The sequence below is a fragment of the Cupressus sempervirens genome, chromosome 11, assembly GCF_028749045.1.
Source record: "Cupressus sempervirens isolate cs-2001-9-10 chromosome 11, ASM2874904v1, whole genome shotgun sequence".
In the NCBI taxonomy this organism is placed as follows: Eukaryota; Viridiplantae; Streptophyta; class Pinopsida; order Cupressales; family Cupressaceae; genus Cupressus; species Cupressus sempervirens.
In genome coordinates, this window is record NC_143128.1 from 476493590 (window position 1) to 476637768 (window position 144179).

Here is a 144179-nt window from a genome sequence, read left to right on the forward strand (position 1 = left end):
GGTTAGAGGACTTTAGAATATTCACTTGGAATGCCACCCTATTAAAGGATTTACAAATGGTTTTTAAACCAACCTAAGTCCATAGGATTTTACCCTAACTGATACAATTGTTAGAGAGTAACAATAAGGCGTTTTGACCTAATTACAATTCACAACTTATCTTGTAGGTTTCATATCATAGTTCAGCTCGTAACATTGCCTGGCTTTCAGTCTTTGCAGTTTTAACAGCTTGTCCTCCTTTCAAGCTTAGTTTCCTTGTGTCTCCATGCTCGATATACCAGTGCAATCTTCTTTCTGACCACTTATCAAAGCAGAGTCTTTGTGCTCTATTCTTCCTTCTCCTAAATGCCTTCTCCTTGACACCTTTCAACCACTTCGCAATTTTGGCACCCCAACAACTCTTGCTTCTTGGCCCATGACTCCTTAAATAGAAATATGGAATTGCTTTTCTTGCTCGATTCTTCCCTCCTTTAATTTTAGTTTGAATGGATTAGGTAGAATTCATTGAATCTAACCCATATCTTGTCCCTTCTAGAAGCATCATGAAGAATCCTCTTGAATTCGCTCAAAAATGGTTTACATAAACTTCTGTGCCACCAACTCATCATCCTTATCCTTCATCTAGTCAACAAAATAAAGGTAACAAATTTGTCGACTTAGATTTGGTGAATCTTTGACTTTTCAAATAATGCAGCAGCTCGGCACTATTGAAATTTTGGTGCTTCGCACATACTGTGTTACTCGACATCAACTACTTTTTACTGATGCTCAACACCTATTGCGGATTCACTCAACATGCACTAAGTTTTTCTGATGCTCAACACCTAAACATGCTAGGCTCCTTCTATATCACTCAACACACATTAGATTTTTCTTTTGCTCAGCACTAATTGAAAATCTACTCGGCTTGAACTAGCTTGCTCGACACTCACTAATGAACTTAGTTAAACTTTGCAGTCAACCTTGTTGCAACTTATTCTTCTAGTGTTTCTAAGTGTGGCCAGCCTTTGTATCTTCAAATATATTATGAATACATCATTTTGTCATTGTCTTAACTGATCCTCTCACTTCATTACAAAACCATAACTCAACCTTTCCCTTAGGTGCTTTTGTTACATCTTGTTGATTAAATTGTCTTCATCAATCAACTAAGTAATAGTACTTGGATCTTATAAGCAATTGTCATTGCAGCAAATAGCAGGTTTGACATAAATGACAAAATAATGATTGAAAGCATTGTTTATCAACCATCTTCCTTCTTTGCAACAATCTCCCTCTTTGATAGTATTCATTTTCAACTAGATTTCCAACAATATGGGAGTTAGTTCCTAGACCAAAAGACAAGAATGTGATAGGAACAAAATGGGTTTTTAGGAATAATATGAATGAGCAAGGAGAAGTTGTGAGAAATAAGGCTAGACTTGTTTGCAAAGGTTATTCACAACAAGAAAGCATTGATTATGAAAAAACATATGCACCAACAGTACGAATGGGAGCAGTAATGATGTTCCTAGCTTATGGAGCAAACAAGAAATTCAAGGTTTATCAGATGGATGCCAAATATACCTTTTTGAATGGAAAGCTAGAAGAAGAAGTCTATATTGAGCATCCTGAAGGTTTTCCTTTATCAAAAGATAAAGACATGGTGTGCATATTGAAGAAAGCTCTTTATGGTCTTAAGCAAGCACTTAGAACCTGGTATGCAAGGTTGAGCAGTTACATGGCAAAGCTTGGATTTGATAAATGTACAACAAACAATAACTTATATCTAAAAGAAATTGAAGATGCATTGCTAATTATTGTAATATTTGTTGATAACATCATTTTTTGAGGTAATGATGAAGCTAGTGATAAATTTCTTGAGGAAATGAAAAATGAATTTGAAATGAGCATGATAGGAGAAATGAAGTTTTTCCTAGGTTTGTAGGTTGTGCAAAATAATGATGGTATATTTATTTCACAAGCTAAGTACCTAAAAGATTTGTTGAAAAGGTTTGGTTTGGAAAGTTGTAAACCTGTTGGCACACCTATGATAACTAGTCAAAAGTTATCCAGCAAAGATGAGACATCTATAGTGGAGTAGAAGAAGTATAGATCCATGATTGGAGGTTTGCAGTATCTAACTCACACCAGACCAAATATAGCAAAATGTAGTTGGGATTGTAGCTAGATTTCAAGTTGATCCTAAGGAATATCATTTTTTAGTAGTGAAAAGAATATTCAGATATCTAAAAGGGACACCTGATTATGGAATTTGGTATGACAGATCAAGTGATTTCACACTTTATGCATAGACTAATGCTAATTGGGTAGGTAATATGGACGACAGAAAGAGCACTAGTGGTGGAGCATTCTTTCTTGGAGGAAGATTGTTTTCTTGGTTAAGCAGGAAGCAAGATTGCATTTCATAGAGCATTATTGAGGAAGAGTATGTTGTAGTAGCAAACAACTATAATCAGGTTATGTGGATGAAGCAGATGTTGAATGATATCAAAATTGAGATTGAAGAACTTGTTATCATTTACTATGATAACACAAGTATAGTGAGTATGTCTAAGAATCTTGTATTGCATTCTAAGACAAAGCATATATCTATTAAGTATCATGTGTTAAGAGAGAAAGCAACATAAAAGGAGATTAGATTGGAGTATGTAAATACTAAGGATCATATTGTAGATATCTTTACGAAACCTCTGCCTAAAGATACTTTTGAGTACTTAAGAGGTATGCTTGGGTTTATACCCCTGCCTACTTCTAAGTAGATGATGCAAAGATTACATCAGTCCAGTGGTATAGAGCACTATTATTTGATTGGACTCAATGATGATGCTTCCTATATGGGGGAGTATCTGGTATGTATTGAGTCATTGATGACTCTTGGTATTTGGTATTGAACAATGTCTTTGGACACTTGAGCTAGTTGATGACTTGGAGCAGCTGATAAACAATTGGTATTTTCCAATTGGTACATTGAGTTTGAGGTCTTTGACATTGATGTCAATGGGGGAGAATATGCATGAAAAACATTTCCTAAAGAATGGGAGAAAGTATGCATGAGATGAGGACATAAGAAACAATAGAGTACTACTTGGTATTCATGGAGCTTGGATGTTTTTCATCTATATTGGCATCAATGCCAAAGGGGGAGATTGTTAGCATGAATGCTAATGATATTACTTTGGAGAGTATCCTAAGTATTGGAGAGTATTGCTATGTTGTATTCATGATTGTGTTTGTCATTGATGCCAACAAAGCATTGTTTCTATAAAGACAGGAAGAGTAATAGACATAGATCTTGATGGTATGGATAATGGTTTGATTTCTAGTCATGTACAGTTATGGACATGTATGACACAATGTCCTGATAATATGGTTAAGCACACAGAGTCTGAGTCGATGGTGTATGGAAGTTGTACCTAATTTATAGAGAGTAGTTCAAAGACAGTATTGGGAAAGTAGTTCCTAATGATTGTTGGTTGTCTTTCATTTGGAATGTAATGAAGAGATGTACAATTAGGCAGTGATAAAGGATAGTTGGATGATGATATTAGCAAGTGCGCAAGCCTTGGTATCACATGTGTGAAGTTTTTTATAGACTGTAAACCAATAGGTGCTATTGTAATTGTAATTAATTGATTATCTTATTTTAATTAACTGGGAAAGCGTCAAGGTTGACTCAAGAATTATTATGAAGATGTGGTATAAAGGAAAGATGTTTTCCTTGATTGTAAGTGTGTGATCAAGTGTATGATGTGTATTAAGATCGTTGTAGAAGTGTGAAGTGTGAAAAGGAGTAGAATGCTTACTGAATGTGTGCAAGTGATCCAAGGGATTATTGGATATGAGATTTGAGATTTGGTTACAAGATCTAAAGGAGCAGAAGTCTGGTTGACAGGACAGACAAAAAATAAGGTACATTTCAGTTCTATTATTCTATAAGGAATAATATATAGATCATTTGGACAGTGGGTTCATCAGTCTTGCCATTAAAGTTGTTTGGGTAGTGGGTCCAACTATCTTCCACAACTCTTAACAAGGTTGGCACAACTCCTAATGGGGTTGGAATCTACTAACATGGATTCAAAGTCTCCTAACAAGGACTTGTATATATTGAATGTTGTAAGAGACTCCTAATAGTGTCTATCCTCTAATAAGGAATATTTATATTATAACATCGTCTTGTGGGTACCATCCCCATTGGGGTTTTCCCTCTAATCAAAGGTTTCCCTAGTTAACATATCTGGTGTTATTGTGTATGAGTATCTTGTTGTGGTTTCAGTTTATATTACTCATATTGTTAAAATTGTTTAAGGTTGTTAATTGTAATATTAGTTGGATAATTGATTCACCCACACCTCCTCTCAGTTATATCAATGGATTATATATTCTAACTATATATATATATATATATATATATATAAACAAATCAAATCACTACTATTTATCTTTTACTCGTGTGCATGGTCAAACATCTACCGCCATACAACATGATCAAATGGATGAATAGATTTGGTTTTTTGGCTATGTTTTTTTTTGTTTGCCAGGTTTTCATCATCATACTTACCCAAGGCACCACAAAAAGTGGTTTTCATCGTAGGATGAACTTATTTCTCTTTACTTTTGCTACCACAGTGCTTGTTACCAGGTTTTCACCAAGACACATTTTCATTTTTTCATTTTTAAATTTTTTTAAAAGTTTTTTTTTTTTTTTTGAAGTAGGTTAAGCTTTTTCAATTTCGATAGTGCTCCTATTGGAAAGATAAGCCATGATAAGCCAAGACCATGGAGAGGTATGCTCAAAGATATTGATAGGGTGATGGAAAGGAGATGATAGAGATAATAAGGGTATATGGTGAGAGGATAGTAAGTGGACAGATAGTAAATAGGGTGTTGAAAGATTGTGCAAGGGTAGAAGAAAAAGTGGGCAAGATCAACATTGATGCACACCTTGAAAGGTGAGGGAATGATAGAGGAATCATGGATGAAATAACTTGAGGTTTAGATGTATGAGGTGGTCGAGTAATTTTGGAGGAAGATGAAGTTGAATACTTCAAAATCTATTGCAGAAGATGGAGTGGAAGCCTTTGGAAGCTTGAATGTCAACTTTGACTTATTTTCAATATTCAAGTCTTTCAAGAGGGACTTGGGAATCCATATAGATTTTGAGTTTTATTTTACTTTGAATGCTTTAGATTGAATTTATTCAACAATTGATTCAGGAACCCATATTTTCTTTGATTTTACTTTTTGAATAGTGGACCTTAGTGGTCTCTTGAATGTATTTTCTTTCTTTGCATTCACGTGTCAATCAAGGACATAGTAATATTCATTTGTAAATGGATTCTTGTGTTTATTGTTAAGTTGATTGTCCAAATTTCTTCCAAAAGAGTTGGGAATTGTGGATGAAGAAGGATGGTATGAGTGGTTTGGATGGTTGAGTGGATAAAGATTGGTCAAGGATGAGTGTCTTTGTTGATCTTGAGGTGCGATGGGAGAGCTAGGAGATGAGATAGGAGTGTACATAGGAGATGAAGGAACATAAGGTCCCAATAAGGAAGGAAGGTTTGAAGGATTTAAATTTGATGGATAAGGACCAAGGATAAACTTAGGAGATGTAAATAGATAGCAAGGATAGATATCAACATCTTTAGAGTGAGCAACATGACCAAGGCCATCAATAGAATCTTGAGTAGTTTTGATAGGAGAAATACCTTTGATAAGAGTGTTTGAAGCTTGAGCATAGTTTTGAAGTGAATATGGAGAAGTAGAACAAGAGGAAATACTTTGATCTTGACAAGTGTCTTTGGATAGTATATGTGTAGTAACTTTCTCATGATTTTTAATAAGCTCAATAGAGACAGTGGAAGTAGTATCTTACTCATACTTAGGAGGTGGATAAGACATAGGATAGGGATGGGTGAAATCTTGAAGGAGTTGAAAGGGCACTTGATCTTGATCTTCCTTGACATTTATAGCTTTAATTTTTTGGGAGTCCTCTTGACATGGAGCCACTTCTAAGGACAAGGGAGAACATGAGTTTTTTATGATAGGATCTTGAAGAGATAGCAAGGGACTACCTAAAGTGGGCATATTAAACATAGCATTGCATGAAATTTGAGGATCTTTAGGCGCAGTAACATGGAAAAGGTTTGCAACCAAGTGAATATTAGCTTGAGTTTCTTTTAGAGGTAGCCCTTGAGGGTATGCATATCTAGTGTGGAAGGTATTAGATGCTTCATTTAATGGAGGCATTGGAAAAATTTGAAGTTTGAGGAAGCTTGTATGTGCTAGAAGGAGTGGAGGTGTCAAGAAGAGCATCGCTAGACATAGGTTCATCAATATGATCTTGCTCAAGAGCAGTATCCTCATCACATGAGTCTATAGAGTTTTCAAGGCCAACTACCTTATCATCAATAAGATCTTGGATTTTATGTTTCAATTCCATGCACTATGAAGTACTATGGTTATTGCATCGATGGTAGGCACAATAGGGTTCAAAACACATCACTGCATATGAGAAAGATTTAGGCAATGTGTAGAAGGCATTAGGTTCTTTGTTTAATGGAAGCATGTTGGAAAGCTTTGAAGTTTGAGAAAGCTCATATGTGCTGGAAGGAGTGGAGGTATCAAGAAGACCATCACTAGACATAGGTTCATTAATACGATCTTGCTCAAGAGAAATATCCTCATCACATGAGTCTATAGAGTTTTCAAGGACAACTACCTTGTCACCAATAAGATCTTGGATCTTATGTTTCAATTCCACGCACTATGAAGTACTGTGGTTATTGCATCGATGGTAGGTGCAATAGGGTTCAAAACATGTCACTTCATGTGAGAAAGATTTAGGCAATGTGGTGAGCTTATTATCAAGTAGTGTTTCCAAAATGACATCATTGGAATCTTCCAAAGGAGTAAAAAATCTCTTAAAAGATTTGAGTTCCATAGTGGAAAATAGAGAGTCAAGCATGAAGGAGACTAGAAAAAACTAATAAGATGGCACAAGATAACTTTATGTCCAAGCTAGCGAGGTAGAGTGTTTACTTGCCAAAGAGAGGTAGCAATAAAAGAGTAACTTGTCATATCGAGGACAAGGCAAGTCATTTCACTATCTAAAAATTATGGACAATATTCTTTAATATTGTAAAAAGCATCGTTTCACTAAATTGAGATGAGATTAGAAAAATTTAATCTATCTTTATTAAAGTAAAGATTAAAAGTATCCAAGAAACTTATGACACCAATGACTCCAGTAAAGAGCTAGGCAAGAAGCCAAATATCCAAGTAGATAGAGCAAGTGAGATGACAAGTAAGAAACTTTCCCAAAAAAAGAGTGTAGTCAAGAGATCAAGGTAACCTTTTAGCAAAAGAGGGTCTTGGTATGCTGACATAGACCAAGAAGGTAGAAAAGACCAAGAGTTGTAAGACCAAAGAGTCATTTTAAGCAAGTTCAAGCACAAGCAACATAGCAAAGCAAAGCAAAATGATGAAACTCTCCCTTAGCAACCCACACAAGAATAATGTTTAGATTTTATATTTGGACTTGGTTGACGATAATTGATGATAGTTGATAGGATAGAAAGTTCAATGTTCAAAAGAAAGTTTTCAAGCAAGATAGTGACACATGGAACCTTGCACGATACAGGCATATGTGAGGTCTAAAAAGTAAAGACCTAGAACTATCGACATGTGTATGCTCAAATGATTCCCACGAGTCTAACACATCAAGCAAGATCTACCTAAGAGTCATGGTTCATTACTCAACAACTTGGGCCATGCTTGATGCCCACTTGTCTTACACAAAGTCATTACCCATGATAAATGTCGGCTTTGTCATGGAAGTGCTATTAACACAACCAAAGGGAAACAAATAGTAAGTGTAAAATCTTGGGGTAATCTGGCTAGTCCACTAGGATCAATCCTTGCACCAAGATGTTGAGCAGATAATAAAGGTAGCTTCTAAATCCTAAAGTGTTTAGAAAGGGCCTCGTTCACAACACCCCTCTTGCACTTGATAGTAGGACACCTTATCTTATAATAAGTAACAGACCTCATGGCCACAAGAGTACCTTAAGCATTCTCACCTAGTGATTCCTCATGGTCCTAATACCACAAGTACTCTCCCTAGGTGAAGAAAAGATTTATGACCCCAAAGGCCTTGGCCTTTGTCAAGGGGTTTATGATTATAGTGGGTCGGGTTAGCTAGGTTTTGCTCATTCCCACTTTAGGTCATTCCTATTGGTATATTTCCACCCATAGTAGACCCTCTAAAGTTAATATCTCACTAGGAGATTGAAACAAAATGGATTTGCACCAAAGAGGTCAAGATATATGATTCACCTTAGAAAGTGAAGAGCATGCTCTCCTATTCCTTAGTGCGTCCTCCAAACACACCAAGAAGATCAATTGAAACCACTAAAAAGGGGGGTATCCCATTCACTTTCAAAATCCAATGAAGGATCATGATTTTTGATTCACTTAGAAGGTGAAGAGCATACTCTCCTACGAACAATGAAACCTACTCGCAAGTTTTATGTGCTTAATAAAATAAAGCAACTAGTATCATGCCACACTTGAAAATAAAATCAAATACAAAAAATCTTGTTTGTTTTTTTTTTGCTCGAGAAGCCCTACAAACACATTAGTAGCCCTTTTGTCTTTGACATGCAATTTTTTTTGCTTTTTTGTTTTTAGTAAGCAAGCAATGAGCAATCCCTACAAAACAACCAAGTCAGGGCATAAAAAAGGTTAGCAAATATGAAATAAGGTTTGCAAGCCCATTGTTTAGACTGTTGAGAAACCATAAAACTTGAAAAAAGAAGCTTTGAAACTGGAAAATGTAAAATAGAACTCGAATTAGCTAACCAAGACTGTCTGGGTGATACTTCTGGCTGTAGAAGTATCGTACAACGCATCATTGTATAGCTAGGCGATACTTCCTGCCTGTGCGATACTATATGTTAATGCAAATGAAATAATGAAGAAGGATGTTTGATAGAATGTAGACAAGCATAAGATACTTTAACTAGTAAAGTATTGCACAACAACACCATAAAATATCATATGATACTGGAAAAGTATAGTGCAAAGATAGAAGAAACTATCATACAAGATTGGCAATGCATCACACGATATTCCTATTTGCAAAAATAGAAACCCAGAACAACCAAAAGAACAAGTAATACAAGGAAAAAAATGTAAGAAAGAAGGAAAAACAAGGCTCTTAACCTTGTGGTCGTGGGTTTGAGCCCTACGGTGGGCGCTAAAAATGTTGTAAAAAAAGTGTAACACTTATATAAACCATTATTCTTGAGAATACCCATGAAAGAGAGCATCTCAAGAGGTGACTTATAGCTCTTTATCTATGGCGTACAAAGGTGCAAGAAGTGAAATGGTGACTCTCAAATGAACCAAAGCTATGCAACCCTTGAAAGGTGCACCATAGAATGAGAGATTCAAAGAGTAGAGGTAATGGGTGCCAATATCCAAGAATTCTCAAACGGGTGTGCAATGCAAGATGAAAATTAAAATACATGAGATGCAAGATGCAAGCTAACAAGTATGAAATATTACAAAACCCTTATTTAGACTAGGTGAGCTATTCTAGAGCATAAATAAAATCTAAGCTAAAATGTCATAATGCAAGAATGAGAAAGCAAATATGAAATGCAAATGCAAGAGTGCTCCAAGTCCTTCAAAGCTCCAAAGTCACCAAGAAAACTTGCATCATAATGTTAGCATGAGAGTCTAAGATGAGAGAATGAGGAGAGAGCCCTCCTTTTAAAGATAAATGGATGGTAGGGATGAAGAGGCAAAAGAGGCATAATCAAGTGTGGATAATGTATCTCGAGTGATCCATGTGCACAAGCATCTCCACCAATCATAATCAACAATTGGTTTTTGAGAGGGAAATAAATGTGTAGAGGAGAATTAAAGTTTTTTTTAAAATAGTAGATTCCTCTCACATAGAAAGTTGTTCATTCATGTGTAGACAAAAATGCTCTTTCCTCTTATTTTTAAAATAAGAATAATGCTTTATGTGTGCACACTGAGGATAAGTGGGACTTGGGGATTTTTATTTAATTAGAAGGGAGCAAGTTCTTTTAATTAAATAAAAGACTTAGGATAAAGTGGTCAAACCATACATTATAATTGAATAAATAACAAAGTGATGATTTGATTAAGAATAAGCAATAGATAAATCATGCAAAATTGCTAGAATGGGGGCTTAAAGTCTAGATGGCCATTTTTGGGTGATTATAATGACCTTATGAGTTGTAGATTGAAAACCTCTCAATTTTCTTATATCAATATTCAATATTAAATATTTTATATAATTACACACACACACACACATAATTAATATATATACTTTATAAGTATATTACAATATTATATTGATAATACAATTATATAATTGATATATAAGTATAATTTGATTAAAATTATACACAAATATATGTTTTATAAATAAGAAAAATATCAAATTGTCAATTATATTTATCATATTCTTAATATTTAAAATAATTCTCACTAAAATTATTGAGTAAATAAATAAATAAATAAATAATATAATTATATAATTGATATATAAGTATAATTACATTAAAATTATACACAAATAATTTTTTTATAAATTAGAAAAAATTAAGTTGTCAATTGCATTTATCATATTCCTAATATTTAAAATAATTATTACTAAAACTATTGAGTAAATAAATAAATAAATAATTAGGGTTGTTACAAGTTGTTCTAGATGTGGGCGATTGGTGGATGTGCTTAGTTTTCCACCTTCTATGCATCCCTTTTTTCTATTGCATGCATTGAAGGATACAAGCTCTCATAGAGGTGAAGCAACACATACCGAGGGCTTCATTAAGGGCCGCGTGTAGGTTGGGAGGTGGCTCTAGCATTGGGGGCTTAAATGAGAAGATGAAGAAGCATAAATTGAAGTTCCAATGCATTGGTTATTGTAGGGGCAACTTCTAGGATGCATTGAGGAGAGGTCATGGTTCAAGATGACACTAGAGCTTTATGTCATAGAGGATATGCATGAGTGGTGCCCCTATTTTCCTTATTAGTATTTTGGTGATATTATATCGCCTACTTACTTTTTAGTATGACTTTTTAAATACACATCTTTGTGCCCACTAGTGTGTTTCTTTATTTGATAGTTGTGATGCAAACATTCATTTTGTAGGTTGATCTTTGGGTTTGTTTGCACAACTCATCGGTTAGGTTTTTTTGTTGTTATTGGACATGCTGAATCATTTTGACATTGTTTTGTGATAATTTTATGATATAATAATAAATGATTTTTTTACTGACAGTTTTTTTTTAAATATAATTTTTTTTTTATTGGTAATATTTGTTTGTATTGATAAAATAAAGAGAGTACATTGTGGCAATATGGCTTCAAGCCTTGCTTTTTAAGCTACCCTTGCCCTTACAAATACCATTAGATAAAAAAAAACAAAAAATAGAGTATTAGCACTCTGATAGTACTAATACCCACCCATATAGTAACTGATTTTAAAACAAAAAGAAGTGCCACCACCTCCGTTATCAACTACTCCTTGAACTAGTTTGTTGCTTCCTCATGTGTAAAGGTTGAAGTTGTGCGATCATCCTCCATTGACTTAATCCTTAACCCATCCTGCAACACTTTCCACTACCTTTTCCCTCCTCCAAAAGCAAAGAAGCATTGACCCACATTCCCTTTGTTGTGGACGCTCCCTCATTCAACTGATGTTTCTTCACAATATGATGGTGAAGTTGTTGTCCTGGGGCCAAAGTGCTCTTCCTCGGCGTGGCCTTCATAAACACTCTCCTCTCCTCCTTTTTCACCCAAATATTTTTAGCCAAGTATTCCACGATCATTTCCCATCCTTGTTCTACTTTGGGGATGTGAACACCCTACAGATTTGAAGACGACCACACCACCAAAGGTTGAATAAGGATTCTCCACCGCTAATGAGTCGTTAGGGTTTAGTACCCATTTCATTTCCCTCATCCAAAATCAATAATTTCATCCAGTCCCAGGAGCCATTGCTTGTCAATGCTTGCAACCACAACCCATCAAACCTCATCTTTCAATCCCCCCACCATCAAAGCAAGCACCACAAACAAATATGCCAAATCTAAATTTGACCTCCTCTTCCAAAAGTCGTCTAGATACTCTAGCCTGAATAACTGCTGGACTCCTTTCAAAAATCTCGGGTCATCTATAATGAAAATTTGTTTTAGGTGCTGCATAGATATCTGGCCTTTAGAGGTCTGCATTTGCGAATCCCAACCAAGAGCAAAATTCACCTCCATTTCTACCTCATAGAAAAATAATGACCTTTCCCTACCTTCCACTTGAATTTAACATCCTCAAAACTCTCTGGAACAAGGTACCAGAGCAAATCAAACACTCCTTTAACATGCACGAGGGATGTTTTGGTATCATGGAAATCTCTACTTACCCTGGGATGATTAATGTTCTTGTGAGTCGGAACCATAATTCCATTCCTTTTAGACTTCAAATTGAGGTACCATGAGTGGATTATTAAATCTAACGGCCATCAAATGTCCTCTCTTTATTTACTCTCCAAGGTGACAAAAGTCCTCAAAAATTTCATATTAAGGACCCAATGTTGAATTGGCACCTAAATTTGCTAACCGATTTGCCACTCTATTCGCTTCCCTGAAGCAGCGTGAAACTTTAAAATCCTCAAAGTCTAGGAGAAACTCATTGATTTGTTGTATACTTTGATCAAGATGCCATGCCTCCATCTTTCCTTTCTTAATGCCATTGATAATGATTTTCGAGTCTCCTTCTAGATGTATACATTGACATCCAATTTTTACTCTTAACCCCAAAGCTTCCTTGGCAGCGAAACATTCTACAATATTATTTGTAGCATCCGACAACCATTTGGCTGTAAACACAATTATGTTGCCTTTGTGATCTCTTGCCACACATCCACACCCTAATACACTTGGGTCACCCCTTACGCCCCATCAAAATTAATTTTGACCCATTCCTCCTCTGGAGGTATCCATAAGGCCTTCTCCTTTTTTGAGATTGGATTAACCTCACTACACCCATGAACGGGCAAATACAACTTTGTTTTTTAAATATGTAAATTTTTGAATTAAAAAAATATTATTTTAAATTCATTATTAAATTTTTAAATATTCATAAATCTGTCCTCCTTATCAATTGATGAGCTAGAGGGTCTCTATAGTGAATGGTTCATAAGACATACAACGTGCTGAAGGTTTTGCAAATGGGGTAGCAAGCTAAGTGGAACTACATGGTTAAGTTTGCTTGTGTTGGAGCAATACTAGGATGGGTGGTCTTAGAGGAAGGCTTAATGCTTCACCCCTTGTGAGCATCACCAAGATGCAATGAGTGCAAGAGTTCTATTTATTCTCATGAGAGATGGGTTCAAGTCAATGAGTTTAACTTAAAAACTACACATTTGAACCGTAATAGAAATACAACATTTCACCCAATGCAAAAAATCTCTCATGCTTATCGATTTATGTGGTAAAGGGGCTCTATAATGAATGCTTCATTAGGCACCAAATTTGCTAAAGATTTTGTAAACTGGGTAGCAAGGTAAGTAGGCTTGACGTTGGAGGGAACTCCATAGTTAATCACACTTGAGTTGAAGCAATATTTGGATGGGTGGCCTCACACGAAGGTTTGATGCTTCACACCTATGAACATCATCTAGTTGTAATGAGTACTAAGTGTACTACTTAGTCTAATGAAAAATGGGTTCTTGTGACTCATTCGTTATAAAACACGGACAATGAATTTGACTTGAAAACTACCCAATTAGATCTCGATAAGAGTATCAAGAATATCACTATTAATAAATTAATAACATAAAATTAATTTAAATATTAAATATATTAATTTTTAAATATTCTTAATTTAAAGCCTAAATTAAATACATTGAAGTATACTTTTTACGAAATCTGTGTAGACTATTTGCAGACGAGCAGAGTTATTAACCTCGTCTAGAGTTGGGCACTCAGTCTGTTCAAGCTGCCACGAGCGTTGGATTTTTTTGAAAACCCTCTCAAAAACCCTAAACTGAAAATATTTTCATAGTAAAAATCTGCCCTTTTTACTATAGGAATATAAATAAGAATTTCACGAGTTACTTAAAACGTTCGCGGAATCTCGAACCTCAAACTAGAAATTCGACGAACTACGCCTTTCAGTATTCACTCGATGCCACAATTGCAGTGGTTATTTTTCAAATCTCTTTACAAGTTTGAGTTTCATCTGATAACCTAAATTTGTTTTCTTTTTCTCTTGAAACATGATGGCGTTCTGTCCATGTTAACAGGGGTTTATAGAAGGTGTGAAAGATGAAGGTGAAGGTGATATCACGCTCAGTGGATGAATTTACTCGGGAACGGAGTCAGGACCTTCAGGTAGACAATTCCATTGATATGCTTCTTGAGCTAGCTTGCAGATGGTAGATGGTAACGATAAAAGCCGCCGTTTCAATAAATTCAAGTCTTCATATAGTTTTTTAAAGATTCAATTCTACCCATGACTTAAGCTAGTAGTTCTTTAGCATAGGCATACATAGGTCTTCAGCTGAAACTTTCCTAACTTTAATGTCGGGGAAGTGGATTATCAAGAGAAATATACCTTTTCCTACAGTTTTTAAACTTTTTATGCGAAAACTGCCTCTTTTTGAAACTGGAATGCGTAACAGGTTTTGTTTTGTTCCACAGTCTATGCAATCAGTGGATTTTCCCATGAACTTAATACCTTGACATGCTCGATTCTTATATCTTTGTACTCTTTGTTAACGTATCAACAGAGAGTTTTCAGAAATTATGATCCTGCTCTACATACTCAGGCAACGGCTCAAGAATATGTCAGGGCTCTCAATGCGACAAAATTGGATAAGGTAGAATTGTATTTTGCGTCTGGATTTTTAAAACTAAAAGCATCATAATCTCGTTGGATATTGCTTGTATAGAATCTATAGAGAAGGTTTAGATATTTTGTAGAGTAACAAGTTTACCAACTTTGGTTTATTTGGTGAGTCAGATATTTGCAAAACCATTCTTGGCAGCAATGAGTGGACACATTGATTCCATTTCCTCCATGGCAAAGGATCCACATCACTTGAAAAACATCTTTACAGGCTCTATGGATGGAGGTATTGATAGCCTTTTTTCCTTTCAGTTCTTCATGCCCTATATTTAAATTTCTGAGTGTGTAATTGAAGCTTCATTGCTGTTACCTGGATGTCCTTGCAATCGTGGCACATCTATCAATTTTCAGTAATAAACTTTAAATCATCTAAAAGCCCAAAAGTTTTCTAGACTCAATGTAATGAAATTACTTGCAAAAACGAAGAATATACTAGGAATAACATGCAAATTCTTGATAGCCCTTGATAAGAATAGGTCGCTTTGAGGGGGTGAACCTCCAAAACTCTTTGATGAAAACAGAGTTCATAATATGATGCTAGCAACTGCTCATTACCTTCTATTTATATTGGCATCAACAGATAATGATACCCTAATCCCAATGAGGCAGACTAGGCTAAATAATGTGGCCAAAGTAATTTTCACAATAAATTTCTCAAAATTATCAGAATAAATTGATTTTTTGTCAATTGTAACTTTGTTGAGATCTCACTATACCGAATTCAAGAACTTCGCTGCTACTGTGGAAGTGAATTTTGTGAAAACCATGATAACATAATAACTCCTCCAAAAATGTTATAAATGATCTAAATCTGGAACCTAGCTGCTTCAGTGTGCCCTGGATCAATCCTCAAAATATCAAAAATGAATTGCGCCTCTCTCACATGCATCCAATTTAATCTTATGTTGTACCTTTTTTGTGGGTCCTATTTTGTTACCAACACAAGGTTTATCTTTGGGCTCTCTTTTCTTATTTCTGTACCTCATATAGAATCTGTATGTCTGAGATTCACTGTATATTATATTATGTTATGTGCCTTGATTAGGTTGCCTATTCTCTTTTCATGTGTAGTAGATGTATATAGTTGGAAGGTATTCTTCTCATTGTGTCATTATCCATCCAAATTCATTTTATCATTTGTTTCTTCAAAATTTTTGGTTCTTATGGGCACCACCTAGTGCTTAAGATCATTTAGAGATTTTCTCTAGTATTTTAATACATACAAAACTTTCAGTATAAGGACATCACCTATATATTTGTATTCTTTATAATTTGGAGCATTTCATTTCCATAGTTTGTATTGAGGAACTTCACTTTGTTCCTAATAAATAAGGTCATCAAATTGTTCATATTTTACGGTAGATTTTGTGAGTCAAAATTATTGTCCAATCTAAAAAATTAAAAATAAACACAAGGAGTTGCACCCCTCCCAAAAACTCAAAGTATTCATCGTTGATGTTAGAATCTGATAAGATTAATAACCCAGAAAACTAGTGCAAAGAATAAATATCTAAACTATGAATGCAAATGATACAAAATCAAAATAGCATCATAGAGTTAGTCTCCAAGAGAGTAATGCAAATGCTAGAAGCAAAATAGCATTAAGAGGATGCAAAAACAAGAGATGCAAATACAAGCCAGGTAGCATGCTTATATAGGCTAGGAAGAGGGAGGAGGTGGCAACACCAACCAATGAGGAGCAACCATCTATCGGACTAAAGATAGCAAAGTATCTTCCCAAGATAGCTAATGGATGCTCACATGTAGGAAGGTGACACTTCACAATCATTCACCTAATAAGACATGCTTTATTAACCTAAGCGAGATTATTAAAAGTGTAGGAAAAACCTAGCAAAATAGGAAAAATAAAAACTACACTAACACCCCCCCATAAGCGAAGCTTAGGTGGATGTAGAAATGGGTCCTGGCAAGTCAAGCCTGATAAGGTACCCATGTACATAAGATTTCCCAAAAGAGAGAGAAAAGAGAGCCCCCCACAAAAAAAAATCAGGACTCTGAGTGAGAGGAAGAGGCCCCCCCAAAAGATGAAGCATCTCGCACCCCCAGCAAAGCTCGCAAATGAAGGAACTTGCTCTCAGTGAAGATATCAACAACTTGCTCGGAAGTCGAACAATAGCGAAGGTCAATGACATGACCATGGATGAGCTCCCGGATGTAGTGCATGTGGACCTCTATGTGTTTGGTCCGTTAGATGATGAACTGGATTTCGTGAGATTTGAATGGCACTCTGGTTGTCACAAAATATGACTGATGGCCGTCTGATTTGGATACCAAACTCAGTGAGAAGATGTTGAAGCCAAATGGCCTTAGTGGCGGCATTTACAGCCCCCCGATACTCAGCCTCAGTAGAAGACAGAGCAATAGCAGACTGCTTTTTGCTCGACCAACAAAAAGGACCTTACCCAAGTGAGAAGCTATACCTTGAAGTAGACTTGCGATCCTCAGAATCACCTGCCCAATCTGAATCTGTGTAGCCCACCAAATCAAGTTCAATACCTGCTGCGTAGTGAATCCCACAACTATGAGAACCCTGAATGTAGTGAAGGATCCGCTTGGCTGCTTTCCAGTGCAACTCATGGGGCTCCTGCATGAATCGAGAGACCATGCCTACAGCATAGGAGATGTCAGGTCTCGTATGAGTCAGATAAATGAGACTCCCAACAAGTTGGCGGTACAAAGTGCCATCAACAAGTGGAGAAGAACATTGAGCCTCAAGTTTGACTCCAGAAAGGAAGGGAGTTGGAGCAGGCTTACAGTCAGCCATATGAAACCTCGAGAGTAAATCTAGAGCATACTTGGATTGTGTGATGGTGATCCCAGAAGGAGACTGAAGGATCTCAATCCCAAGAAAGTAATGCAACAAGCCCAAGTCAGTCATCAAAAAACTGTCCTGAAGGGCCACTTTGACAGCCTTAATGGTGGGTGAAGAACTTCCTGTGATCAGCAAGTCATCAACATACAAAACCAAAAATAGAAGTGAATCACCCTGTTGCAAAATGTAGACATTAAGATCAGAATGGCACCGAGTGAACCCAACTGATAGAAGGAAGGAGTCCATCTTGGCATACCAGGCCCGAGGAGCCTGTTTGAGGCCATAGAGAGACTTCCGAAGACGACACACAAGTGAAGAATCTTGAAGGAAGCCCTGTGGCTGCTCTATGTAGATCTCCTCATGAAGGTCACCATGAAGAAAAGCACTCTTCACATCCATCTGATGTACTTCCCAACGATTAGCTGCAGCAATGGCAAGAACAATTCGAATGGAATTCATTCGGGCAACTGGCGCAAAAGTCTCAGAGTAGTCAATCCCAGGAACCTGGGAGAATCCTTTGGCGACCAAGCGAGCCTTGTGTTTGTCAACTGACCCATCTGCTGCAAATTTTGTCCGATAGATCCACTTACATCGAACAAGTTTTCTTCCTTTAGGAAGAGGGACAAGATCCCAAGTGTGGTTCCTCATCAAGGAACTATACTCTTCTTGCATAGCTGTATCCCACTTAGAAATACCAGAAGCCTCATGAAAGGACTGTGGATTTGAGGCAGTAGCAATGAAGACATGTGGAACATCCTGGAATTGTGAACGAGTTCGCTTGGTTTCTGATGGATCCCCAACCTAATCACCTGCAGACTGCAAGGTCTGTCTAGCCCAAAGTGGACAGGAAGATGGAGAATCTGGAGGGGAATCATTAACCTCTGAATGATGACTAGGAGAGGAAGGAGGTGAGTTCTCTGAATCACTTTCTGCATCAGAAGTAGAGGTAGAAGACTATTCAGGTGAATCTGACTCATCAGAAGATCTGTCATGTATTCCAAGTGACTCTAATGTCAAGGTAGAAGGAGTTGGGAAGTGATAGAAAGTGAGCTTGAAGATCCCTCCTCAAACTGAACACTCCTCTCAATGAATAACTCATGTGTAGTAGGGTGGAGCAACTGATAACCCTTCACACCATCAGGATAACCTACAAATATGCAAGGTCTGCTTTGCGGATCCAAGGCCTTACGTTTCTTTGTAGGAATGTGGACCCATGCAGGGGAGCCAAAAACTCGAAAGTGCTTAATTGATGGTTTTCGACCGCTCCAAGCTTCAAAAGGAGTAACTCCCTTCAAGGCTCGGTGAGGAACACGGTTCTGGATATAACAAGCATAGTTAATGGCTTCTGCCCAATACTGTGGTGCAAGAGATCTAGAGTGAATCATACAGTTTGCCATTTCCTTCGAGGATCTATTCTTCCGTTCTGCAACACCATTTTGCTGAGGATTGTATGGAACTGAATGCTGTAAATCAATCCCCTCTGAAGTGCAAAATCTTTCAAACCGATGGTTGACATACTCACCACCATTGTCTGTGCGCAAAACCTTGATGGCTTTCCCAGATTGCTTTTCTACAAAATTTTTGAAGTCTTGAAAATGATCAAATACCTCTGACTTCTATTTGAGAAAGTGCACCCATGTATATCGAGAAAGGTCATCAATGAATGTGAGGACATATCGGGCCCTGCTGAAAGAAGGATGTTGAAATGGACCAGCCGAATCGCTGTGAACTAACTCTAGTATCTGTGGAGCTCTCCATGCCTTACTTTTGTCAAACTTTTCCTTAGGATGCTTACCAAGAATGCAACCTTGGCAAACACCTCTTGAGAATTGAACCAAAGGCAACCCTATGACCATGCTCTGCTAGTTGAGCTGATGCAAATAGCGAAAGTTAAGATGGCCAAACCGCTCATGCCATAATTTACTCACATCATTAGAGTGAGTGAGCAAAACAGATGAAGGAGGATCAGGAACAAAGTGAGAAAACAGAGAGCCGTGACTGATGATTTGCTCTCCCAACTGCAACTACAGAATCACTATGCAACTCATGTATCTCCACTAAATCAGGAGTGAACTCAACCCGCTTGCCTAAACCTATGTGAGTGATTTGGTATATTGATAGGAGATTAGTTGATAATGAAGGTACACAAAGAACATCATGGAATGTGCCATCCCCTGCATCAACAGACCCTCTCCCACACATCTCAATAGGAGTGTCATCACCCATCAAAATAGAAGGCATAGTACATGGCTCCAAGGATGCAAGTTCTTCCTTAGATGAAGCCATGTGGTGCGAAGCACTTGAATCAAGAACCCAAGTGGATGGTGAGGAAGCAATGGCAACAAGAGCCTTGCCCTTTCCTTTCCCCTTGTTGTTTTCTTTTGCCTTGTTAGACTCTTCGTTAGAACTTTGTTTGATAGACTCAGGAACACTAATATTATTCTTCTCAAGAATGTATGTCAAGTGATCAATTTGTTTCTTTAAAACATTTATGTTCATCATGACCGGGTCTTTTACAATAGGCACGTTTAACCTTTTCTTTCTTAGGCTTATCGCCCTTAGAGGATGAGGTATCAATAGTTGCTTTTGAAGCAATTGGTATCTGATCCTTCTTTTCCTCACTATTATTTTGTTTCTCATCCTTACTATTGTTGTTACTACTTTGTCCTTTTTGTTCTTTTGTGCCTTGGTTGGTTGCTAAGGCATGTGACTTAGAGGACTTAAGAGTGCCCATCTGGATTAGCTTGTCCTGTTCTCGAGTGAGATTGACAGCAAAATCATCTAGAGATGGCATGGTGAATTGAGTACCAAATGCACCCTTAGTAGCATAGAAGGTAGAGACAAACACAGAATATTCTGAACTTAGCTTAGAAAGAATACTAAGAATCAGTTGTTCATCTTTCTTTTCAATTCCACATTGTTTTAACTGCAGCCTTAGTGATTTCAATTTGGTGAAGAAATCTTGGATTGTGTTGAAATTGCCTGGACTTAAACTAATTAATTCATTTTCCAACATATGACCCCTCATTGAATCTTGTGTGCCAAATAGTGTTTCTAGCTTTGTCCATACTTCATTTGGTGTATTCAAAGACTCAATGTGAAATAGCAAGTCGGGAGAAACAGACAAACACAATGTTCCATATGCCTCATCACATTTGTTAAACCACTTAGGCTTATCTTCATCTTTATCAGGTTCAGTTTCAAGTCCCATAGTTATCCTATTTAATCCTGCTTTCCTTAAGTGAATTATCATGCGTGATTTCCACTCAAAGTAATTGTATGGAGTTAGGATGGGCATATTTGTTTGATCCATGATGAAGAAATGCAGAGAAGAAATGCTAAAATAAGAGAACCCAGACACGACAATGCCCCCCCTTTTTACTCAATCAAAAAACCCCCCCCAAAAGAAATATGATTTGGCACTTTATTTTAGTGCGTTTACAACTACCACTAGAAAGAAATACTTAGTGGTCTTGATTTCAATGCATTACAAACCCTCATGAAGAGCATATGCTGAAAGTGAAACTTAGGCACAATAATCAAGAAAACAAATGGCACCACTGTGATCTACTCGAAAAATCATGCACTTTCAAAAAAAGAATCGCCTCGATACAAGGTCGTATGAGAAAGTTATGATCCTTTGAAGTTTTCAAAACGAGAATTGTGCACAGTTATGGCCAAGAATTTGCAATTTTTGAAAATTTTATGCATGAAAATCAAAAGTCAACTCCACTAGTGGATAGAGCACAAAAAAATAGCCAAGGTCATAACAAGAATCATCAAAATCGGAGTTCGTATTAGCAAGAACGAGACATTTGAAAACTGCGTTCAAATTTGCAATTGCCTAGAGGGGTACGGCTGTAGCTTTCCATGCTAGATCCTAAAAAATATATAGATTGTATGCAAAATCTAAAAGATACCTAGATGGTTTTTCGAGGTTACGAACAAAACCTAGAAAGCGTTTTTCTTGCTGATGTACAGAAGATGTTGCTGTAGTGTAAATCAGATGCCTTTAATAGTAAAAAATGTCCAAAAATCAAGAAATGACCCCAGCAACCAAAATATGACATGCAAATGCTGGATTAGCTTCTTAAGTCCATCAATGGCATGCTGGAACTTGCAATACTGATTGAAAACTCCAAATATGCAAGTTGGTTGTCAGATTTGAGATTGAAACCCCAGAGAAAAATCTTTTTTGTCAAAACTTTTTTGATTCTCAAGATCATCCAAAGATGCAAGAGAAGAGCATACTTCGTTTTTCAAAACTACAATAAAATTTATTAGCCCCCCTCTGAATCTCTCAAATAAGGAAACTAAAATCTACTCTTGCACATAGAAAAGCTCTGATACCATGCTAGAATCTGATAAGATTAATAACGTAGAAAACTAGTGCAAAGAATAAATATCTAAACTATGAATGCAAATGATACAAAATCAAAATAGCATCATAGAGTTAGTCTCCAAGAGAGTAATGCAAATGCTAGAAGCAAAATAGCATTAAGAGGATGCAAAAACAAGAGATGCAAATACAAGCCAGGTAGCATGTTTATATAAGCTAGGAAGAGGGAGGAGGTGGCAACACCAACCAATGAGGAGCAACCATTTATCGGACTAAAGATAGCAAAGTATCTTCTCAAGATAGCTAATGGATGCTCACATGTAAGAAGGTGACACCTCACAAACATTCACCTAATAAGACATGCTTTATTAACTTAAGCGAAATTATTAAAAGTGTAGGAAAAACCTAGCAAAATAGGAAAAATAAAAAACTACACTAACAGTTGAGATGTCTTTGTACAGGGTACTTGGAGTACCCAAGTACCCCTAACTCTGCGATTTTGCAACTATGTTGCAATCGAGATGGGTACTATGTTACTATTTGAATTTTGATTTTTGAATGTTACTATTAGGTATGTGTACTATGTTACTATGTTAAATGTTCAGTGGTTTTGGATAGTGTTGTAATTTTGCTATTTTCAAGTATTTCAATTTGGTATGTCATACTAAAACATCATTTCATAACTAGCATTTCAAGTTCTACATGTATAGGATACAACACCCCTGCCCTGCCACCATCTCCCCATCGTTCCCCTTCTGTCCCAAAATTGAGGTCCATTGCTCCCTTGTCCTAAAAATTCGTCTTGTCGTCCTAATGTACCCTAGTACCGATGCTACACTGATATTAATAAGTTAAACGTATTCAAGTGATATTTGACTATCTAGAGAATGGTATTGATAGTTCTTTCAAGACATTGATCATAGACACCTATCTAATTTCTTAGTGATGGTTTTATTCTTAAATGCAAATCAATATAGACAACCCTAGAGCTAGCAGATTCATATCTTACAAAATTCTACATTTACTCTTTGAATTTCCTATTACTCTTTTTTTTTTCTTTTTTCTGGGCAAGATTTCCAATGTAACATTGGTGTTGGGGTAAGTTGGGACATGGTGACAAGGGGCCTTGGTTTCGGGACGACTGGGAGATGGTGGAGGGATGATGATGATGGCCCAAGGGGCAGGGTGGTGTTGTTTACTATATATGTAGAACTTGAAATGCTAGTTATGAAATGATGTTTTGGTATAACATACCAAATTGAATTACTTGAACATAACAACATTGCAACATGAACTTGAACTAGTGAACATTCAACATAGTAACATAGTCTATACCCAATAGTAACATTGAAAAAATCAAAATTCAAATAGAAACTCAAAGTAACCATCTTGACGACGATGTGGTTGCAGAATGGCAGAGGTGGGGGTAGTTGGGTACCCCAGGAACCTAGTGTAAGGATGTCTTAGGAATAGGTACTTCGAGGTTTGGGTAGGGTGCGACTCCTCGGGTTCCATTGGAGATTTCAAAAGTTCAACATTTGCATTTTTTACAGATGTAAAAAAACATGGGTAAAAATGTTGACGCAGGTTATGGATTGGATCAAATGCGTTTTTGAAATTTAACACTTTGTTTTCGCTCTAAAACCATGCATTTTCTCTTTCAAGATGTTAGTTTTTTAAATGAATACATTTTGTAATTGAATTTTACAAAAACAATTATATTTTGTTGAGAGATTTCAATTTATAATACTTGTTGAATTTAGCCCAGAAAATAGAGATAAACAACAATAAGGAAAACGAAACGAGATATAAGGGACACACAAAAATACCTTGTGAAAACCCTTCAAGAATGAAGGGAAAAATCCAGCCACACAACAAAATGATTATTTTATTGATAATAAACTTCAAGTGTACAATATCCTTCGCTTATGCAACATATATAACAAAAAGAGAGACTCTTCACATCCCAATAGAAGGTCTCTTTTGGTTTCGTAAAACATAACTCTATTTTAAATACAACTCTACGTATTTTCATGCCTCAACGCATGTCGAATGACACATGTCATTATATTTAATATTACAATTTATCATAAATTTCCTTTTCAGCTGAAGGTGACCATGACAGAATTAACGCCTAGGGAAATTTTTTTCTATGATAGCTACAAACTCCAACACTCCCTCTTTAGCAAGAGAGAAATATTTAGCTGAATAGTCACACAAGGCTGCAACCAAAATGTCAATGATAAAATCTAATCACATAGATCTTATAAAATTCCATGGAATCACTTAAAATGAAAACCATGCAAGAGACACAAACAATTTTATCACAAACACTCTCAAGGTGATGTTGTCGTGGAATCTCTCAACATGACACTAAGAGAACAATTTGTTAATAATCATGGAATCACTCAACATGATAGACCTATAACAATTACTCATAATCATGGAATCTTTCAACATGAAAAACCTGAAAAAAATCACATTCAACTTTCATCACGAACTCACTGAGCGTGATGATGTCATGGAATCTTTCAACATCACAAATTAGTAAGATTACAACCAGCATTTTTATCACAGACTCTCAACGTGATACCATCATGGACTCTCTTAACATGACTTCCAACTCCAATCACAAAATCTCTCAACATGATGTCATCATGGACTCCCTCAACATGATGTTCACTCCTAGACTGAAAGAGTTATTAGGTTGACCTTATAACTATCATGAATGAGAATTCATAATCACAAAGAAATGCAATCACAGTTAAGACTTGTTTCCATTAAGAGTCTCACAAACTCATAATATCAAACATATTAAAAATGATAGGGATCCCATAAGCATTCCCTCTTAGCAAAAATAGCTTTGATCACCAAATTTAGGTAGATGAGATAACCTGCCTTTGAGGCTGATCATCTCCCTCTGGAAAAATATCTCTCCATGATTGCAATCAGCATCTTCATATGCATCCTGCAACTAAGAGAGATTAATAGCTGATAACATTAACTATAATCAATAACCATTGTGTATAACAAAAATTCATGATCAATACTCAAAATAAATACTTATCTCTTTTGCACATGTAGAGATTCACCAATGTTTTCAATTCGGCTTTATATATATCCTTTGCACAACAATCAGTCCAAGAGACAGGCACACAATTTTATCTTCTACATGCATATCTGCTTCATGCTTAAAAGAACTTGATCCTTTATAGGCCAATCTTGCATCTTTTTAAAAAAAGATGCCACAGTAGTTTCTTATGATTGTTGTTGGGTTATTGGGTAGTTAGATAGTTGGCACATCCGAGGGAGTTACAACAATGATCAATGTAATCTCCCAATGTAAATGACAACTTCGTTTCCATCTTGAACACTATTAAAACCCCTACACATGAAATATATCTTCTTGCTTGAAGGTGTATCAAATAAGTCCAATATAAAGTGAATGGGCATATTAACGTTACTGCCAATTAAGAATGAGAAAAGACACGGTGATAACTGCTTTGTTGTTGTTGTAAAAAGAAAATCCAACCAATCTGATGGTTCCACCAATGATTTCTTCCACCATTAGTTTGACGTGAGGACATGAAAGAACTTGCTTAGTCGTTACACAAACAATGATCACAGAAGGATTAACAAAACGGTAGTCATTCTCAACACTCACTCATAGGACAATGAGTTTTAGCACAAACAATCCACCTATAAATCGTTGACCCAATCATTAGGCTCCATACTCGATGGCATGTTGGAATGCAAATATAGAAGTCATTTTCATAAAAGAAACCATAATACACTTTGTAGTTGATAGCATTAAATATCCCACTCTCAACAAAACTCTCCAGAAAAACCACATTTGCAAAATACATATCACACATTGTAACAACAATGCACGATAATGACTATAGAACGCGTGCAATAAAAATACCTAGCCATTCATTATGCTAATAGCAAACACTAAAATAAAACTACCACAGGTTCTTTTACAAATCATAACATTAGAAATGCATTTGGTAGGCAACCAACCGTTACAACCCGCTCATTCTTTGAAAGCCAATGTTACACAAGAATTTTCGTTTTGCATAATCCATCACTAGCAACAGTGACTAAAGAGCACAATGTCTTTTCATTTTCTTAGAATAAACATCAACGACAGAGATCATAAAATTCTCTAAATTGGCAACTCTAACAACTTCCAACAATAATGCCTTTTTTGGGCAATGTCCAAACTTGCTGATGGTTACATAATAAAGGGCATAACTTTCTTGCAAGCCTTTTCTGTACAGAGATAAACACAAGATTTCTCACGATCACCAAATGTATTCAAACTTGTTGTAAAAAGGTAGAAAACTCTTCACATGATAACCATGAAGCCCAATTGATTCAAACAAAAATAAAACTTGGTTCTTATGAGTCCCTTGCAAAGATAGTTAAAAGACAAACCGAACGCAAAGATCTCATATTGAAGCCATGTCATTCGATGATAGGAACAAGCAACACCTCTAGGAATATACCACAGGCTAAACTTAAGAATAAGCTCGCAAGGAATGAAGTCAAACAACAATATCAGAGAACTTTTATTTGCTAGAATCTCCTCGCCTCTCCTCGATGGCACCATTCTCCATAGAAATACGATAATAAAGAGCATATGAATGAGAACTTTTATCAAACTTTCTGATAGACGGAGGGAGTGGAATAATATGATCCTGATTGTAACTCCCGATCATGAATGGTCTGTGTATATGTATCTTGATCGTGGACTGTTTGAGTATGAGAATCTTGATCATGCATGCTCATATCGCTCTCCACGCTTTTGAAGCAACTTGCTCCTCATAATGTCTGTGGTTTCTTTTGATTGAGAGTAGAAAGAATTGGCAGCAACAGAGACCTCCACTAGAAACCATAAATGACTATACTGGCTGAAGGAGAGATGCCATGATATCATCAAGTCTAGCAATAACAAAGCATGAGGGAATGTCTAGATGAGCTGATCTCTTGCCACAAAACCATCAAGACTCACTTCTGAAGATGTCGTAAGTCTACATGATAGAAAGAATCTTTGCCGTAATACAGATCTGTCATGCGGGAAAATCGGGGCAAAAACACAAGTAGTTTTTTTTAGTTAAATAACCACTATGTTTAATACATGTTACCTTGAAAGTTATGGAAGGTTGACCAAGAGTTTGAAGTGAGTTTTGATTACATTTCATTTAGATGTAGAGTTGACATCTCAAATGTACTGCACCATTTCGAATCCTTACGTTCTAGTGCTATAGGAACACCTAGTTTGGGTTAGCTAGGTTGGTTGACTAAACCCTAATTGAGTGATAACATCATGTTTCAAGCGTATTTAGGTTTCCTTAGTTCTTCGATTGATTTTAGATTAAATTTGTTTAGGTTTTAGTTAGGTTAAGTCTATGTAATCCATGTTTTGACAACATCTCAAAATTACACCCTTACCAAGGTACATTCGGGCTCAAACCCTAATTGTTGACTAAGTCAACCTTAATTGACCAATTACATTTCACATTGTTATATTCGTGTAATTTTATAAGTTATATTAGGTTATTGAGACATTTTCCATTCGTTTAGTGTGTTGATTTAATCTCCTAAGTGTATTAGTTCACATCCTTTCAATAAGCTTATCTAATACCTTCATACATGATTTCGTTTATAACCAAACTTTAATTTAAGTAATTGATTCATTAATTTTCAGTCATAAAATTTATTCTCCAGTTGTCTTAAAAATTAAAAATTCAGGTCATTAGCTTCTAACCATTTTCTAAGACATTATTAGGTCTAATAACCCTCTTCTTTACAAGACATAAATAAGTTATCCTACATGACATCATGTAATAAAATAGTTACTCTTGAAATGAAATAAAATAAAGTAATAAGCACTTCTACTAAAAACTAAACTCTACTAAATACTAACTCTATACTAATCTTAACTACCCTAAACATAAATCTCTAACAACAATGCTAATATTACACATAATCCACTAAAACTTCCTACTACATCCTAACATTCAAATCAAATATAGTAAACAAAATCACTAAATTTAAAGATAATTCCAATACTATAATTAAATTTTAATAAAGGTAAGCTAAACCATAAAATAATTACTAACTACGTTTACCCATACTAATTTCCTAACGTTCCTCTCTAAACATATTTCTAACCTACTAACATATTAATTTTACACTTACCTAAACAATCACCCTTACACCCTAACCCTTACCCTTACCCCTGGTCAAACCCCACTTCCCAAAGTCCTAGGGCAGTGTCTAAGTGTAGGTATGTGACCCAGGCCTAATCCAAAAGTACGCTTGTCTCACCTCACGATGGGATGTTTGTGTAAAGGAGGGAAGGGTTAAAGGTAAGTCAAAACATAGGATATGTTGCCTTTAATAATTTAATACCTTACTTTGTTTGCAAAAAAGGCTACGTCCATTTTTTTGGGGAGTAGAAAGATGAGGTGGAGGTGGGGCTCACAGGTGTCCCATCCTCCCTTCCATCATTTCAACGCATGTCTCCATGTAGATTAAAGGAGATGTGATGGATTTGTATCAAAATTAAGTTAAAAAATTTCATGAGTTGGTATATTATGATTTAAAGTCCTAATCCCTCTTGCAAGATTGCTATACCTACTTTTGAGGAGAGGGAAGGTGACGTCATCCAAGTGCAAGTGGAGTGGAATAAGGAGTTATGAATTAAAGTTTTCTAGGTGGGATTGTGGGGAGAGTTATGAATTGGAGTTATGAATAGAATATGATAGTTTTTTTTTTTAAAGGTTTAATAATATATATGGGTGATACAATGGCCCATTTAAAGGTGAAACTTTATAATATTTTTGACTCTCAAAGAGCTTTGAAAATTAATTATTTTCCCCTATACATAAGACAACATCCTGAAGGTGGATGTTTTGACAATTTTGAGAATATATATATTTTTTGAAGACTTTTTTTTTTTTTGAATTTCCAAGGTGATTTTGTTCTTCTAAGTTGGGTTATGTATTGGAATACAAATTAAGATAATACTATTACCTAGGAACTATGTTCCTAATGTTTATATGGGCTTACAAAACTAATAGTATATCGATTAAATCTATTAAATCAATAAGGTGGGACACTATACAATTTATCATATCCAATGTAGGTTAATCCAAGGATTATGTTCCCTTTTTAATTTGCATTTGAACTCATATTGAAAATTCACACAAAACATACTTACGATCAAATCCTTCCATTCCTTCATCATTTATACAAGGGAATAAGTTTTTCACTATAATGTAAATCAACGTTTAAACAACCATGTCTTTTAATTTCATTTAGAGACATTTAGAGACCAGAATTACAATGGAAGAATTATTGAAACATTTTAATAATACAATGGAACTTCTCTTAGATAAGGAACTAACTATCATTTTCTTTTTCTAAACAACAGATGGCTAGCGACTGTATATATATTTTATTAAAAATCTGATTTAAAGACTCAATCAAGAAAGAATCAAGGAAGAAAACCCAATATTGTTGTTGTTACATATTTAGAGTTAGAAATGAATTGTGAAACCCTATATTTCTGCATTCATCCTATACCAATCAATTTTCAAGGGATTCACAATGAAATTCGTTTAACATGTTGTCTTTTCTACTATCAAATTTTATACATTAGGATCATATTTCCCCACAAGGAGAAGTCTCCATGGACCATAACAATGAACTCAAAAACACCATGGCAATTCTGAATCCAGTTTTGCTTCTTTTCAAGATACCATCCAAGAAATCTGCAAATACATAAAGACAACCATGGAGAGCTTACCTCCCAACCAAGGCCTCGATGTGAGGCCCCACCCCGAGCTTAGGAGAATTAGGATCGACTTGGTGACAATCAGATACACTCACAATGACATAACAAATAAATCCCATCCAAGGTATGCACGATAGGTTCCATATTGAACCAAGACTAGGGAGAAGGTGGATTTTTCCAAGTAGGAGATGTCAATCACGGACACAAATCACATGCCTCTTCCAAGGCTAACAAATCACAATGAACTTTTGCTCATTCTCTCTTTATTTTCCAAAATCAAATCATTTCGTATTGACAGCAAGAGCCCATAACACCTTACTTTTTCCCTCTCCTCATCATGTGAAGAGACTTTGCTCTGACCTGGAGTCCAACTAAAGCCCTCATCCCGTACATGGCTACTTCTGCCATATTCGAGGGTAAGTAATGCCAACACACCCTAAACAGTTTTCCCAACAAAACCAAAAGGAAAATATGAAAGGAAAGAAAATAAGAAACCCACAAATACCTATCCCTCACATGATTCAACACAAACATGAAATATACACATGCAAGAGATTTACATAAGCAAGCAATGGACAATGCATGAAGAACATGGCCATGAAGAATCCTACCTTCACAAAGGTTATGGCAAATGGAGTTTTTAGACGAGCTAATCCTTCTTCCTCTTCAATTCCAAGCTTTACTTTCTCTAAATGTAGAGAAAGGATGAACAACCTTCAACTCTCAAAATGACCACTAAATAGGCTTCTAAACTCACCCACCTAAAAAGGCCATAACTCCAGACTTGTTCCTACCATTAAGACAACCTTTTAGGAAAAGTGTAAACTTGACAAACCTCATGGAGATAATCAATTTTCTCACTAAAGGAAAAATGAGATATTTAAGGGGTCATAAAAGTCAACAGAAGGGTCTAGAAGGGTGGAAAAGCTCTCCAACCCATCCACATGCCCTTTGGGCACTTGGATTACATTAAATTTGGGCTTTAGGATCATTTTAGGACCTATATAACTGACTTGAAATATTTGATCTTTTTAAAACCTTAAGAATGAAACCCTTCCACTAAACCCTAATTAGGGTAATTAATCTAGGTTACCAACTAATTAGTCTTAGATTACTAACTTAATCAATCTTCGGGTAATGGGTTATATTGCCAATCCTAATTAACAAGTTGATACACATACGTATTATGAGTGTCAAGTGACACCATAAGATTCACTGTTACATAACATTCAACACCTTACAAAATATAGAATGATACACACTGTAATGATCCCATCTTTTGGCCTTCATGTTCTTTTAGTAGTTGACCAAGTGTGTGTGCGTTAGCCTTGTTCTACATGGTCCCAAGGGCTAACGAAGGGTTTAATGGGATCCTAGAGTGTTTTGGCCTAGTCCTTTCCAGTTTGGGCCAAAACGAAGTTGATTTACTCAGTTTCAGGCATACTTACTATTTTTAGTAAGTCGGCAGGACACAGTGCAGGTCAATTTTGGTGGTTGGATTCGATACTCCTCAGTGAGAGCTTTCCGATGAGCTATCACTCACATTATTCGGAGTCCGATTGCTAATACATTTTAATGCCTAAAGTTTTATTAAAGTAACGTCTAATTTAATTGTAAAATATTAAAGTGTTACTTTAATATTTATTTTATGGTGATGTGTACCCAAGAGAGACATAAGGGGTATTTTAATATATGTTTTATATTACACATCTTTTATCCCACATTGCCCATATGAGTTGAGCGGACCCGTGGGAATAGAATAAAAGGAAGCATTTGTGGCTTCATTAGACAGGTTGAATATGAGAAGAAATTGGTATGTGAGTTGCAGCTCAGTTCTTGGCATTTGAGGACGTCTATCCTCTCTTGTAACATTCTAGACGTCATTCCCTTGGGGTTTGGCCTTTGGAATTCTTTGTTTTTGGCTTCATTATCAGGCAGTTTAGTTGCATTTCCGGCTACAGGCAGATTTGGATGGTATTATGAAGGTAGTGGACTGATTGAAGGACAAAATATTGTAGCAGCAAGTTCGAAAGCATGGGCTGGAGTATTATGTCAATACTGCTGAAGTAATTAGTGAGTTGTTAAATCTGCCATGTATTTGGTTTTATGAATTCTGAAAATAACATTTTATTAGCAGCAGTTCATTTCCACTTTGCATATTATTGTAGTTTCTTTCTTGTTTATGTTGTATGATACCAATTCCATGCACAAAACACTACAAACAAATAAACGTTTGATTTTCGGAGTTATAAGGGGTTTAAAACATTAAACGGAGAAATAAGAGGTTGCATGCAAACTGTTTGACAAAATTCCTTTCAGCAAATTGGTTTAGTTTTTTGGGACATCCAGGGGTGCCCATTACAGTGGTATCAGAGCTATAAGTCCTGCCATCCTGTGGAGGTCTTATAGGGAATTTGGAACAGCCGGATAGAGGGAAAAAGTGTTTGACGAAATGTCAAAACACTAAAATCAGAAATAAATAAAAAACACAGGCTAAGCATTTATGTTTGAGCATGCGACAGGGGTCTTATAATTTCCGCGATACCAGAGCAAGACAAAATAGGATTTCAGACTTGCAAAGCAAACAGTCTAGTACATCCGTGCAGGGGGACATTGAATCCAACCATACAGACACAGAGGAGATATTCTGTGATCAGGACAATAATATGGGTGATCGAGATGACAGGAATACAGGATTAGGCAGAGGCAGAAATGCTAGTCCAGATCAGGGGGAGGTACTGTTCAGACAGTTATTGGGTACATTAGAGAAGGGGCAACGTATGCAATAGGAGCAGAATAGGCAAATGGATATGATGTTGCAGCTTATGGCTAGACAAATGGGCATCAACATTGATGATTTGTATGCTGCTCCAGAGCAGAAGGTAGTTGATTCCTCAGGTGGGATCGAGACACGTATAGAGCCAGCCAGTTATGATGTTGGTGATGTGGGTATTTCGATAGAGTCTATAGAGACATGCGTGCAAATTCAGGAGACCACATATGAAGCCTTGTCAGGGGATGATGATGTAGCAATAGTGGAATTAGGAGAATGCAAGGGAACTGTCATATCAACAACCACTTCTATGTCAGTTGAACCATCCAATGAGGAGTTTGGTAATAAGCATTCGGTTGTAGATGTGTGCTCTGATGATAGTACACTTGTTATTGCTAATGAGGTGAGCAATATAGTGACAGAGTCATATTATACTATCGATCAACAAAGTGTTAATGTTCACTCTTGGGATAATATTATGTTCAACATGGATGCAACATTGTCTTATGACAATCTGATGTTTGAGGCTGATGTTGATCATTCACCTGAGTGGAGTTGGGCTCAGTTTTCACTATCTACAAAGATTCAGTTTTGTGTTGCAGCAGTTGGGAGGAAGAGGTTTCATAGATCTTCTATGGAGTTGCCTTATGGTGACATTCTGACTTCATCAGCACAAGTTTTGAATGCTAGGCTACAAGGGTTGGTCCTGATGATGCGGGTTTGCAGTTGGTTTAACTTCCATATGGATAACACATATTGGGATCCAGGTGGAGGTTGGAGTCCATTATGTTACTTAATTGCTTGAGGACAAGCAATTTCAAGGAGGGCGGATTTGTAATGATCCCATCTTTTGGCCTTCACGTTCTTTTAGTAGTTGACCAAGTGTGTGTGCGTTAGCCTTGTTCTACATGGTCCCAAGGGCTAACGAAGGGTTTAATGGGATCCTAGAGTGTTTTGGCTTAGTCCTTTCCAGTTTGGGCCAAAACGAAGTTGATTTACTCAGTTTCAGGCATACTTACTATTTTTAGTAAGTCGGCAGGACACAGTGCAGGTCAATTTTGGTGGTTGGATTCGATACTCCTCAGTGAGAGCTTTCCGATGAGCTATCACTCACATTATTCGGAGTCCGATTGCTAATACATTTTAATGCCTAAAGTTTTATTAAAGTAACGTCTAATTTAATTGTAAAATATTAAAGTGTTACTTTAATATTTATTTTATGGTGATGTGTACCCAAGAGAGACATAAGGGGTATTTTAATATATGTTTTATATTACACATCTTTTATCCCACATTGCCCATATGAGTTGAGCGGACCCGTGGGAATAGAATAAAAGGAAGCATTTGTGGCTTCATTAGACAGGTTGAATATGAGAAGAAATTGGTGTGTGAGTTGTAGCTTTGTTCTTGGCATTTGAGGACGTCTATCCTCTCTTGTAACATTCTAGACATCATTCCCTTGGGGTTTGGCCTTTGGAATTCTTTCTTATTGGCTTCATTATCAGGCAGTTTAGTTGCATTTCCGGCTACAGGCAAATTTGGTATTTTGCTCATATCTTCTTCACTACTTGTCTGACGCTTATGCCGCTTTGAGGGAATGGTATTATGAAGGTAGTGGACTGATTGAAGGACAAAATATTGTAGCAGCAAGTTCGAAAGCATGGGCTGGAGTATTATGTCAATATTGCTGAAGTAATTAGTGAGTTGATAAATCTGCCATGTATTTGCTTTTATGAATTCTGAAAATAACATTTTATTAGCAGCAGTTCATTTCCACTTTGCATATCATTGTAGTTTCTTTTTTGTTTATGTTGTATGATACCAATTCCATGCACGAAACACAACAAACAAATAAACGTTTGATTTCCGGAGTTATAAGGGGTTTAAAACATTAAACGGAGAAATAAGAAGTTGAATGCAAACTGTTTGATATAATTCCTTTCAGCAATTTGGTTTAGTTTTTTTGGACATCCAGGGGTGCCCATTACACACACATTTAGATTTCGATGCAAATAAAACTCTTGACAACGAGGTTCGAATCACTTTATTGGATTCAATCTTAGTCTTACAGTTTGCACATACGGTCAATTACCGATTCTTTGATAAATTCCATGGTTAATTATCCTACACACTCAATTCGAATATCAATAGTTTGATAACATCACATTCATATATTTAAACCAATTTTGCATAATCACTTTGATCAAAATATTAAAATTTTCATTTAAATAAGCTTTCTCATTTCTGCACACATTTAATCATCCCTAATTGCATAATCAATATAACATAACCTATTCATCAATTCGAATTAAAATACTAGAATAATCATCATTAGGCATGCATGTACCTAAACATCATAACATCATGCATAAAGCATACTGAACTATTTGAATACATATAACCTAATCATCAAGTACCGTAATTAACATCATCATCACAAGATGAAACACTTCATATCATTGTTAGTACAAATCAGTGTTTAAACAGTCAGACAATGTAGTAAGTCTTGAATCACAGAGTATCAAATCATGAACGTATCAACTGATCTCAATTTCTATTAGGATACCTAAACCATAAAATGTTAATTCATATCCCATCATAATTATTATACATAAGATCTTCATAATTTATCACAATGTCCTTTACATGGTTTTTAGCAAGAACAACAACATTTCTCCATACCATTGCTTTTTCATACTCATATATTCATTCAATCTCCTATACAAGATTTAATGGAGAACATTCATATTTAAATAAGTACATACGAGGAGGGTTCCTACAAGATCTTGCTCATGCTCGGGCACATGCTATTATATTGTCTGCTTCCATCATTGTGTGAGAAAGCAAAACATGGTCTCAATTAAAACATAGCCACTAACGAGAAAGATTGCCAATGCAAATACAAAGGAGAATTGAGAACGATCCTAAAGAGACATGAATAAATTCTCTCACAACCATCATATCAATCATATATTATCCTTATTGGTGTTATCAACCTATGCTCTAGGACCATGTTGAATTTAGCCCAAAAAATAGAGATAAACAACAATAAGGCAAACCAAATCAGATACAAGGGACACACAGAAATACCTTAGGAAAACCCTTCGAGAATGAAGGGAAAAACCCAGCCACACAACAAAAGGATCATTTTATTGATAATAAACTTCAAGTGTACAATATCGTTTGCTTGATGCAATATATATAACAAGAAGAGAGAGACTTCACATTACAATGGAGGGTCTCTTTTGATTTCAAAAAACATAACTCTTTATTTTAAATACAACTCTACATATTTTTATGCTTCAACACATCTTGAATGACACATGTCATTTATATTTAATATTACAATTTAGCATAAATGTCCTTTTCAGCTGAAGGTGACCATTATGGAATTAACGCCTAGAGAAAAAGATTTCTATCGAAGCTACGAACTCCAACATTTCTAAGTTGTCGAGTATATGCTAAGTCCTTGCTCAACTGAAAGTCTTGGGTTTGCCGAGTACTCCGAGTCTGAATCTGCAAACTATGGTCAGAATGATTTTTACCTTATTTAATTCCACTACAAGTATTGGGAGCTGCCAAGTATACCTTGATTGCAAATGATTCATGCCTAAAGGGATACAAGTAAGTGTTAATTGTACCTTGGTTACAAACGATTCATGCCAAAAGGGTGACAAATAAGTGAGATGATATTCTTCTTTCCATATCGCTTTTAGAGTAACCTAATACTTTCAACCATATTCAAAATAGAGCAGATCCACTTTCTTTGAGTTTTTTCTGGACCTTACCATTGTTCATAGTTTAGGTCATGAAGAAAAATACACAGCAACAATTTTTCTCTCTTTCTAGAGATTGTTTGGCCTTAGATGGAGGAGAGATTCTAGAGGTAAAAGTTGTCTTCCTCCTAGGATTGCCCAATTAAACCTCCCTTAGTTCTATCTATTTGCTTAAGGCACTCAAAGCTTTCTTTGGCTCTTTCACTCTGAGAGATGAGTTATTGATTCCCTTGGGCCAAGATGTTAGTAATAACAGTCCACACCACACAACTAAGGGGGGGTGGTGAATCAGTTGTATGCAATATTTATAAACTTCAAATTTCATAAACAAACCTTTAACCAAGAATATTGCAGTGCATAACAAGATAAAAGCCAACACCATAGCACAAAGATTTTTGTGCTTGAGGAAAACCCTGTTAAGGGGAAAACCCCATTGGGGATGATACCCACAAGATCATGCACTAATAGGAAAATGTCACTGTTAGGAGTCAATACATTACATTTAATACTTCTGTCCCTGTTAAAGGACTGAACCCTTGTTAAAAGGTTCTCATTCCTATAAGCAGTTCAGAGCAAAAGGCTCATTGGCAGAGAACACTGCTCGGAGACAGAAGGTTAAACCCACCTTCAAGAAGATTCACTGTCTGAAATGGTAGAGGTTAAATCCATGATAGATGAACTGAGTGAATGACGACTCAATTGCCTTTACAGTACCAATGAATTACACTTCGGAATGATTACAGATTCCACTCATACCTCTACCAAAGAATCTGGCAATACTTTCAGGTCTACTATGATATCCAGCATCAAGGTTCGCACATACATTCACATTCCCATACATTCCATATATTACAACCAAGGAAATTACTTTCCTTCATACAGGTTACGAACAAGTAATTAGGTTGGCCTGTTAGGACTTCCCCAATGCACAAATATTAAAATAGATCCATGCTAAGATGCACACGACACCTCTTGCAATTATACAACAATTACAATTGTCAAAGCATATGCCATGATCCACAATTAATGCTCGCCAATCCCAGCAACATGCTTACACCATCCTATCGGCTCCAAAAAACAATAATCTATATGCCACATGCTGGCGATCATCACAACATGAACCAAATGAACTGCAAATCCTGAAGCATCCACTACTCCAAGTCTTCTACCACACTTTATGCTTGCAGACCTCAAGTCCAACCCATCTACACATTATATCCAAAATAGAGTAACGATGCCTGGCATATCTCTGTCTGCAACCAGTCTTCGCAAAAACAGCTGTAACTTACTCAAATCATTACATCAAGAGCTGCGACTGTAGACATAAGATCTACACTCATTTTGCAACACATATCCAAGTTTGCATATACAGGAACGTCTTACACTATCCATACTATTCTAATTAATATTGTGTAACACATTGAATCTATATCTTTCTAACTCCTCTCTGAAACTCCTGAACATATATGTTGACATCAATGACAAAACCTGTATGCCAACACCTAATATATCAACATTTCCAACTTAAAAATCTCCCTTATCATCAACAATCTCTCCAATACTCAATACAAGATACTTGATATGTGATAGTATTTGACTCCTTTCACAGCTTCCTATGTTATCTTCTTCATCAATGTCATATTTAGTTGAGGCTTCCTTCTTAGGGGGTATTTTTACTGTCTTATTTCGCAGGGTCTAACCACTCTTATGGCTCCTTGCTTTGAGTACCTTTGTACAAGCTTTGCTCAGTTACTTTTCTTATTGAAGTGTCTTTTCTACACCAGTTCTTATATTTTGTGACTGGTTTCACTTTTTAAATACCATTATTTTATTTTTAGATAGAAATTATTATTTTATCATCAATAGTTGCCTGTAAAATCAGTAAAAGCTCCAAAGTCCATCTGTGATCTGACATCTTTCTGTATGATGTACAAACTGATTTCCACTGATAATTATTAACCTTTGGATGAAGATATCTTTTTCAGTTTTATAAAGAAGCTGTGTATGCATACCTACATGCATGCATACAATCAGAATGTTTGAGAATATCAAGGAATTGGACCCAGAAGAAGATTTATTTTGAAGAAATCTGTGAAGGCCTCAATTTTTCTGTTCTGGTTATAGTTAGCTTGTCCCTTCTTGCGTATCAGCATCACTTTTCTCTCTGCCCTTTTTTGATGAGAGCATGTTTTGTGCTAGATTTCTGCAGCATTTGTTAAGATGAAGGATTTTGATATCCACTTTTTCTTGAAATAAATTAAATGTTTGTTCTGCTGATTAGAAAATCATCTTTAGTGTCATTTGTTAGCTCTGTGCTTTCCTCATGAGGTAATGTCTTATGTACAACTATACCAAAGTGTAAAAAGTCTTGGGAAATTATCTTGGGACTTAATTTATTGTTTGATTTTTTTTTTCTGTGTGATATTGGTGTCTATAATTAAAGAGGGATTGATTGAGATCATCTATTTTGCTGATATTATTGCAGATATCCGACTGTGGGACATTGCTACGAGGTATGATTATACAGATTTGTACTCTTGTTTTTACCTTGTGGACAATTTTTAGTACTGTGTAGATCTTTCTCTCTTTGTTAGAGACTCAAAATCATGTGTTCATTACACTGAGTTTTCAATAGTTACTGTTCAGTATTACCAGTCAATTTTTCTGGGAAGTAAGCAAAATTGGTCTTAAATTGAACTGGACAGAAGCTACTTTTTTTGTAATTTATTTTTCTGTTTTCAACAATGGAAGCTATGATGGTGTAAAGCTATCTCTGCTCAAAAGTGATGACGTGGACTTAGAATATTGCATTTTATTCTGCCCTTGATTAATGTCCAAAATCTTATTCCCGCTCTTGTGGCAAAAATCAAGCAAGTGATTGAAAGTTGAATTTGCTACCCTCTGCTTGAACTTGAAGAATCTGGTGAGCAACAATTTTATCATCAATATGAATCTCGCAACTAGGCTCTTTCACTTCTCCGAGGAGGAGGACCGGACACAGGATTATTGTATTGATCTGTGTTTTTTGATGTCGAACTGTTTCTATGTTTACACATTGTCTTGTGGCTTGTTTGTATTGATGTTTGTAGCTGCAGGATGTATGCTGATTACTTGTGATGGTGCTCTTTCATATACATGAGTTTGAGGGTACGAGGAGACATACATTTGAGGGTATGAAGAGGCATGCGAAGAGATGTGTTTGGAAATATGAAGAGACATGCATTTGGAAAATGAAGAGACTTCCAGTTATAATATGAAGTTTCTCAATTCAAGATATATATCATTGTGTGATGAGTTTAGTATTCAGTGAAAAGCCTTGTATTGAGACCTCTATTATTTAATAAAAGATATATTTTTTGGCGTGGTTGGGTTTTGCCCCTAAGATGGAGGGTTTTCCCAGATTAAATTGTTGTGTCATTCTGTGTCTTAGTGTTCATTATTTTGATTATTACTGTTTAACTTTAGTTTTGATCAAAAACATTAACATGGTACTAGAGCTAGTTTGGATAACAACTGTAAGAATTTGCCTAAGGCAAAGAGTGAAAATGACAAGATCTAGAAGCTCAATTGATAACACAAGAGAGATAGGTATAATGATATGATCAATTGATTAAGTCAATAATGGTCTTAATAAAATGAATAGGATGCTCAATCAATGAAATACAATGTAGATGTGCCTCAATATATAGGCAATTCATGATAGCTAGAACTGCTGCTAGTGATAACCTATCAACTGGACAAGGTGTAATCACATGTCCACCATTGGTGGATCATCCTCTACCATTCAACAAAATATGTGCAACATGTGCAACGATGAGAAGATGATAATGTAATAGGGGAAATAGGTGGATTTCACACACAAAGAGGTATGAGATGACAACTAATTCCATGATTTCTCTAACACCATGTGCTAAATGAGATGCAAACTCCTATGTGTCTACATGAAAACTAATATGCAAATGCATTATCCTAAGTAAACTTATGTAAAGTGTAATTAGTAATATTTAATTACACCACCAACAACAAATAAGATTATTCAAGGATTTTGATAGGAGAGTTTGATGAAAACTTGGTTCTTCTACTTGGGGGTGGATTTGAGACAAAATCTGCACCTGTGCTTAATTTAATCGAATGAGGTATTTATAGATTCTGGACTATTTCCGATAATGAGAAAGTAAAGATCATTTTGTATTGTGCAATTTATTATATGACTGAATATCAACAATAATAATAGAATTTATATTTTGATGTCTTAATATTGAATTTGAATAAAAGATATTAATAATTGCCTTTAAGTCTATATGTATCGATGGAAAATTGTGAATGTTAAATTGGCACTTCGTGATTATGCATTGGGGAGTTTGTTTTATTGGTTGTCCATTATTTTTTAAAATGGGCTCTTAGCAAATATATTTAAAGTTGTTTCCATTGAAGATTATGAGTAAATATTTCATCGATATCTTCATAGAAGTTATTGAAATATTTGTTGTCTAAGTTGGAAATAAAGCCGGTGATAAATTAGCAATTTTGGTCATATTATGTGCAGATCTTATTGGGTATTTTGTTGTGGGGTGTAAATTCTGCATTGAGTAAGCCGAACATTAGCCAAGCTTGAAGTTTTGGGCAAATGGAGCATTCTTATTGGGTGAGCTTTTACTTTTGAAACATCTTGTGGTAGCCATATTTGAACAAGCCGCACAGGTTCTTCTTGCCAGATGAATTCTCTTATGTCTGGATTTAACTCAAGAATCAAAGTAAAGATTGTTAATATGCTGTCTAGGAGGAAACATTAGTTGAGATTGATTTATTCCATCTTCAGCATAGTTTGCAAAGGGAGTTGGAATTGGGCACTTTGTGAAATATATTGGTGTTGTTGTATCTTAGAAGTCAGGGTTGAGTCTAGGCATCGATGGAAACTTATGTTGGTGAATGAATATCACAAATTGCCTAGTAGAGGCCTATATGTACTAGTATTGTAGGCCAATATTGCACAGAGTAGTATTGACAAAGCCAAGAGTTCACGTAGGGGTATTTTATCTTATCCGGATTCCTATTTGTATTTGCATTGTCAGTTTCAGTCTCTTCTGATAACTATAACATCATTGCATGTATTTGTTTGCTACCCTCATCCTCAAGTCATCATTGACTATTGTTTCATGAGTTTCTTACATTTACGACCTTGCTTGGGATCTGGAGAACTATAAGATCAATATACAAACAGCTATGCTATGGAGTTAATGGGTAGCAAAGCATCAAGCCCATTTAAGAGGAATCAATAGAGGGCGTTGTCAAAATCACTGAGAACTATGCAAAGATCAGTATTTAGGTTTGTACCCTGAATAATGATCATGTGTAATTCATGGAATAACATAGGTAATAGTCAATTGTGTATGCTTCTAGCATTAGTTTGCATATTTCTCTTCGAGAAATAGGTTTAGTCTACTATTAATCTCCCTAAAATGCTTCCAGGACAGATCAAGAAGCATAAGGATGACAAGAGATTCCATTCAGAGGGAGTTAAATTTTAAGAATTCAAGACACGAGTTAAAAGCTATAGATTTAATCCTTTGCTGAGAATCAACAAGCTTGTGTAGTAGTGTGACTTCTAAAGCTCCTAGTGTGGTCAAATAGTGGAGTCATCTATAATTTATATTGGCAATCAAAATTGTGAGAATGATACCCTTATTGAGAGGGAGTCTCAACATTCAATTGTTTTTATTTGAGCTTAATACATTTTACTTTGAGATGAAGAAGAATTTTGAGGTAAAAGCCCTTATAATGCATTCTTTTATGCGAGGGAGAAGTTTGAGGTGTAAGCCCTTGTAATGCATTCTTTTATGCGAAGGATAAGTTTGAGGTGCAAGCCCTTGTAATGCATTCTTTTATGCGAGGGATAAGTTTGAGGTGCAAGCCCTTGTCAAGTATTCTTCTTTGTCAGAGCAGTTTGAAGTGCAAGCCTCATTAATGCATTGTTCTCTACGATAGAAGTTTGAGGTGCAAGCCCTTGCTAATGACTTTTTCTTTGTGGGAGAAGTTTGAGGTGCAAGCCCTTGTTAGTGCATTTTCCATTGCGAGAGAAGTTTGATGTGAATGCCCTTATTCCACCCTCTAGGAGTAGCCATGGTGGATCCACCATCTAGAAGTAGCTGTAGTGGATGTCATGCGAGAGACCCTATGAGTTAGCACTTGTGTTTATTCACCCTCCAGGAGTAGCCATGGTGAACACCATGTTGAGATGGCAATATCATGTTAAGAGAGAATCCATGATAAAATCTTGTTATTAACACATATTGGTGTAGCCATTGTGTTTGTCATGTTGAGAGATTCCATGACATGAAAATCTGCAAACAATATCGCTTTGCTAAAAGAGGGAGTGTTGATGTTTGTAGTTGTAAGAGATATATCCTAATTACTAGTGATGGTGCTCTTTCATATACTTGCGTTTGGAAACATGAAGAGACATTTGTGTTGATGTTTGTAATTGTAAAAGATATATCCTTATTACTAGTGATGGTGCTCTTTCATATACTTGCGTTTTGAAACATGAAGAGACATACTTTTGAGTGTACGAAGATATGCATATGCAAAATGAATAAACTTCCAGTTATAATATGAAGGGTCTCTCAATTCAAGATAAATACCATTACTTTGTGTGATGATTTTAGTATTTAAATGAAAGCCTTGTATCAGACCTCCATTATCTAATAAAAGAGATTTTTTTTTGGTATGGCTGGGTTTTCCCTTCAAGTTGGAGGGTTTTTTCAGGATAAATTGTTGCATCATTCTGTGTCTTGGTGTTTACTATTTTGATTATTGTTGTTTTATCTTCATTTCTGGTCAAACCATTATCAGTTTGTGCGCTATCATTGCGAGTTTGATATCGACAAGTTTGATGAGTTTTGCCCAAAAAATGTTCTCTCATGCAAGGCTTTTAAACTTCCCCATCATTAATTGTGCTTTGTTCTCTTCTAGAGTGTGCCTCAGAGGGGTACGTGTTCTTTTAAATAGTCCAAAACCAACTCAATCCAATTTTTTAATCAATGGACAAATTTGGTGTGAGAAGCCAAATGAGAGAGAGGAAATTAAATAACATGATGTTTGGCAACTTTGTTTGCTTAAGTTGATTGCTTGTATGTTTGAGTTCAATGTTTGTTTGGTGCCTTCCGATGGTATTGAATGTTTTTTTCTCTCTTTTGCTTTTCTGAATGTTTTGAACAACTCTAACCAAATGTTTATTCTAAAAATACACATGACAGAGCTTTTACTAGTTTCTTTTTGTGCTTTTCGAATTAAAATTTATTCTATTAATCATAGTTCAAAACGATAACAGTACGACTATATCAGGAGCCTAATAGTATCAACATCAAAATATAATGGAGAGTAACTGATCCTATGCTATCCCCTGTATTTGTGGTTTGCTATGCATATTACATTGCTTATACATATAAAAAAAAAATTGCCTGGAGACTATAAGAGCAGTACAAAGTAACAAAGACGAAGTCTAAAAAGGTCATCAAGAGTCCCGTAACCCAGTAATATTGTTTCTGCATTCAGCATGATCAGTCTCAAAAGCTCAAATAAGAGGATCAACCGCAGGGGGAACACTTGCTTCAGCTTCCAGCTAGGTGCATCCACTGGTTTGGGCTCCTTGTTCTTTGCTTTAAACCGTTCTCTGCCAGGAACTGGTTCAAGATTTCAAGTTCTTTCTGGTCTTACATGTCTCTATAAGTGTTGAAATAGTGGGCTGCTTGAGTATCTGATTTATAGGTCAGAAGAGCACTTTCTTGCACAAGAATCATGAATCTGCTCTCTGGTATTTCGAGAACTGCAGAAACCTGCATCCTAATAAGGTAGCGTGTGAGTTTAATGTTAATCTCAATAAGGACCCTCCTCTTAGCCTGGAAAACATCCTCATTTTTCTGTTTCCAGAGGGACCATAAGATCTCAACAGAAAGTACAGCCCAAAGTTTGTTTAGTTTATGATAAAAACCTTCAACAAACCCAGCCAAGGCCTTAATCCACAAAAGACCAAAATGAGAATTCCACACCACAGAGGAACCAAGAAGATGGACCAGACCAGAGAAACAAACTGACCCTCAAAAAACATGAACAGTAGTCTCAGACACTTGACAGATGGAACAGGAAGGGCATTCTAAATGCTTTTTCAAATGAAATTTGTACCATGCTTCTTTTTTGTTTGAACTTTCTTCAATAGATTTCATTCAAATAAATTTAGTGAATTTTCAAGGAAAGTAAAGAGACTAATATAAATCCAATAGGCACATGTAAGTGATCTAATTATTGACAAATAAAGCTTTGGGTAATAAAACCACCTTTTTGAGATAAATAAACCTAGAAGAAATTCTTGTGCAACTGTTGTGTGTTCTAAGATGCTTAAGCTGGGATCCGTATTATCTTCTCCTGTTCTAGCATTGGGGTACTCCACATGATGTAAATGGAACATTGGGATTATTGAGGAAGAGGATTAACATCCTGGACACAAGGATTAGGGATTGGGTTTTATAGTAAGCAATCTTCTAAGATGTGCAGTGCTTAGGGAAGGGATGTATGACTTTTCTTGAAGAAATGCAGATCCAACCTATCAATCTTTGTATCATAGGGACAAAAGCTTCTTTGAAATAGCAAGCTCATGTATGCAAAAATTCTCCTCTCAGGAATGGGAGGGGGGCTATATAGAGGAAAGGAGGAGAGTGAAGATTAGAGAGAGAGAGAGAGAGAAAGCTCAACTTTAAATCAAGAGGAAAAATAGTAATGTACTGTCCCCTTTATTTTTCCCTAGAATTACAAATTCAATAAAAATAGGGAATATAAAATAGTTAGATTACCCAAAAAATGTAAAAATAGATACTTGTTGAGATCCTTTAATCATGTTAGACAATTATTGAAGATACAGTTCATAAGATCAACCATTACTAGGGTTAAAGAATATATATTAATAATCATCTTAATCATATAACATTTCTAATTTATTGTTCGGATTCATCCATAGCGGAGCTTGGATAAGGAGACATGATAGGGAGCTCGAAGCGATCATCTACCCTAGGTCCAAGAGTGGATATCCCATCCCTCTTGGCCTCATGTGGTTTTCCGCCATCCATCTTTCATGAGTACCTAGTGGGGAATTCATTGCAGTTCTCCATCCACATGCCACCTGTATTCATTCTCCTATGACTAAGACCCCCTTGAATCCACCCCAACAGATGGTTCATGTAGAGGTTGGAGGGAAAACTACAATAGAGTGACCAAATAAATCCTCCACCCTAGGCCCAAGAGTGGAATTAATATCCCTCTTGGCTTCATGTGACCTTCATTAGGTGCTGTACCTAGTGAGGAAGCCTATAGCAGTTCCCCCTCCTTGTATTATATGGTGCCCAAATCAATCCTCTACCCTAGACCCAAGAGCGGATATACCACCCCCCCAGCCTTATGTAGCCTTCCACCATCTGTTCTTCATTAGGTTGTGTATATAGTGAGGAAGTCTCTAGGAGTCCTCCCTCTTTGTATTCCCTTCCTCACCATGTTGATTGTTGCTAATTGGAAATCCACACTGTTACTTATGGCTGATGATTTTAATATGTAAGGAGTTGTGCATAAATTTGCTGCATATACCTGGCATACGTATTTAAAAGTATATTCCAGCATACCACAGTAAACTAGAGTTTTCTGCATGCAAATCAGTTACAAATTCTGATATGAACCAATCGTTGTTATGAGATTACTGATGCTTCTTGATGTCTTGTCTTGATGCTTGATGCCTTCTTCCATTGTGGTTCTCTCTCTCTCTCACACACACACACACACACACTCACACATACACACCCACACCCCCACCCCCCACGCCCCCCCCCTTCCCCCCCCCCTTCTCTCTCTCTCTCTCTATATATATATATATATATAAACCCCTCCATGAAGGTAGTAGCCTTTTGAAGTTTGCCGATCTTTTAGAAGTGGACACAATCTTTCATAAGTTACAAACTTTCATAAATCACTTCCTTTTCTATATTAATCTTTCTTTTGGGACTTGAAACAACAAATGAATGGGGGGATTCAATCTCCTATTCCTGATCAGTCTTTCCCACTTTTATATATAATAATGGGGGCCTTCATTTGTTGGGTTATTCTCGGTTGCCTTCTTCCTTCAGGAAGAAAGTCAAAAGCTTTTCATCTTATGTCACCGATAAAACAATAATTGAGATGCATGCAAGGGCTTTTGACACATCGAGCAATTTCTAAGTATATGGTTACAGAAGAAAAGGGGTGAAGAACAAGGGTAGAGATATGCATATTTGGGGGGTGGCTGCCATCCTCGGGAATCAAGATTAGCTGTAGATAAGTATGGTAGAGAAGGAAACTAATATAGTTCTCTTGGAATAGCTCATTCTTTCAGCTAGAGCCTGCTTTGCTTGCTGCCTTCCCTGCTTGCTGCTTCCCTTCCTTAGCTTTCTGCCTCAAGTAGGGGTTCTAACCTTCCTCAAAGCTTCCCTCATTCTTCCGGATCCTGCCTCGCCAACAGCCCCAAAAGAAAGTGCACCTCCTGTAGTGCTCCTTCTATGTTCTCCCCCTTAGCATGATTAGAAAGTGCTGACTTTTCCCTCTCATAAGAACAAATAACAGATCTCAAAGCTTCTTTCTCTTCAACCACTCTCCTCAAAGTGATATGAGGCAAACCTTATGTCACAAGGCCTCAACAACTCCCTACATGCATATTGCCTATAAAGACTCAATGTGAGATGACTATTTCTAATGAAATTTGCGACTGCTCTCCCTGTATGAACTGCTTGATGTGTCAATGGGAGCTTGGCCAAGTCACGGAGCAACAAATCTAAACAATGGGCTGCACATGGGCTCCAATAAATCTGTGGGTACTGCGAGTTTCCTGACTTCCACACAATTTGCTGCACTATCAATAACCACCTGAACCACATTGTCCACCCCTACTTCAAGAATGGCTTCCTCTACTATTAAAAAAATAAACTTTAAAGTTTTCTTTTGGTTCATTGTGTCAATCACTTTCAAGAACACAAATCCTCCAAGGGATGCCTCGTGTTGTCCTGAAAGCCTCTAAAGATGGAGGTGCATACCCATTAACAAACTCTACAACTTTCTGAATTGCATTATGGAAATGAAGATTTCTTGTTGTACCCACAACCAAAATGTTGCAGATGAACAAACGCAAATAATTTGCCCTAGCTATTTGTCAGTGATGATCTTCAATTGATTGATGCAATTACAGTAAATGGAGGGCTCATATTTATAATTTTTCTTGGTCAAAACCAAAATATTCTTTCCCAGAAATGGCACCTACTTTACCACAACACAAAGTTTTGGCAAACTTTTACGATTATTTTTCATTTTTTATATGTTTGCTGAATTTTGAATCTGAAGCCGAAAATTCGACAAACTATGTGACGCAACTGCCTGCTGCTTCTTGTTGGACACTTATGGTAATTTCGTCTAGTCTTATCTTGGAGTCAGACAGATTGTGGAATCAGCATTTCACTTTGAAACTGCGTCTGTTTGAAAATTTTGGGAGACTTCTCGTCAAATCCATTTTATACGTTTCCTATTGTCATGGCTGTCATGATGTCACATTCCTTCGAGGCTTGCTGTTAACAATTCACTTGCCATGTTTAGACTTCCATATTCTTAATTCATTTCAAAGTTTCTATAGATGAAATATTAAATATCTTGGAGACATTTTATTTGTCTCACCGATAGAATAAAAATGGGGTCTCTTTGTTATTGAACTTCAATTGAGAAGACATCGAACATTGGCAAGACAGATTTTCTATCTCCTTGGTATGACTTGTCTCATTCATGGAACTTGTATATTCACTTGTTGAAAACATGGGGCCCACTATAATCACAAGCGCTTTCACATTTATATTTTAAAATACACAAGACATATAGATGGCTCTTATGTCAATTGAATTTACTTCTCTTATGTCAGTTTTCAAAGCCTATTCAACAAATTCTTTTTGTGCTTATCCATAACATATTGAAATGCACCCAGTTTGGCACAGACATGGAGGAGGCTGGTAAAGGTTGTGGGAGATAGCTTTTATTCTTGTCAACTCCATTTGTTTGCTTAACAAACTTATTTGCTGTGAACCTGTAATCATTGCTGCCCATGACATAATATTTCTGTTATCTATTCTGTAAAAAAAGGGGCCCGCAGGTTGCACATTTCTCTGAGATGCTCCTGATCTTGTATTCTAGAAATACAGGTCAACAAGATTTTGACTGAGAAATCCTGATTTATCACATTTTATTTCCAAGTTCTCAATTCATTGCAAGGTTTTATCAATATATTCATTTTTAATTTTATATGATAGTTCCATGGAGTTTCCTGACTTGGGGTTGGTGTGTGCGAGGGGGCCTTACATTTATTTCTTGCTAAAGATCAACGTTTGCTGTTAGAATATCTCTTGAGGACTTGGTGTCTGCAAATAGAGGTGTTGATGAACTCAAGTCTTAAATTTTAATAGATTTCAGATCAGGAAACCTCTTCTTTTTATATTGTATCATTACTCCCAATCACGCTTATCACTCAGGCTTTGGTATCTGACCTGAAATGTGGCAGGTTCCCTCATTACATGCAGATTCCTAATCCCATTCTTTCCCAGTTGGGTCTTGCTCAATGAAATTGAACTGATTTTGTAACGTGTAATGAATATTTTTAAGCTTAAGTTCTTGAAGCTGGTGAATCCTTCAGTTTCATAAAGCATCAGTTTTCCATGTTGGTATCTGTTATATTATTGTAATCATAATATTTATTTCTTGGAAGTTTGAAATATTAAGCAATTTTTCAGAACTAATGCACTTCTCTGTCAGGCGTACATTGCAACAATTTCCAGGACATAGAGGAGCAGTACATGGGTTGGCTGTGTCTACAGATGGTGTATGGCTTGCATCTTGTGGAGACGATTGTGTGTAAGAAAAAACTTCTTGTAATTTTTTAAATTTTTACATAACCTATCAATAGCTTTGAGCATACTATAAATGTATAATTGCATTGAAAACATGATATTTTATTTTAATTTACCTTTGGTTTGTGTTTGGTTCAATTTTGCTTGTATTTTTAATTTGTTTTTTACACTTTTCTTATATATGTTTTTTTAAGAAAAGTCATTTGTTACTTGGTATGACTGGTATGTAAGATGGCATAAATTTTTACCCTGATATATTGTTTCTTATATACAGTGTTAGACTATGGGAAATTCCAGCTGCTGGTATAGGGGAATCCATTGGTGCATCCAGTAATGTTCAAAAGGTAATTGTTTGATGCATATTTTGTGTTTGCTTGTGTGGAATTGAACTGGGAAAATATGTTTGAGCTTAAATGTGGAAATTATTAAAAGTAAAACATGTATAAATTTTTAGGGGAGATGGCTGACAAGTACTGTTTGTTTATTTTATGCCACAGCCAGCAGCAACATTTGTGGGGAAAAATTCTTTCAGGTACTTAATTTTTATAACAATTTTGTGTGGAGTCCTTTCGAAGCTTTCCATCTAAGAGAGTTTGTCTGCATTGTAAAATATTTAAATTTTCAACATGAATACCTGTTTGGAAAACAATTTTTGGTGTTGGTAACACGTTTGTTAGATACACAAGATCTGTAGCAATAGTGTGTGTGCTGGAAAAATGGTTGCGCAAATTAGGTACATGGGTCTCGTTTTGTTACTATACTCCACCAGATTCTTGCACATATTTGGTTTGCCTGCTACCTGGTGGGCTACTAAAATTTGCTGTATATTAGATTGTATATGTTGTCATTCCAAGTTCTATCATGATTGCTTGCTTGCTTTGGTTTCTTTCAAATATTGTGGAAAAAGTGGTCATTAGTTTGGGATTATGTTAGCCCATGTCTTGGGGATAGGGACAGGAGGAACCAGTTTTTAGTGGACGCAGGGTACCATTGTAAAAATGGGGAAATGTGAAAAATGTAAAATATTTATATGATGGCATTCATTAGGCAATCATCATATACATGACAGAGTCTTAACACACAATATTGAAATTTAACACATACAAAGATAATCTGATTGCATCATTGACAAAACATATGATGTACTGAATAAAAAAAATACAATAAAATGCCCAAAGGTTGCAACTTCCAACTACAAAATGACAAATATGTAGAAATATGCAGCTGTCTCTAATTAGCCTCCCTAACTCTGCATTAATCAACCTCTCTAACTTTTCATCAAAACCGGAGTCTGATTGACTGCCAGTATGAAAGGCTGTCTCATCCAATAGAACTCTTTGCAATACATCATGTGCCTCCCCATCTACTGGTTTAGTATTTTTGGGATCAACATCCCAGTGTGCAACTGGAGTGCAATGGCATTCTGGTGTTCTGCAAATCCTAAAATTGCAGGTCATTATGCACAATCACCAGCTTCCTGGGTTGTCGAGAAGTAAGCCTATTTCTTTTAGTTGACTGAATGAAGCTACATGTAAACCATTTCTCCTCTGTAGCAGACGTGCTGGCAACTCATGAATGGAGATGAATGACAATCATCCTCAACTCAAATGCATCCTTACCATGCCGTGTCCACAATCCAATGGAATTGGTTTGAGCTAATGGAGTTCTATCCATCCTCGCCTCTAGTTTATTGAATGTTGGGTCAGGAAGACTCATAAGGTCTAGTCATTGTGCTACAAGTTTGCTAGACTTCTCTATATACCTTTTCGCAAGGGCCCTCATCAAGCCTTTTTTTCACTTCATCATTAGATCGAAGCACTCTCCCAAGTCTTGTTGTATACCATAAGGGATTTAAAGTGTACACAGTCATTTGAAGTGGGATGTTCTAGTGTCCTAACTCTGTCAAAATGGGCCTAATATGCTCTCAAATTATGGCCCCTGTTGTAGATTTTTTGCTTCATCTGTTCAAGCATGTTATATAATGTTTCGTAACTCTCTCCAAGGCTAGGAGAGTTTGTATCAGCATATCTTATGATGTGTACAACATGTGAGACAATGGAGCAAATAAATTTGTAAAGAATGAAAATAATATAGCAAACATACAAATTAGAAACTTAGAAACAAAATCAGAAATTTAATATTACAATCAGCAATGTATTAGTTAATAATAGAATCTGAAGTTTAATACTGAAATCAGCAGTGTATTAGTTTTATAACAAAATGAGAAATTTAATAATGAAATCAGCAATGTATCAAAATTTGAAAAAGAACAATCTCTTACCTCATTGTGGACTACCAATGATCATTGGAATTTTGTAACCACACAGCTCAAGATGTGAAAGAAAGCAAAAAGTCTCTTCTAGACAATTCGAATAAATTACAGTGTCCATGTCTATTATTATCCACTGTCTTTGAATAAGCTGAAATTTAGTTCATTTGGAAGCTAATTATGATCACTATTTATCACTGTTTATTTTTTTCAAAGTAAGTGTTACTACTCTGCTACGATCTTTATTTTATAAAATATTTTGCTCCTGTCAACAGGGCTGTAGATCACCAGTGGGACAGTGATGTCTTTGCAACTGCTGGTGCTCAAGTTGACATCTGGGATCGCAACAGGTTGCTGTTATTTTTCATCTTAATTTCCTAAAGTATTCTGTTGCCGAGTAGATTCTGACTATTTAATTTGCTCTGAAAAAAGGTCTGAGCCAATAAATAGCTTTTCATGGGGTGCTGATACAGTCATATCTGTGCGGTTTAATCCTGCAGAAAAAGATGTGTTTGCAACAACTGCTAGGTATGGAATAGAACAGTGATTCTATAAAGCAATTGAATTTCAGCTTCAGTTTCTTATCTGCTTTTATTTATTTATTATTTACTTATTTAGATTGTTGAAATCACCCTAATAATTTTTATGGTAGTTTTTTTTTCGGGGAAATTCTAAATTCTTTTGTGTTTATATCACACTTAGTATTATGGTTATCATCATCGCGACAATTGAAATAAATACTGGTGCAACAAAAATCTTGTACGTTGCTGGTACAGGTCAGGTACAAGAATCCGGTCCATGGTTATGGGCTTTTTTTGCCCTTGAGGATGTCTTTGTGTGTATAAAAATAAAGAAACAAAAACAATGTCAAAGCTAATACAGGTCAGGTACAAGAATCCAGTCCATGGTTATGGGCATTTTTTGCCCTTGAGTATGTCTTTGTGCGTATAAAAATAAAGAAATAAAAACAATGTAAAAGCTAATACATTTGATAGCATGATACCTCATCGTTGATCAATGACAAATGCCAATTGATAGTTTAGAATTGCAAGATTATGTCATCTCAATAAAATATACGTTTAGGTTCATGATTGAAATGAAAATCATCTTAATTCTATCTTCATCGTTATGAAAAGGATCTAGATCAATATCATCATCAATTTCTTGAAACATCATTTGAACTCTAAACAATGGCATTTCCAGTAGATGCATCATGTGTAAGTATTTGCTCATCATCACCGATAGTCTCTAGCAAGATTTTCAATATCTGAATCCAAGTTGGTACTCTCAAAGGTTAAATCCCAATGCTTTGTTGACCCACTTATTCAATAGAGGACTCAAATCGATATGAACATAAACCAAGATTTCTGCTTTTTGTTGATGCAGGCAACTGGTTATGTTCACTAAGTGGATAGAGGAGTATGCACACCATTTCTATTCAAGAGAAGAACAATGTGCAGCTTATTGAAATTGGAGTGAAAACGAACAAAATATATATGTTCATGTATATTGTTGTTGATATTGTCTAATGGCAATTAATTTACAGTAACCAATATTAACTAACATAGAGACATGTCTCTTCTACTCCTATAGATATACATTCAGTTCTGCACTTGGAAAACACATACTGTATAGGCGGTGCCAATACATTTGCAGTGATCCTCCAAACTCAACATTGTATCAGAGTCAGGCTGCAAATGTGAGAAAGAAGGATCAAAGAAATCAAAGATTACCAAAAAAAAACATTGTCTATTAGTAGATTGTAATCAACATTTAAACAAGAAGTAGATCTGGATCTAGACGAAAGGGACAATACATTATACCTGTCTATAAAACCAATAATACGCCTGGTCCTGCAAGCATTCGCCCTCTTGTAGAAATCGCTACAAATTTGCGTGGTAGTACTGTTGAAATGCACGAATGGAGCCTTGGTGATCTTACTTTGAGTGGATAGAGGAGTATGTACACCATTTCTATTCAAGAGAAGAACAACGTGCAACTTATTGAAATTGGAGTGAAAACGAACAGAATATATATGTTATGTATATTGTTGTTGATATTGTCTAATGGCAATTAACTTACAATAACCAATATTAACTAACATAGAGACATGTCTCTTCCACTCCTATAGATATACATTCAGATCTGCACTTTGAAAACACATATTGTATAGGCGGTGCCAGTACATTTGCAGTGATCCTTCAAACTCAACATTGTATCAGAGTCAGGCTGCAAATGTGAGAAAGAAGGATCAAAGAAATCAAAGATTACCAAAAAAAGCATTATCTATTAGCATATTGTAATCAACATTTAAGCAAGAAGTAGATTTGGATCTAGACGAAAGGGACAATACATTATATCTGTCTATAAAACCGATAATACGCCTGGTCCTACAAGCACTTGCCCTCTTGTAGAAATCGCTACAAATTTGCGTGGGAGTACTATTGAAATGCACGAATGGAGTTGTGGCAATCTTACTCTGGGTCTTTACCTTCTCTCTCTTCAGCATGCTTCTGAGACATCAATTGATAGTATCAACGGTGAATGAATTGTATCTAATTTTGTGTTGATCATTAAAACATGTCCACGACTAAGACTAGTCACTTGTGAACTAAAATAGTGAAGTACCTGTTGTAAATACAGACACAGAATTGGCTATAAAAGGAGGAAAAAACAACAAATAATTCTTAGACCATCTGCCACAGAAGACGAGGGTCCCGCTACATACAAACAATAATCCTTCAAAGAATAAAGTCAACAATCAACTATTTAAGAAAAGAGTCGCGCAGTTGGATATATGTATTGTAAGAATTGAAGTTGTCAGGTCAAAATTAAACAAACGTTACTTTGCATAATAAAAAGACATGTGCGGACATTACCGCCAACAAGGAAGAAAAATTTATAAAAGAAATTCAATCCCGTCAACCACATCGGTCGTCGGACCCATTAAGTACGGTGAATGAAATAGTTTGATCACATAATATAGTCTGCGACTATTATAGAAGTTGGGAGGAGCGTATAAGAAAAGGATAAAGGTATTGAAATCTTTACAAAACAACATAGGAATAAAGAGGGAGTCTGAGCAATAATATCAAGATCCATGAGAATGATAATGAATGTGTAATATCCCAAATGGATATTTGCCCAGTTTTATCTCAAAATAATTTTCAGAACATAAATAGATGAACGATGCAATGTAAACCAACAATATAAACCAGTAGATTCTCATAAAATCCCTCACAATATGTTATTGCATTATACATCAGCAATACAATTACCAAATATCAAGGCCAATCTTAAATACAGATATACAGTCAGATTGGAAATATAAGAAAGAACCTGTAAGCAAATGTGAGACACCTGGTGTGACTTCGCCAGTTACAATGGGGTTGTGTCCATTGTCTACCGACACGAGGGTTTCTGTCCTCAGGCTGGATGAAAGCTGAAGGTCTCCAAATAACTCTCCAAGAGAGAAAATGAATTTTGAATCATAAGCCAAGCATGTTTGAACATGAGCTCCTCCTTCCCTTTTAATGAACAAACAGGTGACTCTTTGCATTCCCCTTTCCATTTATTTATTTCCTTTATAGAATAAGACTCTTTCCATGGGGGAAACTAAGTGCCGATAATAATAAAGTGACAATTAATAATGTGAACTTATTTTGTAAAGCCACTTTATTAATTAATCAATTAAATTTTCAGGCATTAAAATTTCTAACTAGACAGACCTTGGTATGCACATGTGATAGCTTGGCGGAAAGGTCTCGACAAGACGCTCCTAGTCCAACCCTGCAATACCAAGAATGCAGAGTTTGCAGACTTACTAAAAATAGTGTCTCGAGACCCCACTAAAGCAACCTTGACTAGCCTGCAACTGAAATCGCCTAGGCGGAAAACTACTCTTATCATATAGATGACCTGGTTTTCCCATGGGACCAAAGCAAAACAAGCTGATGGTGCAAGAAAACTCATTAGCTAGAAAAGGGGACATGATAGTCGTCCCTTCCCAAAGATTGCTTGCCCCCAAGCAATTCGTATCTATAAGCTGGAACGAAATGGCTGGATCCCAGATTTGCCTCAAAGATGATACTTTGTCCAACTGCTGTGCTGCACTGCTGTAAACATCTCTTACCCTAGAGTCAAAAAACAACTCAATGTGAACCCATACACCTATCAACTAGATATCCGACATCCAAAACATCTCAGGAGTATACCTAATTGGAACAACCTGCCACACGCTGGTAACATAAAAGGAGAGGCTCGCTACCCAACTAAGTACCTCACTCCAACTGTATTGCACATACCTCTGATATCACGAGGTGGCGAAAGCTCAACAATAAACCAATCTTCATTGATAATGGAATGCAGCAAGTTGCTCCTCCTGACTCCTTGATCTATAACTATCCTCGTAAATGCTCCACCTGGATCTCAAGTGCAAACCTGAGCGATGTCCTTGATATCACAATCTAGCTCCTGTAATACTTGTGCTAATGGAGATGATAATTCTTGTCCAAGTAACAATCACCAAGTCACCATGCTTGAAATGGTGGGGCCATCTAACAGTACGTGTCACGAGAGTGAGCAGCTCAAAAAGCCAGCTTGTCAAACTCCATCAATTGTACAAGAGAAATCCATAATGCCGCACACAAGAGAAATCCATAAAAATTAAAATTGGCCTGAGGTGATCATCAGGCTCCTGCCGCCCAAATCATACTTCCTCTTCACCATGCCAGAAGTGGTGAAGCTCGCTAGTGGAACCCAACCAAGCTATACTACTAACTCTACCAATACTCGGGTCCCAAAACAAACTGCTCTCACATCCATTGGCCATAAGGGGATACAAACCATTGAAGGAGCCCGCAATCTCACAACTACATCCAATCTTTGCAAGATCTCTACACATTTGTTGACTCTGCAAGTAACCTAGTTGGTGGTAACTCGGATACTTGCAATCTCTAATTCCATCTTCTGGAGATGGCAAACCTCCACCCCACAACGGATGATACCAACTTTGAACCAATCCACACTTGTGTTGCATCAACTCCTTGATGTGTGGATCAAATGAAAAGTGATGGGCACTCCTCACTATATAGTCACAATGCTTAACCTCAACCTCAGTCAATGTCTCATTATACTATACTACGTGACCCCTGAATATGGATGAAACATGCCCATGCTGATCAACCCTATTGCTGTCATCATTGTCAACCTCCTTGACTCACATTTTTGAATGTTGAGCTATGGTAGAGCGTGCCAAATTTAATTCCTGATTAAGCTCAACAATCTGATTTTCTGCCTCATGAAATGCTGCTAAGGAAGCTTCTAGGATGTCCTTAGTATTTGTGAGCTCACAAGAAAGGATGTCCACTTCTTCCTTCTTCCTTAACACCTCAGAATAGATCTTCGTGAGACCAAGAAGATGCTCACGATCTGAAAGTAGATGTAGATAATCTGATTTCATTGCTTTTATCCCTTCCTCAAGCACTTGCAAATGTGAGAACTCTTCTTTGAATCCTTTTTGTCTTATCTTTAATTGATCTTTCCAGAATTGTTTTTCAACTGTCTCATATATGTTATCAAAATGTGATAAAGCTGCAATAATTTTATCTTCAATTACCTTCAGCGGATTTCCCAACATGTGTGAAATCATAGGTGTATGAGATAAGTCAAGTGCACATGAGGGGGGAGAAGGTGTTTCATCATACATATCCACATCATAAATGTCATCTTTCATACCCAGTTGTGTATAGAAATTAGGGATAGCATTATGTTTAAAAGCAAACTTATCACAAAAGGAATCCATAGCATATGTAGAGACCCCTATGTTTGTATCATAATCAGTGTCAACACTTACAAAAGGTGTTGAGTCCTCGTCATCAGCCGATTGGATGGGCCTTTCCAATGCGTTATCATGATGTTCATCAAGAGTGCTAGAGTTAGCATTCCCACAGGAGACCTCTATCTCCATACTACCTTGTATAACATCTTGTACATGATCAGGAGAAGGCTGCAAATCAGTGGTAGCTGACTGCCCTTCTTTTTCAAAATCACCTATAAGCTGATTTTGGTCTGTTGATAAGTCCTCATACAACTTTTGTCACCTGCATTTTGCAAGGAGATCTTGGGCCAATTCAAAATACTTCTTTTTTGCCATATCAGTCTTGTGTTGAGGTTTTGGATGGAAATCCATGTAATCAATGAAGGGTAATTCTTTTTAAATGTGTGGAGAAAGTTTGTTGTACTCATCATACATGCTGAGTACTTAAGTTCTTGCATCAAGTGAGAAATTCTAGGCTAACTGCTGCTGTAAGTTAATAAGATCTTTCCTAATATATCTCAGACCATGTATCTTTCGGATAACTAGGTACCATTAGTCTTTTCCCCAAACTTATCAAGGTAAATGCTCTTTCAAAATGTAGAAAACTGATGTGTAGGGACCTTTAGCAATGCTGCCCAAGGCTGACTAAAACTTTTGACTGTTTTTTCTCAATTGTTTGTCATGAAGGGATAATTGTGGTTTTCAGATTTATTCCTGCTAGCTGTAGGCTTCGACTCTTTGCCTGGAAGTAGTCGGGTCTCAAAATCCAAAGTATCCATCCTGTGTCTTATCTCTGACCTTTTTGGCTACAATATTCAATCCGAAACCTGAAAACATCAGACTGCAATGATATAAAATCTGATACCTGACTATTAAGCAACAACTGCTTTGTTACACCCAATACAGTATTCTAAGATTTCTCACCAATAACCACAGCTCCAATAACCACAGCTCCCAGCAATAGCACACACTCTGAGTGCACCTCTTCAGTTGTTTCCACATTAACTTGTCCTGATAAATCTGATGTGCTTCACCATGCACAATGCTACAGAGATGCCCAAGCAAGGAAACTCTTATTGATTTGATAATGATGTAGGAATGTGCTAGGCAACCCAGATACCCTTCTTTAAACCTGTCACTACAAGGGAACTCCAAATAGTTGCAGAAGCTATGCTCCGTCAATTTTGTAACATCCCTATCAGCTCAACGACAATGATTTCAAACTCTTCTATCCATATCAGACCGGTAGCATTATATATCAGACCACTAGCATTGTTTTAATAGTGAATTCTACTACCACTTTTGAGAAAAGCATGTCTTGCCAAAACACCCAAACCTGGTAATAACGATGTAAATGGAGGCCCTAAATATTGCAAAACTTTGGGCTCCATCACTTTGCTTCAATGCTTAAAGCACTGCATATGTTGTGCCTATGTAGAGTTGCAGTATATACAAGGTGCACTCCAGCATACTGGTACCTGAGTGAACCTAAAGTAGGCATGCAGGGCTGGGGTTGTCTACCTTTGCACTTTAGGTAATAACAATTCAGTTGGGCACACTTGCAATGTTTTGTGATAATAAAGAATTAGGGTTTTTGGAAGGGATTAGGGTAGGGGTAAGTTGTAAATAGTATTTTGTTCTAATCTTTATATCTAATTATCCATTTTTATTACTCCCTCTTTTCAATTTGCTTCCACATGTAGCTTAAGGTAACTAATACACCTATAACATATGTCAACAATTACCTAGTGCTATCAAACAAGTGAAGAGATGGATATGAAAGCATGAGGAAGGCCCTTTCCAAAGATAAACAATGTTTATGTTTAGATGTCAATGAACATCGATTTAGAAGAATTGGTAGTGATGACTGAAGTCATTTGAGGTCTAGTGTGTTCTGTTAGTGGCACCACAGACACACAGTCACAATATACTAATAAGCACCCATGTGGCACCACATACACACAGTCACAATATACTAATAAGCACCCATGCACAAGCATAAGCAAATACATAGTTTTTTTCAATGCATTAAAGTTTCGATCAAAAGGATAGAATAATAGAAAGGATACCTCCAATAAGTGGGGACATCACTGTGCCCTAGTTGGACCAGTGACCATAATGATGGGAATTTAAGCATTTTACGTATGTCCACAATTTAAATACTCTATTGCTTTACCCCTAAGTGAAGGTTCAAACTTGGTTATTGGCACATATGGAGATAGGGTAGTTAATTACACCATGACCATCTGGTGATGGATACTAAATAATTAAAGATAAAATAAAAAATAATGGATGACTAAATAATTAAAAATAAAATAAAAAAATAAACTAACTAATGAGATAATATTAATCAATGATTACTGAATGTTAAAATTTGGATTCTTTAGTTTCAAGCTAAGTGTATGAGTTAAAGGCTTCTAGGATTCATTGAGCATCCAATTGTTGTCTAGTATATTCATTGATCTTCCCAAATAGTCCAAGGATTACTTCAAATATAATATAATAACCTATGAATACTTACCATTGTTGCAATGTAACGCTCTGCCAGGGAACCCAAAAGAAATTAACCTAGTATGACACTAAGTTTGCCAAACATTTTTTTTTTTGAAAGATTAAAACAACAAGAAATAACCTAGTAACTCACATACATACAAGCATTACATTGACTATTACATCTCTCAAGGGTTCCATGACGTTGAATCACATACATAGGTTTTATTAAGATAAATTTGATACATAACAAAGTCCACAATGTAGGATAACCATAAGTACAAAATCAAATGAAATAATATACAAGTACATAAGATGCCACATGGCATAACCCAAATGCATAATCATCCTCTATACAAGTCACAGGGCATGATACTACGAAATGCTAAAAGAATATACATCATGAATAAATACCACGTCTCATAAGATCTCCAATAATCAAGTACAGTACATCAGAGTATGACCAAAGAACATAATCACAAGATCAGAGGAATAGAACCACTGCACAAGTAGATTCAGCAATGGCATCCAACTGTTGGATCTCAATGGTATAAGAAACACTACCAGCCGACCTCGTGAAACCTAAATGACCCACTCCCATTGTGCTAAGGAGATAATCTCGAGACCCATACGGATAACAATCCAACAATAACCATCACCTAGGTCAAGGAAATCTTGACAACAATCTATCTCAAAGGTACCAAGTACATGCATAACATTTAATCCCACATTCAACAAAGACACATAGGAAACCTACTATGTATGTGGGCAAGGGTCATAGTATGAGCCAACTCTAAGGTTACCCTGGCAGCCTCTCTGGACTCTGGCCCCCTAGTGACTCTATGCGACATCACTGTCCTCTCTTACAGACAAGGCATACTAACGAGGCAAGGTCGCAACCAAGCATCCTCTCTACTCCCATCCTAGCCTATACTAGCACTCAAGGCATGAGCGATGTAAAACACTAACTTGTGATATTTCATTTTAACCCATTTAATGAAATGTTCACTTATTAATACAACTTACAATGGGTTACCTAGGCAACCTCTTTAGGGCTCTAGCCTTCATTGTAAGCCAATTCTCAACATACACATAGATAACCTACCCTAAGCTCATAACATAAATCTCATAAAATCACAATATTCACCTCAGTCCTATACAAGCAACTGAAAAGCACCAAAAGATACATGATCAGAACCTCATAGGTTACACCAAGAAAATCACACTATTCACCTTAGTCCTATACAAGCAACTGGAAAGCACTAACAAATTACTAGTGTTACACCAATGCGGGGGTGCTATAGTGTGGGGGGATGTCAGGACAAGTTTTGGGTGCAGGAAAGAAAAAGGCCTCAATTTGGGGACGACGAGGGTGTGACGGTGGGGTGCGGAGGGGCGGGGAGGGGGTTGCATAGTATATATATATATATATATATATATATGATTGAAAATGCTAATTATGAAATGATATTTCAATATATTATATAACATACCAAATATAGTTGAATAGAGAAAATTGAAACGCGATTCACAAACCATAAATTAAAACTTGAAATTTCATAACCATTACCAATGACCACCTAACAAATTAACGTAGTTCAAGATGCAAGATTCAAAATTCATATGAATATCATATATCATAAAAATGCTCATGATGACAATGAGCTGAGTAGCATGAGACAGTGAAATGAAATAATTGTATCATCGCCATGTCAAATAATCAAAGTGAGTAGCTTGCATAAAATAATGAAATAATGTATCATAGCCCAATTAGGGTTTAGCTTGCATAAAAAACAAATTAAAAAACAAATGCAATAAATTATTTTTTTCAAACTCTCTTGCCCATTTGGCCGGCTGCACCCTGCAAGCACCTTGGGAGCACTAGCGCACCCTTGCACCCAAGCACTTGTGACGCACCCACGTCTCGTGTCCCATTGGGTGCTTGAGCAGTGCGGCCGAGGTGCGACCACACTTTTTTGCCAACAGGGGTATTCAAGTGCACGACGCACTTGCATCGTGTGCGTATGCGCACTGAGTGCTTCGGGGTTTTGATCCGAGTGCGCGCACTCGGGTTACACTGCAAATTATAGATCAAAAACCTCATCACAGAAACATGTGAATGCATCACAATGGTTGGGAATAAAAGATCATGACCAAATAATATACATAACATCATCATAGAACAAGATCCCCCAAGCCTCTAGTAAACATCCAAAATTTTTCAACGTACAAGTCAAAACCCAACCCCAACAAAATGTAGACCATACATCACATCAAGTTATTTAACAAGTGTAGTTTCATAGTTCAATTGGTTTTGAAAACATAAAAGTTCGATTTTACAAATGGGTTCAAGTTCTTGTTTTCAAAGTGTCACATTTGATAAAATTTTCGTGTTCACAAGCATAATAAAAATTCCTTAGTATAAAAATCATTTTCACATAAAACTAAACCATTTAAACAATTCCGAATTTTATTAAAACAATCAATTCCCTTAATTAAAAAATTGAAATACAATTTCCAAATTAAAAAAGAAAATTTAATTAATAATTGATAATACTAGATTTTTAATAAAATATTATTAAAATTTACTAATAACAATTAAATTACTACTAATAATAATTATTGAATTATTAACAAATAACATTTATTAATTAGTAGTAATAATCATTACTCATATTAATAATAAAATAATAATTATTAAAAAATTAATTTAAAAAAATTATTATTTAATAAATTAACTATATAATTAAAAAAACAAAATTAAAAATAAACTACCCTTACCTTTTTTTAAAAGCTCGTAGGCTTGCTGGCCTGCTGCGGCAGTGCTGTTGATGACAGCAACAAAGTAATGCCTACGATAGTACCTGCTGCTATGGCAACAGAGTTTGCCATGCGGGAGGCTTTGAAGCCTACCGACAGCTCATGCGGGCTAGAAAGGAAAAAAGCCGGGGGGGGGGGGGGTGCACTTCCGTAAAAACATATTATTATTTCTATAGTATTTTTTTTACAAACAAAAATTCCCATTACAATATAATAATAATTATTGTGGTAATTTTTATATAAATATATTTAAATTTTTTTTTTTTTTTTTTCCATTATAGATCTGATAGGGAAAATAATTGCAAAAAATCAAATTCACTAAATTAAATTCTAAATTTCTTTTCCAAACCCTACCCCAATCTTAGTTTTCTAAAAATCCAATTTCCCAAAAGAGTTTTCCATTGATTTCTCTCACAATATTTCAATAACGAAAAACAACAATTTCTCAAACAAGGGTTTCAACCAAAATCGATTTCTGAAAATAGATCCATAAACAAACACGGAGAAGACAAAAGGAAAATTCGATGCAATCTATTGTGATAATTTCAACAAAGTTCCTAACTCGATCTGATGCTAACTAGACGAATGCTCGGATGTTGCAAGAATTCCCTCTCTCGAAACCCTTTCGAAAATTTCTTCTCCAAACCTGTGTGTGTAGAAATGAGCTCTAATTTCTTAATAAAGAGCTTTCTCTTTTAGGGTTTCGGTTTTTACGAACATGCAAAGCCTTTTCTTTTATGTATTAATTTATTTTAATTTCATGTGCAAACTTTTGCTTTTTAATTAAAATAATCTTTATTATTCTCTCTTGCTTTTATTAAATAACAAGATGTATTTAAAGGTATATTTATTAATTTAAATAATAATAAAATTTAGAGTTCATTATTTAAAATGAAACTCCTAAATTAATTATTATTAAACTAAATAAATATAATTACGCCAAATTTGAAACTTTAATTAAATCTTTTAAATTTAATTCTTCTATTTAATTAATTTCTTAATTAATTAAATATAATTAAAATTTGATTTTTCTTTACAAAATTTTCATTAAATTAACTCATTTAATAATCTCTTTATTTGATTTAATTACAACTGAAAATCACAACAGACCCACAAACCTAAATAAGAGAACCCATTTTAAAGACAAAGCACTAAATCAAGCTCAAGGGTCAAAATCTCGAATGCACATTTGATGAATTCAAAATCTCGAATTTGAGAACTATCTCCCCTCTTTACCATTGAGATACTACGATAAGACACGCTCATCTTGGCAATTTAGGGAACTCGATGCCCGGTACCTGCAATCTACATAAAAGCCGAACATGTACATATGCATATATATCTAAATTAAATAGGCAATGGCGGGGAGTGGTGCATCATGTAGATCTCGACTAGCAGATGACTATGAGTCCCTCTCTCAATCACATCAGAAATGTCAAACATAAAGTAAAACATACATGTACACCATACACATGCAAGTATGTGGTAAGTAATCATAGAAAATCGTATATAAATCATCCATCTAACTATCATCATGAAACAATTGAAATCACTATATGAATACGAAGCATCATCATCAAAAGAAATAAACATGAACACATGAAGTAACTGAGTATCAAGTAGCTCATCAAATATATAACTGAGTATAAAATAACATCTAATCAAATCAGGTAACCAAGTACCACTAAGTAATAAAACATAACCATAAAGCTGGCCTCAAAGAATCCGGTAATATAACATTAAAATTAAACTAGGGGTAGGCATTACATGCAATCAGAAGGATCAAATTCAGCAATGGTTCTCTCTTTCATATTATAGTAATATACATTATTACCAAATGTTTTTGATATTTTACTCAACTTCCTTGCAGAAAAATTCCCCAGTTGTTTTCAAGGAGGCCTTAGGATTGACATAATTTATTGGATGTAGTTTGAGGGTTTAGCTGGAACTTGGTTTTGTTATTACATTCTTGTTCTTAGACTTGGTTTAAACTTTACACTCAATTATTATACTTCATGTCCTCAAGATTTTAAGTTGACTATTTCGGATAAGTTGTTTTATCCATTTGGAAGAAAATTAAATGAAAATAGCAGTTTATCAAATGGACAACATGGTGACTGTTGACTATACAACACAGCTGGATGGGTTTTTGATCAAATTTTCTAACCCTTTCATCTTGTATTTCTAGTCTAACGTGGCTTTATTCAAGTCAAGTATTGCAAAATCAACCAACTATACAATATTTTCAATTTATTTTTGACATCCTTGTGTCTTTCATTTGATGTGGCAGTGATCGCAGCATTACTTTGTATGACCTTCGCATGGCATCACCTTTGCACAAGCTAATTATGCAGGTATGATGTTTCTTTCCTTCTTTGCAGAGTCACACTGATAATGTTATCATAGAAAGTGTTAAAATTAGAGCTTCTTGCCTTTTGCCAAATGATATGACTGAATAATATTGAAATTGGTCAAGATACTCACATATAGGTTCCAAATTCAGAGCTAATACTATTAGTACTGAGATTTGGTCAAGATACTTTAAACATCTAGGCAAAATTTAAATTTATTATAACCTATTTCCCTGTAGTATCCAGATTTTTCTTATCTAATTTTTACAAAGATCGATAGTGTTGTAAGAATCTAAGAAATCATTTGGAAACCATAAGGAGGTCATCTGGAATGCTAGCTGTTCAACATATATTAAAGCTATCTTTATGAAATCAGGGTTCCATGGGAACCTGAGAGGATGTCCCTGTTTTTCTGAACTGGACAACCGGCTGCATTTGATAATTAAAATTTAGAATACCAACTTATTAAGGTAATAATCCTAAAGCCTCCTAAAGACCTTAATAGGGAAGGATTTGAGTTGAAATTTAGAATACCAACTTATTAAGGTAATAATCCTAAAGCCTCCTAAAGACCTTAATAGGGAAGGATTTAGATCTTATTAGTATTATTGAATACTAAAATTTAGAATACCAACTTATTAAGGTAATAATCCTAAAGCCTCCTAAAGACCTTAATAGGGAAGGATTTAGACCTTACTAGTATTATTGAATACTAATACTATTAGTACTGAGATTTGGTCAAGATACTTTAAACATCTAGGCAAAATTTAAATTTATTATAACCTATTTCCCTGTAGTATCCAGATTTTTCTTATCTAATTTTTACAAAGATCGATAGTGTTGTAAGAATCTAAGAAATCATTTGGAAACCATAAGGAGGTCATCTGGAATGCTAGCTGTTCAACATATATTAAAGCTATCTTTATGAAATCAGGGTTCCATGGGAACCTGAGAGGATGTCCCTGTTTTTCTGAACTGGACAACCGGCTGCATTTGATAATTAAAATTTAGAATACCAACTTATTAAGGTAATAATCCTAAAGCCTCCTAAAGACCTTAATAGGGAAGGATTTGAGTTGAAAACTTGGGATGTTGCATTACTTTTTACATTGTCAGCTGTTTTTACTTTTTGTTTAAGCCTTTATCTAAATATATGTGCCTTGCCATCCCCAATAATTCAGCATCTCTTTTGCCTAACTTGAATTCACATGCCTATGTCCTTGACATTGTCCCCCATCTTGGAAACTCGGAAAAATATTTTAAGCAATCAACTTAACAAGTTATAAAGAGAGCAAGGGATAATTCTGTGTAATGGGCACCCCTGAATGTCCCAAAAACTAAACCAAATTGCTGAAAGGAATTATGTCAAACAGTTTGCATTCAACTTCTTAAAACCCCTTATAACTCTGAAAATCAAACGTTTATTTGTTTGTTGTGTTTCGTGCATGGAATTGGTATCATACAACATAAACAAGAAAGAAACTACAACAATATGCAAAGTGGAAATGAACTGCTGCTAATAAAATGTTATTTTCAGAATTCATAAAACCAAATACATGGCAGATTTATCAACTCACTAATTACTTCAGCAATATTGTCATAATACTCCAGCCCATGCTTACGAACTTGCTGCTACAATACTTTGTCCTCCAATCAGTCCACTACCTTCATAATACCATTCCCTTCAAGCGGCATAAGCGTCGGACAAGTAGTGAAGAAGATATGAGCAAAATATCAAATCTGCCTGTAGCCGGAAATGCAACTAAACTGCCTGATAATGAAGCCAGTAAGAAAGAATTCCAAAGGCCAAACCCCAAGGGAATGACGTCTAGAATGTTACAAGAGAGGATAGATGTCCTCAAATGCCAAGAACAAAGCTGCAACTCACACACCAATTTCTTCTCATATTCAACCTGCCTAATGAAGCCACAAATGCTTCCTTTTATTCTATTCCCACGGGTCCGCTCAACTCATATGGGCAATGTGGGATAAAAGATGTATAATATAAAACATATATTAAAATACCCCTTATGTCTCCTTTGGGTACACATCACCATAAAATAAATATTAAAGTAACACTTTAATATTTTACAATTAAATTAGACGTTACTTTAATAAAACTTCAGGCATTAAAATGTATTAGCAATCGGACTCCAAATAATGCGAGTGATAGCTCATCGGGAAGCTCTCACCGAGGAGTATCCAATCCAATCACCAAAATTGACCTGCACTGTGTCCTGCCGACTTACTAAAAATAGTAAGTATGCCTGAAACTAAGTAAATCAACTTCGTTTTGGCCCAAACTGGAAATGACTAGGCCAAAACACTCCAAGATCCCATCAAACCCTTCGTTAGCCCTCGGGACCATGTAGAACAAGGCTAACGCGCACACACTTGGTCAACTGCTAAAATGGGGACATTACATTCTGTTTCTTTGTTCGTTCTATTCTGAAAAGTTTGGAATTTGATTTGATTGCCTCCTGATTTAACAAGCTCATACATAAACTCATAAACATGTCCAAAGAAACTTTAAATAAGCATGCACAATGACGTACCCTAAATTTGGCTTACCCTTGGTGTGAAGAAATGTTCTCATATAATGTTGGTATTAAATCTCTTGGACGATTCAATGAGTATTCTATATTTGATATATGAAAATGAAAGTGCTCTACCATTAAGGCATCACAAAATTTTATGCTAAGAAAGAGATGTTTTCGACATGCAAATTCAATACCAACAAATAAATGTTATGGTTTTGGGAAAAGCCGTACTGGCATACTGGCAGAACAAACCCCAACACTCTTACAGGAAAATAGAACAGTTAAACAAAACTCAAAATACATGTGTAATGTCCCCAATAGGATATTTTCAAAAATTCTGATTTCCACTGTAATATCTGATTCCAAACTTGTTTGGGTCTCAATTCAAGTTTTAAACATAATATTTTTCTAGCCTTCCAAATATTTATACATAAACCAAACAGAGTTGATATGACAATATTTCAACAATCCTTTCTGTAGCTAGAACAGAATTTCAACTATAAATTCATAATAGAGATTCTAATCTCATATGCTAACCTTGGTAGCTAATACATGATAGCCTTGTCTGTAGTAAAACAGCAACACAACAATCTCTTTCATAGATATCAATCTTTTTACATATCATAGCAGCAATTTTCTACAGAAATCTGTAACAGAGGTACCTGGATTGCAATCTGTTGCTTTTTTAATGCCCTGGCACCAATATTGAGCATTCAATAGCAAAGATTTCAGTCACTGGAAAGACATTCACAAACTGCTGAATAATTGCTTTCAGGTTCATAGATAGTTCACACAGCTATGCAGAGAAATGTTCATGCACCGCTCTAACACTTGAAATCTCTCTGTATTAAGGTACAACTGTTGTGTGTATGAATATACAATATTATGTCTTAAGAAGCTCACACTAAAGAGGGAAAATAACCATGCTGGAAGGAATGAGCTCACTTTGTTTGTAAGGCCATGCAAAGTATAATGCAGCCCAACTCTGCTCCAGATGATTCTTGCAACCAACACTCTCGTAAAGGAAACCTTTAGGTGAAAGCAATTGTTTGTAGCTGGAAAAAGAATCTCTGCGGGCAGTAATAGTTCCGTTCTGGCCTTTGTTCTTCACGCCAACATTATGTCCACTTGGTAGCCTTGGATTATATGCCACAACTATTAAAGTTTTTGCCAAGTGATTGATAAACTTTTTAACGTGACTGGTGATGCTGAATGGACGTGCTGTCCGGCTCAATGTGAAATGCTTTTGACCTGGATGACGTAGGAGCATCTTGAGTTCTTGGCAATCCTGCATCATCCAAAAAATATGTTTGTTTTCTGTTTCCAGTTTGTGTAGTCTCAGAGTTTCCTTCGGCTAGCCCTTATTGGGAATTCTGGCTGTTGTGAACCTTGTGGCCTGTTCTTTGAAGATATCCAATGGATTCTTGGCAGGACCTATCTATTTTATACCTTTCTTGGCCAATTTGTGTTTTCCAGTCTTCCACAGTTATTTCCCAATTGGTGAAGCTCAATGGCATAAAGGCCCTTGTCTTTTTGTTTAAATCTTCCGAGCTCCTAGCTTATAAACCTGCAAGGATGTTACATCTCAATAGACATATAGGTATTAATGTAGTAGGACAAAAATCTAATTGCTAAAACATGTATGCAAAATGTAAGATCCTAATTTCCCAATTAATCCCCCTTCTTAAGGAGAGGCTGTGATCAGACACTTAGATCCTGGGGAGCGCTTCCTGGGGCTCTAGTATTAGAACAGCTCTCCACTAAGTGTTATCTCTTCACAATCTGACCTCTTCACTTTGATGTATCCATCCTTCTTAGGAGAGATTCGACTCGCCACAAGCCTTATGAATAACCATAGGTATATTCATCCTTTCATATGCATATGGTAAAGGCTTGCAGTATACTGACCTTCAGAGATGCTTTATCTCTGCCTTAATCCAATTGCACACAGGGATCTGCTATCAGTTGCTTTAATGTTTCTATTCCTTTATCTGATGATATGATCCTTTGCTTGATTAGTATATTAGTCCTGGGACTGTATATCTTGTAATTGGATTTATCCGATCTATTATAATGGATAACAAAATGGAGGGTGTTGCAGTCTGATGGTTTGTATTTTACGTCAGTGTTAAGATGTGTGCCAACTCCCAGTCTTGCTTTCCTAGTAAGCTCCACCCGTACTATTCTGTATATTTTATAGCACTGCAATGCTTCACCACTTGGGTTGTCTATAAATGTCAAGTAGGCAATACAAGTGTAGATCTTTGGATGTCTTCCTTTCTGGATAGAACGTTGTGTTTTAGATCCTCCCTTGTGCAAATGGAATCCAATAATAAGGAATCTCTTGAGTCTTCCTTGCTATGTGGGAGACTGAATGTATGTTGATATGGCAGTCGTGTGGTAAATAATGAACCTGCCATATGTTTATCCTTGCCAGCGATATTGCCCTTTTGACTACTGCCTACGTGTATCCTCTGATTTGTTTGATGATGAATGACTCCTGCTATGCGCCCCGATGAATCAGACCATATTTCTTGACCGTATTACTTCCTACTAAATCGGATGTGTTGGAGGGTCAACTGGAAATGTGTTTCATAGCTTGGGAAGGTATTACGTTTGATATGTGATTCCTGTTTCTTTCCTTGGATGTGCTGGCATATATCTGCCGACTGCTGAGTAGGATTCTTTGTGTTGATTCATATTCTACTTCTATTCTCTTTTCTGCTGCCTTTGATGTATGTGTGGGCGATTTGTAGGCCAACTTGGAGACCCCTGCAGATATGTTCCCTTGATGTTTGTCCGCTTCTCTCTGTGCTTCTTCTGATTCCATTGACTGGGTTTTAATATGTGGATTTTAGTGTTAAAAGGGTCGTGAACATGATTGGTCGTGCCTCTACTTCAGATTTTATGTATTCAGCCATTATTATTATACGCTGAATGATTATAGTTTTGTGTTTAGATAGTTATTTATTGACTGGTTTGATAATATATAATTAATTATTATTATTGATTGAAAATGTAAAGGAATAATATTTGTTTGAAATAAAAACGAATTGGTTCACTATTATTTTACATTGAAGATCAGTGATAATTTTGCAATTATTAAGGCACTAAGTAAATGAATCATTGTATTGATTAATAATTAATAATAATTAATTTTATCATTTATTCTTTTATTAAAGTGAGGATAGTGGTTCTTGACAATTTAATCATTTATCAAAAACAAGTACTTACTCTCTTCCTTGAGGGCCATTACAAATGGCTCGTATCTTCTACTTTCTTGGGTTCTTGGCTGATATTTCTCTTAGATCACTTCTTACGTCATTAAATTGTGGGAGATTCATATAATTTGGGTCCTTACCTATAATTGTAATATGTTCTCATACTCTTGGAGAATGTGATTTCTTTGGTCGATTTGTGGCTTGTGTGACTGTATAAATTTAGCTAGTTGTTCCTAGTTTGGGGGATATTTAGTATTGAAGGATGAGATTAGCTCTCCAAAGTCAGAAGCTAAAGAATTCATTGTCTAATCGAGCCTGTATGCCTTGCATGTAATACTGAATGTTGCAGATCCATGGCATTTGAATTTCCTAATAATAAGAAAGCTGATTATTCTTGTCTCAGTTGTACCTTATTGTTTCCGTTGTTTTACTCTTGGTGCAAGGATTGGACAAATCTGTCAAGGTCCCTCCTATTCTTTGTTGCACTAAGTTGTATCAGAGCAATTTTTCATTCCCTGTGGGGGTTGAATCTTAATTCCACTTGTTGGAAGGCCTTTAATTTATTGTTGTGTGCTGGCAAAGTGAGGATTTGACTCACAACTGTAGAGGACTTGTGCAAAGATGGTTTGAGGAAGGAGAAATGCAGATCGAACCATGATGGAAATGCTGAGACAAATTGTAGCTAAGTTAGAAGTTGTGGAAACTGTCCAAAGAAGAGGTAGACTTTTTGAGAATGTAACTAATGATGAAGAAGTTAAAGAGGAAGCAACACCAGGTCTTGAAATGGAGATGAAAGTTTTGTAAGAGCCATAACCAGAGTGAATGCAAAATTCCATTTCAACCCCCCTGAGTGTGATGCCAAGTTGTATTCAGCCGAGTTGCTTAACTGGATCACGTAGATGATAAAGTATTTTGAATTTGAGGGTACAAGTGAAAATAAGAATGTTAAGTATGCTTGTACAAAGTTGAGAGATCACGTATTGAGAGGTCACATATCCCTATGGTGAGATCATTTCTAGATTGGTAGACAAAGAAGGGATAAGGAGAAAATTAAGTCATGGGATAGAATGGTGAACAAATTGGAGTCCATGTTCTTACTTGGATATTACCAAGTGAGTTTGTTTAGGAAATTGTAGAACCTAAAGCAAAAAGATGTTAGTTTGAAGGATTATTTTGAGGGAATGTACAAGTTGGACATCAGAATTGGTCATACAAATGATGAGGTTGAGAGTGTTGCAAGGTATTTGAATGGTGTAAGAGCTTCAATTCAAGATGAGATCAGTTTAGTCAAGTTGCAGAATGTAGAGGAAGCATATCCATATGCCCAAAAAGGTGAGGAGAAACTGAACTAAAGGCATGAGCAAAGACAAAGAGCAAGAAGTGGAAGATTTCAAAGAGGAAGAACATTTGCAGGAGGAAGATCTTCTGGGGATTGGGACAAAGGTAAGGAAAAATTCAAAGAAGAAAGATCATACAAAAAGGAGGACAAAAATTTCCATAAATATTTTTGATTGAGTAGCTATAGAAGAGATGATCGATGAGTTATCAAAGGAACATGTTTCAAGTGTGGAGGTTAATTAGGACACGGAGCCTTTGAATGGACCCAAGGGTATTCAACAAAGAGGACAAAATGTAAGGGTAGAACTGCTTATGTTGAAGAACCTACTGAATCCTTGAATCAACTTAAAGATTGAGAAGCCCTAATCGCGAGGAGAGCCCTATGTCATGAGGAAAGGTATCATAAACCGTTGATAAGGAAATTTTTGTTCAAGACAAGATGCAAAGTTGAAGGAAAATGTTTGAAGGGGATTATTGATAGGGGTAGTTTGGATAACCTAGCATCTGAGGAGTTGGTGGACAAATCGAAGTCCTAGAGGTTGAAACATCCCAAACCCTATCAAATTGCATGGATCAAGGACGATCATAAAGTACTGGTAAATGAGTAATGCCTAGTGAAATTAAAGATCAAACCTTATCATTGTGAAATTCTTTGCCTATGGATGTCTGTCATATCCTAATTTGTAGACCTTAACAGTAGATAAGTAAGCTTGACATGATGGTAGAAGGAATAGGTATACCATATTTGCAAATGGAGTCCTTATTTTGCAAATGGAGTGAAACAAGTAATGATGCCTTTGATAAAGAGTCCTAAGAATGAAAATTGCACCAGTGTTAGGATTTGTTTGGTAGAAGTATGAAAGTACTTGGATGACTTGAAGTGTGATAGTATGTGTTATGCTTGTCCTTAAGAAGCCTAGTTTAGGATAGGAAGGAAAACAACCTAAGAAGATAAAAAATTGTTGACAAAACATGAAGACATCATATCTGATAATGTGCCTGATAGATTGCCATTGATGAGAAGCATTGCTCATTGCACAAAATTTTATCTTTGGGGAAAGTGTGCCAAATAAAACAACACATCAAATGACACTTGCATAAAATGATGAATTGAATAGGCAAGAACAATAATTGTTAAGGAAAGGTTCGATTAGAGAAAGTTTGAGTCCTTGTGCAATATCTCCAGTGTTAGCACCTTAGAAGAATGGAGTGGAGGATGTGTATTGATTCAAGAATCGAGAGCCATAAATACGATTACTGTCAAATATAGATTTCCTTTGCCTAGAATGGATGATATAATGTATTGTTTGAGTGGAGCTATGTATTTCACAGAAATTAATTTGAAGTGTGGTCATCATCAAATCAGAGTTAGAGGAGAGGAGTGAAAGGCTACATTCAAGACAAATGAAGGATTGTATGAGTGGTTGGTGATGCCTTTTGAATCGACCAATGCACCTTGTACTTTCATGAGGCTGATGAATGAGGTATTGAAAAAAATCTAGGGTAAATTTGTGTTTGTTTACTTGAATGACGTTCTAATTTTTAGTAAGAGCAAGGATGATCATTTATTGCATCTGATACAATTGTTGCAAAGATTAAGGGAAGAGAAGTTGTTGATAAATACGGAGAAATGTTCCTTTATGAAGGAGGAGATAGTGTATTTGCGATTTGTGATTTCAGTAGTGCTGTGAGGTTTTCACACCATAGCCCTCTCTTTTTCTTTTCCAGTAAGTGTTGGTGGTCTTAGGGGTTCCAGATAGTAATAATATTGAGTCCCCAAGCCTTATCAAGAGTCACCAGGAAGATTATTAGAGGATGAAGGAGATCCTAAAGATGAAACAATTTGGGAATATGAGCCATCCCCTTCATTCGTAGGAGATTGATAGTTTCATAAGAGTTAATCAAAGTTAGAAATGTTTAGTACTAAGATATATTTCCCTTCATCAAAGGATTCGATAGATATACAATTTAATGATGATAAGGTGGCACATGGGTGTCTTATCCAATTAGAAAATTCTAATTTCAAGCATAAGCAGTCACAACATGCCAAGTGTCCTAGTTTCTCATTGGCTGTAAAAGGCTATGTAATTTTCCTATTGGTGCCCTTATGTTATTGCTTGTAAACTTGGCAACCTTAATTAGGGTTTGTAGGGAGAAATCTTGACCCTTGACCTTCAATCGTTCTTCGCCCTTCATTGTAATTTGACATTTGCAAAAAACCAAGGTTTTCTCATTTGTAAGGGGTTAGACTCACTAGATTAGGGGAGAAGCATTAGAGTAGGGAGTAGAGTAGGCTAACTAAGGGAGAGACTTGATCAAATTGTTGCTATGATGTTTTTAAAGTAACAAATAATTCATTGTTGGTTCTTCATGGTGAATCACTTAATAATGCTTTGAAGTGTCGCATGGTTTCCCCAATCTTTCAGTTGGAGTAGATTTCATTTCATATTAAAGTAGTTTAGTCAAATGAAAGTTATTGTGGATGTTCACTTGCATGACGTGAACAAATCCGAGGCACTAGCCTCTTGTTGATTGTAAGTGTGCCTTGTGTGGTAAGCCAATGATTGAAAGCACTCAACTTCAATTGATATTAAATCTCAAGTTTGCATCCTATTTGATGGGATCGAAGAGTTACCAATGTGAAAACAATTTGTGTATTACTTAGAAGCTTTCACTAGGTGGGTGGAGTTGTTGATTAAGCTGTATCTAGTAAAGTCCAAGTTGATCCATGATTCCTTGCATTCTTGAAGTGGAAATTGGAAAATCAAAGCTATATTTTCATTGTACACCGTGAAGCTAAATCTTTAGATGCACTAGAGTTGATAGCCATTGAATGAATAACGCAAGTCCTTAAGTGATTACCAACAAATCACATTATTTTAGTGAGCGAGTTTCGATAATTGGAAGGAACGTTGAAGTTATTTCATGATCTTACTTTGCAAGCTTAGCATGAGAGGTGACTTTATATTAGGAAGAGATGATTGTGTAGTTGGTGTTTCATCCTAAAACATTGGAATTTGCTTCTACATGTTATAGTGGAATAAAATTCACATCAACAGAAAATGGCTTTAGGAGGGAAACAATAAAGTTCATTCATAGAATTGTCAACGACAATGAGGATTCAAGTAATATTTGAGATAGAAGATCTCTCTTAAAGTGAAAAATCCTTTTTTTTTTTTTTAAAGTAAATGTGAATAATCCAAAAAAAAAAAAAAATCCCCAAAAGGGAAAAGGTTTCTCAAAATTGATAGGCAAGTGGATGTTCTTCCATTATAGTTTGATTTGAACAAACAATTGCACCCATGTAAGCTGACTCAACTTACAACATTTGGGCAGTGTGGGTGTATGATACCACATAGCATGAGGAAATGCATTGTTTTGTGTTCCTTTTGAGAGTGGACTTGACATTATGAGGAAAGATTTCTTTTTCAAGTGTATATGAGCTTGCGCTACTTACTAGTTCACAGGTAGAGTTCGTCGAGTTCAAAGAGGATATTAGTAGGAACCAAAGAAGTGGATATGAAGGAAATACTTTGTGCAGTGTGCATAGCCTTTCACACTCATAATCTACTTCCCCATCTTGTCAAAACATAATTGACTTAATCAAGTTTCAAATGGGCTGGTACGAGGAAATATCAACTAGGGGTGGGAAAATTTTATTTCAGCCTCCAAATTGGATATTAAATTAGGAAGGCAATCTTTGTTCGAGTTGGGAACCCAAGGACAAAGAAGGGAATGAGTTGCATCAAGGAAACATGATTGAGTTTAATGATGAAGATAACTGAATGGAGGATCAACTTTCATGCATCACATCACAAGGAGAGGAAGTTGATAAGAAAATGAAGGAGGTAATGGATTTCATCAAAGGGAGAGAGCATACTAGGCAAGGATCAACATCAGAAAGAATTAGAAGAAGATCATCACAAGTTCAAAGAAGTCATCCTCGGTGAACTTTTCCCCATTGCTACGAAGACAAATTCTCAAAGATGAATTGCAAGGAATTTCAATCACCCTCGGAGAGAAGGGCGATCAAGTAGATTTATTAGACAAACAACTTCAAGTAATCACAAATGGATCGAGATATGAAGAACAATTTGACAAGGCATTCAATGATATCATCACCACCATATCTTTTGGGTGGGTGCTAAAGAATATCATGAATGAATTTGATTCATTGCCAAAGGTATTTCAAAATAATCAAGTTATTGCAAGTGGCATGGTCTATCATCAACTTGACCTCTTGAGATCCTACTACTTGACATTGAACTTGATGAACTCATAAAGATGTTGTTTGACCTTCCTATCAATTGTGAAGATGTTATGTTCTATGAGATTCTACATGAAGAATCGCAAGATGTTCCTAAAGGAAAATCTACGTACAAACCCATGAGAGAAGAAGAACAATTCGGGTTGGTTCTGCAATTTGACTTTTCTTTTGATTTCTGGGGAGGTATTCGTAGGATAACTCATCAAGAAATCTTTAATTTTTGAGGATGCACTTAGTGATAAAAGGATGTGTGGTTCATTCTATACAAGGACAAACCTCCTAAAGAAGTATTCCAAGGGCTGGATTTCAAGATTGATCCTGCCTTGACCACCCATTAGTTCGATTGTGATGCTAGAGGCAAAATCCACCACCAGTTGCGACCTCCCAAAGCTGTGGATGATCAATAAGAGTTCAAACAAGGGTTGCCACTGGAATCACACTAGATTGTTTCTTTCCTTGCTTTTTCTCTTGAAAGTTTTGATGGCTTTTATTTTGATTATGGAGATCTAGTTAGAACATCTTGTTGTGGATTAATCATGTACCTCATGAATTACCTTAGTTATGGATCTTACATGATATATTTCTTGAATTTGAAAACAGGGTAGTAAAATCTACTTTAGAGTACAAGGACGAGTTTGCTAAACGGAGAACTATTAACCAAGCCCAATTGCTCTTGAACATCTTGAAAAATCACATTCAATCAAGTGTATATATTAGTGTAGTCTGTGTCATCCCTTTGGGAGTCTTATACATAGTTAGGGTGGGCTTGCCATGCACTACTTGGTTCAATAATTTCAGAGTAGGTTTCCTTTTGTTGGTTAGTTTAGTTGTCTTAGGAGTTAAGAGAGTATTTTGCCTTCAGTTAGTTGGCTTGAGATCTATGTGAGTGGCCTAGTCGATTAAGTAGTCTAATTTTTCTTAGAGAGCTATTTTATAGGTCTGGCTTGGGTTGTTCGATCCAAGTAGTTGTTTGGTTTGCTTTAGCTTAGGTGCCTACTTTACTTAGCTTAGCTAGAGGGATCCAAATTTGTGAGAAAGAAAATTTGTTAAATTGCACACTCTGGTATTTGCCTCACTAGAGTTGTTTATCTCATTTCTTGGCTATCTCTTTGAGAGGTTCTCATAAATAGGAGATTAGATTTTTAATAACCTTATCTTGGAAGGGATTTGTCCTAATTTTTGATTTGATCATGGTTGTGTTTTGAGTACCCGAGTCTTTCGGTTACAACATCTTACTTACACTAAATTGGTGAAAATCATACACCTGCTTTACCGCCACTGTGGTTTTACAAACCCTCTACAAGCTTCATTGCTTTTAAGCCAAATAAAAGATTGAAAGGAAAAAGAAAAGTACCATCAAAAGAAAATAAAAAGAAAAGAGCGAATGTAAAAGAAAGAAAGAATGAAATTGAAGCAATTTGGCTCTGGGTGTGCGAATATTTACATCGGTGCTACTCAATAAAAATCTCTAAATGTTGAGCAATGTTTGTGGTTGGCCACAACGATAACATTGCCGGGGCTATGGATGCTTGACTGGTAGCGAGGCTCTATGAAGGATGCTTTTGGAGTAAGGATATTAAGATAGATAATCCAATGAATCTAAGAGGCTTTCTCGGTTCTTGTCAAGAGGGGAATGAATTACTTGACACATGTGGGGTAATCTAGGATAATGACTCTTAGCTTATTTGATAGTTTCTTCTATTTTGAATGCATTTCCTAGTTGTTTGATAGGTGAAAGTGGAATTTGTTGAAGGTTCTTGTCTCTAACAAGTTTTGTTGTAGAAATGTTAACATTCCTTTGGGTGGTTGCTAGATGTTGTGAGGTTTTCACACAATCATCCCACTGCAAATGGAGAACCTCTCTTCTCTCTTTTCTAGTGAGTGGTATTGGTCTTAGGGGTTTTAGAAATTAACAATTTTTAATCTCCAGGCCTAATCAACAATCTTGTGAAGGCAAGTTAGGGAGGGGGGGTGAGAGATTAATCAATCTTGGGCTAAAGTTGAGGTTTGAGTGGAGAAGAGTGGCTAAGTATGAAAGTGGAAGACATGCATCATGATTAAATCCTCAATGTGATTCAATTATCCTCAATTGGCATGATGATCAACAATTGAATAAATAGAAGAGTTGAAGCAAGTTTTAGTGGCATCTTAGTTTTGGTGGAATATGAGGAAGCATGAGGAAAATTTCTCTGATTCTGCCACCCCCATCTTTTATACTCAAGCATGGTGAAATTTTGCCACCTTTTTGGGGTCTAAAACAAAATTAGTCTTATTCAATGATGTGGTAGTTAAGAAAATCAGTTAATTAAGGTGCTTGAATGAAGTTTTGGAGGTAATATGTCATGACAAAGATTTGGGTGGTGAGAGTATTTTATCCTCTATCTTAGCTAAATTTTGCTCAGCAATAAAAAGTCTTTGAACCACTTTGACTTCTACTTTAGTTATGATTGAATATGATGCATGTCCTTGGTAAGTGATTGTAAATTCAAGTTGATAAAGGCAAAATTGAAGTGGAGAAGGCAATTGTTATGAAAGTTTAGCATAGAATTATCCTTTGTGGAGGATGTATTCCGCCCTCCCTACAGGATTTTATCCTTAATCATACATCAATTCTGCTAAGCACTACATGCAAAATCCTTGGGCAATGAGAATCCTTGTTGGGAAACAAGAGTTTGAGGGAGACATTGATGCATTGAGCACATGACAATGTGGAATGGAGTTATAAGTATGACAAAGCCATCGTATGTGGAGGGAAAATTTGGCCCTCCTTAGAGGATTGTATCCTCTATAATCTTCAAATTCTGCTCCCCTCCATAATGAATTGACCTGTAGAGGTTTATAAAGTAATTAAATAAAACCATTTTTATTGGCTGACTAAGGCCACCGCCAGCTTCTTGTAGGGGGTGTGTTATTCCAAGTTGTTCAATGCCTATATAAACAAAACATTCTCTTTCCTTGCAATTTGACCAGAACAGTTCTCCGAATTGGCATCAATTAAACTTCTCCATTTGGAATCAAGCTTCCATTTAAGCAAGCAGCAAACTTCATTCTTAGTTTGTCATTTGGCAGTGAAGATTGTGAGAATGCAAATTAAGGAAATTATAATGCACCAATGGTTTGAATTCTTTCAACTATTGAACTTTGATTGTGCCCTCCATGATTGAAATTGGAATTTCATGCTTTCTAATTGAATTGTCAAACATTATAGCATGAAAAGAAAAAATGGAAAATGATGATCTTTTTCAGGGTAGAATATATCTAGACAAACTTGGATAACTTAGGTTCAATAGTTGAAAAGTCTATAAAATAAAATTAAGCTTAATTTATTGAGAGACCTCATTACCACAAATTGGAAATCTAATTTTGGTGCCTTCATTAGTAATGATGAGTTTTAGTTAAATATAGAAGAAAGTCAAAGAAAATGCAATTTGATAACCTTGCTTTGAGTTTTGATTTTGTTTTAATTTTTATCTCATTGAAGAGGAAATCCAGATTGAACTTCCATTTCATTTTTTATTCTAAATTCTTAAGTTTACATAGGGAGTTGAGTGAATTGGATAATTTTTTTGTTTTGAATTCTTCTTTAAAGCTAGAGAAGTTAGTCTAGCTCAACTACTACGAACACAATTCTAGAACTTTTTAATTTTTTTTCCTTTAATTAGAGGAAATTGAGAATTCTTTTCAAACTTGGGCAGTGAACATTCATTGAGGCATTAAAATAAATCATGTCTCTTCTCATCCTCCCATGAACTTAATCAATTTTCTTTCTTGTTTTTGCTAGGTAAGTAGAGTTAGAGAAGCCAAGGAAGCTAGGAGGGACAAGAGATGGGAACCAAGACTTAAAGTTCAATTGATTCAAAATGAGGAGATAACCTCAACATCAAGTTATCCAAAGGCAATTTGAAAGCAAGGTCAAGGAATGATTCCACCACATGAAGACAACATGATTAGGTTCACAAAGGCAATTGAGTACAACCAAATCTACAATTTCAAAGCACAAATTCAAGTTCACGAGTGAAGATTAGAAGGACGAAGTTTGCCAATCCAAGTCAAGCCATGAAGAAGTTTATTAGAGGATGTAGGAGATCATAAAGGTGAAACAACAATAGGAATATGAGCCATCGCTAAGAGATTGATAGTTTTAGAAGAGTCAATAGAAGTTAGAAATGTTAAGGAATAAGATATGTTTTCTCTTCATTGAAGGATTAGATAGATATAAGAGATAAGGATGATGAGGTAGCACTTGAGTGTCTCTTCCAATTAGAAAATTCTAATTCCAAGCACATGCAATTGCAACATGGCACGTGTCCTATTTTCTCATTGATTGTAAAAGGCTACATAATTTTCTTACTGGCCCATGATGTGGTGCCCTTATGTTATTGGTTGTAAATTTGGCAACCCTAATTAGGGTTTGTAGGGAGAAATTCTAGTCCTCGATCTTTAATCAATCTTAGCCCTTCATTGTAATTTGACAGCTATAAAATGCCAAGACCTAATTTGTAAGGGGTTAGACTCACTAAATTAAGGGAGAAGTATTAAAGGAGGGGAGTAGAGTAGGCTAGCTATGGGAGACACTTGATCAAATTGTTGCTATGATGGTTTTCAAGTAATGGATAATTCATTGTTGGTTCTTCATGGTGAATTACTTAATAATGCTTTGAACTATCACATCATTTCCTCAATCATTCACTTGGAGTAGATTTTTTTTTCATGTTGAAGAAATTTAGTTGAGTGAGAGTTATTGTGGATGTGGATGTTCACTTGCATGACCTGAACAAATCTAGGCCACCGACCTCTTTCTGATGTAAGTGTACCTTGTGTAGAAAGCCAATGATTCAAAGCATTTAACTTTAATTGATATTAAATCTTGAGTTTGCATCCATTCGATGGGATTTTAGAGATGTCAATGTGAAAACCATTTGTATATTTCTTAGAAGCTTGCACTTAGTGGGTGCAGTCGCTGATTAAGTTGCATCTGACAGAGTCCAAGTTCATCCATGGTTCCTTGCATTCATGGTTAGAAGTAAAAGTTAAATCTGAGATGAAGTGGAAATTGGAAAATCAAAAGTGTGTTTTCATCATACTTTATGAAGCTAAATCTTTAGTAGTGCAAGAATTCATAGCCCATTGAATGAATAGTGTAAGTCCCTAACTGATTCCCATAAAATCATTTTATTTTAGTGAGCTAGTCGTCACAATTGGAAGGAACGTTGAAGTCATTTCATGATCTTACTTTGCAAGCTTAGCATGAGAGATGACCTTATATCAAGATGTTTCATCTTGAAAGATTGGGTATTTTGTGTGTTATATTGGAACAAAACTCACATCAACAAGTAGATGGATTTGAGGTGGACCTTGAGAAGGTTAAAACAAATGTTTGAGGGGTCTACAACTTAAACTGTGGACAGGTAAGATTATTTTATGGATTTGCTAGTGTCTACTGAAAGTTCATTAGGAATTTCAATTCGGTTTGTAGTCCTATGATTGAGACATTGAGATGAGAAAGGAAAGATTTCAAATAGACACATGGAGCAGATAAGAGTTTTGAACTATTGAAACAAACGTAACTGAACAACTAGTGTGGGCTTTTCCAGATTTCAATAAGGCATTTCAAGTTGACTTTGATGCAAATGGAAAGGCAATTAGAGCAGTATTGAGTCAAGAAGGTAGACTTGTTGCTTATTTTAGTGAAAAATTGAATGATGCTAAGAGAAGGTATTTAGTTAATGATCAGGAATTTTATGCCATAATTCAAGATTTGAAGAAGTGGAGACATTATTTGTTGCCTAAGGAATTTGTGTTGTACACCAATCATCAAGGACACCATTATTCCCATCTGTCAGAGGAGGAAATGAAGGAGGGACTTCATTTACAGTTTTCTAGTCTGATGGACAGCAGCGCATTTACTTTGCCTGTAAAATTAGCTTCCAGCTCATGATGAGCTTCATTTAGTTTCTTTACCAACCCTTCTCTAAGGGCAACTGCTGGTTTTTCAGCTTTTTACCCTCATTCATTTCAGTTTTTTCACAAGCATCAACTTCCTCTTGACTAGGCACAATTTGGTCTTATTTGCACTCTGATTGAGTTCCTGATTTGGAATCAAATTCCCTTTTACCTTTTTCTTATGTGGTACCTATGAAAAGATTTGTTTGCCTTAACCTCCTTAGGTTCACTTAAGTTTTCATAAAAAAATCTGATAACCTTCTCATTCATAGGTATGGCAAGCTTTGTAATCTTTTGACATTCGTAAAATTTTAGTAGATCCTTCACCTTTTGATCTGTTATACCATTTGACAATTTTAGAGTCAGCAATTCCATCAGCCCTTGTTTCCTTTCCTTCGATTTCTGTAATCATCCCAAGCATCTCACAGGCTGGCAGATTGTTGGCTTTGATACCACTGTAATATCGCCAACAGGATATTTTCAGAATTTCTGATTTCCAACTTTATTTCTGTTCTCAAACTTGTTTGGTGATTGTTTCATTAAATTCAAGATTTAAATATAACATTTTTTCAATCTTGTCAAATATTTATACATAAACCTAACAAAGTTGATATGACAATATTTCAACAATTCTTTCTGTAGCTGGAACTAACTTTTTTCTATAAATTCAAAATGAGATCTTAATATCATAGTCAATACATCATTACGTTGTCTACAGTAAAACAACATAACAATCTCTTTCATAGATATCAATCATATTACATAATGAAGTAACATTCATCTGCAAAAAAATGGAATGTCCCCATTTTTAGCAGGTTCATGGAATTGGCTTGGTTATTTCATCATCACGACCCTTGTGAGTTGATAGTATAATTTGAGGGTCTTAGTTGAGGAATTATTGGACTTTCTAGTGACCTATGGTGAATTTTGGCTCCATTTTGAGGGACTCACTATTTATATAAGTCAACAGCTGGTTATAATGAGCTTAGTTGTGTTAGAGGAGTTGAGTGATGCTCTTAGTTTTTATTTTTGGCTTTTGGTTTGGGCTCCAAGAATCTTGGAGATTTTTAGTAAATCATGCCATCAGGTTCATTCATTGTTTTTTTTCATTAGGATCACTCCTATGTTGTTAGATTTCAATTCTAATGCTCCTTCATTCATTTTCGCAAGATGGGTGAATTATTAGTATTATTCAACTAAATATGCTGAGGTTACTATTTTTGCTGGTATTGTATGTTGGCCACCTTAGTGTCATAGCTCGTTAGAACTAGGTTGAAATGTTTTAAATCTTGGGCACAAGAAACAATGACCTCGTGTTTTAGAATATCATGATATGGTTGAAAATGCCATTTTTTGGAGCCAAAAGGAAATTAATAAATTATATTATGTGCCTAAGGATAAAGCAAAAAGGCTTTTAAGTGAAAGGTGTGTTGAAGTTAAGTTGCACAATGGAGATTATAAATATGGCTCCCATTATGAGAATTGATTATTCTTGTCTATTGCTTTTTGATTGTTGTCTTTGAGGGTTTGGGTTTTGAGTTTGTGCATCGATTTACAACTGAGGTATAGTGGTATTGATGGTATTGATTTGATTTTCAATATGATTTGAAGGGTCTTCTCAAACTGTGTCTGTTGTAGCTGTGAAGTACAGATTTTCGAGATTGTTGTCTTCTTTGGGCTGTGATTACTGTGGTTGGGAGGCAACATTGATTGCTGAAGCTGATCGTCTTATATTAGCAACTGAGGGCATTGCATACTGGATGCAATTGGCTTAGCTGGGCATCTACAATTATCAGTTTCAGCTTGGGAATTATATGCACATAGACGCTGCATCTCTGGGAAGCTTAGTCCTGAAAATTAGGTGATTTATAGAGGTGCTGGACGAGATTAGCTATAAGGTTTTTGGTGGAGCAGAATACGCTATTGGGTCTGCTTGTTATTGGCTATAAGGGCATTCTTCTTGGTTGGCTGTGGAGACTTTCTTCTCAGACTGTGATCTCCTAAGTTTCGCTGCCAGAAGCTAAAGAGGATTGATAGAGACGTGGTCTGCTGCAAACTTTTGGAATCAGGTTCTTTGCATTTGAAACTGTAATTTGTTGTGCATTTAATAAAGGAATTAGAGTTGTCGATTGAAGTTTTATTGTAGATAACTCATAATAGAATGATGATCTCTTATTGCAAATTGGCCATCAAGAGCAATTTATTGCAGCCTGATTCATTTAATCTCAGTATTTGGCATATCAGTTGTGGCTTACCTATTTGCATCTAACATTGTTCAAAAACTATAAAACAACAAACTTGCACAAAGCAATACTTTCATTCGGGTTGAGTTTGTTTGCCAAGTGCTCAACAAAATGTCAACAATTGAATAGTGAAGAAATCGGTGTTTGTCAAAGTTATAACCAGATCGGGGTTATTACAAAATCTGTAGCAGATTTACCTGGACTGTAATCTGTTGCTTTTTCAAGGCCTGGGTATCAGCTATTGAGCAAGATTTCACTCATAGGAAAATTGTGTATGAACTTTTGAAGAATCACCTTAAGGCATATGGATACTTCACACAGCTATGCAGAGAAATGTCCACGCAACATAACACTTGAAATTGCTCTGTATTAAGGTACACCAGGTGTGTATGAAGATATGATATTATGGCTTCAGAAACTCACACCAAAGAGTGAAAATACCCCTTCTGGAAGGAATGGGCCAACTCTTTCTGTAAGCCCACACTTAGTATAATGCAGTTCAAGTGTGTGGCAGATGATTCCTACGACTTTCTTTCTTGGAAAGGAAACCTGCAGGTGAAAGCAATTGTTTCTGGCCGGAAAAAGAGCCTCCAGAGACAGTAATAGTTCTGTTCTTTCCTTTATTCTTCACGCCAACGTTGTATCCACTTGGCAGCCGACGATTATAATCCACAGCAATTAAAATGGTTACCAAACTTACAGTAAATTGGCAATTGATATATTCAAGTGAAACCTTTGTATTTTTCTTTTTATTGGATCAGCAATAATAGAAATCAAACTGATTCCCAACAATCAAGCTCAGTATGAAATTTGTATTATTGGACAATAGCCGTCACTTTGAAGTGCTAATATTGAAACATTTTGGAGTTAAGATTAAAATATTTACACTTATTTTTCACCCCAAATATTTGAATTGCTCTTTTGAGGAATTGGGCATGTGGCAAAGTTATTTTGATCCTTGTAATTTTATTGAATTCCTTTTTGTCTTGATGTTAAAAATAATGATTTCTATCAAAACCTTTATATTTGTATGCTTTAAGTTTATTTATTTTTGATCGGTATTACGCTTCAAGTTTATTATGAATGCTTGTAAAATGTATTTGTGACTGAAGAGTTATATTTCTACTTGTGAATTTATGTGGCATATATTCTTGTTTTAAGTTCTAATTCATCTTCTTTTGTTACAGACAAGGAATAATGCTATTGCATGGAATCCAAGAGAGCCTATGAACTTCACAGCAGTATGTGGTTCTGATAATTCAAACTGAAGAATGTCCTTTGATAGTGTGGCTCATTTTATTTTGTTATAAATATCTTCCAAGACATATTTCTCTTGAGATTTGTGCTAGTGTGTATTCTTTTTCACATCTTTGGGGTTTCAAATTCTTTGTACATTTGGGTCATCATCCCTAGCTTGGATTTATAAAAGTAATTTTTTCTGTAAAATAATTATTTTCTGTGTGCAAAGTAGCACTTAAAATCACAATAACAACTTCTCACTGTTAAATTATAATATTTATGATCCTTGTTCTCTATAATATCTAGGAAAATAATGTGAAACTGTCATTGCAGGCAAATGAAGATTGCAATTGCTATAGTTATGACATGAGAAGAATGAATATTTCAACTTGTGTTCACCAAGATCATGTTTCCTCTGTGTGAGTACCAAAATACCTTACTACTACAGATAGATTACATTTGGAGTTGGATTGACAATAACTCAACTAATGTCTTCAATGTGTGATTTTAAACTATAGGATGGATATTGATTACTCTCCAAGTGGCCGAGAGTTTGTTACTGGATCTTATGATAGAACGGTGAGTACTTTGTATGTTGCCAACGATGTCTTTCTTTTTCATCGCGTCCAGCCTTAACATTGTTCTATAGTTCATGCCATTTTGTTATAGCTTTGAATTTGCATTTCAAATTTAAATGTCATATTATTCTGAGGTGATTCCTTTTACAGGTGAGAATATTTCCCTACAATGGAGGGCATAGCAGAGAAATCTACCACACAAAACGGATGCAAAGGTAGTTTTCCTCTTTTTGTGGAGAAACTCTTCTATTTTCTGTAAGGCTATGATTCTTTAGCCAATTTGATGGTGCAAAATTCAATTTCATTTTCATCAAATGAGTGTCATAATGATGCTTTTCAAACGACTTTATGAATTTGTTGTCTTTCCTTTCTATTGGACAATACAATTAATTGAGACTGTATAGCGTTTTTTCATTTTGCTGAATAGTTTAGAACAAATGATGCTGGACAATCAATAGCTTAAAAAGATTTAAAAGGTTTAAGAAACTTTTAGGTGCTTTTGATGCCAGGTTTTTATCCTTCTGATCAATCAACTGTGTAAGTTCTGAGTGTCTAAGACAATGTATTAGTATTTGTCTTTGATTTTATTATCACTTCATCAGTATTAAAGTATTAATGAGCAAGGGTCATGACACTCAGTTGTAGTTTGAGCTTAATTGATAAAAATAGTAGCTTTTTTGTAAGTCTGCGTCCGTTTCATTGAAAATATCTGCGATGTGAGTGTGATAGTTCAGGTTGCTTTTGTCTCTACAGGTAGGGGAAACATTATGTTATGCATTGAATAATTTTTTCTGTCTTGTAGGGTGTTTTGTGTGAAGTTTAGCTGTGATGCAACTTATGTTCTTTCGGGCAGTGATGACACTAATCTTCGGCTTTGGAAGGCAAAAGCATCAGAGCAGTTAGGAGTGGTACACATTTGACTATTATCTTTCTTTTCTCATTATATTGTCCATTTTTGTTGTGATTTTCTTGATCTTGTTGTTTCTAGCCATTATTAGTGCTGTGCTCATCCTTTTCCCTGTCTTTAATCTGGTACTCTTAGCATTCTTGTAAATCTGACAATTTTATCTCCTAAATATTTCTTATGTATTTCATGAGCTAGACTTTGAGCAGTTCAGAAAGCAGTAAATCTGGTCAGAGTAAATACTCAAAACTGCTATATAGAAATCTTTAAGTTAACTATCAATGATTTTCTCAAAATCTACATATAACAAGCCCCAGACACGTTAAGTTATTAACCATATTTAGGAGCTACACTGATAAACGCAGCTTTTATGGAATTTTTCTCCAGAGCATAGTTTTCCATAGTAGACCATATTTAGAAGCTACATTGATAAGCTCTCCAAGATGCTTTCACAAAAAGACGTCGGTAAAAATGTCCATGCGGGTAAAATTCTGGTTAAACAATGGGTTTTCACAAGTTTTTGCTATAAAACCATGTGTTTTCTCATTTGGGATGTCAATTTTTAATTTAATACATTTTGTAATTGAATTCTATGAAAAAATTATCTATCTTTAGTAGTCAAGGATACCTAGAGACTTTGGAGAGGTACTGGTACATGCTATGATGCTGGTATGACTAGTTTAAAAAAATAGGAGACAGGGTACTTGGAGACGCCAATTTCTCTGAAATATAATTTAATAATGTTGAAGAAATATCATAACATATAGCTTTGGAAACATGGACAATGGAAAGGTTTAAGTTTGCATTAAAACCTCTGAATCAAAATATCAAATCTGAAATTCAAATCACTAATACTAATAGTACCATCATTTAATAGTGTCATATAGAGTCAGATAGTTCAAAACTCACAGTCCATGTGTAAGAGCTAAGAACCCTTGCTAGGTTTGATCCAATACAACATCACGAATCCCACATACATAACAAAGGTCTTCTGTCAAATACTTATCAGACACTTGCGTAGACATGTCAGTCAGAAACATTCACTTATTTCTCAGACAAACAGTTTGTTACCATTCTTAAGGTTGCAGGTTTGTTCATTTGGATTTGCATGAGTAAGCTTTTGACATTTCAAGAACAAAACAAATAGATGACTTCACCTACAGTACCCTATTCATTGAGTACAACCATAATTCCTCTTAACCACACATGAACATAAGAGAACTAACATTAAATAACTTTAAATAAGAAGTAGTCTCTGGTCAGCTGTAATGAATTGCAAGGGATATGTCTTCAGTGACCCTCCGAAATTCAGCAGCCATCTCAAATTGATTGTCACCCAGCTGCAATGATGGCTTTGGCAAACCTCCATGGTCACTTAGCACTAGCAAGAGCTAAGAAATTTCTACTACCAGCCTTGTAAACAAATACTGAGCACTGGTATTTATAAAGACAGACTGACATAAGTGCAAACTGCAAGGGAATCCCTGTCAACAAGTTCTAAATTCTCCACAGATCCAGCATAGGTAATTCAAGTGAAGCATTAATTCTGGAGCCTCCTGTGAATGGCCGGCCAGCTAATAATGGTCATAGTCCTCCATTTGGTTGCAACAACAATACTTTGTATAGATACTCATCAGTCATCACCATAAGATGTTCAAGCCTCTTTGGAACAGGCTTCTGCTGTGTCACCGGCCGTGTATGCTCTGCTGGCCATAACTCATGTTTCCTGTATAGTGCAGCTCAAATTACTCCCGCGGAAATAGAAAAATCCATCGCTGGATACCCAGCACTTGTCTCTTTGAATAGTCCTTCATGGTATCATGGGAAATGGCATTATATTTCTTTAGAAATCGTTAATAAGTAGTTACTGCTTGGGATCAGTCTGCACCGAAACTCACGATGCATAAAATTGGCATTAATAATATTATGCGCCAAACATTATACTAATGGCAGATATAATATTCAGTTTAAGACTCTTGATTTGTTATTTTTGGTGCTTGTTTAACCACTGGCAATGTCTTGCCCTCCCAACCATAGACAATAAACTATTATCTTCTTCCCCGAGTGCTTCTTTGCAGATTTATTATTCGATCTGCTGTAGGTTGTATGTATATATTAGATTGATTAGAGAGAAAAAATTACTTTTCCTTAAATACCTATTAGTGGTGCCCCTTCACCAAGGCTCACCATTGTTCCAATCTGGCCCCACTAATTAATATTTATATGAATTAATGGACCAATTAAATTGGCTTCATATTATCACAATATTATAGTTATTTTAATCAATTAAATTTTTTTTTTTCCCTCTCAGTAATGAGTTTGATTTTATTGAGATAGTAAAAGCATTACATAAAGTAGTTACATTGAACAAAACTTGAAAAAACTATGATGGAGTCGATGAGGTGAACAGTCCATCCAAATAAACCCTAACTTCTAAATATCCGTACAGACTCAATTACAGATGTGTGCTACTGGCATTGCAAAGTCTTTACAAACATTACATAAATCCAACCGTTATAACAAGAGACAAGGAAAGAGTTCTAAGATGCATGAACAGTTCTGGACAAGAACAGGATTCAACCATGAGAGATTTTGCATAAAAACAGTTCTGTAACTAAACCGAAATTTTGGCCTTCAGTTACCCTCATTACTGCCATTCTTTTCTGATAATCCATTTTCCATAAAATATAAACAAAACCCTGCCATGTTATCACAGCCATTGTCCATTCAGTCAGGTTGTTCAAAATTGGTCTTCAATCCTGCTCAAACCCGTTCTTCAACCAAGCCATGCCCAACATCTTTATAAAACTAATCATGGCATTAAAGAGATTGCCAATAAAGGTCGTCTTCAAAAAACCAGCCCCTCTTACTCCTTACTCACAGAAACATGTACATTCTCAAAATTCAGCCAAAGACATAAACAAAGATAACTCAAAATTGTCTACGAGGTAAGCTGAAAACATTAGCCTCCATGGAATAGACACTGTTTGCCATTAGTAAACCAAAAATAACTTGCCAATTGTCTTAACAAATGAAAAAGAGGGGATATCTGCAGATTCATGCTTCACCCTTTGGAATTTCTGTTATCCCTGCTTCCCAAATCCTGACCCCAAACTTAACAGTTCTGCCAACTGCCCTTAAAGTGACAACTCCCCAGAAGTACCAAAATAACCACTCATTTCCACCAAAACACCAGGAGCAGTAGAAAAAATTGAAAAGAGAATAACAAACATTACATAACCCCAAAACCCCACTTATAACCAATACACCAAAGGAAATGAAAAGGTGAAGAAAAACCTTGCTTCATCTGAGGGCCTGCGGAATGAAGCTGTGAATCCTTACATGTTGTATTGATTTTGGCATCTGATCAATCTTCCTCCACCTTGTTTGCTTCCTCTCTAGCTCTCTGCAACTCCACTAGGCGTTCTGCATTTGCAGTTGTTCACCTAGCCCTAGCTTTCATCTGAATGATGTCTTGGTCAATGATGTGCTGCATTACAAGTAACTTAAGAGCATACCAGGCCTTTCTTGCTTCTTTGAATCTCGTGTCTCAAGTTTTCAACAAATTTCTACATGAAGGGTGTATATTTTGTACTTGTATTTTTTTCAATTCCAGTTGGCTTTTTAACCAAGTTGATTCCAATTCCAGGGACTGAGGTTGCTAGAATTTCCTCCAACCCATTAAGACTTCCTCTGGGACCAATTGATGCATCATAAAATGACTGATGTCCTTACCTTCACCTAGTTGTAGTGCCCAAGCCAAGATCATAGAATAAATGTCTTTGTTTGTGTGGTGACGATTCTCTAACTGTAGAACTTTTTCCCCAAAAGCCAATCTACCATGCCTGCCAATCTAGGATGGGTGAACTTTAACATTTTATCCACTATGATTTTCCTGCTGTGGCCATGTAGTGGGTTTTGTTGCTTACTGCATTGCAGGGTGAACGTAGACTCCATTTTCTCTACACCAAAATGAGCAAATTCTGAAAATGCACTGCAAATGAGGAAGCATGCGAACACAAAAGAAAGGCTCACACTACAAATAATTAGGGTGGCAACTGATGGCATGTAATAAATGTCGATCACATCCAATATAGTACAACATGGAATGGCCACCTTAAAGTGTCCCCCAATTGCATGCTTCATTAATGAGTTTGTAGATGTGTCTTGATGAGGGAGAGAGAATAAAAGTTAGGAATGCTTAATCATCCCACCTGACATCGGTAAAAGTGTCCATAAAAATCTTGGACATGTTGAGAGTTAGAGCCCAGTTTGACATTCTATCAACTTCCTTATTTCAAGCTCTTTTTATGTGTCTGAATTTGAAATCCTCCAGTGTCGACAACTCATTTTTGATTCCAAGGATGTAATTTTGCATGTGCCAAGCATCCATGCCCCCATTGATAATGGTGTTGATAATGATTAGTGAGGCTCCTTCAACATATAGTTTTGTGACCCCCAACTTCTTTGAAGCTCTAATAGCCGACAAATCCTGTTCAACTTCAGCAACATTGTTAGTTCAATCTTGAAGATGTTTACCACCCAAGGCAATAAGGTCTCCACTAGCATCTCTAATTCTGAATCTAGCCCCAGACGGCCCCGGATTCCCTTTAGAGACACCATCAAAATTGAATTTCCATCATTCTTCTTGTGGTCTTTCCCTTTGGATAAGTGTTAGTACAGAAAGAGAGGAGGGGTGAACCCCAAAATACCCATTCATGGGTTCTTTAAATGTTTTTGAACCTTGGCTGTAAGCACTATGAACAGTAAGCCCCACTATTTCACCAAGGGTCAAGGTTAACAACTCTCCATTAAGAACCACAGTAGAGAATGACCCTATGGGGACTTGAACCTTAGTTGTAGGCACTACAGGCAAGAAGTCCCACTGTTTCACCAAAAGGCCAAGCCCAAAATGTTTTTAAACCTTCATTGCAAGTACTACAGGCAATAAGCTCCACTATTTCACCAGGGGTCAAGGGTAACAACCCTCCATTAAGAATCACGGTAGAGAACGACCCCCTGGGGACTTGAACCTTGGTTGGAGGCACTACAGGCAAGAAGTTCCACCGTTTCACCAAAGGGCCAAGCTCCTAATCAATATAATTATTATGCTATCAATAATTATATAATTAATTTATTTATATTATCACAACCTTAATGTTATCTTTGTCGGCATATGGGAATAGAACCATAGCTAGAATAGCATTAACAGCCCCTCTTAGCTAAGGAGGAATCCTTCTCAAAATCCAAGTTATGTAGTAATATCCACCATGGCCACTCTTAGAGGGTGGGTCCACATGACTACTCCCATGATTGGAAATGCGAATGAACACAAATGCTCATCACGGAAGCACCCAATGTGATGTCATCTCATCTTGACGTTCACTATAATATCTGATTGGGTTTAGACCGTAAGAAAAATTCAAGAGCTTGCTAAAAACATAACCATGTACTTGACCCGCTTGGGCTGAGATAGGTTTCCTGAAATGTTTTGTTTTATTTATTGATATGATAGGGTTCAATTTAAACTGCAAACGGTTCTTGTATTCCTTCAAATATAGTCTTGCAGCAAGAGTAAGATAAACACAAACATGAACCTTACAACTCCCAGATGGGAATAAAGAATTTTTTAATCGAATGCTCAAATGTCCAAAATCTTACAACAGGGTTCGAAGTATTTCAAGAATTACTATGTATTAGGCCTCTTTATTCATAAATTCACAATATGTTCAACTTGAAATAAATACTCAGAATTTACATTGCACACAAAGGACAAAAGATAATGATAAAATGATGCAAAGCAATGCTTGTAGCTTATAACCCATAGTTTTTAATTACCATAGCTGGAGTCAGTATGTTTGTAAGTAGTCTACTCCTTCCTTGTAAACTCGATGAAGACTAGGTACTAGATTTGCATGAACACATGAATGGTTTGAATGTGTAATTCTAATGACACCTCCATATTATTCTCCATCTATGACATACTCTCACACAATTAATCTTCATGACACGTTATCATCATGTCCACCATATGCACTATAGCTACTGGTTTTAATTTCAATCACCTGTACATGAAGGTTGTTGTCACCCAACTTGTAGATTTTGTAGTCATGGATACACAAGAAAATGTGTATTACGACACCTATCAAGAGATGATTCCAATTTCACTCATAGACATCCAAAAAGTAACTCAAAACACTTGTAAACAATCATTCATTTCCATCAAACTGTCACAAAATTTTCTTAAGCTCAAAGGAGAGTTTGGGTGCAAACTTGCATAGGAGATTGGGTTTGTGTCTATGCTCTATTCTTAAGGATTTTCTTCCTTTGAATGATGTAGTCATAGAGCAACTTTTCCGGTTTCTTGTATTCACAATGTTCTCAATATGCCCCTCCAGTTGTGTTACTTCCCATTAATTCTTGCAAGTTGGTTTGTAGGAGTGTTACACATTCATTCACATGCAAGCATGAAAGAGTTGCTTTTACAAAGAGGGTGCCCCGACCAAATAATGTGGTGCGAGTCATATAAGTTAGATGCCAACTTTATAAAAATAACTTTTATAATAAAATCAAGAACAATTAAAATTATATTTTATAATATGAATGATTTATAACTAGGTGACCTCATTAGATTGTAACTTTTTGCCAAAGCTCCATGACCGCAAAGCATCGTCTACTAAAATGGAGACTAGGGTAGACCAATGAGCTCCCATTAGGATTAAGAGCAAGAAGGGAACATGACAGCCTTCCCTTGGTTGAGTGGTTCTTCCTCAAGCAACCGTAAGGTTGGATGTTGTAGGATAATTTTTCTTTTTCCCAAGTCGCATTCTCAGTAGGTAAATCCTTCTAACACACCAAATATTCTTTGACAGATTTGTTTCTCAGTTGCTTCTCCCTTACCTCCAACACCTCCATTGGTACTAACACCAATTTCCCTTCCTCGTCCAAAGGGGGCAATCCTAGAGAAGGTACAATACTACAATGTATTGCCTGTTAACCTTTTTAACACAATAAATGTGGAAAACATTGTGAAACCGGCTATCATCTGGTAACTCAAGTTCATAAGCCACTTCTCCAATTCTCCTCACTATCATGTAGGGACCATAATATTAGGGTCCAAGCATTTCTGTGCTAGTCTTCTTTAATGAGCTTTGCCTGCATGGTTGTAGTCCTAGAAACACTATGTCCCTGACTACAAAAGATCTATTGATCCTGTAGCAATCGGAATATATCTTTTGCTGATTCTAAACATGTTGAATGTTATCCTTGATAAGACAGATGATATCCTTTTGATCCTGTAACTCATCTTTTTCCCTTAGAGCCCTGTTGTCTCCAAAAGCTAACTCAAGGAAAGATAATAGCTCATAACCATTGGGGTTTTGAAAAGTGACATGCTACTGGTCATATGGCATAAGTTATAACAATACTCACCCAGATATAACCATTTGACCTGCACTTTTTGCTACCCTACCACATAACGAGTAGTAACGACTGGCTTAGTGTCCCCCTCAAGCTCTATCACATGCTCAAATCTGTGATCAGGTGGTATACCTTGATGAATGTCCTCAAAGACCCGTTTGTGCTTATCAGGCATTGACTAAATGTCTATGTGATGCTGTTATCCCAAATTAGTAGCAGATTTGGTGGAGATAAAACACTCGGCTTCCCACTCAATATCATTATGTCTCATAATGGCCTCCATTTGATGAGCTGAAACAATCCTAGGACTTCCTTTTGATATAATCTTAAGAATGACTTGCTGATCACCCCTAATGAACTCCAATTGTTTCATATTATGAACAATTGCATGGTTCAAAATCTTGTTCCCTGCTGCTTATTGGCAAGGCAAAAAAAAAAACAAAACAGTCTCGACAAATATTGGAGAAAAATCAGTAACTTATCAAGGAAATCTTGAAAATTTTAAAAATGAGTTAAATTAATTTTTTTAAAATTTTTTTTTAGAAAAATTCAATAAAGAGATGCATCTAATGTGTCAGTAAATGAGGAAGCAAATCAAACAAGCTGATTCAGATATATATAAATGCAATATCTAACAAAATCACATCCTCATGTGGGATGCTGATGGTTGGTAGCCATAGTCAGAGACTTTGAACTCCGAAGCAAATTAAAAATAGAAATTGTCTTTGTAAAAACATAAGCAAATACAAATGTCAAGTACAATATGAAACTAGTCTACCTCTTCCTCTTCCCCTTCCCAGTAGCTCTAATAAAAACTATGGGAGTGGGAGGGGTCTAGCCCTAGCAGTCCACTATGGTTGTGGTTGTGGTTGTGACTCAATATCCATCTTGGATGTAGCTGGTGTTGGCTTTGGCAACAACTCCTCATCATTGGTATCCTCACTCTCACTGCCCTCCTAAATGTCATCCAATCCTGGTGCAAAGTCACGCTCCTTCGAATCCAGATTTGCTTGAAAAATCTCTTGAAACTGCTTCAAATCCACTTCAAGTCCACTTGCAATCGATCTAAAAGGCTGCCAATGACTATTTCTCTCTGCCAAAACCCTTCTCCTCTCCTCCAAAGGCTGCAACTTGTAAAATGGGCGACTATATGGCAACTCACTGGGTGTCCCAATTTTATTGCTGGTTCCTTTGAGATTTTTTCAAGTTCTCGGGAGAAGTATGCAACTTCTTCTTGAGAATTTGAGAACTTCTTGGCATCAACTTCTTGCTAGAAAACTATAAGTTTTCTTATTTTCCAAAACTTCTTGTGAGAAGCAGAGTTCTCTGCCACTTCCTGGCGAGATTTTGATCTATGATTAATGTGCAACTACTGAGAGTCTGAAGCCACTGTAGACTCAAAGTGGCGTTCTTCCTACCCAACTCAATGACATGGAAATCAATTACTAATGCTTAAGCTCCCAATCGGATACCAAGCTGTGGAATCTTTTTTGAACAATTTAGAAGATTACCACCTGTAACCTTAACATCAAATTTAGGAGCCTCTTGCACCTGTTGTTTCCTTTTTGGTATAGTGCTCGCACTAATAAAGTTGTATGGGTCTAGTATCCAATAAACAAATGATTTGTGGCCCTTCTACAATTCCTTTCAGACAGATAAGTTGGTCTTCAGGAGCTCCTGAAAGTAAGGCAATGGTAGGGGGCTGATTGGAAGCATGTGTCTCAACCGTCTCTATCTTGGGCTGCTCATGGTTTTCCTATTCATTACTGTCTTAAGACCTGCTGCCATCATTTTCCCCATCAGAAACAACCTCAATATAATTAACCTTAACCTTTGCAAAGTACCTATGATCTGGAGTCCAAGGTTCTTTGCATGTGAAACATAATTTTTTCCTTTTTAATTCATTTCTAGTTTATAAATTTATTCTAGGAGGTGTGGTCTTATTCTGATTTGCAAATTTCATACTTGGCTTTGACCCTTTAAAAGGTTTCTTAGGGGACTGCAATATAGAAGGTGAAGTATCCAAATCATGAGCCATCTTGATGGCTTCCTGTAGATTGTTTGGTTTCAACCTTTTCACAATCCCTTTAAACTTTTCATTCAGCCCTTCCAAACAACATAACCTTCCTCTTTTCTGTCATATCAGGAGCCATGATAGGAATCTTTTGAAATTCATCCACTCAAGGGTCTAATGAATCACTTTGTTTCAGTTGGGCCAGCTATCTGTAATAAACTTATATGTCCTTTATATCAAAACGGGTGATCAACAAGATATTGAAGTACTCATCATTAATTAATCATCTCATGATCTTGTGGGACATGACTATGATGCCACAAATCATATGCTCTCCCATCTAAATGCATTATAGAAAATTGAATGGCTTCTGTTTTCGACATGGGTTTAAGCATCAGGAATGTATCCAACTTGTGTATCCTTAAGCGGGCTGATGTTTTACCGCTGCCATCGAATGTGAGAAGAGTCAGTTTGTTCATAGCATGTTTCAAGCCCTTATTTTGAGTTGCAGGCTTTCTATCATTCCTTGTCCTTGACATTTCTCTTTGCTGCCCCATGTATTGCACAGAACTTAAGTTTTCTTTGACCTGTTTTGGAACAAATTCCACTCAGCAATTGCCACAATGCTATCTGGAATGGCTACTGCTGCTTCAGCATTTTCGACTACCTCATTAACATTGTTCTCAATGGAAATAGGCATTAATGGCATATCAGATGTGTGTGTCAGTGCTATGACACTACAAGGAGAAACTAGCTACACTACCACCTTCACTATGATGACTTTGAGGCCTCCTTTGACCAGCATTTAATTGTTGTATAGTTACCTTAAGCTGTTGCAATACATCAGCTACCTGTTCTTGCCCTGTTTGAGTCACTCTTAAGGTTTCCCTCACTTCTCTATCTCTCTGCTCTATCATCTACCATATCAGCAATTTTTACTGTACTTGAAGAAGCACCAATAAGTTTTGAAACCATTCTACCTTTTGGCACTACGGGGGTCTTCAAACTCTTCGTGGTTCACTGTTGTACTATTGTATTCAATTCCAGTTTACTCATAAGCTGGTATGATTGATGCTCTGATACTACTTTAATATCCCATTTGGGTGACACTAAATAATATTCAAGAGCTTGCGAAAAACTGAATCATGTGACTAACCCGCCTAGATTGAAGTATGTTTCCAAAAATGTTTTCTTTTTCTTATTGATAGGATAGGCTACAATTTAAACTGCAACGGGCTTTTGTATTTCTTCAAATATTGTCTTGCAGCAATAGTTAGATAAACACAGACATGAACCTTACGATTCCTAGATGGGAATAAAGTAGTGAAACATGGGGACTCACACCCTCTCCCAAACCTCAAAGTACCCATCCTTGGGATGTCCCAGCACCTAGTACTTGGAGCACCCGAGTACCCCAACCTCTGCCATTCCGCAACCACGTCACCGCTAGGATGGAAACTTGAATTTCTATTTGAATTTTGATTTTTGAATGTTACTATTGGGTATGTACTATGTTACCATGTTGAATGTTCAACGGTTCTAGTTTGTGTTGCAATTTTTCTATGATTAGGTATCTTAATTTGGTATGTTATACTGAAACATCATTTCATAACTAGCATTTCAAGTTCTATACATAAAGTATATACGCCCCTCCCTACCAATCCTCCCTTTGTTGTCGTCCCCTGGTTGTCCCCCCTGCCATCCCAAAATTGAGGCCCATTTTTCGCCCCATCCAGGAAACTCGTCCTGACATCCCAACATACCCCAGTTTTGGTGTTACACTAGAATAAAGAGTTTTTGAAACAAATGCCAAAATATCCAAAAGATTACAATAGGGTTGAAATTATTTCAGGGATTACTTTGCTTTAGGATGCTTTATTCATAAATCCATGATATATTCAACTCTAAACAAATACTTTAAATTCACATTGCAGATAGAGGACAAAAAGTAATGCCAAAATGATGCAAAACGACACATGTTTATAACCTACTATTTTTTTTTACAACAATCGCTAGAGTTAGTAAGTCTGTAAGTGGTTGACACCTTTCTCCTTTGTAAATCCAACGAAGATTCGGTGCTAGACTTGCATGAACACAAAAATAGTTTGAATGTGGAATTCCAACAACACCTCCATATTATTCTCCATCCACAATATACTTGCATATAGTTAATCTTCACAATACAATATCCTTGTGTATACCATATGCACAACACTCGCAGGTTTCAACTTCAATCACCTATGCATGAATGTTGCCATCACCCCCAACTTGTAGATCTTGTAGTCGTAGAAACACAAGGAAATGTGTAACATGACACCTATCAAGGGATGATTTGGGTTTCACTCACAAATATCCAAAATGTAACTCAAAACACTTGAAACAACCATCCATTTCCATTGAATTGTCACAAAATCTGATTAAGTTCAAAGGAAAGTTGTGGTGCATCCAACTTGTGTTCCAAAGGTTATTGTCCTCAAAATGATGCAGTCGCATGACAACTTTTCAAGTTTCTTGTCTTCACAATCTTCAATTATGTTCCTCTAGTTGTGTTGCTTGCCATTAATCCACACAAGTTGGACTAGAAGAGTTTTACACACTCATTTGCATGCAAGCATGGAAGAGTTGCTGTTACAAAGAAAGCGCTTCCATCAAATAATGTGGTGTGAGGCGTATAACTCAGACACCAACGTTATAAAATAATTTTAGTAATAAAGTCGCAAATAATTAAAATATAATTTTACAATATGAATATTTTAGCACAAGGGGACCTCATTAGATTGTCACTTTTAACTCCATGACCGCATAGCATCCCCTATGTTTAATATTAGTCTACCGGGATGGAGAGTAGACTAATTGAGCTCTTGTTAGGATTAAGAACGAGAAGGGGACATGATATTCACCATGGCTACTCCCATAGAGTGAATGAACACAAGTGCAAAGTCATGGATTCTCTCACATGGCATCCACAATGGCTACTCTTAAGAGGGTGGATCCATCACAACTACTCCCATGTATGGAATATGCATATATGCACAAGTGCCTATCATAGAATCACTCAACGCGACGTTGTCATCTCATCATGATGGTTACCACGACTACTCCTAGAGGGTGAATAAACACAAGTGCTAAGTCATAGAGTTTCTCACATGACATTCACCATGGCTACCCCTGGAGGGTGGATCCACCATGGTTACTCTTAGAGGGTTGAACAAGGGCTTTCATGTCAAACTTCTTTCTTACAGAGAAGAATGCATTAACAAGGGCTTGCACCTCAAACTTCTCTCTCATAGAGGAGAATGCATTAGCAAGGGCTTGCACCTCAAACTTCTCCCTTACAAAGAAGAAGCATTAAAGTACATCTCTAGAAATCATTGATGTTGAGACTTCCTCTCAGCAAGTGCTTCATTCTCTACAAATCCAAGTATTTTCTTGAAAATGCACAAACTTTACTTTGGCAAGAGGCACGGTGAGAATATTAGCCTTCTAATTATTAGTGCTAATGTGCCTTAACCAAATAGCATTCCTTTGCACCAAATCTCTAATATAGTTAACTATGTTTGATTTCTACATGCTTTGACTTATTATGAAATACAAGGTTGGAGTCTGCATCACTCTTGGTGAATCCCAGACTCACCAAGTATCCATCTATCCAAGAATATCAAGACCTAGGTGTCAGCATAAAGACCTTCCATTCTACATACATGGGACTCCATCCCATGAGTCACAGTCCTCTGATTGCTTTGACTTCCATCTCATGTCAGAAATGGAGAAGTCAAGGTCCAAATGGAAGTATACCTGATCACTAGAGAAACCATCTTGACAATGTCCACTCTCTCTGAACCAATATGATCAAGATCCTTATTTGTCAACTGAAGTAGATCCTCTACCTGCTTCCTCTGACATAAAAGCATACGCTTATCACATGGTCCCAATCGTGGAAGATATCTTGCTCCAAGAATGCGGTCAGGTCTGAATTGTCTTCGATGACTACAATGACAAGCAAGTCAGTCTACTGTGGTGCTGCTGTTGAGTGTTTACGACTTTCTCTCTTGACCTTATTCCAGATCACTTTATTGGATCCATCCTGCAGATTCTTAGTCAAAGTATTGGATTGTGGTCTAGTCCATTGTGTTTCAAATTATGTCCAAATCTGAGCGCCCACTCTCAATTCCTTCTTCAACAACACTTCATTTTGGACGAGCGATTCTACTGCGGGATGCTCTAGAGCTGAATCTGCTGTAATAGGTCTCCTCATCACAGCCATGTGATTATTTGTCGAATGATTACAACATTGTTTGCTATAGCAGTCTCTTATACACAAATGTACTTGTCTGATTCCATAGTAACATGATTGAATGTAATAAATGTATTATCTACACAAAAAGAACAGACGGTATTGTGCTCATACCAAGATCACTCTTAATTCTACTTACATCATACAATGTTCTATCAACACACATGGTTTTGTCAAAAAGGTAGAGGCCTTGTTGCAAGAAAAAAACTCTGTATTGGCCCTTGTTGTCCTACGATAATGTCAGATTTGAAGATGGACACTGTGTTTTCCAAAATAATTATTGCACACAGTAAGGAAGAATACAATGATAAATGCTAAAACAAAAGTCTATGACTCAGGTATTTAGTAGGTAGTCACCCAAATCGACGACAGTTATGAGCAATGCTGCTTCGAATCCTCACAAGATGCAAAAGGATGTGGTATAATCATTGCTGTTTTCAATTCTTCTAATATGAAATTGATGCAAACAATTTATGGTTACTTCTTCGTGCCCAACTACATAATCATGAGCGATATATTGTTACCTTTGTCTCATACATGTAAAACTGTTGTTCATTGACAATTTTCGTTGAACTATTGCCACCTTCATTCCCATATGTTGTCTTCCTTTTAATGCTTTATCATTGCTCATAGATAGGGAAAACTTTAAGAAACACTCTCCCTGGAAATCCTGGAAGAGCCTACATATTTTGGGCTGAAAAAATAATATTGTTGGGGAGTTGTTTTAATTTGAAAGAAAAAAATATTAGTTTGTATTGGCTAATTTTTTCAATCGTATGAAAATTCTTTAAAATCTTGACAAATCTTTCATTATTAGAGATAATCACAACCAAAAGGACACATACCCACCAACCATCATTTCCCCATTATTATATGGAGCCTAATTAATTATTAGACTTTTAGATTAAATTCTCCTTACTTTTTTCGCCACAATTTTTCCCAAACTATTGAATGGGAGTTTGGGGGCAGCGCCCCCAAGACGAGGTCTAGGGTCAACACTCCTTGTAGGATGACTTTTAATATTTTACAAGGCATCTTGAGTTAAATTCATATCAGTTGACATATAGCTATGTTCTTCCGAGTTTTCGGGATAGGGGATGGGTTTCTAGGATGGAAAAACATTTTGCTGATTTTGGGGCTTGGGGGGGGGGGGTGATGGCCAACACAAATTGCTATATATATAGGAAAAATCTGAAAATACAAAATATATAGGGAAATTTGCATGGTTACCGGGAGATCCGTCTCCCCCCTAAAAGACACGTCTCAGAGATGAAAATGCATCTTGGAGACTTTTTGCATCTCCAGAGACCTCAAAAAAGGTTGAAGACTTCATGACGAAGTCTCTTGAAGTCTCACAGTTTCCTAATCCAAAAAGTGAAGTCTCCCCAAAGTCTCCTTATAAAAAATAAATGTAAGATATAATATTGAATTATCTTATGTATTATAGCCCTCATTTTAATGTTTTTTAATGCAAAAATTAAGACCAATGACAATTTAAATGATTTTTTGGAGAACATGATAGCTGAAGACCTTGAGATGGATGATCACAACCTTGTGGAGTGGATGATAGCACCAACAACATACTAGTACTAGATAGATTTCTGGTTTTTGTTTACTGTACTAAGTTTGTTCATTTTTGTTTGCATATCGGCATTTTAGCATCAAGCTATACTTTTCCGAATTTAAAATTTGAATATGCAATGCTAATCTCAATGATTATTAATTTGATATGATGACCATATGCAATATTTGGAAAACAAGTATAACGATGAGATGTAGTAATGTGATTATGTGATTTTTGAAATATTTGACTCTATATTAATGTGACATTACTATTATTATTTACTGAACTCTCTTAGTTTTACAATATTACTATTTTGTATTTAGTATTACTCTTTAAAATATTAAAAAAAGTTGCCGTCTCCAAGTACCCCCATCTCCTATTTTTGAAAAACTGGTGTAGCGGTATGGAGACCTCCATGTTTCCCCATCTCCCAGTGACCTTGGAAATTTGCATATATACATTACATTCAAATGAAGACATGGATAAACCAGTTATTTGAACATCATAGTACCATATCATACAACATTTCAATAATCAAACTCAATTCTCAATATGGTATAATGCATTCATAATTTGAAATTATTGTCAATGTGCATATAATATTAAAAAAATAATATAAAAATTTGAAATATACCCAAGAACATAATTTAGAATTCATTTTCAATAGCAACAAGAACAATAACCCACCTTCCAAATTCAAACACACTACTATCATTTAATTTTGAAACAACATTTCCAATTCATTGTAAGTGGATTGATATTAGTACCAAAAGGTCCTCGATACAATTCTGATCATGATATAGGTTTATTATAGTAAGATGGTATCTTGATGCAACTTCCAATATTCACCATATCTTCTACAAAGGGCCTAGATCAACCCAAGACCAAACTAGCGCTGATGTATTGCTAATAAATGACATAAGGATGCATGTTCTAGGTCTATAATGCACTTTTCAGACTTTTCCAACACCTTGTAAACAGTCTGCTATATAATTATGAGCATGTAACATGACTATTAAAGGAATATTAGTTCCACAATTCTTAACATAATGTTGTCAAATACTAATCAAAGGGCTCCAAATAGTAGGAATTAACTACCAAACAATAATAAGCATGTTAGGGTGAACTTGGAAGGAGGGGACCACTTTGAAAGAAAAAAGAAAAAATATTTTGTAAGTGCTGATATTGTCTATAAAATCGGGGACGCCCAGTTGTCCCGTGGACTTCCAAGGCGTCCCCAACCGCCACCGGACATAAGGACATCCCCCAAAAAATTTCCCAAAGTTACCAAGTTTTTGGGATATTTCCTGGGAATTTTCAAAAAAGGGGGACAGGAGGATGACGTACCATACCTGTGGACCCCCATTTCCGGGACGTCCCCATTTCCGTAACTTGGCCTTTTTGGGCAAGGACATGTCCTTGGGGAATGTAGACATATAGTAACTGTTGATATATATGTATAGCTTTGGTCAGATATGAGGATAACAAATAACAGTGCATGTATGCATGTATGTCAGTTCACAAAGCATACATGCATTCATACACTTGACATAATTTCTATGCCAAATAAGAATGATCATTAATATACCTTTGAAGTATCCTTGCACTTAATTGAAACCATATATATAAGTTTACTGAAATCTGTACTTCCAGATTATTGCATCTCTTGTTGATCAAGCAAATGATCCATTACACAATATTGTTCGAGTGTTAACCTTAACCTGGTTCTGATACCATGTAAATGTTAATCAAACTTATGATCAGATTGTTATGATAATGACTATCACAGATTTGAGGAATATTAATATATATTTTATTGCTTTCAGGTGATAATTAAATCAGACTGGATCTGAATTGCAAGTGTATTCAAACTGAATATCAAATCTTATTACATATGTTTCATCTCTGGTCTGAGATTGCCAATCTGTAGAGAGAATGCACTTATCAATTTTCGATACATGTCTCTTACTTTTGGTTTATATTTATAATTTTCCTAATGGACACATCATGAGCAGACATGTCCACTCATGTTGTGTCTTCTCATAAAGAGACACAAAGGCACTTAGTTGATACTCTGACCTGATACTAATTGGGGGTGATTAAATAATAAACAAAATCCATATATAAGTCCTTTGATCTGCATATATTATGTAGGATCATTTGCTCAATCCAATTTATGTAAAAGACAAGAAGTCAGAACCTGAGAATGAACAAGAAAAAAATCAATGGATTTCAAATAACGAAAAGACCATGAAATTAATAGTAGAAGCAGTTAGGGACCACATAGCACTTATATTGGCAAAACAAGAAACTACATACCTTATGCTTAAATCCCTTGAGAGTACATTTGAAATAAATAACACTAGGAGAATCTTGCACTAAAAAGACAAATGACAAATGCATTCTTCATGAGAATAACTGAACTAAGGGATCAATTGTCATCTGTTGGATATGAAAATGATAGCAAAGAGTTATCCCTAATAGTTTTAGGTGGCCTACCAAATTCTTGGGAGTCATTTGTACAAGGTAAGTGCAAGACCTAAAATTCCTAAATTGGACTTGTCAAGATCTGACTGCCTTCAAGAAGAAGCTAGACAAATGTCAAAAGGAAATAAACAAAACCCTATAGATGAGGATATGCATGTCCTTAACACAAATTCACATAAGGAAGGATGTTCCATTTGGAATACACATACCAATCCGATAGTGCTTTGTACATTTGCAGCAGTTCCAAAAAACCAACATGGTATCCAAGCCAACTACAAATGTAATAAAGAAAAATACAGAGTTTTTCATAGTAGATGGATAAAAGCATCGCATAGTGACATAGCAATCAGTGACCTTGATTGTTCGATAGAGAGTATGAGAAGTGAATGAGCAGGGTTCGGGTTTGCCGAGGGTTATAAAGATCACTATCGGTTTGACTTTGACAATAACTTCGTCCAATACTAATTTTGACAAAACATAGAGACTATGCAGGTGTACCAAAATGAAGAATATAAAAATAATTATAATATAAAAGATGGGATGTGAGTCAGTCATCCAATACGTTATTTGAGTAACAATCTACCTGCCGGTGACCTGTAACATTGGGTGACGTGGCACATATAAAATGTTGATAAGGTCAACAACTAGGATTGACCAAGTTAGACAAGCATTGTCATTATATAATAAGCAAGGGCCACCGAGGATAAAAAGAGGACAGAGGTATGAGGTTTTGCATTGAAAAGTGTGCGAGGAATTATATTGGAATAGGCTATCCAACAAATATTCACTGTTTCCAAGATAAATTTGAGGCGTATGACAGTGAAGGCATTTGAGGCATTGAGCATCAACCCGTGAAAGGTGGGTATAGATTGGTATATATCGGATATTATAGTTCAAAACACATCATTAGATAGTTCAAAGGTGGGTAAATAAAGGTCATTAGAAGTACTCTCTAAAATATTGCGATTATAGTAAAGGGAAATGACCTTGATGAAAAAGCATGATTATAATCCAAGAGAAGGTGTTATTCATTTTTTAAAAGAGATACAACTTATCAATTTGAAAAGTCACATCCTCCATTTGATAGAATATAAATGAGAAATATTTTATTTTTAAATAAGGAAGAGAAAAGAATGTTTGTAAAGAATTTAGAAAAAGAACAATTTCTATGAGCTTATGAAGACAAATTGAACAATGCCATTAATTTCTTATTGAATGACATTATCCTTTGATTACAAAAGATAAGCATTTTTTCTTAAGTGCAATTTCTAAGTAGCGTATTCCTAATATAGTCAATCTTTTATTTGTATCTCGATACATACTATAAGTACCTATTTGCCTAGATCTTCTCCTTTGTCTTGACGATGTTTTTGCAGGAAAAGGAAGATTGATATCAAACTCAGAGGGAGATTGAGATTCATGGGGAGTCTGAGACTTTGCTAAAGGCAAGATTAGATAAGAAGCTCAAAAGATTGATGTTCAGATTTGACATTTCATTAGAGGCAACCTTAAAAGAGAGGGAGCAGACAGAGGATATGATTTAGTCAACCTTCAGTAATCTCGGTTTTATTGATCCAAAGGGAGTAAACCATGTTGAGAGGGATTCTCTAGTGATCAGTGAATTGTAGTAGTCAAGAGGATAGTGATTTATGAATATACCTTGTGATTATGTGATTTTAATGGGCCTACCCCCTATGTACATCATGAGGAAGTGACGACTCCCAAATGATGTCACTTGTATTTGCAAAAGTAACTGTGAGGTAATCATCTTACAGTAACTTGTATTATGAGATCAAACAAATTGAGTAAATGGTGAATGTCTTGCATCTCAACATTGTGGAAGGCCATCACTGAAAGTGTATTTGGCGAATATCATTGATATTCTTGGAGGCCAATACTTTCGATATTAGATTTGATATCAAACCTTATTTTGAGTATTTGGTGAATATCATTGATATTTTGGGAGGCCAATACTCTTGATATTAGATGTGATAGCAAACCTTATTATGACTATTTGGTGAATATTATTGATATTTTGGGAGACCAATACTCTTGATATCAGAGGTGATATCAAAACCTTTTTGAGTACTTGGTGAATATCATGTGTTGATATTCTAGAAGATCAATACTCATGCAATTGAACGCAATATCAAATGGTGGAAATCTTCTGAGATATCCTTAAAATTATTATTTGTAATATTACGTTGAAGTAATATTTATTCTTATGTGGTTGTCCTTCTAAGCTAAGAGGGATTGTTGATGTTTGAAAGTTTCAGTCGGATAAACCTATTATATATAAGATATAATTTATATATAAATGTGTGTTCTTTATATTTGAGATATAAGGTTATTGTTATATGCGATATATATATATATATATATATATATATATATATATATATATATATATATATATATATATATATATATATATATATATATATATATATATGATTAAATTTGTTATTATATTAATTATCTGATTAATGAATAGACACGTCCTATGAAGGGACATGTCTATTCATGGCTTATTCTCTATAGATAAATCAAAGGATGTTGCATTTGGAATACACATACCAATCCGGTAGTGCTTAGTACATTTGTAGCAGATCCGAAAAACCAATTGAAAAGGTAAGCAAAGAAGAGACGCTTCACAAGTTCAATGCTTTAGATGTAATTAATATGGACACTATGCTATCAAATGCCCTAACATGACAAAGAAACAAGCATCCTATGCTAAGTTGGAAAATCAAACATGGAAGAAGATTCTAAGAAGTTCTTATTCTATTTAGCACTATCAAATCATGTATCAAATTAATTTAACACTTGGGTGATCAATAGTGGTTCATCAAGACATATCATTGGAATTTGAGAAAACCTAGTTATTATGGTGGAAAAAATTGAAGCAGAGCTAACCATTGGGGATGATTTTGCACATTGTGTAAAAGGGTTAGGAACTTGTACCATCAAGCTAGAATCAAGCATCACTATCCAACTAAAAGATGTACTAGTTGTACCTAAACTAAAAGGAACCTAATATTTACTTTTGCCCTTAAAGATGATGGATATAGGATCAGTTCATAGATGGGAAAGTTCTAGCATGGCAAAGAACTCTACATATAAGAAAGCTAAAACTGTAGGTATATGACAAGGACACCTGTACAAACTCTACACTGAATCTAAACAAGCTTTCATTCATGAAATTTCTGGTTCCAATGAGATTTGACATTGAAGATTAGGACATATACACTTTCGTGCCCTAACCTCCATGGATAAATTGGTAATAGGACCACCCAAACTAAATCCAACTCATAGTGAGACATGTAAAGGGTGTGCCCTAGGGAAAAACACCAAAGGATCCTTTTAAAACAATTTGAGCAAAACTAAAAATATATTGGAACCAGTCCACTTTGACCTATGTGGATCTATGTCTAACCCTCTCCAAGGGAGATGCCCTATATTATGTAATTTTTGTAGATGACTTCTTCAGAAAGACGTTGATCTACTTCTGAAGTGTAAAGAATCAGAAGAGATCCTTAAAAGGTTTAAGGAGTTCAAAGGCCTAACAAAAAATTCCTCTAGAAAGAAAATTAGAACACTAAGAATTGACAATGAGAAAGAGTACTCTTGAAAAATATTTTAAGAATTTTGTGTTATTGTCGGTATTAAGAGGGAGCTTACTGTACCTTATAATCCTCAACAAAATGGGGTAGCTGAAAGGAAAAACAAAACTATTTTGGAGGTTGTAAAATCAATGTTGTATGACCAAAACTTAGATGTCTCATTTTGGGCAGAAGCATCTAGAGTAGCCTTCTACATCCAAAACAGATGTTTCCATTCACATCTTGATAAGAAAAGCCTCGAAGAGGTTTTTACTGGCCTAAAACCTGATATTTGTTGCCATGTGTATATTCATGTGCCCAAAGAGAAGAGGTCAAAACTAGAATCTTCCACGAGGAAAGGAATTTCTGTAGGCTATAGTGAAACCACAAAAGCCTACAAAATCTACATGCTTGGACAAAGACAAATAAAACTGAAACAAGATGTCATATTTGAGGAAGACATTGCCTTCAAAAGGGCAATGAACTCAAATGAGTTAGAAATTCAGAATTCTCCCACAAACATGGAGGAAGACCCTACTTCTGAGATTCAAAGGGAGTATCCAAAAGAAACCTCAAATGGAATTCAAACTGATCTTGAGAATCAGAGAGAGCATTAAGAGGAAAATTAAATCATTAACAATAAGAAAAGACCACTTTGGGCTAGAAATTTTTTTGAGGAAGCTGAAAACTCTGCAACACCCAAAAGAACCTTTAGAGAAAGTAAGAGTCCTAGCAAATTCTCAAGCTATGTGGCCTTAATGAGTGAAATCATGAACTTAGAACCTACTAGTTCAACAAAAGCTCTCAACATCAAGTTTGGAAAGATACCATGACATAAGAGTATCAATCAATTTGGAAAAATGATGTATGGGATATAGTACCTAGGCCTAAAGAGAAATCTGTTGTCTCTTCCAAATGGCTTTTCAAAATTAAACACGTCGCAAATGACAGTGTAGAGAAACACAAAGCATGTTTTATTGCTAGAGGGTTCTCTCAAAAGGGAGGTATTGATTATCAAGAAACATTTACACTTGTTGTCAGATATACTTCTATTAGAGCAATCATAGCTATTGCAGTAGTTAAAGGGTGAAAGATACATGGGATGAATGTGAAAACAGCATTCTTCAATGAGACTATTGAATAAGAAGTCTATTTAGAACAACTTGAAGGGTTTGTGATTCATAATGATGCTTCTCATGTATAGAAATTAAAGAAAGCCCTATATAGATTGAAGCGGACCCCCCAACCTTGGTATGAAAGGATCACCAACTATTTCGTGGGTCTAGGGTTCACAAAGAATGTTGCAGATCCAAATCTCTATTTTAAAATCATGAAATGTGACATGCTAATACTAATCCTCTATGTTGATGACCTACTAATTACTGGAGAGGATCATCTTATTGTTCAATGCAAAAGGGGCTTGGCTTCATAATTCAATATGAAGGACTTGGGTATTTTACACTTCCTAGGTTTGGAAGTTTGGTAGAAACCTGATGGTATTCTCCTAAATCAAGGAAAATACACTATCGATATTCTAAAATGATTTGGGATGTTAAATTGTAGACCAATTTCCACACAGGTCACTCCCAAAACAACAGATCTGAAAAAAAAAAAACTTTCGTACCCCATAGGATGGTAGGGAATCGCTCTGGTACCACTGTAATAGCCTCAACCGGTTATAGCTTAATTAGACATCATTTTTTTTTACAATTCGATGGTTTGACATTTTGTCAAACAGTTGGCAAGCATTTTCCATACCAGTTAGTGCTATTGGATATATAAGTAAATTGCTCTAGTCTGATCTAATCAGCAATTTATGTGTTTTCAGCTAGCAATCATTTACAATTAATTCGAATGCCTTTGCTCAACAAAACAATTTCTTCTACTGTTCAATGTTTGCTCAAAAGCAATTGCAAATTACAATTCATTTATTGAAAAAAGAGAACATGGAATCTGGAAATGGAATGCACAATAAATATTCCACTTCACCATAGATCGCAGCCCTAGAATGATATGCTACAGCAATCAAACATAACACCCGTATGTTGAGATTGTAAACCAGAAATGCAAAAATCTGCCCCACTAAATCTTCCTAGCTCCATGTTCAGCTAGAGCTATCTCCACCAAATCACTCCAACACCTCAAACTGGAACACAAGCCCTATAATCTTGATCTTAGGCCCCAAAAACTAAAATGCAGATCTCTAACTTATAGCCGTAGGTCTGCCAATCAATTTCAGACTTTCAAAGACACCCCAAATGCTGCCCAGAATAAGTGACGGCAGCCTCCAAAAACTCCAGAAGTAATCTTCCAGTTAGAGTAGTATAATATCAATGTCCAACAAATATATAATGTCAAATTCTCAAACCCCAATCAGCTCCCCAAACACAGAATATAACAGCAGGGGAAAAAACTCTACAAGTCAAGTTAAACAATTCTCAGAATGTAGTCCACCATACCTCAGCAAGGTAAACATAGCAGCTATCAACCCTTGTACCCCAGAAAGGGCACATAAACTAACAAACTCAAAAAACCCTTCTCAGGCAACAAAAAATAAAAATCAATTGGATGTTTTTCTCATTAAATGGGCTCATATTTATAATCTCCAAATGGCACATGTTTCCCAAATGAACTCCACTTTAGAAGCTTCCCCAACACAACATAAAATATATTGAAGTATAATATTATTTATTAAAATTGCTTCTGGCTCCCCAAAATGACCTTTTCCACTATAACATAATATTTTACACGCAAAACCATTGTTTCTTGTGCCCACGATTTAAAACTTTTCAACCCGGTTCCAATGAGCTATGATACTGAGGTGACCAACATACAACACCAAAAAAAAAAGAAACCTTAACATATTTAGATGAATAATAATAATAGGTCTCCTGTCTTGTGAAAACAACCGAAGAAGCATTTGAATCAAAATCTGACAACACCAGAGTGATCCTGATGAAGAAAGAGGATGAATGAACCTGACAGGGTTTCTTACTATAAATAGACGCTCCCTCCAAGATTCTTGGAGCCCAAAATTTTTTTTGAGAGCATCGCTCAACTCCTCTAACTCAACTGAGCTCATCGGAACCAACAGTTTGACTTACGGCAAATGAAGACAAAACACACCATAGGCTACTAGAAAGCCTACAACCTCACAACTCAGACCTTCGAATCCCACTATCAGCTCACGAGGGTTGCGATGGTGAACTGACCTGCTAAAAATGGGGACATTGCATGAGTTTCCTTATTGAAATTTAAGCGTTGTAAAATTAGAGGAAGATATTGTGGGGGCTTTTACACACACTGTGCTCTTCATACATTAATTTGATGGAAATCCCTTGGGAGTCAATTCATTGACACAATCACTTATTTTTATGCTGTATTCTTCCTCAGATCTGTGGACATGCTGGGGTGCATATACAACTTGAATCTTATGAATTAAATGTACTTAGGGAATCAAAAGCTCTTGCGGTGTCACCATTTACACATGCTTTATAATAAAAATTGGGTGTAACAGCTGAACGTACCAAAGAAAAGAACATACACGTGTGACATATTCCCTTGTGATGGCAAGACCCCAAAACACTCTGTTTTTCATGGAGTGAAACATAATGGTTCTCAGTCTCACAAACTTTTCATGAATTTTGCTTTTATCATTTATGCTTTAGAAACTTTCAAGTACACTAATTAAAGAAAGTATGCCCTCGTGCCTAAGGTGAAACTAGAAAGGATAAATCTCAAGCCTCCTTGGAAATAGTGTACGCAAAAATCATGAACATAATGTTAGATAAAATGCTTATTGTGAGAATGAGAATATTTGATTAAAACGTGACATACCTCATATTTTCAAAGAGTAACTCTCAACTACTAACTTAAATTTACTTAAAAAATTCATAGCCATAGTCCTAGATTGGAAAATTAATTTTGTAAAGAACCAGTTTAATCCTTTAAATGAAATATTTAAATGGGGAGGAAAAGACGGGTATGGTGTATGATTTGATCATGAATACTTATGAAGTTCCTGTACTCCATAACAGCTCTTGCTAACATTCTTTGGATATATCTTCTATACAGCTTTCATTTCTTATTCCTTTGTACATATGATGTCAATTGTTTCTGTTGGAAATTTATAGCTGGAGTAATTGATTAGAAAATTAGTATTACTTAAAAAATTCTTAGCCAAAGTCCTAGATTGGAAAATTAATTTTGTAAATAACCAGTTCAATCCTTTAAATGAAAGATTTAAATGGGGAGGAAAAGACGGGTATGGTGTATGATTTGATCATGGCTTTAGGATGCCTTGAATACTGATGAAGTTCCCATCCTCCATAACAGCTCTTGCTAACTTTCTTTGGATATATCTTCTATTCAGCTTTCATTTCTTATTCCTTTTTACATATGATGTGAATTGTTTCTGTTGAAAATTTATAGCCGAAGTAATTGATTAGAAAGCTAATATTGTCTAGAATACTTGATTTTTAAATCCAATAAATGGAAAATTTATTAGGGAAGCCAAAAGTGGCATGCTGCATGTTTAGTAATTGATTGGATCTTGGCTTTGGGATTCCTTGAATAGTACAAAGTTCAAATACAACATAATAGCTCTTGCTGACTTTCTTTGAAAATGTCTCTTAGCTTAGCTTTCATTACTCGGTCTTTTTTAATGTTGCATGAATTGTTACTTTTGGTCTCTATCACCCATGGGTCAACTGTCATTCTCAATACTACTGAACTGAACCTGCAGCTTCTTCCAAGGGAACGCAAGAAGCATGAATATATGGAGACTGTAAAGAACCGTTTTAAGCATCTTCCTGAGATTAAACGTATTGATAGGTATGCTGCTGGATAGATTAGATACTTATATAAGCTTGATATGAAAAGGAATGTACTAACACATGGCTTTTTTGACAGACATCGACACTTACCAAAGCCTATATTTAAAGCAGCTGCATTACGGCATACTATGAGGCTAGCAGAGAAGAGAAAACAGGATCGAAAAAGAGCACACAGTGCTCCTGGAAGTATTGTTGCTATTCCTATGCGCAAAAGGCGGATTGTCACAGAGCTAGAGTAAATATGTGCACTTCCACAAGTGCATGCCATTTCATTGCCAGATTAAGGCTATTGGGCCATGTAATTGCTTTTACTGAAATTTGGTAGACATTGCTCTCTAACCTGTGAGTTAAGTTCAACCTGTTGATATTTAGCAGAAAAGGGTGATTCTGATCATTAATTTAAAATAAAACTTTTTCTGTGGGCAATTGCCTCACAAAAACACAGCGCTACTAATGTACAAACCAAAATTGAAGTTTACAATGGAAATACAGATTTGAAAGCACATATGAAGCGGAATAATGTGGATCTTGAAGTTTCACAAATTTATAGAAATGCATTTGCTTACAAGGAAAACTTCGTATAAAAAATATGTAGCATGTTTCTATTAAATACTTTTCGTCCACTTAGTTTTACATCTTGTAAGGTTGCTATTGTATTGTCTTTTCAGAGATGCAGGTATGATTTGCTCCCAGATTGGAATTTTGTGTTATCCAGCTGGGGATAATGCCAGGTTTGTGTGTGGGGATGTGCAGGTTCAGCTTGGGCGTACTTGTGTGAACCCACTTTGGAGGCAATGCTCTTTGGCATATATCCCATTGCAGTATAGGGTGATGTTGAAGAGCAAAGTTTCTGCCACCAAACCCTAATTATAAATTTTCAAACCACACTAATCTTCAAGGTGAATTCCATTCTCACAATTTTATTACTAGTCTTCTGCAACTCCTACATTTTACGTACTCTAAAACTTGGATTTGATTTGAAGTGATGTTTAGAAGTTAGATGCACATTTACAGTTTTTTCTTTGAGTTTTTAGGGTGGAATATAGAGAATATAAGATTTAAGACATGCAAATTGGCAACAGATGATATTCACCATGTGGGATGTCTAGAGGTTTTGAGGACAACTGGTAGACTGACAGGTCATACAATGGCTTTTAACCATATGATATGAACATGACTACTTAACATTACACTTGCAACAAATTCTAACATTACCTCCATGTGGGAGTTGTGATACTATATTCCTAGATAGGAAATTTTGCGATTGTTTAAAGTGGGGTTGGCACATGGAGGTCAAACTAGTTGCCATCATAATCTTTATAAGAAGTTCAAAGAAACAGTACATTCATTTTTTTTTTTTTGGGTAATAAATAGAAGCAAAAAGGTATAAACAACCTAAGTCATTTAACAAAACAAGCATGGAATAGATTCATAAAAGATTAAAAATAAATTAAAATTTAAAGTAAGACAAAAGGATAAATGTAAAAGAAACTTAGAAATTAATTAAAATGACTTTATTTTTTTGTTTTTTTTTGCATTTGTCAAAGTTGGGCCAAACTAGAGCCTTGGGATGGAACCTTGGACAACTTGTAGTAAGGATCATATTTTGATTCAGTTGGACCCAAATTAGTTGTCCCTAGCTTTGAACCGCTAACACAATTTAATCTTTTATACCTAGTATACTAAAATGCCATTTTAAATTTTTTTACTTATTCCTTTTACATCTTTTTATAACCATTTTACTCCATATTTGAAATGGATGTGGTATTAGGTACCCAAGCTAAGACAATCATATGAAAGCTCACTTGAATGACATTTTTAGACATGCCATTCAAGCTTGCATAGAAAAGAGCAATGTATCTATTCGCTTATATCAAATTATAACATACATTTTTTGTAGAGCATGATAATGAACATAAGGAAAGGAAACTAAGTTTCTTTAAGAATAATTTTGCTACATATATTAGGATGAACCAAACAATTTTAAAACTACTGCAACCTGCATTATAATAACATAATTTCTTTAACCTTAATTAATTTGGTGAACTTGTAAAGCAATCTAAACTTTAAAACATATATGAGCATGAAAGCATAAAACACCATACACCATGAACACAATAATTTCTGTGGAAACTTAGATGGGAGAAACTATTGAGAAGCTAATTCTCATGAATAGAAGCATTGGTTAAGGTGACACCACTCAAGGTGATTTTAACAAAGGCTCACTATTGGTTTGCTCATTGTCGGTTGAGGTAACTACCTAGAAGTAAAATGACGCATTGCCAATACAAAAGACTCACTACTAGAATAAGAGAATTGAAAAGAATTTAGTGCTGAAATCACTATCACCAACAATTAACAACTTAAGAATCATATTGTAGTCTGCTATCGGTTGCACAATTATGCACTCTATTAATAAAAAAAACTTTCTTTATTAGATTCATATTCACTTTGTATATTACTTGCATACAAACATCGAACATAATCATTGCTTTCTTACATGTCATGCCGCAAAAAAACAACTAAGTCAACCTAATACAGTTTGAAATAGGTTACATTGAAGCATTTCTGATGGTAAGAAATGCTATGTGGATCATATAAATCCTTCTTGCTTAATACAAAATGCCTCACTTCTATCAACATGCTACACATTCACCATGATATTTAGATCTAAGAGATAATATCTATACGTTACATTACAAACACTTGATCTAAAGCACAACCACTTTATAGATAGGATCAAACCCAAAGAGATTGACCACGATATGTTACAAGATGAATGGGACTAGGTTGATCATGACTACGAGTAGATCTACACAACATTAGGGACACACTACATTGGATTAAAAAAAACATTAAATCCACAATAATATATAAGATATGTTGACACCAATGACAACCATTAATGATAACACCGATAATAGCATCATCATCACATTCCAACAATCTTTTCCTTTGTCATCAATGACTACACCAATCAATAACAAAACAACCAACTGAATACTAATTTCATGATAAACACCTCTATTCTTCCCCTCTAACAAAAATGAGAAAGGGCCAAAACTCTCCATGCAAACTCACTCTAATCCCCTTGAAAGCAAGCCATCAGGGATTGATCTAGAAAAGAATAAGTATACAACACACTTGACCAATGCATACACTAGAGAAAATATTGATCACTAGGAAGGGGTAGAACCACAAGCTTTTTCCTAAGATACTTAAAGTATCCTTAATGGTTTCATAAAGATATATGCAGTTTGCTCTTTTGTAGGTACATTTTTGAGTCTCACCCCATTTTCTAACACCACCTCTCTTAAGAAATGATATTTGATGGATATGTGCTTAGTTCTAGAATACTGTAATGGCTTCTTGGAGATACTTGTAGTATCGATATCATCACACATATTTGAGACCAATTCATCAAATGTTATGCCAATATCCTTAGAATTTTTCCATGCATAGTGCTCGAGTGCACACGAGGATGCTTCAATCTATTCAAATTCAAAAGTAGACAATGTTACATAATCTTGCTTCTTACTTGACCATGCAACCAACTAGGAGCTAGAGAAATAAGCTCAACCACTAGTCCTCGATTGATTATCAACACATCCAACCTAATTAATATGAGTGTAAGTTGTTATTGTGAAACTTGAGTCTTTTGGATGCTACAATCTTAAACCTTTTGTACCCTTCATATATCTAAAGATCCTCTTTATTGCCATCTCATGGGATTCTTTGATTCTTGCTGAAATGTTTGCTAAACAAATAACATACACAATTCCAATCTAGTAGTAGTCAAATATGGTAGCCTTGGTGTAAGAGCACCTTAAGTATGAACTAAAGGCCCAAACTCATTGAGTTCCAAGTAGGGTTTTAAAATTGTAATAAGCTCACATGGATCATGCAAACCAAGTACGTAATGGGTTAAAGTTGTTGAAAGCCAAATTTGGCATGGAATTGTACATTAGGACCAATTAGGGATAGTTGTTCATATATGGTCAATTGGGGTGAAAATATGGAAATTACCCCTTGATCATGGTTTTCATGTTGTTTTATGCTCATTGTAGTCATTTCATTGTGCTTGAGGTCCCAAGGTACTTAGAAAGTTGAAAAATGCAAAATTGTCAAAATGTTGTAAAGTTGTCAATAATAACATTGACAACATTTTGTGAAATGTTGTCATTTAGTGCAAATTTGATGTTAATGGGAAAACAATTTTAAAAATGGTTGGGAACCATTGTGGAACGGTTCAAAAACATTTATAATTGCTTGAAAATGCATGATGAAGGATTTCAACAAGTTGGAAGTTCAATACAATAAGGTTTTGCAATAAATTTGTGTTTCATAGTTCATACTTTTTATATTTTTGGATTGGTAGACTATAATGGTTTGTAGATCCTTGTAAACCATTGTTTTATAGGGATCTTGCATATATTTTGAGGTTCTGGGGTTCTAGGGTGAAGAAGATAAAAGTAATTTCTTATCGCTTGATTGAAACCCTCACTAACTAGGGTTTGGAGATTACTTTTGGACCTACATCCACTGTTCAAAATTTTTGAAAATTGGGGGATTGCAGGATCTAATCATGTTGTATAAGAATTTGATACTCTTTTTATTTCCTCTCCTAAAGGCTATTATTGTAAGGGGGCCCTAGAGCTCGACAAGCCAACGTGACACACATAATTAAATGAACAAAGTGGCATAGATTGCTTGGTTGAATGGACCAAGCGGTTCGAACACTTTGAAGAGGTTGTTTGTCTTATGCTTGAACTGTTGAAATTGTTGATAGGTTTAGTTTTGGTGGAGAAGTGGCCTGAAGCAAAGGGCTATCAATGACTCTACATTTTAGCCTTATAAGCCTAATATGAACCTTATAAAGGCAACCCTAATCAATTGTTGGCACCTTGACTTGAAACTTGGTGATTTGATAGAGAACCCAAAAGGGTACTCATATCAAAGTGTTTTTTTTTTGAAGATATCTAGTTGAGTAAAAGTTGAAGACTAAAAACTAGTTAAGGAGGCCTAATTAGGGCTTACAGACCTAGTAGCCCAAATAGGTGAAATTGGATATTTGGGGAAGGTTGGATCTTTGTAACCTTTCAACTTTAAAATCTTTTGGGCATTGGAAACTAATCCTCATGGTTGAAGTGTTGGAGGAAGATGTCAATGGCCAAACCCCTAAAATGTCATTATTTTGTAGTTTTGAACCCATTGACCAAGAAGCTTGAGAAGTGGGACTCTTTGGTCCATGATTTGACAAGATTGTATTGGCATTATAACATGTTGATTGAGTGAGATGTAAGGGTTAGAATACTCCAAGGGATTTTTATTGACATCTTTTTAGAGAATATGCGTAGAGGCCTATTGTAAGGTGAAAGACCATCAAATCAGCTTGCCTCCTTATCAAATTGGTATCAAAGAAAGTTGATCTTTGGGAGTAGGAGAAAGATGATTTTTATGTCATTCCAAGAATCAAAGGGAGAGATATCCATCATGGTGATTAATGCAAAACATGTGAAGAAATTGCAAGAGTGGGAAGCAAACAACAAATGGCTTAGGAGGAGTTGAAAAAACTAAAGGAGCAGATGAAGACAGTGGAGAAGAACTCTGTTAGAGAAGAAGGGGATGGACATGAAGAGGAAACCTCTAGGCGAGATAACGAAGAAGTGGTAGCTGCACAACAAAGGCCATTCCATAATGTACTAAAGTCCATGGGCGTTAGTGTTAGGATTAACGATAAAAAAAAAAAAAAAAAAAACATGAAAATATAACCAATATCATGGAATAAAACACACATAAGAGAACATTAGAATTTTTTTTTTTAATGTGGTTCACCCAATCCATGGGCTACATCCACCAAATAGCAAGTCCAATATTATTATCCAGTGATTTCTACGCGATTACAATCTGCAATCCCTTTGTAATTTAATACTGCTGCAAGAATCTACTAAATCAACATACATATTAAAATCCCTAACCATAAGTCATTTTATACAGGACTTATGCTACTTACAAAATTAGGGCTAGAATATGTTATTCAGTAGAAAATATTTCCCGAAGCCTTTTACAATAGTAAATTTAGTTTTTTTTCTTCAAGGGTGCTACCCCTCAACCTCGCCTTATATCATGACATGGAGCACACCTGGGGCACGATTTGGCCTTGGGCACTACCCCTTGACCCCTCAAGGGGCATTTCCCGTTAACTCCTAGCATAGGGTCATTTCCCCCAAACCCCAATAGGCAAAACAAAAGAGAAGATGCACTGAACAAAATAAGGAAAAATTAAGGTCTCTAAGTCTAAATAGGCACCACATGACAACTGTTAGATCCCTACAAGGAAAATAATAGGTAGCCATATTTAGAAGGATAATGGATTTAGATGTTGTGATAGAACACTGCCAAATCAAAATGAAGGGGAGAATCCCTTACATGGTGGAACTTTGTCCAAATAGAGAGGGAAATGTTGGGGAAGAATGTGATTTCTTCTTGGAACGGAATGATCTCCAAGATAAAGGAGACTTATGTACCTAAGGACTATGAGGTACAACTTCATAGAAAAATATAAATCCAAAGGAAGAGGGAAATGGATGTGAATACATACATTGAAGGATTCCAAAAGTTGTATATGAAATCCAAGACTACAAAGGAGGAATGTGTAAAGGTTGCAAGATACTTAAATGGTCTTAGGATGAACATATAGGAAGAACTAAACATTTTGTGGAAAACTTAAGGAAAACAAGGGTAGAGTAGTAGAGGAAGATGGAAGAACAACAAAGGAAATTTCGGTGGAAGATCAAGACAAAGATATTTTGGGGAGTACAATCAATGAGAGCATGTAGGAGACTCTAGTAGAAGAGGTGGTTATAGAGGAAGACGATCTATTGTGAAAGGTGGAGAAAATGGATCAGGTAGAGGATCTATGTTTTCTAACATGAAATTCTTTAGTTGTAACTAGTTAAGGAAACCTTCATATTGGTGTCCAGAGAAAGCCTCAACTTCTCATGGTGGTGAGAGAAGAACTACAATAATTTAAGAAGATGCAAGAAGTTTGAATTATCTTGAATTAAAATTATCTTCAGATGTGGGAGAGACCCTAGTGATAAGGACACTGATCAAGGAAATAGTTAAGGAAGATAATATTGATCCATCCTAGAGGAGAGCATTGGATCACATGCAAAATATAAGGTAAGAGCTGTAAGGTGATCATTGATTCTTTTTTTGATGATAATATAATATCTAAGGAAGTTGCAAATAAGTGAAAATTAGATATTGTGCCTTACAATAGCTGATATAAATTCTCTTGGTTGAATTAGGAGTAACATGTAGTGGTAAACAAGTAGACTTGGGTAGAGTTCAATATTGGGGGATTTAAGGACAAACTTTTATGTGATATTTTACCTATGGATGTTTACCACCGTTTTCTTGGTAGACCATGGCAGTTTGATAGGAATGCACACTTAGATGGGGGGAAGAATACATATTATTTTTAAAAAGATGCGAAGGTCTATAAAATTTAGTTTCTAATTGAGGAAGAAACTAGTGAGCAATTAGGGGGGAGTGTACTGGTGGTAGGAGAAAAAGAATTTGTAGAAACTTGGAGAGAAGAGGGAATATGTTATGATTTTGTCATGAAGCCTAAAGAATAAAAGAGGATGAGAGTGGGCGATGTTGGTCCCAAGGAAGTCAAAGAGTTGTTAAAGAAGTATGAATTTGTTATTGCCAAGGATGTTCTCAATCTTCTTCCCCTTGTTAGAGACATTAGTCACCAAACTAACCTCATCCCAGGAGCAATACCACCCAATAAGGCTACCCATAAACTCACCCCTCAACAAAATACAAAAGTAGCAAAACAAGTACATGATCTGTTAGATAAGGGTATGATTAGGAAGAGTCCTAGCCCCTATGTAATGCCTATTATTTTGTTGCCTAAAAATGATGGAACTTAGAGATTGTGTATTGATTCTAGGGAAATTAATAGGATAATCATAAGATATAGGCTTCTTATCCCTATAATAGAGGATTTAATGAATTATTTGGATGGTATACCTACTTCTCCAAAACAGATCTTAAGAGTGGATACCATTAGATTAGGATAAGAGAAAGGGATGAGTGAAAATTTGCATTCAAGACCAATGAAGGTAATTATGAGTGGCTTGCAATGTCATTTGTCCTATCAAATGCACAAAGCACCTTTATGAGGTTGATGAATGAGGTCTTGAAGGATTTCATTGGTCAATTTGTAGTGGTGTATCGTGATGATATACTGATATATAGTAAGAACAAGGAAGAACACCTCAAGCACTTGGAGATGGTGATGAGGAGACTATATGAACAAAAATTGCTGATCAATTTGGATAAGAGTGACTTCATGAAGCAGTAGTTGGTCTACTTGGGCTTTGCAATATCAAAGTGAGATCTAAAAATGAACCCATCAAAGGTAGAGGCTAACTTGAATTGTCCCACACCTAAGAATGTAGGAGAGGTTAGGATTTTTCATGGCATGGCCACATCTTATAGGAAGTTCATCAAGAACCTCAACCATGTGCATGCCCCAATCCTTGATACCATAAAGGGTGGAGAAAAGGTGAAATTTGGTTGGACAAAGGAAGAAGATAACAGTTTTGAATAGTTGAAGTAGAACGTTTCTCAATACCTTATCTTGGTGTTACCTAATTTTGAAAAGGTTTTCACCATAGAATGTGATGCTAGTGGGTTGGCTATTAGTGCAAAGTTGAGCCAAGAAAGGAGACAAATGGATCTATTTAGTGAGAAATTGAATGAAGAAAAGAGAAAATATTCTTCCTATGAATTAGAACTATATGCTATGGCTCAGGCCCTCAAGAAATGGAGGCATTATTTACTTCCTAAAGACTTTGTTGTTTATACTAACAACATTGCTTTGATTTTTCTGAATGTACATGAAAAATTAAATCCCAAGCAGATGAAGTGGGTGGAGAACCTTCAAGCATACACATTCATTATCAAACAAAAGAAAGGGAAATCCAAGAAGTTGGAAGATATACTTAGTAGAAAGGTTCTAACAATGCAAGAAATCCAGTTACAAAGCATGGTTGTTGAAGCTCTCATAGATATGTATGTTGAGGATCTTGATTCCAAGGGAATATTTGAGGTCTGTAAGATGTTTTTTTTTTTTTTTCCCATAGTGAGTGTTTTGAATATACATTACAAGGTGGGATACTTTTCAAGGGATGTCAACTTTGTTGTAAATGCAAGGAGTAATTGAGAGGGGAGGAGTGTATACCACAAAAAAAATTCCAAGTCCCTTAGATGTCAATACAAAATTCTCACTTAATAAATGAAATCCTTGCTTTGCTCAATTAGAACTAGATATTCATTGTAACTCGGGTAACAAAGTAGTCTTAAGATATTGATGTGTATTAACCTTTAGTAAATTAGTTGCAGAAATGTAAAGCATTAAGAAAATAACATGAACCAATTTTTAATGTGGAAAACCAAGATTTAATGTGGAAAACCAATTTGGGAAAATTGCCAATGAAACTAGTTACAAATTGTCACTCTTCTAAAGTGAGCCTTGTTAGGAGCCAACACTGTTAAAGGTTACAAACACATGGTTAAGTGTGATCTTGTTAGAGGATTTGAATCACCCTGTTAGGAGTGGCCTTGTTAGAGGTTTTTAGATAATTCAATAAAAAATGCCACCTTGTTAGAAGATTTATGAAATGACTGTTAATCCAACTCTGTTAAGATATTTCTTCATTGTTACAATTGTTAGAAAGTAACAACAATTGACTTGATTGATGAAGCAATTGACTTTGTATATTCATATCACTGTTCTAGTTTATCCTCTTGATCCTTCTTGATAAGAATATTCTTTGCATCTTATTCTTCTAACTTAGATGCTCTATCCTTAATCATATATCCTTCTCATTTTGCTTCTTTTACATTTTTTTCAATTGCTTAATTCAACCCACAACTTGACCTTGCATATATATGATACTCAATGTCAAGTAAGCTTTAATACCCTTTCATACAAACATTTGACATCCATTTAGTCAGCTTGTATTAACCAATTGATTGAAAAAAGTAATTTGTTAACAATCGGCTTACATTGGACTAAATCACTTGGTTAATATTGAATTCCTTTGATAACCAACCAAACTGGGTTAATACTATCTCTCTTCGTTGACCAACCAAACTTGGTTTATACTAACTTCCTTCAATGACCAACTGGAACATGGTTCCTTCTAAATTCTTCTTGGCTAATACTAGAGTCTTCTTCAGTACTCGACTGAGCTTGGCTAACACTAGTTGTGCTCGGTTAAATCTTTGACATTTGTGTAACATCAATAGCAATATACAATTGAATAATTGTTTTCAACAATCTCCCTCTTTGGAATTGATGGCGACACAACATGTCATTATGCAAAGAAATCTTTAGAGCAACAAAATAATTTATAAAATTTTATAATATCCTTAGTTTCATTCTGATTCTTCATCTATGAGAACTCCCTTTGAGATTCTCCCTCTGTCATCTTGTCTTCACACTTTGTCTTATCAATCTCTCTCTCTTGCTCTTATAAAAATCTCTTCCTCTTATTCTTTTGTTTTTCATGACATCAATCTCTCCCTCTTTGACATGAAATTCCAAAGACACATTAATATAATGAATTGTAATGTACCTGATGTACTGATTAATATGCAATGTGCTCTGACAAATGAAGATCAGTTGATGCATCACTAATCTGTACTCTAATGAGCATTAGATAGGGTAATGGTCCCTAAATTACCTCTTAAATATAAAAATGCATCCTTAGGTAATGGCTTGGTGAATATGTATGCAACCTACTCCTTGGTGTTCACATATTCCAATCTTACCTTTGTCTTAAACTAATTCCCTTAGAAAATGATACTTGATTGCAATGTGTTTTGTCTTGGTGTGCATCCCTAGGTTTTTGGATATATTGATTACACTTGTGTTATCACAATAGATAACCACTAGTTCCTTTATTTCTTACTTCATTCCTGACAATAGTTGCTTGATCCAGATTATGTTGGAACAATTAACTGCTGAAGCTACATATTCTAGCTCTTTTGTAGAAAACTGAGAGATGCAATTCTGCTTTTTTCTTGTCCATGACACTAACCTCTTTCCAAGAAATAATACTCCTTCATTGGTGCTTTTCCTATCATCAATGCTTCTAGCCTAATTTGCATCAGTAAAGGATTTCAACTCAAAGTTTCCTCCTTTCTTGTACCATAAACCATAGTCTTTAGTACCTTTTAGGTATCTCAAATTTTTTTTGACTGTTATCATGTGATTTTCTTTAGGATTTGCAGAATATCTTGCAACTATATCAATTGCTAATGCAATATCAGGCCTTGTGTGTACCACATATTGAAGTTTCCCAATCATGGACCTATAGGTAGTCTAATTTACCTCCTTTGAATTATCATTCTTCGATAGTTTGTGTCTATTAGACATAGGTGTTCCAATTGGTTTGGAAATCTTCCATTCCAAAGGTCTTCAATATTTACTTGATGTACTTTGACTGAGTAATGTAAATGCCATCCTTCAATTGATGAACTTGCAAGCCAATAATTTTTTTAATCTCTCCAAACATTGACATTTCAAATTCTTTCCTCATTTCTTTAGAGAATGATTTACACAAATCATCACATCCAATAAATAAAATGTCATCCAGAAATATCTCTGCTACCAATATCTTGTTCTATGGTCTTTCTTTAATATACATACTACGATTATCATTTGTTCTTTTAAAACCAATTCTTACCAAATAACCATGTAGTCTTTTATACCATTCTCTAGGAACTTCCTTCAGTCCATATAAAACTTTGTGTAGGTTGCAGAGTATGTCTTTTATTTCGATCAACGAAACCTTTAGGTTGTTCAATGTAGACTTCTTCCTCCATAATTCCATTCAAGAAAGTTGATTTTACATCCATCTGATACAATTTGAATCCTTTATGTGCAACATATGCAAGTAGTGTTTTGACTCCTTCAAGTCTTGCAACAGGAGAAAATGTTTCTCCATAGCCAATACCTTCTTTTTGTGCATACCCTTTACACACTAGTCTTGCCTTTTTCTTTGATACTTCACCTTTTTCATTCAATTTGTTTCGAAAAACCCACTTTGTACCAACTATATTGTTTTCCTTGGGTCTAAAAACAAGAGTCCATGTATTGTTCCTTTCAATTTGCTCAATTTATTCATTCATTGCCTCTATCCAAATTTCATTTATCAAAGAATATTTTATAGATCTAGGTTCAAATTCACTGAGGATACATGTACCTTTTAGTTTATTCCTTGTTAGTATGCCTCCTTTCTGATCTCTAATTATTCGTTCAGGTGCATGATGCCTTCTGACATATTTAGCAAGTAAATGTTCCTTCATTCTAGATTATGGACTTGTTTCACTTGGTTCACCATGTTCAATGACTATGATCTTCTGATCTTTGCTCAGGTTTCACTGTTTGAGACTAGGTTCCCTATATTTGTGACCTAGCCTCCTCTATTAGTTTCTTGGGTTGCACTGGCTGCAACTTGGTTTGCAATGCAGACTTAGATGATTTAGGTGGTGTAGTCTATTGTTGTGAGGGCACACTTGCTTGTAGCTTGGTTGAAGTCTTAGGCTCATAGTAAATAAAGTTTTTGTAGTCCTTAAGTTCGTCGCTGCTTTGTTGTTCACTCTTTTATGCAAACTCATCAATCTTTACATGTACACTTTCTATAAATTTGTGAGTAGCAAGATTCAAACATTTATATGCTTTTCTCTTGTTGGAGTAGCCTAGGAATATGCCTTCATCACCTTTTGCATCAAAATTTCCTTTCCTTTCCTTTTTCAAGATATAACATTTACTTTCAAATACTTTGAAATAACAGATCCTAGGTTTTATAGCCATACCATAATTCATAAGTTTTTTGATTTGTACCTTTCTTTAGTTGAACTCATTTCAAGGTATGAACTGCTATGTTGATTACTTCTTCCTAGTATTTGGTTGCAACATTTTTCTCAATCATCAGTGTTCTTGCACAATCCATGATGAATCTATTTCTTCTTTCTGCTATGCCACTTTGCTGAGGTGTACCAGGTGTAGATAATTTTCTTTTGATTCCTCTTTCATTGTAGAACTCATTAAATTCATTAGAGATGAATTCACATATCCAACCTTAGGCATTTTAGGCTCTTTCCTATTTATTTTTCAATTCTATCTAGACACCACTTGAAATTTTGAAAAACTTTAGATTTGTCTTTAAGGAACACCACTATCATCATCCTAGAGTAATCATCAATAAAAAAATGAAAAAATTGTCTCCACTATAGCTCTTTGTACCTATTGGTCCACAAAGATTTGTATGAACTAGTTACAAAACTTCTTTTATATGGTAATTTTTACTTTTGAAACTTATTTTGCTCATTTTTCCAATCTAACATTGTTTGCACATGGTCATATCAGATTTCTTCAGATTTGGAATACCTCTTAATTTTTTGTTATTGGTTATTGTAACCAGGTTATCAAAATTTACATGACACATTCTTTTATGCCATAGCGAGCTTTCCTTGTGCAAAAAAGAATGAACTTTCAATGATATTTAGATAGAATATATTACCTTTAGTCTGATTGCCACTGCCAACTAGGTTTCCTTTGCCATCTAGCAACTTGGCTTTCCCATTCATGAATTCTACCTTGTATCCAATGTTGTTTAGCTGTACCATCCTTAAAAGATTGTCTTAGTCCTTCAAACCAATAGGAATTGTCACATTTGATTCCAATATTTAATGCAATTCATCCTTTTCTTTTCACATAACATGGTTTATTATTTCCAAATCTAACACCTCCACCATCATAATGTTGCAAGTGTTCAAACTTAGTTTTATCACTAGTCGTGTGATGAGAACAACCACTATCTATTATCCATGTGTCATTCTTGCTAACATGAGAAATAAGTGCCATCTTTTCATTTTCCTCATCATCTGATACATCCTTAACTACAATATGTACCATTTCATCTTTATCATCATAGTTAGAATCTTTAGCAATGTAGTAAGATTTCTTACCTTCATCTTTGTAGTCCTTGTAGCTCTTGAAGTCTCTCTTGCCTTTGAACTTATTGAATTTTATGACATCTTTGTTTTTTCTGCTCTAACACCTTGTAGAAATGTGACCAACCTCTTCATAATAGAAATAAATCAATGGAATTTTACCTTTGTATTTACCTTTTCCTTTTGGTAATATTCTTGCAAGTTTGGGATTCAAGGGCTTCAAGATCATCCTCAAAATCATCATCTTCTTCATTGTCAATTTGTTTGGCTTTTGAGTTTTCCCCCCTTTCTACCAAGAGTTAGTTTGGATTTGAATGTAGATTCTATGCTGTTAGTATTAGGAAGATAGTTGTCAAAGTTATCCAACTCAAAAGCAGTCAATCTTCCCACAAGTGCATCCAAAGTTATATCATTTTTAGGATCACATCTCATCTCTTGAATAGCTGAAACATTAATTTCGTAAATAGGAAGAAAAGTTCTTAATACCTTTTTGACTACTACGTATCATCTATTTTTCCTCCTATAGCTCTAATTGCACTTACACTTGCTTTGATTCTTTCACTGTACTTTGCAATGTCTTCATCTTCTTTTATCTTCATTTGATCAAAGTGGCCTTTTAGACTTTCTACTTTGGATCTTCTCACTTTATCGTCTCCATAGATCTTCTCTAGTTTTTTCCACATGTTATAGGTAGTAGGGAAATCTTTGACTTCATCAAATTCTGAATAATTGAGAGAAGCAATATCAATTATCATTGTATTGTGATTCTTCATGTCCATCATCTAATCCACAATAAAATGCTTTGGTGGTGCCGCATACTTGTTCAATAAGAAGTGAAAACCTGTATCTCCAATGGTTCCCATATGTATCTTCATCAGTTCCTACCATGTTGTCAATTTCTCTCTGTTAAGCTTATGAATCTCTCTTCTATAAGACATGTTGATCTTTTAGCTTAGGTCTTTGAAACCTTTCCTACAAGCACCAACAACTTTGATACCAATTGTTGGAAATAAAAGGAGTAACTAAGAGGCAGGGGTGAATCAGTTATGACAAAAACAATTCTAAGTCCCTTAGACAACAATACAAATTTCTTACTTAATAAATCAAATCCTTGCACTACTCAGTTAGAAATAGATATTCATTGTAACTTGGTTAATAAAGAAGTCTTAAAATATTGATGTGTATTAGCCTTTAGTGGCTTAGTTGCAAAAAGATAAAGCTTTAAATAAATAACATGAACACATGAGACACCAAGATTTAACGTGGAAACCCAATTTGGGAAAACCACCAATGCAACTAGTTACAACTTTTCACTCTTATGAAGTGAGCCCTATGAGGAGCCAACCGTGTTAAAGGTTACAAAAAAGACTGTTAAGTGTGACCCTATTAGAGTATTTGAATCACCCTGTTAGGGGTGGCCTTGTTATAGGTCTTCAGACATATTAATAAGAAATGTGACCTTGTTAGAGAATTTACAAAATGATTGTTAAGGTAACTCTTTTAGGAGATTTATTCACTGCTACAATTGTTAGAAAGTAACAATGATTGACCTGATTGATGAAGCAATTGACTTTGCAAATTCAGATTGCTATTTTGGTTTATCCTCTTGATCCTTCATGATTAGAATATTCTTTGCAACTCAGTTTTCTAACTCAGATGCTCTATCCATAATCAGATATCCTTCTCATTTTGCTTCTTTTACATTGTTTCCAATTTCTTAATTCAACCCACAACTTGACCTTACATATATATGATACTCAATGTCAAGTAAAATTGAATACCCTTTCAATATAATAACATTTGATATCCATTTAGTCAACTTGTATTAACCAATTGATTGAAAAAAGTAATCTAATGACAATCTGCTTACATTGGATTGAGTCACTTGGTTAATACTGAATTCCTTTGATAACTGACCAAACTCGGTTAATAGTAGCTCTCTTTATTGACCGACTAAACTCGATTTATACTAACTTCCTTTGATGACCAATTGAAACACAATTCCTTTTGAATTATGCTCGGCTAATACTAGAGCCTTCTTTAGTGCCCAATTGAGCTTAACTAACACTAGTTGTTCTCAGTTAAAGCTTTGACATTTGTGTAACATCAATGACAATATACAATTGAATAATTATTTTCAACAAATTCAACTGTTCCCAAATATTCTACGAGGGATAATGTGTTGATGGATAATAAGTAAGGTAGTTTAGGGGGGCTCTTTGGACTTAATAAAACTTTAAGTCTAGTTAGAAGATTCTACCACTAGCCTAAGTTGGAAAATGGTGTTAAAACACCAGTGGAAAGTTGTATTGTGTGGCAAAGAGCCAAAGAAACTTCAAGTAATGTAGGTCTGTATTGATCCTTGGCTATACCAATTAGGCCATAGGAGAGATTAATCACAAATTTTGTAATGGGGTTGTCAATTACAAAAATTCACGATAGTGTTTTTTTAGTGGTAGACATATTCCATGTAAAACGACTAATGATGCTAGTTAGATTGAAAGGTTTTTTTTTCAAAGAATTAGTGAGGTTACATGGATTACCATTGGATATAGTGTCTGATAGAGAAAAAATTTATGGGACACCTCTGGAGGACGTTATGGAAAAAGATGGGAACTAGTTTGTTATTCATTTCTAGCTATCATTCTCAGAATGATAGGAGAAATGAGTTAGTAAAGAAGTCACTTGGAAAGATACTTAGATGTTTGAAAAGAGATCATCGAAAAAGTTGGGATTTATCTCTACCACATGAAGAGTATGCCTTCAATGACTCAACCAATAGAAGTTTTGGTATGAGTCCATTTGAGATGGTCAATGGGAAACAACCAAGAGAATTTTTTGAGTTGAGAGACATGCAAGGTTTGGATTAAAAAAAGTACTAATGTTGAAGACACAAGAGAGGAAATGAGAGAGGATCATGAGAAGGTGAGAGCTCATTTACATAAAATTTCACAATAGGAAAAGGATAGAGCAGACTTCAAGAGAATGATGTTCAATTTTCTGTTGGAGACCTAGTAGTGACACACTTGAATAAGGAGAGTCTTACCAAGGGTAGTCACAACAATATGATGATGAGGAAGATTAGTCCTTGCATTATATTGGAAAAATATGTGGAAAATGCTTATGAGTCAAAGTTATGACATGATATAGGCATTACTCCTACATTTAATGTAGTAGACTTGAAAATGTTAAAAGGTTCCATGGATGGATACGTTTAATAAGAAAATTAAACTCTAAATACCGATGGTTTGATCAATGAGTTACCACTGTTAGAAGCACCACATATTGAAGGCATCTTGGATATTAGAGAAGCCAAAAAGATGAGGTACAAGGTATATTGAGAACCTATTCATGTGGAGAGGGATCCTTAAGTGTGAGGCAACTTGGATGCTGGAGGAAGACACTAAAAAGCAAGGTATGGATTTGGAGCAGTTTGTCTCTAAGAGGATTTGAGATATTCTTCTCTTAAGGAGTATGGTGTAGGAGCACCTTAAGAATTAACCAAAGATGTAGACCAATTGGGTTCCAAGTAGGATAAGAAAAAATTAATAAGTTCACAAGGATCATGTAGAGAAAATATGTAATGGGTTAAACTTGTTGCAAGCCAAATTTGGCGTGAAATGAAATTGTACTTTACAACCAATTAGGGATAGTTGTTCATATATGGTCAATTGGGGTCACAATAAGGAAATTAACCAATGATCACAGTTTTTATGTTGTTTTATGCTCATTGTAGTCATTTCATGATGTTTTAGGTACAAAAGTACTTAGAAAGTTGAAAAATGCAAAATTGACAAAATTTTATAAAGTTGTGAATGACAACATTTTGCAAAATATCGTCATGTTGTACAAAATTTGATGTTAGTAGAAAAATAATTCAAAAAATAGATAGGAATCATTTTGGAAAAGTTCAAAACGTCTGTAATGGATCAATAATGCATGGTGAAGGATTTTGGCAAGTTGGATGTTCAACACAGTAAGGTTTTGGAGTTAATTATTGTTTCTAAGTCCATACAGTCTATGCTCTTGGATTGGTTGATAATAATGGTTTATATTTCCCTGTAAATCACTATCTTATCTTTCATTTTCATATTTGAGATTCAAGAGTTCTAGGGTGAAGAATATACAAATAATTTCCTATTGCTTGATTGAAACCCTTACTAACTAGGGTTTGGAGCAAAATATAAATTTTGGACTTGCATCCATAGTTCAAAATTTTTGAAATTGGGGGATTGCAGGATCCAATCATGTACTATAAGAATCCAAAACTATTTTTGTTGTCACTCCTAAATATTTTTGAGAGAGACCTCTAGAGCATGGCATCTCAATGTGATATGCGCAATTGAATGATAACATAGATTGCTTATATGAATAGACAAAGGGGCTAGGACAATTTGGAGAAGTTATTTGGGTTATTCTTGAATTGTTGGAAGTGTTGATAGTATTATATATAGTGGACAATTAGTATGAAGGAAAATTCTATTATAAAACTCTATATTTTAGCCTTATAAGTGTAATAGGTACCTTATGAAGGAAAACCTAATCAAATGTTGACATCCCAACCAGAAACTTTGTGATTTCATAGAGAATCCAAATGGGTGCTCACAACTTAAGTTTTTCTTGGAAGATTCTTGTATGTGCTAAATGTGGGCCTCTAATTCAACAACACACTTCAACATAGAAATTATTTGTCAAATTTGTCCAAGAATGAACATGGGATCATTCATCTTGAATGTTTGAACAAGGTGACATGTTGCCTGCTATCTAGATAGGGTCTGAATGTGTTCTCAGAATCAAGAGTTCAATGATTGTAGACCAATCTAAGAACAAATAGTTTAAGCTAGAACGAATGCCAACTATAGTAGTTTTTTATGATTTTCTATGCAAAATAGATGTGAATTTAACATATATGAAATGCAAGTTAATCTAAGAAAGAAGTAAGAAAAAGACAAAACTAGATGTACACATTATAATCTAAATGCATGAACTTATGCAAAAGATAAAAAAATGCTATTTGAATGCAAGAATATTCGAGTTCTCAAGCTGACAACGCTTCAATACTCAACAATTGCATCCTCTTTAATGAGAGACATAAATTCTCCTTTTATAGAATCCCATAATCAATCAACAGTGGAGATTGAATCACACAGATAGTGAATATTTGATGAGAGTTCATGTCAATTGAAAAGTAACCATGTTTGAAGGAGTTAAATGATTGCTTTTACAATGAATAAGGAGCTAACTAATTTTATTTCTATTTCTGATTTGAGTTAACTCAATGTTTCCAATTCTAAATTGAAGAGAAGATTTGATTTATTAATTAAAATGACCTCACTAATTAAATATTCTCAATTAATTGAATAATTGAATTCAATAATTCAAATGAGGATCTTTAATTAAATCAAAATAATTTAATTCCTTTGTCACATTTTTATCTAAAGGGGCGATTTAATTTAAATAAAGTGCTAGGACCCTTCAAATTAAATTAACTTGATTAGAAGGGTATATTTTAACCAATTTAAGTTAATATTTAGAAATTAAATAAAGTGTGAGATTATTACAGACTCTAGGTTTTGTGCAATAGATACTTAGATCAAATGGAGTAAAGTGATTAGAAATGCCTAGTACAATAGGACTTTATCGATTGATAGACTAATGTTTTGAGACCAATGCACTAAAATTGGTTTAGGATGTCAAAATGCCAATTTCAGGGTATTACATTTGCCCCTCTTTGAATTGATGTGTGAGAAATGTATTTATTCAAAGAATATTCAAATTTATTGGGACATTGAGATCAATCAGCTTAGCTAAATGGTGTTTGAAACACTGCCCCACTCTAGTGCCCTACCATTCTAGATAGCCCATAAAATTCCCCTTTGAAACATAGAACCAAAATTTAAATTGGTTTTGAGATCAATGATATGAAGACCAATTGATGAGATTTTTAAGGTTCCCTCTGTAGCCTAGATAAAACACCTAGATACATGTCTAAGAGAAAAAATATTGTCACGATTTATAGGATTTTCATCAGAATGAGGCTTGACGCTCAATAGTCTAGGTAGAATGCTCAAATACCTATCCATTGAAAAGATGACAAGACATATCATGACTCGTAGGATTGTCCCTAGAACGAGGCTTAATCCCCAAAAGTTTAGGTAGAATGCCTAGATCATTTTCCATTGAAAGGTGATTCAAAGAGAGTTTAGGATTATCTCTAGAATGAAGCTTAATCCTCCAAAGTCTAGATAGATCACCTAGATATTGATTCATAAAAGTGATGACAAGACCAATCACAAGTCATAGGATCATCTCCAAAATGAGGCTTAACTCTTAGGATTCTAGGTAGAAAACCCATATACATGTCCATCGAGCTATGATAAGGATTGTCATATGTTCCATCAAGATAACTAATAGAAAGTCATTTACCTTATCAATAGATAAGACAATAGTAGATTGATGTTACATATAAGGAACAAAGATGACCCCAGCAATTTTGAGATCATCATAAATAGATTATGAGACACCCATTTTTGAAATGAGATATGTGTACCAAATATTTCCTTAGTGATTAGATGCCCCTAGAAATGAGGACTTTGAATTTTGATTAGATTGATTTGAAGAAAGATTTGATTAACATAATGATGTAATCATCCTTCCCCCTCAGGAGAAATGTTGAAAGATGACACATCAGAATAGTAATGTAGAGTAATAGATTTAAAGTTAAAGATGTGATGAAAGATTCAAAAGATTGGGGAATAGATTAGGAGAGAATATTGAATATTTTGAGTTCATGCAAAATGATTTTGGGGTTTGTTTGACCAAGTTTGACCTTGGTTGACAAAAGTTAAATTTTGTTGAAAAAGGTGAAATTTTTGAACAAATCTTGATGTGTTGAGATTCTGAGGTTAATATAGAATTGAAATGATGGATTGCACAAGCGTTTGATTATGTCAGTCCCAAAATTTTAAAATGCATTTTTGAGCTGTTTATGACTGTCAGATTTTGATTTTGATCCTGACAATGGATCTGAGACAATCAAATTAGATGGGGGTAAATCCATCACTTATGTGGTAAATATGATGATGCAACACCCATGGAGAACTCTACCTCTCATTTCTCAAATGCAAGTAAATGAGCAATTGGAACCATATTGAAGCACAAACCCTGAAAATGCAATGCAAACCTAACTAAATGCAATCCCAAGACTTGGTCGTTGAACCATTATGGGATAGTTTTTATAACAGAGAAATTTTAGAAAGGCCACAAGATGTCATACAACCCTCTCTGATATTTCTATCATGAGAATATGAAGATGACATTAGTTGCTATTTTGTCAGAATTAGAAGTAAGAATTAAGGCACATGAGGCTAGAATGACTAGAACATTTTCCTACTGATTTAGCAAGCGAACATATGCATCAAGGCATAAGTGCTAGGATGGCCAAAATGCTTCTTGCATACAAGCACACCATACATGTGATAGATCTTTCTCACTCTAAGTAATATGTAAGTATTTTGTTTGCAATGAACCTTTATTGTTTGGGAAAAAATTTGCTCAGTATACTCGTAGTGACCAATATGTTCACTTCTTAGGATAAACATTCATATTTAGTGTAGCATAAAGAATTCACTCAAATAGACAAGGAGAAGAAAAAACCTTACTGTAGTTTCCATATATTAAAATCAGTCAAGGTACACATGGCTATTCAACATGAAATATAGGCTCTTATAGTGGTCACCCTTTTCATGTGGATCCTTTGGATCATAGGAACTAAACCAGAAAAAAGAAAATAAAGAAAAGATCATGCCCCTGGTCCTTTCTTCTCTAGTCAAGATTGACATCCCAAAGTTCCTCGAAGGGGAATGCCAAAGAAAAATGAAGAACACACAAACAAAATCTTAGCATAGGTCACACGATTTTAGTTTTTGTGTTAGAGGATTGATGTCATGTTTGAAGTTTTGAATGTATGGGAGAAATCTCATCAGCAATAGGGCGACAATAGGAAGAATTAGCTAGGAAAATTGGTGACTGACACATGCGAGAGTCTCTAAGATTGTAGGACATTTGCCCCTGGACTAGGTAGGTTTCCCCTAGACTATGACCAATTTCAATCCATGTAGGTATGAGCAATGTCTTGAAGATGACTGAGGGTTATGCATAAGCAACAGAATCAAACTAAAGTAGGAAATTGCAAAAAGAAAAGAAAAAAGGGAGGAAAATGAAAGCAAAGAAAAACTATACAAAAGCTAGAAGGTGCACTACTATATGAAGCATTTTGAACAAGAGGCACCTATTTACCATATTTTCACCTTCTTGGCAAAGATTCTTTTTTTACTACCATGACACCAGTTTGCTAGTTTTTGTCAATGAAACTTACCCAAGGCATCGTAAGAAGTGGTTTTCACCATGGGATGGATTTATTTATCTTTACTTTTGCTACCAAGGTGTCTATTTCCAAGTTTTCACTACGAAACACTCTTTTTTGTTTTGTTTTTTTTTTTTGTATTTTGATTTTTTTAAATTTTATTTGGTATTATCAAGGTGTCTATTAGTAGGTTTTCACCAGGATAATAAACTTTTAGAAGAATCATTTCAATTTTTAGATTTTTTCTAGCTATGTACAAAGAACTTAAGAGAGTATTAGTTGTAGAACCATTTCATGTGAAGGGTGTTGATTGGCTCCTTGAGTGGTTCTCCAGTAGTTGAGAGTTGATAAGCATCTGATCCAAACACAACATCCAGTTCAGCTCAAACTTTCCCTTCCGTACCTGATATTTCTAATTATTGGGGCTCTTTATTAGGATGAGATCACCCACTTGGAAGTCCCATGGTTTGACTTTCTTATTTTAACTTAGGGTATTTTTTAGTGGTGAATATTTGTAGTTTTGCAAATTTTAGAAATTTTTTGCTACTAATTTGGTTAATAATTTAAGATTTAATACAACCTAAACCATCAAATTTTTATTAATTTTAGTTCTAAAATATTTAAAATCACTCAATAATTTATTTTATTAAAAAATTTAAACTCAAAGATTTGCCACAATATTTGATACATGATTAGATTTGATTCACCTATATATTATATATTATCAAAGAAATTAAAATTAATTCACCAATAATTATCATAATTATTATTTACTTTAGGGATATATTACCACACTAGTGCATTTTACCCTAAATTGCGACCAAAAATTACGACCAAGTATTTTAAATGGGTTGGTTGGCGAGTTATAAAGAAAATTTTTCTTTTTTTTTAATAACATGCCCGTGTTGGTCGTAATTGTGACAAATTATTTTTGTCGCAATTGTGACACACACCGCAACATAAAACAAAAAAAAGGGAAAAAATATAACACATTTCATTTGGAGCGAGGGTTGCTGCGAGTCCGAAGAATAGAACATAAGGGCAAGCTTTCGATGGTTCACAATTGCCATATAATTTTAGGCATAGAATTGTATGGAAATCGCTGGAATGATTCTTGATGTGCTGGTGGTCGACCTCCATTGACCCACCACTTCAACTCCTTCACTTCTAGCATTTTGCTCGCAAGAGGGCATAGATTTTCAAGGGCGGGTTCCGAAAGAGAGGACTCGACATTGTGTAGGGACCATTGTAACAGGTAGGAGTTTAGCGCTATATGGTTTTCTTTACCACGACATTGTGTAGGGTTGTAATATATAAAATTTTAGTTGATAAGGTTTTTGTCTGGCTAATTATGTATGAAATCCTTGTGCCTAAGGTGTAGGGTTAACCACTGATTACTTCCCATTTATACCCGTGGCCAAACATAGAAACTTGTTATTAAAAGCCTTGCAGGGTTTCAAACCCTTACTAGGACTCTCATGTTTAAATATTGTTTTCTCATAAATGTGTGTACATTTGGAGTACTAATTGTTAGATACATGTGTTCAAAGAGATCAGAGAAGGATTCTTTAGATGAGGATGGGAGTAATTTTTCCAAATGATCACCACTCAGTAGTGAAGAATGTGAAACTCTTGAATTGTATGACTTAAATTCAATTGAGGAAGGGAGCATTTTGACCTTCTATGGGACTTTTAGTTATGATACTCTTGCTACAATCAATCTTTTGGTTGTAGCTGTGTGTCTAGATGGCAAGGAAGATCGACATGGGCTATAGGTGCTTTGTGACCTGCGTCATTTTTTGTTGGTGCATTTTTTTGGTGGTAACTCCCACAATCTAGTTTTGTCACCCTCTATCTTGTCCATACTCCACATAGATTCACCATGAATGGCCTCGTCCCCTCTTCCAAGCACTCAAATCCTCATGCATGATCAAGCCTTGGATCGTGCCTTTTTCTGCATTCAAGCCCTTGTTTATGTATTGTTAGTTGGTACATGATTTAAATGATTTATTATCCTCCTATATTCAATAGTAGAAAGTGTTCCCTTCTCTGCCATGTGGTGTCAATTCAACCACACTATAAGGGGTTTCATAAGAATGCACTTGGGGACTCCATGTTGGCAGCATTTTCTCCAAAATCAATGGTTTGAGCACTCCATGCATTAATCTTGTGCTACTTTTTCAATATTGACTGCTTAATGCATCCCAGTCTTCTGCAACCACGTGTTGTATTCATCTTGTGGAACTTCTGGTCCATCAAATTGTCCATTAGAAGGGCTTTAAATGTGCATTACAAAAACTTTCAAACAACTGTAATACTATGTACCATATAACAGCTGAAAACAACAGTACTTATGAAAAGAGATTGAAGTTATATTGAGCCCATTGAATTGAACAAAGAAATTAACCAAGATAATCTTTGATTTAATGTGGAAAGTGGCTTGGTGAGATATTCATTTACGCTGTCTTGACAAGGCAATTTTTTTGCTGTGGCATCCTACTTTTGGGGAGCTGAAAAACTAACAATTCAGATCTTAATTCAGTGTGCTGAGCAAGTTCTACCAAAAACATTTAGATTTTTTGAACCTATGTTATGATTGACTTCATTGACTTCAACTATTTCACTATTTTAAGCTTCATGCAACAATTTGGCTCACATTTTGTGTTAGTTGTACAATGCAATTTCTTTTAGACACTCCAATGGTTTGAATCTACAGCCTATGACCTTTTGTCTACCAATTACTTTGGTTATTGGTAAAATTGATGAATAATATTCTGTATTTGGAGAAGTTATTATGGATTGAAGAAATCTTAGCTTGTTTAATAATATTTTATATAGGATCATGGGCTTTAGATTGGAATTTTTTATATTGGGAGCAACATAGTAATTATATTTGTTATTTGATATGGAAGTAGAATTCTTAGAGTGAAACTTTTTGGATTGACAGTTGAGAATGATATATTTTTGTTATTGGATATAAGAGTATGAGTTCTAGATTAATATTTCTTGGACAAATAATCGAGAATAATAATAATTTTTTATTGTTTGATATGAGAGCATGAGTCTTAGATTAGAGCTTCTTCAATTGTAAGCTAAGAGCAATAATTGTTTTTGTTCTAGTCTGTATGGGAGCAAGAGCCTTAAACTTAAACCTTTTTAGTTGGGTGCCAAGGACAATAATTATTTTCGCTACTTGGTATGGAAGCCTGTGACCTAGCTTGAAAAACCTCTTTGATAAGAACCAAGAACCATAATTGTCTTTGTTACTTGATATGAGAGCGCAAACCTTAGATTGGGATATTCTTAATTGGTAGTGAAGAACACCAATCTTCTTTGTTACTTGGTATGGGAGTGTGAGCCTTGTATTGAAACCTCTTCAACTGAGAGCCAAGAACAATAATTTTTTATGTTACATCACTAAGGGAATTTCTCTCTCATTTGCTTATAGGCCCTCCAGAACTAGTGGAAATTAGGAAACTAATATGCTGACTTGTTTGAGATTTCTTTTCTTCTACATTAAATGGAATCTGCTTCAAACTTAATGGAAGTTTGGTGCTTTTGCTAATTGCATGTTATTCGCAGGGTTACAAAATAGTGCTAGCAAAAAAATTCTAGTTGCATTTGAGATGCACAAATCTTAGCTTTTTCAACTAGTTATGGGTATTTGTAAGGGTAATTAAAAATGTCACATTTATCACTTGTAGTGGTGCGTTGACCGACTGGATTGGGGGCATCATAGAAGTTCAATTCATTGACTTTATTTTAATGTTCTCCATGAGCAATTTAGTGTGCCTATTTAACAATTTTCTCCTATAATTCTTTCCTTCTATTATGTGGCCTTATCTCACCAAGCTTTTCTTCTTTGCTTTTGCATTGATCTATGTCTTATCAATACATCTGTATTTTATTGATGAAAACTTATGGTTCAGAATTAGTGTTTTTTGTTTTAGTGAGGAGATAATGGAAAATGTAGAAGTATCCTTTTAAATGGAAATGTTGAAAATATGCTTTGCATATATACAACTAAGCTAGTCTTGATACCAAGGATGTCTATGAGATAAGGTAATATCTTCCAAAATCCATAACACATTTTTACATGATCCATAAATAAGCATTACAACAAGTGAACAACAAGGTAAAGGCCATGTGAGATAAATGTACATTTAATACATAGTAATTATTCTATTACAATTTGAAATGATTAGAACTCTTGAGTAGTAGTATATGAAATACTATACATCTCTAATGTAGTTTGTCTAACATTTAGGAAAAACACTGGCATCATAGAATATCATTTCTTTAATATTTTGAGAGTTAAAAACTATGGTGAACTACTTATATATTTTTAATATTTCAAAAGTGTCATATAAATGTGGAACTAATTTTTGTTGTGTCTTATAAATGTGGAACCATGTTACAGTGCGAGTTTGGTATATCCCTACCTTACCTTCACCCATTCTGTTAACGGATTTTGACTGTAGTGAAAACAAAACCTTCCATAATTATTAATTATAAGTCAAGTAATATTTTGAATCATAACGATTCTGTGATTTATATACATAAGTTGTCTATGTTTATCTTTCAAATGTGCTTTACATGCTGTATTTATTTCTATAAATTAGATTTTTTTGAATGTAATTTTTTGACATCTCTGGTAAAACTTAATCTTGTTTGGCATCCTCTTGGGTGATGGAGTTAAACAATCACAATATAGGAGTTATAAACTAGTATAGGAGTAGTTATGCATATAATTTCATACATCTGCACTGTAATTTTTAGAAATGTGGAAGCACAACACTACAATCACAATACCAAATCCAACTCCATAACTTAATATGTCAATTTCAACAACATGTATTGAAGATGAGAGAAGTTCTTTGTTAGATTTCAAGGGTGGCCTTTATCTTTCCTCAGGTTAGTTATCCTCTTGGCATGGATTGAATTATTGCGAGTGGGAGGGCGTTGGCTGCGATTATCATACATTGCATGTGATTACCCTTGATCTAAGCAATCAGTTGAGTGGTGAAATTCATCCATCTTTGTTTGATCTGCAGCACCTGTAACACTTGGATTTCAACTGGAATTACTTTCAAGGTATTTCTATTCCTCCACAGTTTTCAAAACTGTAGAGGCTTTCATTTCTTAGCTTGTCAAATGCTAGATTTGGTGGTGAGGTTCCTCTAGTGTTGGGAAATATGTCAAGCTTGCGTCATCTGAATCTTTCATATAATTGGGAATTTAAGGGTTGTAAGTTTGATGTATGGGCCAAAGGTTTGAGAAGCCTTGAATTCTTGGGAATGAATGAAGTGAACTTGACAATGGGCTCGGAGCGCTGGGGTGAGGCCCTCAATGGTCTTCACAATCTCACCCAGATTCAACTATCTAGTTGTGGGCTATCAGGTAATGTTCTAGATCTATCAAATCTGACCTCTTTGGCCCATCTGCATTTATCATGGAATTCATTCCCATCCGAACTACCCTCTTGGATTGAGAATGCATTTTTGTTGGTTTCACTTTATCTTAGCTACATTAATCTAAATGGCTCCATCCCTTCCAATTTCATGCCCCGTTTGAAATTGAGAAATCTTGACCTTAGTGGTAATAATGATTTGAAGGGAAACCTTTCTTCCATTTTAGGCCATTCCAACTCACTTGTTGCTATATCTCTTTCTGGCTACAATTTAAGTGGAGAGTTTCTCCACTCTACTGCAAACTATTCAAAACTTGAGACCATGGATCTATCCCGTGATAATTTGGAGGGAACTATGCCGTCCTCTTTTGACAGCCTTTTATCCCTTGCACATCTGGACCTCAGTAGCAACCAGCTGTCAGGAAGAATCCCAGACTCCAATTCAAAGCTGACAAGTTTAAGAGTATTGTTACTCAGATATAATCATCTGACTGGCTAGATTCCACCCTCTCTATGTGAGCTTTCAACATTAAGTGAGTTTCATCTGGGCGATAACCAACTATCAGGAACAATTCCAAATTCTCTTTTGAAGATGGAAAGTTTAAAAGTGTTGGCACTTGCTTCCAACAGATTAAGAGGAAACATTTCATTTTAGATGCTCGAAAATCTAACTCACTTACAAGGATTGGACCTTTTTGAAAATCAGTTATCTATTACTATATCTGCAAGTTGGATTCCACAGTTTGACCATTTGGAGTACTTGGCATTGAGGTCTTGCAATATAGAAGGTGCTTTCCTTGCATTTTTGTCCCAACAATATCAATTGAAGGAACTAGATCTTTCAAGTAACAACATTGTGGGAAATATTCCTTTGTGGTTGTGGGATCTTCCTAATCTTGATACGCTCATTCTTTCAGATAACAATCTGGAAGGTTCTCTACCCTGGGAGATATCTCATCGATTTTCTGCGGTGGATTTGTATGGGAATAGATTGTATGGCACACTTCTTACTCTGGATTTTGTTTCATTCCTATTAGATTTGTTAGATAATATGTTTAATGGCTTGATTCCAAACATTAGACCTCCATCAGATATTTGGGCATCGATCTTTCTGTCATTGTCAGGAAATAACCTCTCTGGAGAAATTCCAAGTTCTACTTGCACAAATTCAGATAGAGTGGGCATTTTGGACTTGTCAAAGAACAAGCTGATGGGCAAGATCCCTGCAACTATCAGGTCGTGTTCTCAATTAGTGGTTTTAAAATTGGCTCACAATGATTTGGAAGGGGAGATTCTAGAGGAGTTGGGAAATCTCATAGCTCTTCGTGCACTAAATCTCAATGGCAATAGGTTTCAAGGTAATATTCCTCCGTCCCTTTCAAATTGCACAGGTCTCAAAATATTTGATTTGGGAAATAATAAATTTGAAGGTAAAATTCTTGTTTGGATTGAAAAGCTAAAAGATTTAAAAATTTTGAGCTTAACCTCTAATAATTTCGAAGGTAAAATTCCATCCCAACTTATGAGGTTGTAGAATCTCCAAATTCTAGATTTATCGAGTAATTGTTTATCATAAAGTATCCCTCAAGATCTAAGTAATCTATATGCTATGGTCAATCAATCTCAAATTATTGATGAACGACTTACCTTCTCTTATTTCACTGATTTAAATTTGGACTCTCCTTATGAATCAAAGTTCGAGGATGAAGTAACAATTTGGATAAAAGGAAGGGTTCAAACATACGAGAAGATAATCTATATAGACAAGTTCATGGATCTCTCACATAACAACCTCTTAGGCAATATTCCTCCAGCATTGGGAGTCCTCCAAGGTTTAATTTCTCTCAACTTCTCAAATAATCAACTATGTGGTTCAATTCCCGAATCCTTGGCAAACATGGCTCGTTTAGAGTCTCTAGATCTTTCAGAAAACAAGTTGTCAGGAAAAATTCCTTTTGAATTTTCAAATCTAACCTTCCTCAAAGTATTGAATCTTTCAAACAACATGTTGTCAGGATTAATACCACAGGGAAAACAATTCTCAACATTTGAGGCTTCCTCCTTTTTAGGAAACCCCAACCTTCATGGGTTTCCCCTTGAAAATATGACATTGGGTTGTGGTTCAGGTTGCAGAGAGCATCAACTAGAATGGAATAAGACTATAGTTGGTAGCAACAAAGATATAATGGAGAGTCGATGGTGGGTAGTGGGATTGGGATTAAGTTATGGAGTCAAATTTGGTATTATGATTACAGTGTTGTGCTTCCATAGTAGTTATAAACTAGTATAGGAGTAGTTATGCATATAATTTCATACATCTGCACTGTAATTTTATTTTTATGCATGGTTAGAACACTAGCTATAGTTTCTCATTTTAGGAATTGAAGCATTATATAAACAAGTATGTACAATGTAAATAATATTGACAATTTTTTGCAATAAAGCTTTATGCAATTGTTGCTTCACTCATGGTGTGAGGATGCTTATATCTATGTCATTTGATTTTTTTCCACATCTTGTTCAAAACATATAATGCAATCTCATCTATGAAGCGTATTAAAAGCTAAGGATTTGGAGTGACTCGTATACAATTCATTTTTTGTCATTTCATTACATGGTTTGAACAAGTGTCGAAAAAAATTAGATTTTTATTATGAATTTTTTGTTCACCAATCTATGTTAAACTAA

General features: G+C 35.5%; 1 protein-coding gene and 1 pseudogene across 3 annotated transcripts; both read left to right on the plus strand.

Annotated features, from left to right (window-relative positions):
* Positions 1 to 14035: 14035 nt before the first annotated feature.
* Positions 14036 to 114175, plus strand: LOC149530442 (WD repeat and SOF domain-containing protein 1). Of its 3 annotated transcripts, none has more exons than XM_089811296.1 (18): positions 14036 to 14250; positions 14352 to 14439; positions 14838 to 14927; positions 15071 to 15182; positions 38970 to 38997; positions 49340 to 49438; positions 49709 to 49778; positions 49932 to 49966; positions 51979 to 52053; positions 52136 to 52231; positions 65122 to 65185; positions 85922 to 85975; positions 86307 to 86392; positions 86492 to 86552; positions 86702 to 86766; positions 87354 to 87459; positions 113580 to 113668; positions 113747 to 114175. In XM_089811296.1, the coding sequence occupies exons 2-18, from the start codon at positions 14374 to 14376 to the stop codon at positions 113907 to 113909; spliced, it is 1359 nt and encodes a 452-aa protein (XP_089667422.1). In that variant the 5' UTR covers positions 14036 to 14250; positions 14352 to 14373; the 3' UTR covers positions 113910 to 114175. The 3 variants fall into 3 exon arrangements, with proteins under 3 accessions (XP_089667422.1, XP_089667423.1, XP_089667424.1); XM_089811297.1 differs by having other exon boundaries at positions 14036 to 14222; XM_089811298.1 differs by having other exon boundaries at positions 14036 to 14109.
* A 26741-nt stretch (positions 114176 to 140916) lies between these two features.
* LOC149530443 (uncharacterized) lies at positions 140917 to 143781 on the plus strand (annotated as a pseudogene).
* Positions 143782 to 144179: the final 398 nt, after the last annotated feature.

Excerpts from the sequence above, each read along its gene's own strand:
- LOC149530442 (XM_089811296.1), top strand. The coding sequence starts at position 14,374 with ATGAAGGTGAAGGTGATATCACGCTCAGTGGATGAATTTACTCGGGAA. Across the intron at positions 52,054-52,135 it reads GACATCTGGGATCGCAACAG|GTCTGAGCCAATAAATAGCT; the intron begins GTTGCTGTTATT and ends CTCTGAAAAAAG. Across the intron at positions 113,669-113,746 it reads GAGATTAAACGTATTGATAG|ACATCGACACTTACCAAAGC; the intron begins GTATGCTGCTGG and ends CTTTTTTGACAG.